Below are 142,027 nucleotides of genomic sequence, written 5' to 3'. Positions count from 1 at the left end.
TGCCTCAGCTGTTCCCAGCTGCATGTCCTTGGCAGGCCACCAACCCCTAGCCCCTCTGCTTATAAAATGGGGGACATTGGCAGCGCCCCTTTGGCTGGGTATTTGTTCTCCTCCCAGGCAGCAGGTATTCGGAGCATTCCTATGCGGCACACGGGCTGGACGCCCCAAACTCAGGTGCGTGAGGTCAGCAGGCCGACGGTCAACCAACACCCACAAAGAAACCCCCGGGGAACCGGGCGGCTGGTGCTGCAGCAGAGAGCAGTGGCTTGACAGGCTGGGCCAGGGGCCCAGGGTGGCAGTGCCTGCTGCTCAGTCGGCCGTGCTGGCAGCCCAAATGTCCCGCGGGAGCTGTAGCAGGGCCCGGGGCTGGGGTGAGCACACAGGCCACCGGCCACGGACGTGATACTGATAACGGCGGGACCCTCCAGCCCCTGGAGCCAGACACCTTTCGCACTGCCCGGTGGGGCAACCACAAGGGCCTCCGCTGGTAAGAGGGTGGCCCCGCCAGGGCGGAGGCCCCTCTTCCCAGCACCCAGGAGAGTGTCTGGCACCAAGTGCACCCAAGGCCAATGAAGTGAAGGAGAAAACGAATAACTGGCGGCCTGTGGGCGGGGCCGGGGGTCACGTGGTGGCCCTGACCCAGGCCGGAGCTAGCAGGGGCTCCCAGAGGTCGGGGCTGCTCCGCAGGTGCCGGCCCCCTCGCACAGGCCGCTGCTCCTCCTCCTCCCCTGGGGGCAGCAGCCAGGTGTTCCCTACCCGCAGACGCGGTCCCCGCAGAGCCCGGGCACTCCGGGCCCGGACCCCGCCTGTGTCCAGTCCCACCCGCTGGGCAGGCACTCACTCGCCTGGCATGCACTAGAGCCCCACCAATTTCCCCGCTGTCCCTTAAATAGCCTCTGGGATGGGGCCCCAGCCGGAAGGTCTGACCTACCCTTGGTTGTCCAGGGGCTGGAGGGCAGGGAGGTGAGAGGCAGTGAGGCTTAGGAAGATGGCCCCCTTCCTGGGTGCTCGCCGCTGCTTACTGGCCCCCAACCCAGGCCTTGGGCTCCTTTCAACCCGGCCCAGACAGAGGGGTCTCTGCGACTTCCCAACCTTCCCCGCTCCTGGGTGCCCACTTCAGGAGAGTCGCAGGCAGGGGTGAGTGGCCCCACAGGGTTGGCAGGTGGAGTGCAGGATGCCATGAATGGCTGTCCTGGCCTAAGTGTGCCCCAAACACCATGCGGGATGGACTTACACAGAAGACCACATGTTTTTTATCTGAAAGTCAAATTTAACTGGACTCTGTTTTGCTTTTGCTAAATCTGGCAGGGTGTCAACCCAGCGCCCACCACTGCTCTGCCCCCCACCATGCCCACTGGCTGAAGGCCCCATGGCCGAGTGGACTGTGAGCTGGAGCTAGTGGCCCAGGCAGCCTGCAGGCCTGGCCCAGAACACAGACCCTGGTTTCAGCACAGGCTATCCTGGCCTCAGGGGTCTGTACAGGGGACCAGCCCCTCTCAGTGCCTATCCACCAGCTCTGCCAGCCCTGCCCTGGGCACATAGCATCTGCTCTCCCAGCAGCAGTCATGCCCCTGGGCAGTGGCCATCCTCATAGGGACCTGTGTACCCCCACACTCCACTACCGGCCACAACTGTGCCCAGCTCCAAACACCCTCAGTGCTTCTCCAATACTGGGCCATGCCTAGACCCTGGACCTGCACTTACCACTCCCTAAAGGCAACCCTGCCACCGCCTCCCACCGCCGCCACCCTTCTGCTGCAGCCCAACACCATTTGCACGCCCTCTGCTTACTGCTCTCTTAGAAGCAAGGTCAGGGCTGAGTCCACAGCTAGGATCAGATTCATCTTGGGGAAAGGACAGAGGTCAGCATGTGACCAGGGTCAGGGCTCAGCATCCACCTTGGAGCTCTGCCTTTGATTGACCAGGTTCAGAGCACCCCATGAGCTGACCAGGCTGCATCATAACAGCTGAGAGGCCCTGGAGCATAGGCACCATGCAGGGCCTGGCTCACCAGGGCCCCGGAGGGATGGTACCCACCCTCAGGTTACCATCAGCACCCTCAGGCACAGCATTTTCTCACATACTCCACTCTGCCAGACGGCACTGGCCACCCTCCCTTGAAGATGGGGAATCTCAGCTGCCAGGGAGGATGTGGGCAACCTCCTTCCACTGGCGGGCCTGTGCTAGCCTCGTGGGCCTGCCGGCCGCCTGATAAATCTGGGGCTGGCACACCGACCTGCGCCCTCCTGGGCCAAGCTGGATGTGGGCAGTCCTGCCCTGGGAGGGAGGGGCTGGGGGCTGGGCAGGGGAGTGCCCAGCGCATACACGTTCTGCTGGTCCCTGCTGGTGACACTCTCTGAATAGCTTATTAGAAATTAATATTTAATATTCTTCTGTGGATTTAGCTTAATTATTCAATTTATTATTGCAACCACTGAGAAGCACCGGAAGCAAACTGCTTTGTGCACAGAGACAGCTGGGGGACCCCCACCAAAGCCACCCCAATTCTCGAATGCTTGTTTGGCAGACTTCTCTCCAGTGGCGCCTCCCGTTTCCACTGAGTCTCTTGTCCTGCAGCAGAAACCCCACGCTGTGTCAGGACTGGCTGAGGACGCTCCCTTGGGTGGGCCAGGATCCTGGCTTCTATGGGGGTTCCTGGAGGCAGGCCCCACCCCTCCTGCATCCTTCTGGAGCCCACGGCCTGGAGACCAGAGGAGGAAGGGGTGGGGAAGGACAGCTGCCAGGTGCTCACTCCCACCCACCGCCCAGGCTCTGGCCTCTGCCCTCTGCCCTGTCCTCACGGCCCTGTGCTGAGGGAGGGACTGTCCCACCCTCAGACCTGATCCCAAAGCCCCGTGAAGTTTGGTGACTGGTCCCTGTCACCCGGGTGGAAACGGCAGGGCAGGGACTGAAACCCAGGGCCATCCCACTGCACAGATGAGGTCTTTCCCCTGCACTTGGCCCTCAGATGGGGTGCCCAGTGCCCTGCTACTGGGGCACTTGAAAAGGTTCTGGGGTGGGTGAGCACCAGCCTTCTCTGCCTGGTGCATAAGGGGTGAAATGGACGCAGGACTGGTTGGCAGGGAGGGCACTCTGAGCCCTGCCCTACTAGCACGTAGCTGCGGAGGCTGGCCGGCTCTGCCCTTCTCCCCAACCTGGTGAAGCACCCCTGAGCCTCAGCCAGCAGCCAGCAGGAAGTGCTGCAAGCCCCCAGCTCCCGTCCTCCTGGTCACTAAGGCCCAGAGCCCTGGAACAGCCCACAGGCTGTGGCATGCTGCGTGTCTCCCACAACTGGTCCCTGAAGGGCCAGCACAGTCCACGGGGAGGGTACCAGCCCACAGCCAGGAGTCTTGCACTAAATCTGAGGCCACTGCTAGGGAATGGCTAGGGGGGAGATGGATGGCTAGGGCTGGGGCTGCCCCATGGACATGGGGCAGCCACAGCCTCTTCCCCGGGAGCTAGGATGGAGTGGGCCAGCAGCCCTCACATGTCCTCCCCATGTCAGGGACAAAGGCCTGGAGGCTCAGGTCTAGGAGATGATATCTGAGCCTGGGTTTCAGGAATGAGTAGGGGTACCCAAACGCCTGTGTGGTGGGGGCAGGTCAGTGGCCAGTCTGGGGACTATTCCCAGGAGATGTAAGAGGACAAGGACAAAGGCCAAGGCCAGGGCAGGGAGGAAGGACAAGCACGTTTACCGTGCACAGACTCTGTGCACGTGAGTATCCAGGTCCTCAGCAAGCCTCACAGCCCCCTGCAAGGTCTTAGTGCCTGGGAGCCACTGAGGAGGAAACGCCCCCCACGCACAGCCTGGCCAGTGCCACACAGGTAGGAAGTCGTCTGGCTCCGGAGCTGCTCCAGCCACTGCGCCCCAGACTGCAGCAGGCCCAGCTGTGCTTCCGCGGCCCCACGGTCCTGGAGCCCCATCAAGGGACCACGGGGCAGCTGCTTCGGCCCCAGAGCCCAGGCCCTGCTGCACCCCTCTGTCACGCCCCGCTGCCGAACACCCCCACCGCACCCCTCAGCCTCACTGGCGAGCTCCATCCTGTCCATCAGCCCCTCCAAGCATTTCACACGTGCTGCCTTGCTTGCCAGCCACTAGCACTTTTATGCTTTTATTTTTTTCCATCTTTTTCCCGGCAGACTGCCATTCCCACCGGCTGGCTCACCAGCCCTGCTCACAAGGCCATCTGCCCAGCCATGGGGTCATGCCATGGGGTGGAGCAGACACATGCAAAGGGAAGGGGTCCCATCCTGTATGGCAAAGAACGCCACTCCTGACAAGTGACCCAGGAAGCCTCTGGGCCCACTGCCAGCCCCCGTCTTGAACATGACCTGAACAATCCTTCAGGGCTAGCTCCTGACTCAGTGCCGCCCCAACAGTGCCTCCATGCTTTTGCCTGCACCGTGCCCTAGGCTGGCAGTGCCCTCCTCCTTGTCTGGCAGAGGAGCCCATACCCACCTCTCAACACTCAGTTCCAAGGGCCACCTCCTCCAGGAAGCCCTCCTGGCAGAGCTGCCCCTCTATGGCTGCCACAGGGCTCCTGGCAGTTCAAGGGCTGCAGGGCCCAGCCTCTCCCTGAAGCTGTGAGCTGATCAGGGCAGTGCTGAGCCTGATTTCCACCTGCGGCAACAAGGAGGGGCTGGGTGTCTACCAAATCAGAGGGACGCATCACCAGCCTCTGGGTGCTCTGAGTTGTGCCTGGGAGCCCCGCACTAGGTGACAGGAAAGACAAAGAAAGGCCCTGCTGGCCTGAGGGCCACGTGGGAACACCAGGGAGGAGCCGCCGGCTGTGTCTCCAGGAGCCAGAGCAGGGAAATGATAGCGGAAATACAAGGCTGAGCGCCAGGATGGCGATGGCGAGGGTGGGTCTCCTCCAGCCAGGTTGCCCGGCAGGTCTTCCTCACCAATGCTCACAGCAACTCCAAAAGGTGGCACTATGTCCCCGTTTTACAGATGAGGAAACTGAGGCTCAGACCAGGGCCATGCTGAAGTCCACAGGCCCCCCTCCACTGGTCAGCTCTGCCTCCAGCCTGGCCAACCTGTCTGCCTGGCTGCCAGGGAGCTCAGGAGGTGCCCAGGAGCTTAGAGCAGCGACTGCCATATATAAACCTGTAGGAGCCACAGGACCCTTCCTGGCAGGCATGGTTATGGGGACACAGGGCGGGTGGGCTGCACAAAGTCAGCAGATCCCAGATGACCAGACCCACAGGCCTTTGACAGGCTCAGCATAGAGAGACCGTCTAATGCATGTCCCCAACTTTTGAGATGAAAAGTGCCACCATTAAGGACCACACCATGATGACAGGTACCACGGGATCCCCGAGGGCCACTGGAATGCTCAGACCCTGGTTCCTCAGCCTCAGGCCTCAGGGTCACCAGGCCCATGTCACCCCGGGTGCTGGCACTGTTGGCTGTGTGACTCCGCTTCACCTCTGGGCAGCCGTCACCCCAGGAGCCCCAGCTCCAGGAAGACCACCCCAGCCCACTACCCGGTTCTGAGTGATGTGAGTGTCAGCCTTCCCACCTGAAGAGTGCGCATTCCGGCACCTCCATCACGGGGCTGTGGTGAGGAACGTGTGATAGCATCCCACATAAAGGCCCTACTGAGTGCTGGATGAGACACCCATGCAGACCGCAGCAGTCTCCTGCCCTCCAGGATGACACGCGCAGGGTGCTCCTTCACGTTACACACCCTGCAGGCTCTGGGAAGGGGGAGCGAGCAATTTAAAAAGGGTCTGTCCCTCCCAACTTTAGCACATGCACACGGGGAGACTCACGTGTGGGCACAGGCACACAGATGTGCACACATGCAGATGCACACACACACGCACAGTGGAGAAGTGTGGAGAAGACCCCACCACACTCTTCTCAAATGGAAATCAATGGAGTTGATCGGTATTTCATAGCTTTCAGAAAACATTAAAAACATGATTTGCTATAAGCCTCCATTTAGTCCCTGAAATTTTTTGTGCTCATGAAAAATACTTCATTGATTGTTGCCTGGATACTGTGATTTCCTATTTATTGGGGCCCAGCCTCGTGACTCCAGCAGCCTGCCCCGCCCCCACTCGCTTTCCAATGTCCTGCACCAGGTGTGGTGACCCCAGAGCTCACATCCCACAGGACCGCAGGCAAGTTCCCTGCTGCCAAAGAAGCCCTGAGGGTCTGGGCACTGCGGACGTGGGTGCCAGGAGCACAGCAGGGTGGGGGGCCTCCAGGTCCAAGGACTCACCTCCTTCTACAAGGTCCCACCAGCTCTTTCCCCAGATGAGCCGCAGCTGAGGCCTGGTCAATGGTGCTTTGTAGCTGTTCTGCGCGACTGCTCAGCCTGCAGCGGACTGTGGGCCAGCAGCACCCTGGGCACCGGGGACACGGGCTCCTCTGCAGCCTGCCCCTCCCCACGCTGTGTCCCTGAGTCACCACTGCTCAGCTCAGCAGGCGGGGCCCCGAGTCCTCTGGACACCTCACACCAGGGGCAGTGCCGGGACCCCAGAATCACCACAGCTCATCTTCCAGTCCCCAGCACTGCCCCTGGGCACACTCTGAGCCCTGACCCTGGCCCCAGGCTGACCCTGACCCTGGTCCCAGACCAGCCTTTATGCCAGCTGTAAACTGAGCCCAGGGGCTCTCCGGGCACAGCCCTCCCCCACTTTGGAGACTCTTCACATTTGTCCTTCTTAGGGGCCTATTGGTGGCAGCAGGTGCTGTCCAGGGGTGAGGCCACATGGACTCAGCCCCCAGTCCCCTGCGAGGACCGGGTGGGAGGCAGACTTGCCAGCCCTCTGCACCGGGAAGAGCAGGCCTGCACAGGCTCACAGTCGTGGAAGCAAGGTAGGGTGCTTAGTGGGGTGTCCCAGATGGGGTCATGGGGACTGCTCCCTAGATGGCACCACTGCAGCCAACATGCAGCAATGGGCGTGTGCAGCTGTTGGTGTCTGAGCTTCTCCCCTAGACACCACTTCTGTCTGCAGGAATAATGCCCCTGCATACGCACAGAGCGTCTTCCTTCCTCAGAGCGCTGTTTATATTTAGCCGTCACCCTCCTTTGTCCTCAGAGCAACTCCGCGTGGGCAACGGGGCAGGCGCCTCGGCCCATTTCGCTGTGGGAAGCTGAGCCCAGAAGGGGCAAGTTCTTGAGCCTGGGCTGCTGGGGGCAGATGGTGGCTGGAGGTGTTGGGCAGGGGCACCTACCTGCTCTCTTCCGGCCAGGCTCATGCTCAGAGGTGGTAGGTTCCCACGTGGGCTTGGGGCTCCGTCAGCCACACACCTCCACCCAGATGGCCTGCAGTCCGGCTGCAGGGCCAGGAACCTCTGGCTGGTCCTGCTGGGGTCTGAACTGCCCCCAGCTCCACTTGCCCCCCACCACTGGCCTGTGAGCTGCTAGAAGCTGGAGACCTTCTCTCTAATCCTCTGTGCCCAAGGGTCACATAAGTGGCCACTGGCTGACCGTGTGACCAGAGCGGACGGGGGCCATCATGGTGGCTGAGCAGCTAGGGGCCTGCTGGGAGGGGATCAGGGTCCCCACTGGGTCTGTAGGAGCTGCTGTGAGACCCCCGGCCCCAAGGGTCCATCCTAGGGTTGACATCTTGCACAGGAAAGGGTTCAGCGGTGCCCAGTCCTGGTGTGGGGTCTGATCTGGTATACAGTGGAGGAGCAAGGCCGAGCCCCCCGGAGTGGGGAAGCAGGAGGGAGCCAGGCAGCCTTGACTGGGAGCCGTGCCCACCCCACGTCAGAGGAGGAGCAAGGGGAGGGGCCCAGACACTGCAGCTCCTGCCCCCATCCAGACCTCTGGGAATCCTGCGTACCCCAGGGCAGGGAGGCTGCCTGGGGCAGGCCCTTCCTAGGGCTCAAGGGCCTCCTGCCCTGAGCTCCTGCCCAGTGTGTCCAGGGAAATCCCAGACCTTACGATCTGGGTCCTCCTGGCCCCAGGGCCCAGGTACACTGGGACCATCTCAGGGGCCCAAGAAGACAAGCCGCGGTGACAGGGGTCTTAGGCTTGGCTCCGCACCTTCGCAGGGTGGGCTAACAACACATGTGACTCTCCCTCCCCAGCCCCCACAGCTCCAGCGCTCAGTACAGACCAGAAGCTGGCTCCTAGCTCCCCTGGTGGCATCCCAGCCCAGCCTCGGGGGCAGTGGCATCCCATCAGGAGCAGCCCGCCAAGAACAGGCCAGGGCCCCCTGCCCCAGGGTCTGTCTCAGCCTCATATGTGCCTGCCAAGAGAGCTGGCACTTCTAGACGTCTGGAATCCAGGAGCCCAGGGGCTCTGGAATGAGGTGGCTGTGCGCAGAGATGCCTGAAGACCCTCCCTGCTGGCCCCCGTGCAGGATGCCATCACGCTGTGGGGGGTCACAGGTGACAATGCCTAGGGGTACCCATGGGTGGTCTCGGAGCTCAGCGGCCTGTCTGCTCTGTCAAGACCCTTGCTGAGCCCCCACCATGCCCCAGAGCTCCAGGATGCCCAGAGGAAATACACCGGGCAATGGAAGGTGAGCACGCTGAGGCGTCGGACCCGTGACTGTCCCTCCCCCCTAGTGCTACGGCTCTGACCTTGCCCCCATCTCTCACAGTCGGCCGCCCTGACCTCCCTTCTGCAGGCTGCTCCCTCTTCCCTCTGTGCCCTCTTCCTCCCTGGGAAGCCAGGGGAGTCCTTCCAAAGAGCACATGCCCAGCCTCCACAGCAGCCCAGGGCCTCCTCCCTGGAATCAGGCCCTGGGCGGGGGCCCCCAGCAGCAGTGGGGCCAGCCCTGCAGGAGCTGTAGAATATCGCAGAATGACCAGCATGGTGTCTGCCTGGCTATCTGGGACCCCTCTCTCGGGGTGCAGCAGGCCTCACACAGGAGGAGCTTAGGACCAGCCAGGACCTCAGGTGATGCGGCGCAGCCACCAGAGGCCCTGAACAGAGCCACCATTAAGCCACCTCCATGTTCCTGACCGACAGGAGCTGAGAGAGTAAATGTTTATTTGTGTTCGGCAGTAAGTTTTAGGCTGATCCGCTCCACAGCAGCAGAGAAGCTGTCACTGGAGGGGCTTCACATACAACCTCCTAATTTGCCGGCCCACTCCCGCCGAGAGCCCTGAGCCCTGGGAATGCCCCACAGTGCCTTGGCACCCACGCGTCCCTGTGCACAGGAGCCAGCGAAGCTCCCTGGCACATCTCCCCATGAGGGGCCTCGCTCCCCTGCTCTGGGCTGCCGGCACGTGCCCACTGCTCAACCCAGCATGCTCTGCTCACAACTGGCCCACGGACTGCCAGTCACGCCTTCCAGAAGTCAGTGCTTACATAAAGGGAGCTTCCAGCGGGCCAGCCCCCCGGCCTGTTAACTCCAGCCCATCTGCCATGTTCACTGCTAGGTGGCCAGGGCCCAGCCTGTGCCCGACACAGAGGAGGATGGATGGGTGGAAGGATGGATGAGGAATGTGTGGATGGATGGATGATGGGCAGAAGATGGATGTGTGGATGGGTGGAATGGTGGGTGATGGATGGATGAGGGGTGGGTGGATGGATGGGTGGAAGGCAGTTGGGGCACCTACCACAGGTCGCATCACCTTCAGATAGAGGTGGCAGGGATGAGAAGATGACCAGCATGGTGGTGACTCCAGCTGACAGGACGTAGCATTTGACCTTGCTTCTCAGGAGCTGGGAGAGAAGAGAGGTTGTTGTCATGTCCCCAGCCTCCCATCCTGGGGGCATTTGATACATGCCTGCTTTGGGCGGTGGCATGCAGGAGCTGGGCCTTCCCCGGGGCAGGGCCCAGGCACAGCCTGTCCCTTGCAAGGATCTCTGCCCTGAGCTGGCACCCACGTTCAGTCAAGAACAGCTCAGGCCTCACCCTGGAGCCAGGCCCAATAGGAAGGAGGCAGGAAAGCTGGCAGGACTGTCTTCGCTCCAGGGGCAGCCAGGCCTGCGTGCGAGTCCCAGTTCATTTCCTTCAAGCTGGGGGATCTTAGCCACGTCCCTTCTTGGCACCTTGGATTCTTCTGTAAGCGCAGGATGAGGCCATGGACCCCAGGGGGACATGAGAAATCCTTAGTTAAGGTGATGCATGGAAGGCACCTAGCTGCAGCCCAGCAAATGCCAGATGTGCGTTCGCAGGCTGCCTGCTTATTCTGCACGCCATTGTGCTCACAATTAACAAGTTCTGAGCTCCCCCACAAGGGCCTCCTGGAGGAGAAGACACACAGACCTGTGCCAGGGAGCTACAGGTGGGGAGGAGTGGTCAGGAGAGTTCACAAAGAGTGACGCCTAATCCAGGCCCTGGTACTGGGCACTCCCCAGGCAGACCGGCAGGAGGGGGGCATGGCAGCGCCAGGGCAAAGCCGAGGCTTAAATGACCCGTAAGTCACCGAGCGGCCAGAGCAGGGGTGGGGCCGGGAAGGGGAAGAGAGGCGAGTGGGGGGGGGGGGTCAGCAGCACCTGTGGGCACACAGAGGACAGTGAGGGGTTCTGAGCAGGGGGCCACGCGCCCAAGAGTGTGAGTGAGGAGGCCACACAGGAAGCCGGTGGGAGGACGGGTAGGAAAGGGGAGAGGAGATGCGGCCAGTCAGGAGGGAGGCGGATTCAAGGAAGGGCGGGGGGCCTAAGGCAGGAAGGGGGTGTCAGAAGGGACAGAGACAAGACACGGAGGGGATCCTCAGAACCTGGCTGTGGCCAGATATGCAAGGGAAGGGAGGCGAAGGCGTCAAGGAAGAGTCCAGCCGCCCACTGGGGCCACCAGGTGGATGTTGGGGCTGCTCGCTCGTTTATCCATCCACAATCCCACCCGCTCATCCTTCCATCCGCCTATCCACCCACCGCTCATCCCCACCACCCACCCACCCATTCATCCTTCCATCCACCTATCTGCCCACCCACCCATCCACCCCCATCTATCCATGCACCAGTCCATTCACCTGCCAATCCACCCATCCACCCCCATCCACCCATGTACCCATCCACCCACCCATCCATCCGTTGATTCAACCAGTCACCCATCCATCTTCCATTCTCTGTCCATCCACCTTCTCGAGGTGGCCATACAGTGGGTGCTGTGAGGGAGGCACGGTCCTCAGCTACAGGGGAGGGAAGAAGGTTGGCAGGAACAGGGGGAGTCAGGAGGGTTCTTGGATTAAGTGGGACTGGACTTGGGTTTTAGGAGGACGGTATCCACATGAGTTTTGGGGTGGAGATCCAGGTGTTGCTCCAGGGTGCTCTCTTGGTCTGCTATGTGTTGGGTGGGTGCCCAGCCCCCAACTGGTGCCCAGCCCCCAACTCAGCCCCCTCAAGTTATGTCAGTGTCATTCCACTTTGGGCGAAACCCACTCACCAGCCTGAAGATCAGCTACCATTGGCACAGCCCTGCTTCCCAGCCCTGGGAGCAGCGCCCTGTGTTCTAGGCCAGGACACTGGGCTTGGAGAGGTTAAGTGACCTGCCCAGGGCTCACAGACGTTGTGCCCAGATCTGAGGCTCACGGCTCCATTGTTGTGAGTCATGCTGTTGCCTAGCCTGTGTGGGAAGGGGACAGGGAGGGGAGCTGAGCAGGTCAGACATAACCCTCCAGGGGCTCACGGCTGGGGTCACGGGCAGTTGAAACCCACAGCCCTTCTGGCAGGGTCAGGACACCATAAAGAGCTTCAGGACCCAGAAGGGTGACCACGGTCCCTGTGCTAGGAGCTTGGGACCCCAGGGCGTCTGTCCTTGGTGCAAGCTCACGGCACCATCTTCATCAGTTCAGCCACCCTTTCCTGAGCTTTGCAAGCTGCCAAACACCAGCTGTGTGGGCTCCCTACCCCACACTCCCCCAGCACTGAAGGTCTGCACATGGCAGCTCAGAGAAGGCTAGTGACCTGCCCAAAGCCACCAGCTTGTGAGCAGTAGGGTCAGGATGCAAGCCCAGTGCCCAGCAGCAGAGCCCGCTCTTAACCACTCCACACCCGCACCCCCAGAAGGCTGACACAAGAGCTGGGTGTGCCCTGAGGGTGCTCAGCCCTCCTCACGTGCCCGGTTTGCTAAATGAAGCTTATGCACAGAACCAGTCACATGCTTCACCACAAGCCATCTGCCCATGTGGATCTGGGCACCTGTGAGGGAGGCAACGGGCTGTGAGGAACACAGCAGCTGGAGTCCGGAAGGCTTGGTTTCAAGCCCTGTGCTCTTGTCACAGCCTGACTGTGGCCTGCGGCATGTGGCTGGCCTCCCGGGGATCTAGGTACCAGAATTGCTGGCCCAGCTCTCCCATCTGAGCAGCCCAGGCAGAGCAGAGTGAATGGGGCCTTCTACCAGGCTTGCAGGCACCATCTGCCAGGGCCATGTCCGTGCCTGCCCAGTGTGGGCCCACATCAGCCTTACTGGGACCCTGAAGTTGGCCTCGAGCTGGACAGCAGCCAAGCACCTCCTGGGGTGATCCCCACTCAGGCCTGTCCCTTCCTGGTCCCTCCACATCCACGCCACATCCTTCCACCTCACAGGGGCAGGTAAGGGGGTGCCGAGAGCCACAGGAGCAGGGGAGGGGACCAGGCTCAAGTGGAGAATGATCCCAAGAGGAACAAGAGGCCACGTGGAGAGGAGGGGGGAGGTAAGGGACACTGGGGACACTGCAAGCCTGCAGCCAGCCTCCACCAAGCCCAGCCACACCGGCAAACTGCCGCTGGGCTTCCACCCAAGGGAAAGAGGCAGGTGGGGTGATGGCAGGCAGGGCCCAGGGGCTGCCAGATGCTTGGCTGCGACATGCAGTGGAGGCGGAGGCAGGCCTTTGACGAGGCCCTCTGCCACCCCAGACACCTCTCTCCAGCCCCAAGCACCTGCCACCTACCACCCTCACCCACGGGAGGGAACCAGCTCCTGCCAGGAGTGGCCTTCCAGGGGCTGACATTGGAGCTGCTGGATTCATCTGCTTTCTGTCCCCAGCAGGAGGGGCAGGGGGTGGCCCGGGGCAGGGAGGAGGCCGCCCTGCACACCTCCTTGAGCACCCAGTGAGATGGGTGCACCTCCCTGAGCTCCTGGGAGCTTCCGGCCGCCGCTGGACACAGCCTCTACTGATGGGCTGGCCTTCCTTCACTCCCCGGTGAAAAAGTATCGGCCACATCTGTGACCTTCGGGTAAAGCATGGGGGAGCCTTCCTTAAGGAGGTGTGATGAAGCTTCGTGTTAAATATCCTGCATCTGACAAGGGAGGGCCTGGAGAGGCCAGGGGTAAGAGCTGTCTTCATGGAGCTTAGGCCAGGTTTAAAGGCAGGAGGGTCCTGGGGCCCAGGCAGGGGCCGCAGGGTGGATGGGTGATTGGGGCCTCAGACAGCCCATTGGAAACCCCCACTCTGCTGAGGAGACACCTTCTTCCACATCAAGCTCTCATGACCCCGTATGATGGGCACTGCCCATCCCTGTGGTCAGAGGGAGAGCGCGCTGTGGTGGGCCTGGGAGGTCCAGTAATATGGGCTGAATTGCATCCCTAGGAAAGGTATGTTCAGGTCTCAACCCCCAGACCTCAGAGGTGACCTTATCTGGAAATGGGGCCTTTGCAGAGGTGATCTAGAGTAAGGTCCCTGGGTGGCTCTGATCCACTGTGACCAGCATCCTCACAGGAGGGGGAACTTGGGACACAGGTGCACAGGGAGAAAGCTGTGAGGCCGTGAGGCTGTGCGGCTCAGTTGCAAGGTCGTGAGGATGTGTGGCTGGCCTTTGGAGCCAACCCAGCTGTCCCCCTGGCCTCGGACTTCCGGCCTCTGGAACCAACTGCTATTTCAGCTGCCCAGTCTGTGGTGGCTGCTGTGGCCTCCCCTGACTAGGAGCCCTGGACCTGGCCATCTCCTCAGCAACCCTGGGAAGTGGTGTCAATCCGGGAGCCCGGGGCCACCTGACAAAGAGCTCGAGGGTTGAGCGGATTCTTGGCAGGCCTCGTCCAGCCCAGCCCTGGGGGCCACTGGCAAGAGACGAGCTGCCCTTTGGACATCCACCCAGCTCACCCTACAGGCCTTGCAGCCCTGGATGCTGTGGGCCCTGCCCCTGCTCTCCTGGGAGCCAGGCACAGGATCGCAAGGCCCCCAAAGGCTGGGGCAGAGGAGTGGGGGCCTGGGTGCATCACAGCCATGCACCCCACATGGGATAGGGGCTGTGCTTCACCAAGGCCTCCAGGACCAGGGCAGGGGCCGGCTGAGACCATCCTGCCTCCTGAGGTGGCGCACCCCTGAGTGGCGGCCCCTTGGGGCTACCAGTCACTCTCCAGGAGCACATTTGGGTGGGTGAGGTCCCCAGCCCTCCACCCCGGGGCCCATTCCCATATGGCCATCAGGAGGGGCTCCTGAGACACAGCGCGGCCCCCTCCTGATGGCTGCTTACCTGAGTCCTCCTGGGAACGGCACTGGGCGCCACTCGCTCACCCTCGGGACAGCCCGCACGGGGCCTGCACAGCCCTCCTTAGAGGTGCCTGTACTGAGGCTGGGGAGTGCAGCCCCTCAGGAGTGGTTGGGGACAAAGCTGCCCAGTGACAAGAGGGGAAGGAAGGAGCAGGAGACCCCACCGGCCCCACTCCCCACCCAGCCTGCATCGCTCGGAAGAGCTGCTGTCATTAATCACTCTCCACAGCAAACCGGCATAGAAGGAGGCTGATGGGGCTGGCGGTGGGGGGCCAATTAACCTGAATTACGCTCTTAACTGGGGTCCAATTAGTGTCAGCTGTGCTGGGTTGGAAGCTCAAGTGCAGCAACTGCAGAACTGATGCCCTGGTGGGGAAGAGCTGCACCATCCCAGCCCCGAGGCTTAGCTCCCCCACCCAGAGAGTCTGTGGCCCTCCCCCACCTCCGGCCCCTCCCTGCTGGCGGGGGTCTGAGTTAGGGTGTGAGAAGGGGCTTCCTTAGCACATCCCAGCCCTGCAGCGCCTTTGCACGGGCTCCTGCCTTGGCCTTCTGCCCTCCTTGCTTACAGACAGCTCAATCCTGTCCCTCTGCTGCCACCACCACCTCCAAGATGCCTTCCCAGATGCTCCCAACCCTGTGCCCTTATCCACGCTGCTGCAGCCAGCTCAGCCCCTTGCTTCCTTCCCACTAGAACTATGAAGGTGGGCATGATGTTTGCTGACTGCTTCCCAAACTCGGCAGAGCTTCATGGAAATGAGATGGCACCTGGGAAGGGTTCCCCAGACACTCCCAGGCCCCACAGTTCTCTCCACGGTGAGGAAGGTGGAGCTGCGCCCTCAGCCCAATGGGCATGCACACAGGTGCCAGCCTCTGCCTGCCTCCTTCCACTGACATGCAGGTGCTCCGCGTACACCTGGGCACAGTGAGGCAGCAGGGCTGGAGACTGGGCAGGATGGGCCGGGCTAAGGCGTGCTGAAGGGGTGAGCCCTGGGCTTGCAAACGGGCACTGACAAGGTGAGGTGCAAGGCCCACATGCCACGTGGCTCTGGACGCCTACCTCAGAGGCTGGGGGCTGAGACCCCCAGGCGGCCCCTCCCCAGGGGCCAGGGCTCCGGGCTCCGGTGGAGGAAGCCTAAGCTGGGGGTCGAAGCAGGGGTCAGGAGTCAGCATCAGGGCCAGGAGACCTGGGCCCCCTGCCCACCCTGCCCTGCTGCCAGGCCGTGAGCACACGAACCTGGAAGGGAGGCTGCGATAGAGCCCCCAGCCAGGACCCACAGGGCCCCAGGGAGACCCCACGCATCCCAGACCCCCATGGCAGCTTGCACTCGGCCACGTCCCCAGTGTGCACACATGCCTCCTGACCAGCATTCCTGTTAGGGCCCCAGCCTTAAATGTGAGCAGACCTAGAGGGGCCCTGGGGAGCACGTTCATCGCAGAAGACAGAGATGAAACCAACAGAGATTCAAAGCAGCAGGAAATGCAGCAGTCAGGGACCCTTCCGATAAGCAGCGGTCCTCAGAGAGCAAAGGAAAGGGGCGGGCAGAGCACCTATCCTCTGGGCAGTCTGGAGGGGAGGCAGCCACCCAAGGCTGGGTGCTTACGCCGTCCGCCTGGGGGTCCTGCGGGCGGTGCAAGCACGGGGTGGAAGTCCAGGGGTGAGCTTGCTGCTTTGCCCACAGCCCCAGGTGCCTGACCAGCAGGAGCAGGGCTGGGCACCAGAAAGGCCTGGAAGCCTGTGGGCAGGGCCTATAGCCGTCCTCCCGGGAGGGAAGACGGAGGGCACTTCCCTCCTGTGCCCTGACCTGCCCTGCCCAGCCCCAGTCTTCCGACTCCCTCTGGGGGGACAGAACTGCAGGTGGTGAGGTCTCTGGCTCTCCACTGCATCTGTCACTCTGAGCGGTCTTCATCACTTTCTGAGCCTCAGTTTCCTTGTGTGACAATCAGGGTGATGGTGCGTCCACCTGGCTTCCCAGAGGGCCTGTGCCCCCCTGGGCCCAGAATGGCTCGTTTCTCTGCACACCCATCTCCTTGGCCTTGAGCTCAAGGGCTGGCAGCCAGGTGTCCCAGCAGGCCCCGCATACAGTGGGTGCTCACTAAAGCCTGAGCCTCTCTGGGGCCCGGGGAAGCTGGAGGCAGGAGGGTGGAGGGTCCTGAGGTCACCTCTACCCTGTGGCCTCTAACTTCAGGTGGTCCTCGCCCTTCCGGGCTTTGCTGTCCCAGGTCACGGTCACAGTGGACCAGAGGGCTGGGCAGAGCCTGGAGTCCCCTGTCTTCAGCAGCCAGGGGTTCTGTGCAGGAGGCTCAGGGAGGAGGGAGCAGGGGGCCAAGGGCCTGGCAGGGGAAGGGCAAGGGGCATTTGGGCATCAAGTGCCAGCATGGGGCTCGGTAGGACAAAGGACACCCCACATGCAGGGACCCCAGTCAGCATTCAGGGCCTTGGGGGGTTGGTCCCACAGTCCCCGCAAGGACACAGCCCGGAGAAGGCAGTGACTCGCCCCAGGGTTCCCGGTGAAGGACCGGGTGAACACGCACGTGCTGGACCCCCGTGTTCAGCCCAGCGCCTGCCCCCAGCCACGGGGCCTCTGTGTTGTCCAGCTGGAATCCTCAGTCTTTCTGCCCTCGGCCCCCCACCCCCTTTTCCTCTGTTCCCCAGCATCCCTGCCCCTCTTCTGAAGCCCCCAGCCCCCACCCCATTCCTCAGAAGCTATTTCCCATGCAAATGTATTCAGAATACATGACATTTCAGAAACATCTATTTGTATATATTTAGACCCCATTTCAAAAGAATTATTCAAAATCTGAGCCATTTGGATAGATGGGTGTGGAACGGATTGTTTCTTAAGTGTTCGCATCAAAAATATCATGTTTTCTGAGTGGATCACAAATGCTGTAATTACTGAAATAGGTGCAGTCTGCTGGGGGAAAATTACAGAATTATGACTGGTCATTGTCAGTCCCTGTACCAGTTATGAGCTCTTGGAGACCCTGCAGCCTGGGCAGCCAGGCCCCTGTCCTGGGGAGCCCCTGCCCTGGGGATCCCTTGCCTGCGACAGAACCCAAAGATGTGAGCAGAGGGAGACATGCCTAGAGGAGCCGCTCGGGGTGGGCAGGCAGCCTGCAGCCCATAGCCTGCCCTCTGGGTGCCCTGGGACATCCTCTGTCCTGTGTAGGGATGGGTCTGCTGGCAAAGATACAGGTGCTGGGGCCAGACACCCCTGACTTGAACCCCAACTTTACCATTTACCAGCTCTGACCTTGGCAAGTTGAGGAACATTGTGCCTCAGTTTCCCTTCTAAAATAGGGTGAGTCCACCCACCTTACAGAACTGTTGAAGATTAGATGAGGTCATCATGGTGCATGTCGAGCTCAGAGCCTGGGAATGAACAACCACCCAGTAAATGAAGTGTCTGACTATCAGGAGACCCCAGTCTGTGCCCACCCCACAAATAAGGAGAGTAGCCAGAGACATAGACAGGTGGCACCTGTAGATGCCAACACTTGGGCCACCTCTCCTGGAGTATATCAGGAAAGGCAGTGGCTGACAGGAAGGCCCCACCCCCAGAGGATGCCACCCCCACACCAAGCCCGCTCTGGATAATTAGAATCACACTATTTAAGATTCTTTCCTTTGATTTCAGTTAAAAAGGACCTAGACCCCCTAGAATCTGAACCACTAGAATCTCTTGGGGAGGGATGACAGGGACACATCTAATGTTCCTAAACACAGTGTCAGCCCTCCCCAGTGGTGTCCATGCCAGCTTCCACAGCTGATTTCACCCACCTAATTCCTGGCCTGGGCTGCGGGTGCAGCGGAGTTACCACTCCAGTGCAGAGTGGATGGATCCTGTCACCCCAAGTTCAGTGTGGAAGCTTACGGCACTGTGGCTGGTCAGGGGCTGCTAGGAACACCCCCACAGCAGGACCCTGGAAAGGGCACTCTCTGGAACATGGCTAGTCCCATTCGAGGTGAGGGAGGTCTCCAAGGAAGCCCCTCTTTTCAGACAGCAGTACCCGAGCTCAGCAGAACCGAGGAGGCGGAGCTGACCCGGAGCTGCCAGCCAGCAGGAGAGGACGCGAAGCGGCCAACAGCTGCCCCGAGCATGAACTTCCGCCCGCTGCAGGGGACGGAGGCCAGACTCCCAAGGCCGGCTGATGTGGTGGTTACAGCATGGGGGTGGCCCTGGCGACTGGGAGAGTGAATTAAATGCTGCCTGGGTGAGAAGTGCCCAGCTCCCACTAAAGGGCAGCCAAGGGCTCCTCATCAAACATCAGCAAACAAGGAAGGAAGCAGACACATCAAGAAATAGATTGGACAACCAAAGACTGTGAAAAGGGGTGAATGTATGGATAAAATGTCTGGAGAATGGCAAGTATGGTCGTAAAGAAGCAGCAGGAGACCATTCGGAATGAACAGATAGATCTGAAGAAGAAATGAACTTCTAGAAATGAAAAAATAATGTTTAAAGTGAAAGACTCAGCTGACCGGTTCAGCAGAACATTTGGCCCAGCTGTAAACTACAAAACGTATCCAAATAAATGACCCAACAAGTAATCCAACAAGACACACAAGGGCTGAAAAACATGAAGGAGACGTTACGAGATGCAGGGGTGGGAGAGGAAGAGCTCATGGCGGCCGGTCAGCCTCAGAGACGGTGCAGGAGAGGAACCACGTGCAGGGGGGCAGCTGCAGTCTTCCAGACCTGTAAACACGGGATCCACTGATCCAAAAGACACACACAGCAGAAGTCAAATCCATGCCCAAACACACCTTGGGGGAACTGCAGAACTCTGAATACAAAGGCAAGATCTTCAATTGACCACAGGAAAAAAGATCCCTTTATAAAAAGAAGGAAGTTAGCTGGACAGTAGATGGACAGCAGACTCCTCAAAGGAACAATGGAACCCAGAAGGTGCTGGGCAAAAGTCACACTCAAACTAGAAATCCTTGTTGAGCGACACTTTGTGACAGCTGTGGGCACAATGGCATTAAAGATGAACAAAATCTCGAAAGTATCACCCAGAGATATGCGCTAAAGATACATTCCAGGGAAAAGGAAGATCCCAGAAGACTTGAGATAAAGGAGGGTGCTGAGATCAGTATTGGCTGCCCAAAATAACAGTATCTAACGTGTGGGGTCACTAAACAAGGACAGAAACTGGAAACAACAGGTGACAATAACAAGGGAGCTGGGAGGGAGGGCTCAGAGCTGACTGTCTAAAGGCTCCTGTACTTAGCAAACTGCAAAGGAAACAAATGGAAGACGGAAATAAAGTGTGTAAGTAAATTTTTAAAAAACAGAATAAGAAAAAATGAACTAATTTTTTAAAACTCAATGGCTTAGAGACATGACAACTACATGCAACGGGGACACTAAATTTGACCCTTGACTTCTGGAGACTATTTCGGTTGGGATGGGTGCTACTTGAATGGGGCCTGTGATGAGAGAGTAATATTTGATTACTGCCAATTTGCTCTCGCTGACGGTAGGTAGGGGTGTGTCCTAGCACATACTAATCGTATGCTGAAGTGTTCAGGACTAGTGGGACACAGCGCTGTAGCTGACCCTCAAGTGGGAAAGATGTGTTAACAACTGGGGGATATGGTTAATGGTATAGGGCAACTCTGTGTTCTATTCAAAAAGCAAGAAAGAAGAAATAAGTGCTAATGTATAATAATAGTTAAGATCACCAGTGAAAAGACAGGGACTGTCACCCTGGGTTCTTCAAATCCAGTTATATTTACAAGAGACATATCAAGGGCATAATGGTACAGAAACATTCAAATTGAAAGAATAGGAAAAGTACACTGAAAACATCAATCAAAAGAAAGCTGGTGTAGACCCACTGATAACAGGCAATATGGGTTTTAAGATAAAAACATCATGTAGGATGGAAAAAGTCACTTCATAACACTGAAAGTTTCAATTTATCAAGATGATACATCAATTCTAAACTTGTATGCAACCTAAAAAAAATATAGCCATAGAATACATAAAGTAAACACTGGTAGAGCTATAGGGAAAAATTTCCAAGTCCATCAGTGTAGTACAAGATTTCCCATATTTCTCTCAACCTGTGCTGGGTCAGGCAGAGCACAAAAGATACAGATAAAGAAGGTCTGAATCACCAAGTTTGATTTAATGGACACTAATAGAACTTTCTATGTATTCATATTTAAAGGATACACACTCCTCTCAATTGCACATGGAACGCTGACAAATGGAAAGCTCTAAGCCCTAACACGAGTCTTAACAAATTTCAGAGAACTAGTATCACATAAAAGACATTCTTTGGACAAAATGCAACTGTTAGAAGATTATGACAAAAGTAAATTTAAAATCCCCATGCATTTAGAAATTTTACAATTCACTTCTTAATACCTCGTGGGTCAAAGAAAAAATCATAATAGATATAATACGTTCAACTGAGCAGTAACAAAGATACAATGGATGACATGTCAGGCAGCAAACACAGGCCTTGAAAGAGGAGTTTGTAGACTCTAAATGCTGGTGGTAGAAAAGGAGAAAGGCTGCAATTTTATGGGCCGAGAAGACAGAGCAGCAGAGTCATTCAGAGAAAGAGAAAGGAAGAGGTGATAAAAAGCAGAAGCCAATCAAAATGGAAACCCGCATAAAATAGGACAACAGAGCCAAAGACAAAACTCCAGGAAGGCTGATCAAGGCCAGAAGTAACTGCACAGGTGATGTTAGAACGGAGAAGGTGCAGAGCTCTAAGAGAGCAGAGATGGTACAGGTAAGAAGAGAAAATGACGAGCACGCTCACACCCTGCATGTGAAAACCTGACAAAATGTGCAGATTCCTAGAAAAATAAAAATATAATTTACATGGACAGACTCAAGAATAAAAGAGAACTTGAATGGTCTTGTATATGCTATATACATATATAATATATGTAATATCTAACATATAACAGAGAAGGGGACTAACCCCTGACTCCCTCGGAGAGGCTGGCACAAACCTGACACCCAAATCAGACAAGAGCAGGAAAGTAGGGGAATGCAGCAGCCAGGATAGATGCAAAAATCCTAAATAAAATGTTAAAAGTTAGATCCTTCAGTGAAAGTGACTTATTACTATTACTGTTATTTACTCTGGCCAATTTGCATTTATCCTAGAGATGCAAGTGATTTAATGTTAGATAATACATGCATGTCATTCACCACATTAACAGATTAAAGGAGAAACACTAAAAATCATCTCAACAAATCAAACAATATTTGATGAAACTGAACACCCATCCAGGATTAAAAAAGAAAAAAGCCCAAGACTTGCAGCAAACCTTTTAAAATTCGAAGGATGTCCCCTGTCACTCTTCTAAGTCAGCCCTGCAAAGGGCTCCCTGCCCTACAATGACCAAGAAAGAGAAATTAAAGGCATAAGTATGGAGAGAGAAGAAATAGAACTGTTATTCTTGGTAAAAACAGGATTGTCTTCAAAGGAAACCTAAAAGAATTCTTAGACAAAGTATTAGAAATTATGAGACATTAACAGTTGGCTGACTATCCACTCAACTTAAAAAATCACACATGTTTCATAGAAGCAAACAATATAGGTTTAGGAATAAATCTAAGAAAGGTATATTTGAAGAAAGTCATTGTTCAAATGTATTAAAAACACTAAAGAAAACATAAATAAATTGGGAGATGTGCTATTTTCATAAACAGGAAGACCCAACCCAGTGCCATAAAGATACCAGTTCTTACATCAGACTGATCTGTGGCGTCAACACGATGCCAGTAAAACCTCTGACGGGGTTATTTATGGAAACTGACAAGGTGATTCCAAACTATACATGGAAGAGCAAATGGCCAAGGAGATTCAAGGCACCCCTCGAAATAAAGAGGTAGGTGGAGTCCCCACAGGGAGTGTCATTTGACCCAAAGCTGGGAAGTAATGGCTGGGGAGAGACACAGCCAGTGAAGACGAGGGGGCGTCCTCTCGCGTGGAGCAGGGCAACGGATTGGCAAACGTAAATGGTTGGAAAGCCCAGGAGACTGTCCTTCAGACTTGGGATATAGGGGTTCGCAACTGGAACCAGCAAGAGACCACATGGGGGGCAGCACCAGCCGGAAGGCGGTGTCTCCCACCCATGTGGTCCGACACAGTGTCAGCCTCCGACTGGAAAACATACCCGGATGTGTGTGCCCTCGCCAAGTCATTAACGAGGGAAAACACAAACAATCCAATTTTAAAATGGGCAAAAGGCAGGAACAGACTTTTCACAGCAAAGGCGACACAAATATAAACATATGAAAAATTCGCGTTAGTAATCAGGGAAATGCAAATGAAGGCCACAATTAGATATGATTTTACACCCGCCAGACTGGCAGAAATTCGGGAATCTGACAGTATCAAATACTGGGTAGGCAGAGCTCACAACTCCGGAGCGTGCACTCACAGGCGCTCCGGAAAACAGGTTTGGGTCTCCTGATAAAGCCGCGCCGTCCACGGCCCTGAGACCCAGAAATGCCACAGATGCACAGAAGCCCGTACTCACGTGAGGCAGACCCCGTCTCACAGCAGTGCAGTTTGTGTTACCAAAAGGCTGGAAAAGCTCTCTGTCCCCGTGAAGAAGAGAATGGACAAATAAATTGTGATATGTTCACACTATGTAATTTTCTGCATCAGCAAGAAATATGAACTACAGCCCTGCCCGGGCACATGGATGAATCTTGGAAAGGAAGTTGAATGAAAAAAAGCAAATCTTGGAAGGACATAAATAGCGTGGCTGGGTTTTTTATGGAGCTAAAAAATAACCAAAACTAACAATCAACACGCTTTACCAACGTTGTCTGCATAAAGGGACACAAAACTATTTTAAACCGTATAAACGCAAGGATGACACAGACATGACATGCAGGGAGGAGTCGTGTAGGGCAAGAGCTTGGGTGGGGAGGGCTGAGCTCACCCAAAGAGGTATGGTGCTAATTTCAGATGCCGGCTTAGGAGTGCTTATGGGAACGCATCACATCACTACACTTTATATCAAATATATGGTATGTACAGCCTTGTGTAAGTATCAAATAATATATTAGAAAAAGATCGTAAAAGTGACAATATTGAGACCAGCACTGTTTCATAGACACCTCTGAACATCAGAGTGACCCTCACTGCCTGTGAATGAACTCCAAGCCCCTCATTGTCCAGCGATGCTGCGTAACACAGGCAGAGGTGCTCACATCCCAGCGCTACTTCCCCACTGCCAGGCTCCAAAGACCCATCCCATAAAGGTCCCAGAAGGCTGTGTCTGCTTGCCAAGGCCATGGGGCCCATCCTCGTTGGCAGCACTGAGAGGACAGAGGCCCTCTTGCTCACCCACAGCTACACTTCCCTGTGAAGGTGGCCCCCCCACAAGATAGCAGGGTGGGCCACGGGGTACCGGGGGCGGAGAGGGTGCATGCATGTTTGTGCTACACTGATGTCCCGGGGTCCCCTTTCCAAGTACATCAGGTCCCACCTCTTGGGCCAAGCCAAACATGCTCCAGCTGCAGAGTGCCCCAGCCCCAGCCCCAGCCCCAGCCTGTCCCCAGAGCAGGAGGCAAGAGCCAGTTTCCAAACCCTCACCCTGGCAAGCCTGCTCCCACCCTCCCCTCCCCAGCATCCAGGGCAGTCCTGGCTTCTCCGCCCCCAGGAGGAAGGCAGCCTGACCGGGCCTCAGCCTAGGCTCAAGCGGACAGGGCTCCCGTCAAGCGTCACTTGGGGAAAGCCCCTTAGGCATGCTGAGCGTTGGCCCTGTCTCCCGCGTGGAGGCACACGTGGGCTACCCCGGGCTCACTGCGGATCCGGCAGGGGACATGACACCTGCACATGGTGGAGCTAGTTGATTCTGAATCCAAAAGCGCGCGGTCCCTCCACCTTCCGGGTAGCCCGACATACTTCCCTTTGTAAGCATTTCTGCCGACTTGTGGGAGCACCTGCTACGTGCTACACGCCCTGTATGTCTGGGCACAGGATGAACGGGATGTCACAAAGGCTGCCTCCTAAAGTGGCCATGACCTGCACACTTCAAGCTTTTGCATTTCATCCAGCAATCGCTGGGAGGGCCGGGAGCAGCTGCCACCCGCCGGCACCCTGTACAGGCAGCATTTAGGGAGGCTAGTCCTGGGCTCCCCAGAACACTGGATGGGGCAGGGGCAGGGGGCAGGGCTCCCCAGGGGCCTGAGGCTGATTCTGGCACTTGGCAGCCTTGAGGAGAGGGCTTCCAGGACTAGGATGGATCGGGATGCGGCTGCGCCAAGTGGTCCCCAGGGCAGCCCAGCTGTGCTTGGCAGACCCCAGGCAGGGAAGCCTCGGCCCCGTGGGAGGCCGTGGGCTGCAGAGCTGAGAGCAGGCCCAGCTGGCGGGAGGAAGGCAACCTGGAGGGCTGCTGAGTGCAGTGTCCGGAGAACAGGCTGCTCCTAGGAGCTCCCTCCTAGGACCAAGTCCAGGAGGGGAGGAGTGGGTGGTGATTTCCCAGACCCCCAGGGAGGGCAGCGCCTGGGCAAAGGCAACAGACGCTGAGGCGGAGGGCCCGCCGGGTGGGGGGTGGTGCTGAGGATGCAGCTAGCTGCACTGTTGTTCAAAACTGCTCACCGTCCTTCCTTCTCAGGGTACCCACCTGCTGCCCTGGGGGTGCCCGCCCCCCCCCCAGGCCCCAGGCCTGGCCTGCGGAATGCTCTGTCACTGTGCTGGAGCACAGATATCTCGTGCACATTCCAAGCAAAACCATCGTGAGCTCCCTCCTGTTTCCCGTGTCTCGCCAGGAGCCCGGTGATGCCTGCAGGGGCGGCCCTGTGGGCTGCATTCCAGAGCAGAAGCGCAGCAGCAAAGCTACCTCCGGCCCGCTGTGGGCATATGACACAAGCGAACACCAAAGCTGAGACTGGGCTCACTGGTTACTGCTGCCAAGCAGCCTGGGCGGACTGCTACAGCAGGGTGTGATGAGCACCCCATCACAGGGGGTGCCAAGCCGTGCTGCTGACCTGCTGTGGGCCCCCCAGCAGCCCTGGAGGCCTCTCGGGCCTCTCAGGGCCTTCTTCAAAGCAGACAGCAAGGCTCTGGTGGCCGCTGCTGCAGGGGACCACTGGTGCCGAGCCTGGCTCGGCAGGCTGTGCACTTGTCCTGAGTGAGGCAGCCCACAGCGGACAGAGCCCACCAGGCGCCACTCGCACTTACAGCCTCATGCTCCGCCCCTGTCACACCGTCAGCCTGACAGCGCCAAGAGCCCAGGTGGGGACAGTGCAGATTGGGCGGGCACAGGGAGCCTCCAACGGGGCTGTAATGAGGCCTCTCCCTGGACAACGGGGGAAGCCTGCATGGTGTGAGGTCTCCAGGTGGGTGCCGACACGTGACCCGTGTCCAAGCAGACAGCAACGGAGGCTGGACCCGGGGGAGCACAGGGGCCTCCAGGTCGGGGCTGTGACATTGGTGGCGGAAGCCCTGCTCCAGGACAGCTCAGTGACACCAATCCCATGCGTCCGCCTTTGTGCGACCTTCCAACTGTAGTGTGTCTTTGGCGACCTTCCAACTGTAGTGATGACAGCATCAGTGAGGCGCCCTTGTTGGGAGGTCCTGGAGCCTGCAGCTAAGTGCGAGGCGGGGGGGCACGGGCCAAGGTGGCCGGGAGCCCACAGATGGGTGGGGAGGCAGAGCCACGGCCGCCAGTGCTGGGGCACGCGGGGGTCAGCCTGACACGGCCTCCACACCCGTGATGTGCACATCAGGCTCTGTCCGGGGACGCAGGGAGGCTTACAGGGGAACGTGCAGAGCCTCTCACAGAAGGCAACCCTGGTGAGTCCTTCCCTCCTGGGACCCCGCAGTGGCGAGGGGGATCACTACTTCCCTAGGCCTGCAGTCTGCACCCCACAAAGGGGGGCACAGGGACCCTGAAGGATGACCCAGTGGCCACCAGGTCTGCCTCTGGACTGCCGCAGTCTTGGGGCTGTCCATGGTGCTGAGGCTCATGCCTGAAACTCCTTCCACGGACCACGTGGAGGAGAGAGGTGACGGGGTCGCGTCCACGTCGTCCGCATCAGAGCCCGCCCCGCCCTCAGTCACCCCTGACCTCCAGCTCCCGACCGACCTTGCTCCAGGGACACATCTAGGGGCGCCCGCTCAGGGCTTCTTGGAGACTGCGGGCCCCATCAGCTGGAGCTGAAAGGGAGGGGACAAGCTCCTAAGCCTCAGTCGAGAAAGCAGAGCGGGTCCCCCCTGACCCTGAGGGACAAGGAGGTTGGCAGGGGCAGCAACGCGTGTGTTCTCCTGCTCTCGCCCCCGCCATCCATGTCCCCACGCGTCCCGTAAACAACCCTAAATGCGGAGCGGCCGAAGCAGTGGCAGGCGTCTGCCTGTCCCTGGGAGGTGCTGCCTTCTGAAGGCACCGGTCAGGCCCGGGAGTGCTCCCACCCAAGCCCAGCCTGGGCTGTTAGAGGCGGAGGCGCAGTTACCACCCTCCAGTCACTCCCCTGCCAGTGGCCACGCTCCGTGCCCGCATTCTCCTCTCTGCAGAGCACACACTTTGAGAGCCTGTCTGATGTCGGGCAGTCTGTCTGCTTACGTGTGCTGGCTTCCCTTTCTGCTCTCAAGAGGGAATCAGACACACCTGGCCTCCCCAACGAGGGCAGGCGGGAGGAGGAAGGGCCGGCTGTGCTGCCACCCGGCTGTGCGACCCAGGCCACGTGCCCCACCTCTCTGAGCCTATTCTCGTGTCTGAGGTCTGAGGTGCTGCTAGCGGTGACCAGGCCCCCAGTGCCCAGCACAGGAAGGGCGCCAGCACGTGCTGGGCTCCTGATGGCTGTTACCCGCGTGGACACCCCCACAACCTGGCAAGGGGGCATTTCCAGAGAGGCAAAGCGGCTCAGATGGTACAGTTTCCTCAGTCACGCAGCAGCCAGGATGCAGCCGGGCACTTCCAAGCTTTGCTCGTTGAAGCCGGTCAGGACCAGGCAACACGGCGAGGGTCCTTACAGCCTCATGCTTTAATGCCGCCACTGCTGCCGGCTTTCCATGTGCACCGGTGTGGAAGCGGGCCTGGGTGACCTCAGCACTGAGTCTCGTTCTGCGGTAACTCCGCTGTGCCCCGGGCTGGTCCCTCAGCCTTGCCGTGTCTATGCCGTTTCATCTGTATGGTGGGCACGTTGCTTCCTGCCCTGCCTCCTCAGCTGAGTGACATGTGGACAGGCCTGGTCTCCCTCAGGTCCTGCCCAGGGGTGCGGACACACACAGCTGGGGCACAAGGCCCCTCCTCCCCGCTCGGTGCCACCCCACCCTGAGGATGGCATCTGATGGCTCACACAGACAGGGGGCCTCAGACCACATGAGTCTCTCCCAGGGCAGCGGCATTTTAGGGAGACTAGACTGCGAGGCGGTGCTGACTCGGGAAGGGCTTTGCAGCCAGCACCGGGCACCCGCCTGGCCGCTGCAGGTGTGACCTTGCTCCTGTATTGCGGCCGGGACGGGGGCACTGACAAGGACAACAGCACTGGTAAGAGGTCGGCGGGGAGCTGTGGGGGAGGTCTCTGGTCGCCCCACTGCACGGCCCACCCAGCTGCCCTCAGGCCCAAGGCCAGGCTGGGAGGCAGGGCCGCGGCAACAGCCTTTTCCAGAGGACAGTAATCAGTGCCGTGCAGATAGTCCTGGTTTTTTGCCTAGAGAGCGATACGATTCTCCCTTTCCCCTTTGCTAGGCCGTGGGCCATGGTCCTGGGAGCCTGGCCGTGCTGAGGTTCCTCAGGGCAACCCGTCTCTCTATGTCTGCAGAAGGCAGGGCTCGGTGCACTGGATTCTACCGCTCCCCAATCCTTAGGACTGCAACTGCCCCCCGCACCCTCTTGTGCTGTGCAGCCTGATGCGGAGGTCCACCCCCTAGCCCTGACCTTTCCCTCAGCCCCCATCAGCCCCCCGGGAAGCTGACCCAGCCAGCCAAGCCCGCTGCCCCTCTCCTGACCTCCTCCTCCGGCTCGAGACTTCAGCAGACCAAATATTCCCTGAGCACCCAGAAGCTCAGGACCCCATGCCCAGCGGGTCAGGGTGGGCTGCCTCACAGGCCCTCTCCTCCGCGTTCCTCTCTGGCTCCTGCCCATGGCCGGGCCTTCCGGCAGACTCCCACCTTTCCCCGATCTGGCTCTCCGAGTGTTAAGGTACACAGAGTCGCGGAGCCTGGCCGTCAGGGACTGGGACTCGAGGTCCAGCTGCACAGCCTTCCAGGAGCACGATTCGGGGCAAGTACAAGCCTTCCTTGAGTCTCAGTTACAACCCACAAAATGGGTGGGCAGAACGCGCCCTGGGGGTACTGTACTGGTGTGAGATGGGACCAGGGCCTTGCCACAGTCTGGGGCTATTCGTGCTGTCAGTGGTGCCCACCCACCATCACCAGACACTGCCACGGGAAGCTCTGAGAAGGCTGAGCCGGGCCCTCTGGCAGGTCTGTGCTCACCCCTGTGCCAACTGCCAGGATAGAGGGGAGAGGGCAGAGGGTGCCCACCCTGTGGAGCTGGCAGCCAGGAGGGAGGCAGTCCCTACAGCATAATGAAGACTGGGGTAGGGGCTCTGCTTACAGAGGGAGGCTCAGAACACAGCAGAGCTGCAGTTCAAGTGGACAGTATGGTGTGGCACTGGTGGTGGGCCATGTGCCCACAGACTGTGGCTCAACAGCCAGGACTACATTGTACCTACCCCTGTGCCCGACTGCCTGGCACTGCCTTCCTGACACAGCAGGGGCTCTGGAGGGGAAGGTCTGCAGACCAGAGTCATGGCCCCTGAAGGCGGGCACCTGTCAGCACCGAGAGGACAGGAGGTGGTGCAGAGGCATCAAGACCGTGGCTGTGATGGACAGGAATCCTCAGTGCTTGGGGGTAAGGACACAGCCTGGGACCTCTGGCCCCACCTGGGCAGCCCTCTGAATAAGACATGAGCATCCCACAGATGTGCATGTCTTTTCCTCATTCTCCCAGCACCTCGACCATCCGTGGCTGATATGGAGGGCTCACCACCACCACCACCACCATCGGAACAGGCCCCTGTGCTGACAGCTTCACGAGCCCTCTGGAGGAACACTGGCCTGTAACTCACAGAAAAGGAAAATGAGGCACAGAGAGATTAAGCAGTGTGCTCACAGTCACACACAGGTAGTCACTGGCAGAGTTGGGACTAGAACCCAGTCTGCCTGACTCCTGGCACCATCCTCATCTGTTAAATAAACAGCAGTAGCCACCCCTGCCCAGCACAGCTTCTGAAGGGCATTCCTGCTGTGAGTGGGACCAGATGCTGGGCTGACCCTGGGCCTCTGGAACACAGCTGCTCTGGGCCACAGGTACTAGAAGGGGAAAGCCTCATTTGCATATAATTTGCATAGAGCTGCTGAAAAGGAGCCCAGACTCCCCACCACTTCAAAGCTGCATTGTGTCTGCGCTGAAAGGGATCTTCCCACGCACACACCCACCCTAGTCACCCCGCTGTGTGGTGGTGTCCGCTCATCACCTCTCTGAAGGAACCAATTCCCCACTGGCAGCCCAGCCCCCATTGGGGGGCAATCTTAAACAAGGACCCTCTGCTCTCTCTCTGGAGTAGCCCGGGCTTCCACAGCCCTCCCAGCGGGAGCACGCACAGCTGGTGGGGGGCAGGTGGGAGGATGGATTTTCCTGCAGGGAGATGCCGAGGAGGGCCCCCTCACATGGCAGGAGTTCCTTATGAGCCCACAGCACCCTGGAGCTGGTAGCTAGCCTGGTGAATCTGCACACCTGGCCTGGGCAGGATGCCAGGTGCTGCCCCAAGAGCAGGCTGACTGCTGCCGCTGGTCCCAAGGGCCTCTGTGGTCTCCTCAGCCCTGCAGGCCACCATCTTCCAGCAGGACCACCCACTGCTTGGGCCACCCTCCAAAGCTGGTCCCCAAGGTTAGCATCCAGGGCACCCGTGACAGACCCTGGGCCTCTCTGAAGGTCCACCTTTGACAGGGGTCTGAGAAGTGACCTGGGTGACAGTGAGATGCAGCCAGACACCCCTTCCTCCTCTCATGGTGGGGTGGACAGCTCAGGGGTGGAGGCCTGACCCAGGTGGGCGGCTATTCCTCCACCCCACCCAGCTCCTACACCCCTTTCAGCCCTCATCAGCTTCCTGAAGACACAGCCACCGCCCAGAGAACCCTCTGCCCACCTGGCTGGCCCCACATCTACAAAGTGGAGCACACCCATCCCTGCATCCCAACACCACCCTGGAGGTGGGCAGCACTCAGGTCCACGTGTGCATGCACACATGTGCATGACACACATGTGCATGACACACACACATGCACACAAATGCACACACAGCTCACAGCTACCTCGCGTGCAGGCTCGGGCCTGTCTCCCCAGTCTGTGAGCTGGTGTCCACGGCATGTTTACTGTGCATCGGACAAGCCTCTCCAACAGCCTGGCTGCCAGCACTGGGTGAGCCTCCCAGCACCCAGGGTGAGTGGCCATTTGCTCCAACAGTGTGGCAGGAAGAACACAGGGCAGAACGGGCCCATGCCCACTCCCACGGGCCAGCCCCGCTCTCCCTCTCAGCAGGCTTCGTCAGGGATAAGGAAAGGGCAATGGGCCTCCGCCTGCGAGGGGCTGAGGGGCCCGCAGTTACCCACGCCTCTCCTCGCTCAGCCTCGGTGGCAGTCAGCAGCAGGAGCTCATGGCTTTGTCACTCTCTCCAGCCCAGAGCCCACCGCCTCAGCCCAGGGCAGCCCCAAGCACAGCCCAGACCTGCACACATGTCCCCACAAGCCTGCAGGCTCGCATGCCCCGCCTCGAGTCTGCTCCACTGCCAGCCTGCCTGCAGGGGTGTCACCCCACATCCCCCATGTCCAGGGCACAGCGGGGCAGGCTCAGAGAAACAGTGTGGGCGGGCCACCCCCCAGAGTCAGTGAAGCTGGGCCACAGCAGTGCTGGCCCCAAACCTAGACCCACCTGAGGGGAAGCTGCCCCAAGCAGCCAGGCACACAGAGGAGCAGGTGGGGGCCAAGCTGTAGGCAGGGGTCCGTGGTTGGGGCCCCCTGGCAGAACAGGGAGCAAGCCTCGACTGCTTTATGCTGGCAGGGGACAAGGGTCCCCTACCCCTCACTGGGAGTGCTGTGACCTGTGACCTCCATGTCACAGTGTCGCTAAGCCCCCCTCCCCCACCCCCAGTCAGGCAGCACCTGCCTCAGGGACAGGGAGAAGGCCAGCAGGTACCCCCAGGCTCCAAGAGCCTGGTCTTTAATAAACACTGAGCAAACTGATTTAAAGCTCGCCTAAGGTTATTTTTCCGCTTGGGGTTCACTCCGAGCAGGACTGGTGGAGAAAGGACAGGGCTCTGGGGCCTGGGGTCTGAGGCCCTAGTGCACATGGGGTCGCCCTCCCCTCCCTACCCCCGTGCCCCACCAGCTGCCCGACCTGCGCCTGGAACAACACTCATTTATACCTCTCAGCAGATGGGAGAGATAATCTATAAAAATCTGATCACGAAAATGAGATTCTCCTGTGTTCTCTGCGCCCAGGGATATCACCTGGCTTGGGCCTCAGCAAAATCCAATTGCTGCTTATTTAACCTGCTCAGCCTCCAAATTAAAAGGCAGCCTCCCCTCCCTGCCCCCAAAGCACACTCACCTCCCCCAGGGCCGGTGCCCATGCGGAGCCCAGCCTGGGCAGCAGAGGGCCCACCCAAACGGCCTGGGGAGCAGCCCCTCCAGGCTCTAGTGAACCGCCATTGCCATGGAGTTGGGCAAAGCCTTCTCCTGGGGCACCTGGTGGGGGAGCTTCCATTGGTGCCAGAGGAAACCTGTCCCTCAGGCATTTGGAACGTGGTCCGGGCCCCACACACCCCCAGGGGGCCACCCTGGCAGGCACCCTCAGGCTTCCCCACTCGCCTCTGCAGTCCCTCCGGGCTCCGGGCACAGGCCCTTTCTCAAGGCGTCCCTGGCACTTCTCCGGGGCTGGTGGATGACTCCGTTCCCAGGACTCAGCAGCCTGAACCCAGAGCCTGAGGCTGCGGGCTCCCAGCGCAGGGTCTGAGATTCTGACCACATCCGAACCCCTCCTTTTCCAGAGAAGGAAACAGGAAAGGTGGAGTCATCCCCAGACATCCAGCCCCAAGCGGGCACAGGCAGCTCAGGACAGTGTGAAGGAAGGAGACGGAGGGAGGGAGGGAATGAAGAGGCGGCCAAGCACGCTGGGGCTGGCTGGGCTGGGCCCGCCAGGCCGTCGCCCTCCCTGAAGGCGCGGGCACCGTGGCCAGGCCAGGGCGGCCAGCTGGGTCCTTAGTTGGTCCTGCCCTTTGCTGGACTTGGGTCAGGTCACAAGTCCAAGCTCCTCAGGCCACATACATGTGACCCCAGGCGGTGCCCCGGCCCCCGGTTCCAGGCAGAAGGTGTGGCATGCTCCATTGTCAGGGACTGTCACTGTGGCAGGCGGAGCCCCGCCTGTGGGCCTCATGGCTGCTCAGGAGACAGACTGCCCGAGAGGATGCGTCATTACAGGGAGCGGGCATCCAGAGGGGGTGCGGGCAGCTGCGGGAAGGGGCAGGCGGCCGGGCAGAGAGGAGCCTGCAGCTGCGCACCCGCGGCTCGGGCAGCCCTCACAGCTCTGGTGCTCTGGCCGGCCGCGTGGCACAGCCTATTCCCCCGATGGCAGAGTCCGGCCCAGGAGACTGGTCACAGGGAGCGAGGCCTACTCATGCAGTGTTTAGGATCACCTGGCCATGCTCACAATGCAGCCGGCCCCCAGCACTCCCCCAACAGCCACAGCTGACTCCACTCTGACCTGTGCATGCGGCCAGCAATCTGCCCTCTGGGGATGTTCCTGTGAGGCTGGGGCAGCACCTCCCCCGCCAGGCCCTCGGTGACGCAGAGCTCCCCACAGGGTCCCCTCACCAAGGCCCGTGCCTGGGAGTGCACCTTCCCAGGAAACCTGTCTGGCATCGGCATCTTCTGAGTTCCCAAATCAGTAGGCATAAAGCTGTTCGTAGGATTCTCTCATTACTTGGCGATTTCTGCTCTTTTCATCTTGGAGCAGCCTACTGGCGGCTTATCTGCCTTCATGGCCTCTCCAAAGACCCAGCTTTGGCTTCTCGGGGCCCCTGCTGAAACTTACATCCCGCTCGCATTCCTATGACTGGCTTTCTTCTAAGTTCTCTAGGGTCACTTTGAAGCCCTTCCGTTTTATTTAATGTCTTCTTAATATCCTAATACATTAATTTTCAGCCTTTCCTCTTTTGTTATATAAACATTTAAGGCTATTAATTTCTTTTGAAGGGCTTTGATATGCCGTATTTTTCAATTGTCTTTTTTACGTACCATTCATGATTTCTCCTTTGACCTCTGAGTTATTTACAACTGTCTAAATTTCCAAACATATAAGGAACTTCTAATTTTTTTGCTGCCAATATTTATGGATTGCATTTTTCTAATTGCATGTGTTTTATGCATTACTGACTCTTTGAAGTTTGATAATTGTTTTATGACCTAATCTGTGGTCAAAATTTGTAAACATCACAGGTAGTACTTGGAAGAGTGAGTGTCCTCTGCTTTGTACAGGGTTTTCTACATGTCCAGAAAGTCAAGTGCTAATCAATGTTGAAATGGTCTCTGTCTTTACTGGTCTATGTGCCCCATATTAAAACCTACTATCATGATGAATTCTGTCTGTAGGAGAGAAACTTTTATTTATTTATTTATTTTGAGCTATTAGTATATACAAGTTCAGGGCTTTGCATCTTTGATGAACTGAGCTTGTTATAAAGTAATTCTCTTTATCATACATTTAGTGTATTTATTTATATTATTAATATTTATGAAAGTGTCCTGGTGCCCACTCTGAAACTGATGTTGCCACGCTTTCTTGTGCTTAGCGTCTGCCTGGCACACTTCCTGTGTATCCTTCCTTCCGCCTTTGCCACATCCTGCTGTCTTAGTCTCATAAACAGCAAAGAGGTATTTTTTCCTCCAATATGATGAGCCTTGACACTGAGTGGTCTTTTAATGCACCCGCACTGTTTACTGGACGTGATTCCAAAAGCTTGCCTTGTTTTCTATCCTGTTTTTCCTTCTATATTGCTTTTATTTCTTCTTTTCCTTTGTCAGTCAGTAAGGATTTTTGTTTGCTTAATTGTGTTCTTATCCTATTTTTACTGGTTTGGAAGCTACACATGCTAACACTACTCTTAAAGTGGTTACCCTTGCTTTAATTTTTATTCTGTGTTTTTACTAGTTTCTTGCATGTATGCACATAGTTCTGTAAGAATTTATCACAGGCCTGGGTTTCTGTCAGCCCTGCTGTGAGCGGACACAGAACTGCTCCAACCTGCCAGGGCCTCCCACCCCCCACCCTGCCACCTGGACCCCTGCCTCCACCGGTCTGTTTTCTGTCTCCAAAATGTAACTCTGTCACTTTGAGAATGTTATACGCAGGGAATCGCACAGCAAGGGCCCTTGGGGACGTTCTTTTACATGCAGGCATGCTCTATGGGAGCTCCAAGGTGCTCATCCCCTCTGTTGCTGAGTAGCATTCCAGGTGTGGATACACCCCAGGTTAACCTTTTATCGTGGATGGACACCTGGTTTATTTCCAATTAGAACTGTTACAATAAAGATGCTAGGAACACCTGTGTGCAGGTTTTTGCATGAACATGACTTTTATTTTTCTAGGATAAATGCCCAGGAGTGCAATTGCTGGGCAGTATTGTAAGTGTATATTTAAATTTTTGAGAAACCACCAGTCTTCTGTCACCTCACATCCCCACCAGCAGTGCAGGAATGGCCCAGCTCCTCTGGGGCCCCCATCGCTTGTCTGAGCCTTCCTGAGTGGCACCTTGCTGTGGCTCAGTTTCCTAGTGGCTGGTGGTGGTGAGCATCTCGGATGCCTGCCCACTACCCCATGTCCCCTTTGGTGAGGTCTGCTCGGCCCTCGGGCCTGCTCTCCTGCTGAATCGTGTTTCCTTTCTGCAGAACCCAGAGTCCCCAATGCTCATGACACAAGCCTATCAGATGTGTGAGCTGCGAGTACTTTCTCCCAGGGAGTAGCTTGTCTTTTCACCCTCTTCACAGGGTGTTTTATGGAGTGCAAGTTTGTAATTTTAATGAAGGAACCCTTGAGTTTCCCCCATATACAGTTACTAACGAGCTAAAATCAACCAGCATTTAACCTCCCTGTAAGAAACACGAGCTCAGGCCCCTAACAAACGTAATCACTGTCCGGCTGCTGTTCTGTCCTTTCTAAACATTTAACCCCACAGAGCAGGCATCGTGTCAGAATGGTTACTTCATCACAGACTAGCTTTATTACTTGCCCAGTCAATGGTCAGGTCTGCCTACACGCTGCCCAGCGTCCTCACTCCCAGCCTCCCAGCCGGGTTTCCAAACTGCCGCACACCCTTCAGCAACTGCTTTAGCAAAAATCTCTTTGAGGGTGGGAAACCCTCACGGTTTTCACTTGTCTGGAAATGTCCGCATTTTGTCTTTGTCCTTGACAGGCAGTTCTGTGGGTGCACCACCCTAGGGCGACTGACTGATCTTCCCACTGCTTTGCAGACGTACCTCGTTGCTGCCCGGCTGCCCACCGTGAGCTGCCATGAGCAGATCGTCATCCCTCCTTCCCTTCCTGGCTGGGAGACGCGCACCCCTTCTGTCCCTTCTGTGCAGCATCCGCCGTCTCTTCACCGTGGCCTCATCCTTCTATTTCCACCACTGGGCATCAAGTGCTTCCTGCATTCGTGCAGCCCCAGGGCTGGCCGGTGCGGCCTCGCCGCCTCTCCTGCAGTAGCTCCATTCCTCCTCGGCCTCCAGTCCCATGGTGTGGGGTCTCTCACCCATCTCTGTCTCAGTCCCTCCACTGCAGCCCCCTTCTCCCTCTCGCCATGCACATTCCTCCAGACAGGCCTCCAGCTTGCCACTTCTCATTCATCTGGGACCAAATGCACTGCCTGACCTACGCACTGAGCTCTTAAAGGCTGTAACTGATCCTTTCCAGACACACTCGGTGACTTCTGATAATCTATTATTGCTCATGTTTGTGATCTCATCTTTTAAAAATATTTCTTAGAAACTGTCCGACATTGTGACCCAGCTAATTTCCACAGCTGAAGTCGTTTGAGCTGTGTGAGGTGGTCCGCGCAGACTGCATGACGTACCCAAATCCCCCAGGCTGAGGATACAATCAACAGATTTTATTGTCTCCCAGTCTGGAGGCTGGACGGCCACGACCCAGGTGTCGCAGGGCTGGGCCCTCCTGAGGCCCCTCTCCTTGGCAGGCAGATGCCACCTTCTCCCCGTGTCCTGACCTGGTTGTCCCTCTGTGCGGGTCTGCGTCCTGATCGCCTCATGTTATGAGGGCACCAGTCAGACTGGACCAGGGCCACCCACGTGACCTCATTCCCCTTAATCACCTCTGTAAAGACCCCATCTCCACACACAGCCACCTTGTGAGGTGCTGGGGGTTAGGACTCAACATATGAATTTGGGGGACACCACTCAGCCCATAACAGGGCCTTACGCTGTTGTTCTGTTTTCTGCTGTTCCCCCAGCGACCTGCCCCCTTACAGATGGAGCCATCTCGCTGGCTCACGCACTCCGAGCACCCGGGGTCTGCCGAGGCCCATTCCCCAGAAAGGGCTTCAGCCAGGTCTGGATCTCACTCAGGTCAGCTTTCCACTTGCTTCCCATATAGGCCCTTTCGATTGGGGTGGTGGGCCGGGGTTGGAGGGTGGGGGTAGGTGGAGACTGGCTATTGGCTATTTATTTGCTTTCTGTGAGCCGGCAAAGCATTTGACGTCGCAGGTTATTTCCTGCTCTGCAGCAGGAGATCAGCCTGGGCATGTAACCCACACAGGCCAGGAGGTCTGAGCTGCCCCCCTCCCCCACTGAAGTACCCCCGGCGAGGGGACCTGGTCTCGCTCATCCCGGGTTGGATGGACGAGGCTCACCTCCTGGGGAGGCAGCTCGGTGTGGGTGAAGGGCATGAACTTGGAGGTCTGAAACCGGCTGGAGGCCTGCCCCTGGCGCCCCCTGACCCTGAACATCATTCCCGCTCCAGGCTCACATTGACCACCTGCCCAGGGCTGGGGGGACCTGCAGCCTGCCGAGCTCTAACAGAACCACCCAAGCCGCTCTCCTGCCTGTTGCTTCTGGAACATGCCACAAAGGCCTTGCAGGCAAGTCACAGGATGCCGCACGACCGTGTCCAGGAGTGGCCACTGACACCTTCCCAGAGCTCCAAATCAGGACCCTTCCTTCCCTACCCCGGGGCCCTTTGGAGGCACAGGACGCTGCCTGACCCCAGCGCTGCGGCCTTTGCTGGCTCCCCTCTGGAGATGCTCTTTCTCTGTGCCCAAAGCAGGGGTGGGTGGCTTTTCCCCAACCTCATTGCTGATTGTCCGCCTGGACACTGCTGGCCCCCCTCCACACCATCCCCCTCACTCTCCTGGCCTCGCTGATGGCTGCCAAGTCATCTTTAAGGCCTCTGCCTGGATACCTTCCTCAGAGGCCTCCCTGCCCTCAGGATGGCAGGTCTCCCATCAGCCCCACAGTTGGGTGCTGGCTGCCTGCTCGGCAACCCTACTCCCTGCCCCCCACAGCAACAGAACCTCCATGTTAGGCAACACCACAGACATTCCTGGCTTCTCAGCAACACAGCCTGGGCACCTGGCCCACTTCCAGCCAAAGGGATGTGACGCAAGCAGAGGTGTCCTTGCGGGATGGTGCACCCTTCTTAGCCCTGCCAGTCCTGCTGCTCAGAGCAGGACAGCAGGCGTCCTGGACCACCAGCGCCACAGCGGAGTGGAGACTGCCCATCACTGGGGTCTTCGAGGCCCGTGGGGACACCTGCCAGCTCTGCCTCACTGACCTTCTCTTCTGTAAGAGCCATGCCTGCGGCATCCACACACATCATTCTGGGCCTCTGTCAGATGCAGCCGAACCCAGTTTCAGCTCAGAGTAACAGTCACCAAACAACCATTCACATGTTTAGTGTTGTGTCTACAGCAGATGGCGGCCCTGGGAGGAGGGCCCTCCCCGCCGGGGTGTTTCCGCTGTCTCACCACTTAGGGCTTGGCCAGGTAGGGATACGGGGCGGACCGCGGTCAGGTCAGGGTCAGTGCGACCAGGGCCCGGCTGGCAGACACTGGAACAGGGGCCAAGGAGCAGCGCCCGGTGCTGATGTGGGAGCAGACATCCACTACCGTGTGCATCTGTTTGTGGATGGGAGGGTCATCCCTTCCCCTGGAATGAGGATTTTCGAGGGCTTCTCGGAGGTGGCCCTGAGATGGAGAGGGGGCTTCGCAGGGAGGAAGGAAAGCTGCTCAGGAGGAGCCATGTGAGTGACAGGCTGCCATGGGGAATCAGTGGTGCCAGGTGGACCCACAGAAGGAGAGGTGGTAGCAGGCAAGCGGGCGGTGCGGCAGTCGGCAGCTGGGTGGGCGGCTGCAGAGTCCTGCGGCGGAGACTCTCTTACGGAAGGTCACAGGCATGCTGCTGGCCGGTGGTAGGAACAGAAAAGCAGGAAGATCCCTCCCACTGTGCCCGTGACCCCTGGGCTTGGCTATTCTTGGCCCTGGGGCTTCCCTGGGCATCCTGGAACCAGCACCCTGTCCAGCCCACGCTGGTACTTCCGCCTCCTGCTTCTGGATAAGGCTTTTTATCAGCCCTGCCAGTCCTGCTGCTCAGAGCAGGAAAGCAGGCATCCTAGACCACCAGCACCACAGCGGAGTCAGGACAGGGTCAGGAGGAGGCAAAGGGGAAGAGGAGGGCATGAGGCCAGGCCCACGAGGCTGGTGGACAGGGCCACATGCTCTCCCCTCAGCCTCACCGGCTCTCATGCTACGTGGCTGTGGCCTGAGCCCTGCCCGGCAGTGCTTGAAGTTGGCGCCATACCAAGGGGCTGCACAAGGGCCAGAGGAGGAACGGCCAGAGGAATTGCTGAGAGCCGGGAAAGGCCCCGGCCTCCGTGCAGGGCCTGAGCGCGGAGCACAGAGGGCGGCCCACCTGAGAGCAGGGGCGGCCGCCTGCTCATTCACCGTCAGCGGCCGGAGGCGCCGTGTCCTCCCTGGCCCTCAATCCAGCTGGTCAGAGCCGGGTGAGGACCAGAGGCCGGGCTCTCGGCCGGCGCCCCTCCGCCTCCTCCGGCTGCGGCTCGTGGAGTGGCCTCTGCCCTGGCCCCTGGGAGGCTGACTCTGGGAGGCCTTTCCCAGCGTGTCGCTGAGCCCCGCAGAACCAGCCATGGAAGGGGTGACCACAGGCAGACATCCACGCCCCCTCTGGCTCCGTCGAGGCCCCATCTTCACCCACCGCTCCCTCAGCCCCTCTTAAAAGGAGGACGACTAATGTCTCTGCTCTGTCCATGGTCCCCAGGGACCAGACCCTAGGCCTCCTCCTCCACCTTCAGGATCATCCCTGAGAAGACCTCCAGGCCCATGTGGGTGTCCTGGGGGCTGCATTTGACGGGTCCCTGGGCCACTCCGCCAGCAGGGGTGCTGTCTAGGACCAGGGGCGAGCCTCCTCCCATCGAGGGTCCGGTTGAGGGCCTCAACACCATCGGCCAGCCGCTGCTGGAGCAGGTTCTGCTGGGCCATCAACACGTTCTGCTGCCAGGACCAGGAGGCAAGCAGGGCACCCTGCTGTCGGTGGGAGTCCAGCAGCCGCAGCTCAAACTCAGAGGCCTCAGCGGGTCTCCCAGAGGGCAGGGGTGCTGTGGAGGAGGGTGGAGAGGGCTGGAAGGTCCCTGGGAATGTGGCCACTGGGGACACAGAAGCCGGGGAAGCAGGTGGAGAGGGCTCCTTCCAGGTCCAGGGGATCGGGTTCAGGCAGGCTTGGCCCATCCAGGGTCCGCAGAGGGAGCCACATGGAGCTGGGGGCCTCGTCCTCCTTATCCACTAGCAGAGGAAGACAGGAAGCATGAGTCTTCCCAGGCCAAGACCAGGGCAGCACTGGGAAGGGCAGGGAGGCACCAGGAATACTCGTCTGGGGCCCTGTGCACACGATGCCTGTCTGCAGCACCCTTACAAGCGGGCTGAGACTCAGGGCAAAAGACTTAACTCCAGTACAGCTGAGACTGCAACCTCCCCGGGAGGCCCCCAAGCCTAGGGCCCAGCGACCACGCTGCCCTCTGCCCCCATCCACACAGCTACCCATGCACCTACCGGCACCAGCCATCCATGTCTCCACTCTTCTGTCCACCCGCTGGCCATCATCTGTCCACCTACGTCAGTCCGTCTGCACACAGTCACGCACTCACTGGCTCACCTGCCTGCTCATCCACTCCTTCATCGGCCATCTGTCCTCCATCCACGTGCCCATGCCTCTGCCATCCATCCACCTGCCTGGGTATACAACTGTCCCTCCTTCCACCCATCTATCCATCCATCTGTGCAGCCAGGCACCTCTCCATCCATCTGTGCACCTGCCCCCACATCAAGCAGATGTCCCAGGAGAGGGCCAGAAGTTCCCTGGGAATGTGGCCGCTGGGGGCACAGAGGCTGGGGAGGCAGATGGAGAGGGCAAGGAGTGCATGAGAGACTCCGTACATGAGAGAAGAGACCCCAGGGGCAGCAGGAAAGCCCTGGGTGCGGGATCCTGCAGACTGAGCTCCCAGACTGGCTCTGCCTCTTGGAGGCTGTGTGACCTCGGGAAAACCCTTCTATTCTCTGGGCCTCGAATCCCCGATCTGCAAGTGCACATGCCCGGGTACAGGGACATGTGACCCTTCCACTCATCTGGGTGCGGAGAGTCAGTCAACAAACTTCCCGGGAACAACCTGGTGGGCCTGGACATGGGGCTGTGGCTGTGTCCGTCTGGCCAGACACTTCCCACCATGCCAAGTAGAGGTGGCAGTGACTCTGAGCCCCCAGCACCCAAGGGCACAGGGGTTCCTATTCTGAGGGAAATGGGGAGGTAACAGCATCACCCATGGGCCGGGCCCACAAGCGCCCCGGGCAGGGGGTCTGAGCCTGATGAGGTGTCCGTGGGCACAGGCGGCTGCCCGTGTCGCCTCCTCCGGCTTCTCCTCCTGGTGTATCTTCCCGCAGAGATGTAGGTTATCTGTCCGTCCTTCGGGCCCGGAGGACTCCTGCGGCTCATAGAGGTGCCACCCTGCGGCCTTGTCACTTCCCTCTTGAGGTGAGTCTTTCTGGGGACGAGGGTCCCTGGCAGGTGCTGCCACTCAAAAGGGTCCCATGAGAGTGGGCCTGAGCCCTGAGCTTCTGCTGGTTCCACCTCAAGGGTCACTTGCAGCCTGTACCTTCTTCCCGGGGGGCCTGGAAGGACCAAACCCGGTGCAGAGGTCCTGGTGGCAGCGGGAATGTGGTGGGGGGCCACGGGCTGTGGCAGAGAGCCCCAAGCTGGCATCGGCACACGTGGGGGGCCTCCAGGCCTGCCTCGGCCCCCACCTGCCCAGAATACCACGGCACAGTTGTTTCCTCTCCTGGCATGGTGTTCAACAGTGTCCTGTGCAACCCACCCGGGTCACCTGACTTCTGAGTCTAATGACCAAAGACAGAAGAAAGGGGAGGCCAGCAGTGGGCCTCCTGCAGAGCGCACACCTGGTCCTGTGGCCCCCGAACCCCAAGTGCGTCCTGCCCAGCTTGGCTCCCCGAGGCAGGGGAGGCACAGGACGGGGGCATGCCTGGCTTTCAGAGGGCCTCTCTCCTTCCCATGTCTACGCACTGCTCTCCTGGCCCACGCCTGCTGCAGTCCAGATCACTGCCCACTTCCATCTGCCCCTGAGGCTGCTAGAGTCCCCTCCAAGCACAGTGCTGACTTCCCAGAGCCCCAAAGAATGAGGCAGCATCAGCCCCCCTCTCCCAGCGCTCCTGCCCTGCTCCTGTGCTCAGGCCCTCACACGGCTGCCTGCCTCTGGCCTGGGAACCCTGAGCTCTCCTGGGCGGCTCCTTTGGCCTCTGTGCGCGCGATCCCCTCTGCCAGGACAGGACAGGCCTTCAAGACGAAGCACACGCCCCCCCAGGAAGCCCTCCCCGCCCCACAGCTCCAGGGCCTTCACCTCCAGGACTGTGCACCCCCCCTGCCGCCCCTGGGACGCCCGCTCCTCTGGGCTCCTGGGAGTCCACCTCTGCGTGTCAGGGCCACGTGAGGAGGGCGAGTGAGCAGCCGCAGGCGTGGACAATGGCCGCTGGGCCCTCCAGACTGGGGTAAGGCCGGAGCCTGTCTGCCCCACTCAGGTGCTCACATTGCGGCCCCACCAGTCCATCCCTACGTTTGCTCTGAGCCATGAGAAAACAAGCCTGATGTTTGTGTGTTTGTCACTCCCTCTGAGCCAGCAGCCTTGCCCCAGGCCGAGTCCTGCTTGCTCCCAGCAGGGAAGGCTCCCCAGCCTGAAGCCCGGGACCAGACATGGAGCCACCTAGGCCCCCATGGCAGGTGGAAAAGGGGGAGGGTCAGGTGAGCCCTCTCTGCAGCCAACGTCCTCCAGGAACCTTCTGAGACAAGGGGAGGAGCCACAGGGCTCCCTGGAGGGTGCCCAGCAGACATGCCACGCCCCTGGGAACCCCGGCCACGCCCTCCAGGCAGGCCAGCTCACACTCTCCATGTCCTGCTCTCCAGTTTCGGCTGAGTCACTGGGCAGCCCCCACCCCTCGGCAGAGTACAGTCAAGAGAGGAGGTGGTGGGGCCCACCCTGGGCACAGCCCCCGCAGCCCCCGCCTCTCCCTCCCCAGCACCAGCCCGTCTTGGCTCAGAGAGGGCCCGGTGGGTGCGCCCCTCCCAGGCATGGGGCAAGGATGGAGGGGCCTCGGGGCCAGCCGGGCTGCCCTTCACACTGACTTACTTGGTGCCGGCTGGCTCCAGCCAGGAGCTCGCTGGCTGCCTCTGTGCGAGGACGCAGCCCCAAGGCTGGCTTCAATACTGTCTGCAAATCAAGACAACAGAAGCAATTACGGAGTGGAGACCCCAAAGGGTGAGCCCCAGGGGCAGCTGGCGCCTGCCCCCAGCAGTCACTAAGGCCCATGCTGGCTTCCTCAGAGGCCAAGGTGAGGAGCCAGCCACCAGAGAAGCCGAGGCTACAGGGATGGGGTGCTGGGCTGCCCGCCTGGTGAGGGCACAGGCGGCCCAAGCCATCCGGAGAGCTGCTGCGGGGACTGCCATGGTCAGGAATCTGGTCGCCTCTCTGCAAGCTCAGGGCACTGGGCCTCAGCACGTGCTGCCCATGCCCTCTGGCACTGACCGGCTGGTTCTGACTATGGTGTGGGGCTGAGTGGAGACCAGGCACTTCGGGCAGGGGCCTGGTGGGCTGTGAACAAGCCCCCGAGAGGTCACACCAGCAGCTATTCAGTGATGCTGGTGGTAAAAAGGCACCATGTAAAATGTGTGTCAAATCCATCCTGGACACTACAAACACGGCCAGGTTCAGGTGCGCTGGGCAGTGGTGAGTTAAGACTGTCACACTGGGCCATAGTGGGAACCGGGTTTGAATCCAGGTGAGGGCCCTGGGTGGCTGTCTATGCTGCTTCCTCTCCTGCCAATGGGAAGGAAGTCCAGGGTGACGGGCACTGCCCTCCGCAGACACCAGCTGCGTTACCACTGCCTGACGCAAACATGCACTGACTAAGGTACTTCTTCAAGGAAGAGATGTGCCTCCAAATTTGTGCCTCTGACTTTGGTGAAAGCTTTGGAGGCAGAAAGAGCCAAATTCAAATCGCACACCTGCCCGGGAGCATGCTTACCCAGGCAGCACCCCTGCTGGGTGGGCCACTGGAGGCCCAAGGTCCACTGCAGAGGAGGTCCCAGGAAAGGAAGGTGCTGCGTGGCCAGTGTCCCTCGGCCCAGGGCATGTGCTCTGCCCCAGCCGGAGGCCGGCCCCAATGAGAGGAGCCCCATGGGCAAGGTGTGGGTGGGGGGCCTCAGCCCCTCACCTGCTGGGGCACCCTGGCTTCGACCCCTGTGCAGCACTGCCCCCGTAGGAGAGACTCATGTCAAACTGAGGGTCACTGCCCTCTCACCAGCCCAGGAGAGGGGCAGGAAAGAAAGACAGGACCAGAAATTTGATTTCCAGCCCAGAGCTGCCACTGAGGTAGGACCAACCCTGCCAGGCCAAGGGGCCCACCCAGGCCCCAGCCCTGCCATCCTCCTGCTCCCATGCCAAGAGGCCACCTTGTGTCCCCAGGCTCCTGTCGCAGCAGGGCCGCCTGGCTCCCTCCAGAGAGAGAGGTGGAAGCAGAGCCACCACCGGCCACCACTGAGCTCGGGGAGGAGCAGCGTCCTGACCGGCCTGACACCCACGCACAGCCAGCGCTGTGCTGGGACCTTGCCCTCGGACCCCGACGACCCTTGCCTTCACCAGGCCCAGGTGGGACTAGAGTCTGACTGACGGCACTGCCTGGAGATGCGGGATCGTGGCAGCAGAGGCCCTTCTCGGCCCAGTGCCTGTGCTGTGAGTGCACTCGGCCAGCACAGTACCCCGGATCAGAGAAGCAGGTGCCTGGGCTTGCAGCCAACCCCCTCCTCCACTTGGCCTGCAGCCCTCGGGGACCTCATCGGCCCTGGGCCATGGTCTTCACTGGGCCTTGAAGATCCTGGTTAGCCAGGAGCAGCTCTGCAGGGCACAGGCCCCCTGTCCCCGCCAGCCCCAGGGCAGGGGGAGCTCTGCAGGAGCTGCTCTAGGGGGCCTCTGCTCCAGGGGCCTACTGGACACCCAGACTCTGAGCCAGGCCTCCATGGCCAAAGAGCACCCCCATTAGCACTGCTCCCCCAAACATGGGCAGAGCGCTGCAGGGAAGGAGGCAGCACTGTCCGTTCAGCAGCCTCAGGGCACCAACTTCCTGGAGGCCTCCTGCGCTGCACTGTCAACTGGCTGCCCTCAGCCCCCTGGCATGACAGGCCCCTGCCAGCCTGCCCTGCCCCAGCTCTGGGCCTGGGCTGACCCAGATGGAGGAGCTGGAGGGACCTGGGCCTTCAGCAGGGGTCTCTGCCCCCACAAACCAGGCTCGGCAGCCGCTTTCCTGCCCCAAGCTCTTGCTCAACCCAAGTTCAGTGAGCAGGCCTCTCCAAGGAGGAGCTCGAGGCCCTAGGGGACCAGTTGGTGGCCCTCCTGCAGGCGAGCCTGAGGGCTGTGGGGCCAGCAGGAGGGGCTCCTGGCCACCAGGAATCCCTGGGCTGGGCTGGGCCTTACTAGGAGGGCATCTGCCGAGTCCAGCACAGGAGACCGCCAGGACACACAGACGAGCCCCAGGCTGGGGACTTGTCGGATGGATCCAGGCACCCAGGGCCACCCCAGCCCCTTCTCAGCCCCACAGTGAGCACACCCTGGCCTGCAGCACCCCACAACCAAGACGGGCTCTGCCTATAGAGTGGGGTAGCCTCCCCGGGCTAACAGGAGGCTCCACCCACCCCTCGCCCAGGCCTGTGACGAAGGCTGAACCACAGGCCCAGGGTCCACAGTCTCCCGGCCCAGCCAGGCCCACTCTGTGCAGACCCAGCCCCTAGAAGCTCTGCTACGATGGTGGCCCTTGGGGCTGTGCAGCCCCTGCTTCTCCCCACACAGCTGTCCTTCCGTCCACTCTGTGGCCCTCACAGGTAAGCTGGTCCTGCTCATGGCTTTGTCCCCAAAGTTCTTCCAGCAGCAAACCAGGAAAACTCCAGTGGGGCTCAGTGTGGTGGAGCTGCCACGTGCAGATGGACAACAGGCGAAGGGCGCTCCCACCGGGGCACTCAGAGGCGTCCTGAGGACAGGCAGGAGGAGGCGGCAGCAGGAGCTGAGCCAGCACCACCCTCGGGACCAGAGGCGGCGTGTGATGCAGGGAAAGCCCAGCCCAGCTCCATGTCTTCCTCATCAGGCACAGAAACTTCTGGCAAAGGTGGGCCCTAGCGCCAAGGGGTGTCAGTGGGCCCTGGGGGCAGAGGGCCACCGGACACTGCCCTGGCCTGGTCTGGGGGCTGGGTGACTGCATGGAGGAAGGGTCCCACAGTGAGGCACAGGAAGGCACTGGGAGGGGGTGTCAGAGGACAGGGGCGGGGAGAGGAGCTAAGCTGGCCCAGCCGCCCAGCCACCCAGCCACATGAGGCGCACAGGCACCCAGGCAGTCCCCTCGATCCTGGCTCCTATGGTGAACGAGGGTCCGTGAGGCCTCTGGGGGCCCCTTGGCCGCACCGCGTCACGGCGGGGCAGGTCCAGGTGCACCCTGAGCTTGGGGCCAGCAGGAACCTGACGTGGAGCCCCAGCAACTTCACTCCCAAGACAGCAAGCCCCGCCCGGGCCCCGAGCCTCAGTTTCTCCACCTACAAACAGCAGGGCCAAGGGGCAGTGGCCGTCTCCTCAGGCCTCCAGCTCTCTCTCTCAGGGTCTTGCTCTCAGTGGCACATGCTGGAGGCACCAGGCACGGGGGCAGGTCTGGGGGGCATGGACCGTGGGGAGGGGCGCAGGCCATGGGAAGGGTCCACTTACTCGGCAGGGGCTCGCAGGCCTGGCCCCCGCCGGGGGCACCCGGGCTGGGAAGGTCTCTGCCACCATGCGCTCAATGAGCGTGAGGACGAGGCTGAGTGCCACGGGGCGCCCCGCCAGCTTCTTGCACACCACCCCGCGCAGGTCCCTCCACTTGTGCTTGAAGTCACCCAGGTCCCGCCGGCAGTAGCCCAACGCGTTCACTGCCTGCAGGATCTTGTTCCACACGCGGTGCTTCTGGGCGGGTGTGCCCCACAGCACCCCGAACAGTAGCGGGTAGTGGCGCATCACCCTCTGCACCAGCACCTCCGTCTCCTGGGGGCTGAAGTTGGGCTTGCGCATCTTGGTGCTGGAGCAGGGGCCCAGTCCCAGGGGTGCGCAGCCCGGACGGGGCAGCAGGGCCACCACAGCCGGCTAGGGGCTGCAGCTCTCCCGGCACAGGGTCCTGCTGCTGCTGGACCCTGGAAAGGCACCGAAGCTGAGGGGAGGGCGGGGCCTGTCCCTGACACTGTCACCACGGGCCTCACCAGGGCCCAGGCAGCAGGGGCACTCACATGGCAGAGGCCTGCATCGCAGCTCCTCTGGCCTCACGTGCCCCCCACCTCCTGCCTGGGAGACAGTCCCTCTCCATCAGTCCACTGCCGGGACTGAGTGATCACCTGGGTGACATGTGAAGTGGACAAACCATTCTGCGCACCCCACCACGAGCCGGCCAACCAGAGCCGGAATGCCTGCAGCCTCTGTGCGGCGGCCAACGGGCTCGGTGGGAGGATACGGGAAGGGCAGGGTCCTGGGAGAGGGCGCCGTGGAGGCGCAGTGAGAACTGTCCAGGCCATGCAGGGCCCCGTGCAGAGCCCAGGCCCTGGGAAGGGCTGTGGGCAAGCATGCTGGCATGGCCCGGAAAACAGCCAAGCTCACCTGCCTGGGCCCTTCTTCTGGGGGTGGCACTGCACAGGAGGGTGGCCAGCGCCCTGGGCAGCAGGACATGCAGACCTCAGAAGCATTACGGCCCCCAGGCCTGAGAGGAAGGACGCTCATTCACAGCCGTGGGGCCCCAAGTGAGGCCACAGCTCGGCCCGGGAGTGGGAGGGAGATGGGGGGCGGTGGGGGGTTGTGGGGGGTGGGCCGCCCCCAGGTCCTGGCTGGCAGCTGACTCTGTTGGCCAAGTGGCTCTGGACACCAGAGCCAGACTCATTCTTCCAGGATAGAGGGTGCCAGTCCCTACCCTGCCTTCTCAGGGCAGGAGCAAGAGGAACCCCATGGCCACGCTGTGTGGATGGGCCAGGCTGGGCGGCACTGAGGTCCTCTCGTGGAAGGAACACGTGAACAGCAGGACATCGGCCCCTGCTGGCACAGCCTGGCCAACCCCACACCAGTTCTGGAAGCGGCCCAGGGCAGAGCCCAGACTCGAGGCGGCTCCAGATCCCCAGGGGTCTCCTCGGAGTGCCGACTGCAGCCTCAAACCCCAGGACAGGGTGTCCCTACGCTGTGGGGGCATGGAGGCCAGAACTCCTCAGTGAACAGAAGGGGTGGGTCGTGAGCCTCCCGCCCCAGCCTTCCTGAGGGGCTGGTGGCCGGGCAGGTCGGGGGGGGACACAGGAGGCTGAGACCTCCAGGACCTGCCCTGGGCCTCCCCTACCCTGGAGGCAACTCTGCCTGGACCTGGAGGGAGGGGCAGAGGGCGAGGAGCAGGGGGCTCAGAGGGTGCTGCAGGTACCCACCAATGGCATCTCCTGGTTCTGACGCCATGGAGGCCAAGTCCTGGATGATCTGGTTCACGTCCAGCAAGTCGCTCTGTGGGAACAAGATGGTGGTGGTCGGGTGCCTGGGGCTGCAGGAGCAGCGGTGCAGGGTCCAGCCTTAGCGGGTGCTTTGTGACAGCCAAGACCAGACGGGCCCAAGGCCACCCCAGGAGGCAGAGACACAGCCAGATGTGAGTACTGTCCCCTGACTCCAAAAACCAAACTCCAAGCTTGCCAAGGATCCCAGGGCTGCGACTGCCTCACTGGGGACAGAGGACCTGGGCGGGCCCCTGGGAAGCAGGCAGGACATGCACAAGCTTGCAGTCCAGTGCAGGCAGCATCCCCAACACCGGCCTGCAGGCCCGACCAGGGGCGGGAAGAGCGCGTCCAGAGCAGAGCGCTGTCTGCACCTCACACAGGCCCTCAGTGCTCAGACCCCCGCTCCTCGACGTCCCGGGGCTTCCTGGCAGACAGGGCCTACGTCCCCCTCTGCACACCCAGCACCCGGCGCAACCCAGCTGCTCAGCGGGTCCTGAAGGAGCGGGACGGGGGTGGGGGGGGGTAGAGGCAGTCCTCCGTCATCCAAAGACTGAGTAGCCTCATGAAGCTCATGAACAGGGTAAAAAGCAGAAACTTGGACCGGGAGGACTTTGGGGGACCTCACCCCAGCACATCACACTGGCCTCTTACCCAGCGTCTTCTTAATTCCACTTGTCCTGCAAAGTAGCAGTGACACTGAGACCCAGCAGCCACCCCTCTCACACAACACACACCCGGAGCTGGGCTGGTGGCATGTCCCACACCGCCACCTTCACACCAGGCAGCACCCGAGGGTCGGTCATGGCGCGCATCTGACAGCAGGTGCTGTGGGGCTCAAGAAGGTCCAGGGCCCCTGGGGCCTCTGACAAAGGGGAAGAGCTGGGACTGCCATCTCCTGACCGCAAGCTCACCCCTTTCCTGACTGCTACCCTGCCCACAGACAACTCCTCAGGGCCAGCCACGCAACCGGGGGCAAAGCCACCGACCTCAGAGCCTGGCTTCCACACCCAGCACCTGAGCAGAGCCGAACCTCCCGCCCTCAGTGCCTGGTGCGGCCGGGGTTGAGTCCAGGCCAGGGAAGCCTCCTTCACACTGTGACACAGGCTGGGTGGGGGTAGGAACCCTGCCCCAGTGCCCACCCACTGTGCAGCTCATTCCAGAGCCTGGAGTGATTTCCACAAGGGTCACTTCACCCACAGCAAAATATTACAGGGAAACTCATTTTCTTTTGAAGAGTGTTCTGGGAAATGAAGCAATTAGCATGATTTTAAACCAACATGTACCATCAATTCAATTACTGGGCTTACACACAGCGCAGGGCCATGGCCACTCTGCGGGAAAGCCATCCAGGGCCGGGACGGTGGTGGCAAATGCAGGGCCTAGGGTCTGGGCTCTGGAGATGCAGCCACTGATGGTGGGGGCAGGGCAGCCCCAGGCTTGGGCCTGTTCCTGGGATCCGCATCTCCACAACCTTCCCAAAGCCTCCTGGGAGGCCAAGCTTAGGTTGCACCCGGAGGTCAGACAGCTAGATCAGGGGACAAAGGCTACGGGTCAGCCAGGCCTCGGACAGACCGGCCCCACCTCCAGGCTTCCAGGCCCCGCCCATCCTGTCAGACGCTGGGCTCTGGCTGCACGCCACCCCTGAGCCTGGCCGCTGAGCACACCCAGGCCTGCCGCAGACAAGGGCCTCCCTCACGTGAGGCTGGCCTGGGGTGCACGTGGACTCAGGGGTTCATGGGAGACTTTCTAAGGCAGCTCAGGCCCCCCACACAGAGTGTGAGCTCACCTGCTGGTGCCCCCACTTCGCAGACAGGGCACACAGGGAAACGGAGTCACGGAGAGGTGAAGGAGGGCCTCTTCCAAGGACACCAGCATTCACACCCAGGTTTGGGAAGACCTGATGCAGGTCACCACCTACTCAGGCTTCACCACCCAGGTCACTTTTGGCAATGGGACACCCTGGCAGTCACAGCACCTGGAGGGACCATAAGCCTCACTCCCAGAGAGGCCATGCAGCACAGCCGCCCGCACACGAGGGACTTGTGTGCATGTACTGTACCCCTTCCCGGGGGCAGAGGCAGCTAGGGCCATGGCTGGTGCCGCACTGCCCTGGGCCCTCCCTGCCTACAGGAGCACAGCCTCAGTGAAGGAGAAGGCAAGGGGATGTAGCTGAGCAGGAGACATAAGCCTCAGGGTGCTCGGGCTGCCCGCTGGGGCAGGAGTGGCCACTGCACTGTGTGTCCCCCACCAGAAGCAGCACCGGCCCCAGTGACCCAATACAGCCTCAGATGCAGTGTTCCCAGCGCAGCTCGCACCATGGCCACCAACCAGCCTTATAAACTCCGCCATGTCCACCTGGGCCTGGCTCCTTCCAACAAGCAGCCCTCGGCATGCAGCCAGAGCTGTGGCTGTGGATGGCTGCCAGGAGCAGCCCTGGGCTGGCTGTCTCAGGCTGGGGGTGCCCAGTCTAGGTCCCTGCCGTCCCCTAGCCAACCTACCAGGACCACACACAGGGCTCTGCCCTGAGTGGGAGAGATGGAGCCAGGCGGGTAGTGGCCAGGTGCCTGTTTGGTCCCAGCTGGCCCTGCAAATAGGCAGCTAGGAGAGTGGAGCTAAGCCGCCGCAGCGTGGGCTGAAATCCTGGTGTTCACTTGTGCTCCGGACCCTGAGAGCGTGGTGGGCAAAGCCACAGCACAGAGGGGGACCTTATGCAGGTGACCCACCCTGGATGGTGCACCCAGGGCCTCAGCTTCAGGCCCCTCACCATCAGGGCTGTGCCCCAGGGAGGTCTTGCTCACTGGTCCCTGGAAGTCAGCAGGTCCCCAGATCCGTTTCACACAGACACCCCTTTTCCATTCCCACCTCGCTCCTTTCCAGATGCCTGCCGCCCAGATCGGACCTTCACCACTTCTCAGCAGATGTGCCCCTGATGTGCGGAAGCCAGGCCACCTCTACATCCTCAGCACACCATCTGATGCCCTGCCTCGCCCCCTCAGACCCAGGGCCCGTGACCCTCTGAGTTGTTCAGTGATGAATAAACATGATTCGTCTTGAACAGAAGCTCAGGTGGGGCTCCTGAAAACTGCAACACTATGAAACCCTTTTGCGTCTGCATTGCATCCTGCAGAGAAGTGATCCCCGTGTGGCCCAGACATGACCCCTCATCCACAATGGGTGCATCTACCATGAGCTGAACTGCTTGTCCCCTGACTTGTCAGCACAGGAGGCTTGGCACCCACATCCGAGTCCCGCCTCTGCCCTCCCCAGGCCTGTAGCCGGAGAAGAACCCTCAGATGTCCCTCCCCACTGCCCTGCCCCTCCCCACCCAGGCCCCTCCAGCTTTGGGCACCCCATCTTGCCCAGGAGAGCCCTGTCTTCTCACCTCTTGTGATGCTCTTACGTCCTAGGGGCATGACATCCTGTCAGACCCCTCCTCCCACCAAGGGTGGCTACGCAGGGCTGGCTCACTGGTGGTCACATGTGGGGCCCAACCTGACCTTTGGACACCTTGATGGGGTCATCAGGGTGCACCCTCCATGAAGAGCAGTGGGAACTGGTGGGGAGTCTGGGGTTGCAGGCCCCTCCTGGACACCAGGCAGCAGCCTCCCACGTGACCTCAGCACATGGCCCAGATAGGCTCCCAGGGGCTACTCAGAGTCCAGGAACCCCAGGATACCAGATCAGCCTATTGACTCAGTCTCCAGTGGCCAGAAGGATCTGGAGCCACAAGTTCCAGCCCTGATGACTTCCCAGTAGTATCAGGCAGACGTGGCCCTGGACCCTGGGGATTGCAGTCCCCAGCCCAGGCCCTGTGCCATGGAGCAGCTGGGACGCTGTATCCACAGACAGGTGTTCTCAGGTGTGCACCTCCCCCTACAAGATCACACAGGGGCTGGGACCTCAGGATGGGGAGGAGGTGTGTCTTATTCACCCCAGTACTCAACACCCTCTGCAGAATGGAGAGGCGATGAGATCTGGCCGACCTATAGCTGCCACAGGCCTGGGCGGGCACGGGGGCAGCCTGATGACAGGCCAGAGGAGGAGGCGTGCAGAGGGCAGCCTCAGCGGCAGGGAGAGCGCACAGGCTTAGAGGGCTGGGCATGGCATCAGGCACGGCGGGGTCCCTGTAGTCACGGTGTGAGGGCCCTGGGAAGGCGTGGCTCCTGGCCAATGATGCCAAGGGCACCCCTCCGGCAGGCAGCAGAGCTCTACAGGAACCTGAGTAGGAGTCAAGTTCCAGGCAGAAGCCCACTCCTCAGTCTGGGGTGCAGCTCAAAGCCAGGCTGGTCTTGAGCCTGATGGAAGGGGGTCCAGAAGCCCCCTCACTGACACAGGATGGAGCCCTCTGGGGCTGTGGCACAGCCTCAGCCGAGGTGCATGCGGCCAGGGGCCCAGGCAAGGGCCTGAAGGTGAGTGGCAGAGGGAGGCACTAAAAACACCTCAACTTAGTAAATGTTGAAGCTAGGCAATTATTTTCCTGATTACTTCTAAAACCAGTCATAGAATCTTCCTTCTCTCACTGGCACCATGGAATAGAAATCTTGCGTGGGACATAATAAAACCTTGGGGTGTGCGCACACGTGTGTGTTTTCTTCACTTGTACGAAAGAAAAGAAAATACCACTGCATTTTTCTCTAACACATAATGTCTCCTTATAATTAGGATCTTGGCAACCAGCCACCTACAAAGACTGTTCCAGGTAATAGCCTAGCTGAACTTTATTGATTTATTCATGTATTTATAGTTAGATATTGGCCAGATCAACCACCCCCTGCATTTCGGCTGCACACTGCCGACTGTGGGGAGGGGAGCTGCCCATCCTGGAGGTCCCTCCTGGCCCCCTCCCCATCCCAGCCTCCTCCTCCTAGGCCTGCCAGGCAGCCATGGCAACAGAGCAGCTGGTGAGCCCCAGGCCTGCGCCAGGGCTTGGTGGCACATGTACTCCGGCGGGAAGCAGGGAGTTCCAGCCCTCCAGGTAAGAGCAGGTGAGACGGGCTTGGCGGAGGGCAGACCCAGCAAGGTGTGGACAGGCGCCCTGGCTCAGCTCAGGCGGCCAGACCAGAGCCCACCCCCTGTCCTCGCCCCGCCCCCGCCGCAGGGCGGCAGCACTGCCCTGGCCCCAGACTGCAGGAGCCTTGACCAGGCTCGCGGCTGGCCTCGGGTGGGTGGGGCTGGCCTCCTGGGCCGGCTCCCCTGCAGGGCGCTGCCACCACCTCATGGGCTGCCTCGGTGGCCTCCTCGCTGACCAAGGGGCAAGTGCCAGCCAGGGCAGCTGGGCCAAGGGCTCCTGAGCCGGCAGCCGGCACTCCAGCCCCGCTCTGCCACCCAGGCCGCGTGGCCTGGGCGCCAATGTGTCTTCTCCAGCCTCCTCTTCACTTCAGTTCTGTTAAAATTGGAAACCAGGAGTGCTCGCTCCCAGGGGGCTTCGTGTGGGCCGATGAGGAGATGCATGTAAATAAAGGCAGCAGAGTCTTCTATTAAAACACAAACCATCTGTGAGTCCCAATTTGCACTACCTACTCACCATTCACCTGCCGTCCACTATCCCCACCCATCTACCTACTGGCACCCCAGCATCCACCCCTGCCCACCATCCATCCCCCACCCCCCTCCCACTGCCCATCCACCCACCCACCTCTCATCCATCCACCCCCACCCACTCATCCATACTTGCCAGGGAACAGTACCCGAGTGCCCAGATAGTGTCCTGGACCCTTTGGGCCCTGGGAATACAGCAGTGACCATCACAAAGATGCCCCCACGGGGCATGTGTTCTCAGAAGACAAGACCATTAAACAGCGTGGATAACATCTGGGACAAAACTCGAAGGCAAAAGGGAGTCAGCTGCCCAAGCTTGGAGGGACAAGGTCCCCGACAGTTAAGTGCGGAGGACAGAGGAGCAGGAGCCCAGCAGGGAGGCCATGGCTGCAGGGGGCAGCCAGGGACGGGGGGGAGGGGGTGGGCATTTGCATGGCAGTCCCGGGGCTGCAGTGGCTGGCTGCCCCCTTGCCACACCAATGGACACCCGTCTCCACACTCTTCCTAGTGACCCTGGCACGCATCCAATGAGGCTGCATGCCTTCTGGGGCAACGTTACCAGACAGCCTGGTTCTCCGAGCGCAGATTGGCTAGACCATAGCCCCTGGAGACACGAGAGCCTCCTTCCCCAGGAAAATGCCCCCACACCACCCTGGGGCCTCAGTTATAGCCCAGCGTCCCCTTGGGACGAACCCTCGGCCAGCGGAGTGAATGTGCGTGCCCTGTGGGCAGGCGGCCTCTGCAGCAGCCTCACCTTTCAGCTGACAAAGGTCTCGTGTCCACCTAATCCTCTCAACTGGTGTCACTGTGCCCATTTTACAGATAAGCAAACAAGGCTTCCAGGAGAGGCTCCTCAGGGTCCCATGGCCTCACAGGAGCACGGCTGAGCCTGGGACCCAGGACCAGACTCCCACATACCCTCTGCTCCCAGGAGGGGCCCAAAACCAGCCAGCCCCTCCCGGCAAGGGGACAGGAAGTCCCGGTGCAGGTCCTGGGTCGCCTCTCCCTCCAGGCCACCTGCCCTCTGTGTGCAGAGAGAGTGCTTTGCCCGTGGAACCAGGGTTCCGGTGGTGATTGGTCTCAGCTGATGGGTCCTGTTGGTGGGCCCTGGCCATGTGTCCGGAGGGAGCCCAAGAGAGCACCCCCACAGGGCTGCAGACAGAGTCAGGCTGGGGGCAGGAGACGGGGCACCTGGCCACCCACCCACAGGGTGACAAGGAGGCCCTGGCGGGAGGTGGAGCTGACTGCTCCAGGGGCTGAGAGGGCAGGCCGCAGAGGACCCGGGAGGGCCGCCAGCGGGAAGGTAGAGGCAGAGGCGGCAGGAACACGGAACAGGGACCCGTGGCTGGGCTGAGGGGCAGCCCTGCAGAGGTGAGGCAGGGGGCACCCTTCACGGTTGGGGGCCGAGGGCCATGTGGAGGGAGTTATAGGGACACTGGACAGGCAGGCCACTGTCCCGGGCAGCCTTCGGGGAGAGAGGGAGGCCCCAGCTCTGCGGGGAGCCTTGTTCCAGCAGAAGGAAGGGGCCCCCAACCTGCAGCCCTGACACCTTCCCTCTGTCCTCTGGGAGGACACCCCTAGGAGAGGGGACTCCACCGAGGGTCTGACTTTTCCAGAAGGCCTGTGTGGCCCTGAAGGTACCCCTCCTGCCCCTCCTGAGAGGCAGTTCTGTCACCTGGTCCTCAGGAGCCACCTCATTCCAGTTTTCAAAGTGTCCCGCAGGCCATTTATCTGAGGGCACCCTGTTTCCAACCACCCACAAGACTGGGAAACAGCTGACAGGGACTCGGGGCAAGAGGGGTGCGAGAGGCTGCCGGCTGGCTGAGCGGGCTCCACCCGGGCTGGCCACAGGGCCCCCAGCACCCTTCCTGGGGCCTGCATGCCAGCTGTAGAGGGCACAGGATGGAGGGCGCACGGCCAGTGGAAACAGGCCAGGCCCCAGGGAGGGGAGGGCTGAGGCCCCGGAGGAAGCGTGGCTTGGCGGCACCTGCACAGCAGTGGTAGACAAACCACTGAGAGGCAGCAAGCGGGCCTGCAGAGCTGCTGCTCTTTGGGACCCAGCAGCCCCAGTGGGGCGGGGAACAGCCCCTGGACACGGCCTGACTGGGCTCCCCCTGCCCAGCCCCAGCCTCGGCACTGCCAACCCCGTCACAGCTCACGCTTGCTATCACGGGGTGGAAATCACCCCCCCTCTTCCACTCCACAGAGAGCCGAGGGTAAGGAGGCCGCAGGCTACCAGTACGCAGCCTGGCAGCACCCGACATCCTGACCCGCGGACCCTGGTTTGGTGTTGCCCAAGGCCTGGCCCACCTGGGACCAGCGACAGGGAGAAGGAGCCCCAGAGAGGAGCCCAAGCACTCCGCAGGACGTGGGCGGAGCCCTCACCCCTCCTGTCGCAGAGACCTTCCTGTAGGCCTGGCTGGCCCCCCTGACGCTCCCGTGCCCAGAGATGCCGGGCAATTCCGGGTCAAACGCCAGTAGTGCCCAAGGCAGGGTTCAGACTGGGGAATGCAGCTGTGTGCCCGCCCTATCAGGAACTGGGTGACGATGTCCTGCCTCCCCATGAGCATCTGCTGGGACCCCTGTGCCCAGGCTGGCGTGGCAGCTCACAGTCTGCCCACTGCAGCACAGGCTACCCCCGGGCTCCTGCAGCTGGAAGGGGCTGGCCACTGAGGCCTCCTGCTCCAAGGGGTCCACAGGCCAAGCAAGGCCATTCCTGAGGCAGTGAGTAGACAGGGACCAGCCAGGGACACACTCCTGATGGCCGAAGCCCCCCTGCACCAGGCACTTTGCTGCTCGGCCCGTTTCACCCAGGACATGACAAGGGAGAAGCCCAGCATGGGCTCTGAGGACAGCAGGCAGCCACTCACTAGCCCACCACTCACCCACTTGTGGACTCGGTGGGGGAGGTACTTAGTGGGTGGGGGGTTCCCAGGCCACCCAGCCTCCCGGTGCCACCTCCCAGTGCCTCCACCCACCCTGGCTGCACACACCCTGCACAGCTCCACGGGCCCCACCCTGGCACTCCACACACTTTGGTGGCCCCAGTATGAGAAGGCCGCTACTTCCCAGAAGGGAAACTGAGGCCCAGGGAGGGCCCGGAACTGCCCTCTGCTAGGGCAGGGAGGCCACAGTGCTGGTACATGGCAGTGTGCGGTGGAGCCCAGAATGGGAAAGCATGTGTGGTCCAGGCCTGGGAGGCCAGGGCTCAGGTCAAAGGGCAGCCGAGACAAGGCCCTGGGGCAGGTGTGTTCAGTCGGGGGAGGGTGCCTTGAGCAGCCCTGGCCTCTGGGGCTGAGCAGGGCTGGGGCACCTCACCCAGGGCTAAATAGTTCTGCTGAGGAAGTGGAAGCAGGGGGTGAGGTGACAGTGCATGGGGCTTTCTGGGGCAAGGGTCTAGTCACAGGCAAAGGGACCTGGCCTGGGGGTGGGAGGGGCACCTAGGTGCCATGGCTCCATGTAGGCACCTCACACATGCTGAGGGGCAGAAGCAGGGTGCCCAGTCCATCTGCAGGCCTCCAGGCCCCCCTCACACCCCTGGACAGCAACACTGCTAAAAAGCGTGCCCGGGACTGGACAAGCAGGCAGTGAGCCACCCAGACAGTAAGCCACCACAACAGTGAGCCAAAGGACAATGGCACCCATCGAGGTGGACAATGATGTCCCCCGAGGTGGGGTGCTGGGCAGGCCTCCATCACTGGGAGGATAACCACTGGCCTGGGGGCACTGCCAGCTCTATGGGGTCATCCGCCAAGCAAGTGCCTGCAGGCCCTGGGGGTCACCCCAACACCAGAAGGGAAGACCCATTCCGGAGGACACCCAGCCCGGCCCGAGCTTCAGGGCGCTGGTGGGCAGGGCGAGCAGCAGCCAGCAGTGCCAGGCTCTGGGGAAAGGATTCTGGGCAGTGGGAAAGCTGGCATGAAGCCAGAGCAGCGCAGGTGAGGCCCATTCCGGGCATCAGGGGAGGCAGGGGGCGAGGGGCCCGAGGAGCAGCAGAGCCTGTCCCTGGGTGTCCAGGCTGGGGGAGGAGCACGGGGTGAGCTCACAGGTGGGGGCCTCAAAGGTCTTAAAGGACGCTGTGCTGGCAGAGCACAGCTGCCCTGGGAGGTAGGGTGGAGGCCTTTACAGAGCCCTGGGAGCAGGACACCCCCACTCACTCAGGACCTAACTGGGCCAGGGCCAGGTCAGCCCATTGGGCCAAGGAAGGGCCCAGGATCACGGATGGGGTACCCGCACCCCCAGGTCAGCACTGTCTCCGCTCATTCACTCTACGGTCCCTTGTAAGCCAAGGCACTCCACTGGCTCCCGACAGGCTGTCACCACCCTCCAGGGCCTGGGACAGCCCCCCAGAGGGCCTGCTACACTCTGCCACATGCAGGCTGTCTGAGACAGCACAGCCCTGGAGAGAGAGGCCACCCCTCCACCCGCCCACTTCATACATGGAACAATAGAGGCAAATGGCAGGTTCAAGGTCAGTGGGACTAAAGCCAGGACACGGCACCCCAGCAGGATTAACGTGAGGAGGGGGACACTGAGTGGAGACATCAGCTCTGACCCTCAGCACCAAGCCCTGTGACCACCCCATGGATGCCCCCCACATGCAGAACAGACAGACAGGCACACAGGAATCAAATGAAACACTAGCCTGCTACTGCAACCTTAATTCCATTACTGGGCCTCAGTTTCCCCATCTGTCAACACCCCCACCCCCTACCCAATAAGGTAAGTCCTTGAGGGCAGATCAGGGCCTCAAAGGGGGCTCTGCTGGACCCCAAGTCTACCTCTGTGACTTCATGAACACATCATCTCATAAATCCAAAATCCCCCAACATGTGGCCGGGGGAAGTGGGGACACAGGTGATGGAGTTCAGGAACAGTGGGAGGGGGTGAGGAGTCAGCTCGGTCCCACAGCAACAGTCTGAAGGCAGCCAGTGTGGGCTCCCCACATCCCCCTGAGGCTGCCCCCACAGCCCCTTCCCCGAAACCCCTGCCCCGAACCTCGGTCCATTACCCCAGCCACCGTCTGCTGTGGCTCTGGACAGAAACTACTGAGACCCCCGAGCAGTGGGCTCCAGACTGGCCCTGGAGGAGCTAGGGATGCCCACCTGCCCCTCAGACTGCCAGGCATCTGCCACCTCACTCCATGCACTCCTGGTGGGTGCTGCAGGCCTCCATCACTGGCCATGTTTGGGAGGCACTGTCACCAGGACAGACTGCATACCTGAAGAAGGGCCCTGCAAACACAATGACAGCCGCTTTCCAAGGACCCCCGGGTGTGGTGGTCAGTGCACAGAGCCTCCTGGCCAGCCACAAGGTCTCCTGACCTGTGCTCCTGATGAGGAAACAGGACACGAGGAGAGGCTGGCCACCACCCACGCGGTCCTCCGGCCAACTCCAGCTCGGCTCTAATGGCCACAGCAAGACTGAGGGCCCCTCCGTCCCAGCTGACCCGTTGCCAAGCCTCCCCGTGGGCCCCTCTGCACTCACCATGCAGAGCAGCACCCAGGCCAGCTGCCTAGGGCATGAGAAAACCCCGCTAGCACAGAAGCCAGGCTGGCAGCCGTCTGACCCATCCTGGGGGCTGCTGCCCTGGCACGCAGCTGCACGCTGGCCCCTAGCAAGGTGTCACACTGGAACCCCATGACCCATCTTGCCTGCAGACATAAGCCCCCTCCTGCTCAGGAACGCCAGCCTTCCCTGGGGGGCAGCCTGCCACAGCCCCTACTTCCTGGGTGCCAGGCCAAGGCCAAACCTATCAAGGGCAGAGCCCTGCCCCCAACCTGCAGCCCCTTCCCACCACCCACCACAGCCCAGACACCTCCCCGGGCCTGAGAGGCTGTCAGGGGCCCTTGCCCAGGGGTTTCAGCTCTTGAACTGAAGGAGCAGTGGGCGCCTCTGTCTCCCAGAGCCCCGAGTCTTTGGGGGCAACAGTTCCTAGATCCCTTTCTCCGCTTCTCCAGGAAAAGCCCATCTTGTCACGACATCGTGTGTTCGGTCAGTCTCTGGGCCATCACAGCCAGAGGAAGAGGCCTGTCTTCCCCAGGCTGCATCCTGCCGGGGCTGCTCGGAGGAGGCAGCAGGGCCAGGGGGGAGACCCAGATATAAGGGCCGAACCCCACCTCCCTGCAGGGCACCCACACCTTCCAGGAGAGCAGACACAGTGACAGGCCCTGAGCCAGTGTTTTGGTTTACCAACTCGCCCAGGTCCATTTTTCTAGAAGCTGCTTTTAGGGGACATTTGTTTCCCAAGCCCAGCCCCTGTGAACTTCAGGTCAGGGAGGCCCTCAGAGAGCACCTGCTCCAATGTCTGCTGACAAGGACATAGTGGCCCAGAGGGCGGAGTGCAAGCACATGGCCAGAAGCCAGACCCCACCACCCACGGCCACAAGTTGGGGCTGGACCCCACCGAGAGGCAGCATGATTCTGCCAGCCGTCCAACTGCTGCATTCTAAATGCACTTCCAGCATCAAGGGACAGGAGGCCACACACACCCTTGCACACCCACTTGTACACACATACACACACATGTGGGCCTGCACCTCAATCTGCAGGATGGCCTCCTCACGCAGCCGAATGGCCTCCAGGTCCTCTTCGGTGATCTCGGGAAGCAGCACCTGCTCCTGGCCCTGCCATATGCTGTCACCCTCGCTAAGGATCTTGTCATCGTCAGCCAGCTCAGCAAAAGTGGCCTGGGGACCCTGCTGAAGAGACAGACTGGTTTCCAGGGCATGTCCCAGCGCCAGGCCCAGGGTACTTGTGGCAGGCAGCTCCACCTTGAGCTGAGTCGGGGCTCAGAGGACCCAGAAGCCCCCAGGAGTCCACGTGCCCCCCACCCCCAAGCCCTGGGGAGGGGACAGGAGGCAGCCCCGGGCTCTGCAGCCCAAGGGGCCATGGGCCCCAGGCCCTCATCCTGATGCCTGGGGCCTGGGGACATCTGCGCAGGGCTGAGGCCCTGGAGCTGCTGCAAACGTGGAGGCAGGGGTCAGGGACATATGGACACCATGTGCCCACCTCCGGCCACCCCAGGCCCGGTGCCTGGAGCACTTGGCAGGACCCCCACGGCCTGCCCAAGCCAGGGCCACACAGAAGACCCTGCAGAGCAAGACGCTTTCCGCTTGCAGCCCTCAGGGGGCGTGTGCCTCTCGGCAGGCCTGGGACCCACACGCAGGCCACAAGCACGAACTCCAGCTGCTCACCCAGGGCTGAGCCCCCCGGAAGCCTGCTCCGAGCCAGTCAGGACCGGGTCAAGCTGCCGGGCTGCGGCTGTGGAAACCGAGGCATGGACACACAGCAGGGACAGACACCACAGGGAAGAGCACATGCTACATGGTCCCCAGGGGGAGGGAAGCCTGAGAAATGCTTTCAATAAAGTGGTGGCTTTTCCCTCCAATTAACTCTCGCCCTCAGGTATCAGGTCCTGAGTGGGGTTGTGGGGGAGCCTGCGGGCTGCCCTACCGCCTGCAGAGGGGAGGGGAGAGCTGCAATGGGAATGGGAGCTGTTGCTTCTCACAGATGACATTTTAAATTAAACTGAAAATGTGCGACTATGAAAGTCCCTGGCCAGGTCCCTGGGGCCCCTCTAGGAAGCAGAGGGCGGCACACCGGCTCCCACCCCAGCCCCAGGCATGGCTCTTCTCCACAGTGGGGGGGGTGTGCAAGTGTGAGCCTGTGAATGTGTGCAAATGTGAGTGTGTGTATGGGTGTGAATGCGTGTGTGCAAGTGTGAGCGTGTGAATGTGTGCAAATGTGAGCGTGTATATGGGTGTGAATGCATGAGATTATATGTGAGAAAGTCAATACATCTGTGTGTGTGTGTGTGTAATCCAAAGGACAGCAGGCAGAGGCCCAGATGACAGACACAAGCCCGGGGGTGGGTGGGGCTGAGGCTCCAGGGAGGCGTGCCAACGTCTCTGAGGCTCCCACCCACCCCGCGAGGCACAGTGCCAAGCCCTTATTGCAAAGGAGGACATAGAGGCCCAGGCCGCAGCTCCTGGGACGGGATGGCGCAGACCGGAGGTGGGGCTGCAGGCTCCAGTTCCAGCACAGAGGAGCTCCAGGCAAGAGCCACAAGACCAGGAGGAGCTTGGTGCTTCCTGAACACAGGGGTGCCCGAGGGCCACCAGGAGTCCTGACTGGAATGGCTTCCTCCCTGCCAATCCAGTCGCCAAGCAGCACAGGGGTCCCCACCCCTCCCCTGGCCCGAGTGGTGACACCCTCAGCCGAGTCTGGGTACAGAGTCTGCTCACTCCTCTGGCCACCACAGTGCTGTCCTGGTGGCAGGGACTCTGTGGGCTCTGAAAGTCAGTGTTGGGTGTGCGGTAGGTGGCAGGCACAGCTGCCACCTCTGACCCACCCAATTCAAGTTCAGAACTCTCCTTGAGCCCCTTCTGTGGGTGTCCGGGCAATGGGGACAGGATGGAGATGCAGGGCTGGACATGGCTCGCAGCCGCCCCTCTGCTGGCCCACATGTGCAGGACGCTCGTGCTGGTCACCTGGAAGGAGACTGCACAGGCTGCCACCCGCCTGTCTTCTCCTATCTCTTCGTTACAGGGGCCCTTGACATTTGCCTGAAACGCGCTCACCTTCCCACCCTCCTGTGCAGGGCCATGTGGCACAGCACTGGCCACACTGACGCCTGTGGGGGCAGCCTGTGGGACTCCAGGGGAACCTGGGCAGCATGCCCCTGCAGCCCCAGTGAGCCTATCTTATAGGTGGCAGTTACGGGACCTGCCTGTCCTCCCAGCAGAGCCACTCTCTGCAGGCATCACTGTGGCCCCACACAGCCCACCAGGGCAGCCTGCAGATGGCCTCATCTGTGGGGGCACACAGCCTGCAAACTCATCCTTTCCCACGATGGTCGCCCGTGCCAGGCCTGGGGATGGAGGTGCACAGACTACTCAGCTGGCCACAGAAACAACAAATGGCACAGATAACTCCAGCACATTGTGACAAACGCCAGCATGGGTGGGTGCACGACACTGAAAGTGTGACAGAGGACAGGGGACATCCAGGTGGCCAGGCAACCCGCCTGCCGGAGGCCCTGGTGATGAGGGACATGGCATGGGGCTGGCTGCTCCCCTCATCCTGCTGCCAGCCCTGTTAAGGCCAGGCAGTCACTGTCAGGGTCAGTTCTCCAGGCCCCCAAGGGGAATGGTGGACCCTATGCCAAACCAGCTCTCTGCGCAAAGCCAGCACTCTCCAGTGTACCATGCTCCCCAGAAGCCAGAGGCCTCTATGTATATACATGGACAGGTGACTATAAAGTAAAAGATCTGAGCAATCTGTGGACAACTGGCATTTGTCACCTCCCCTTCCCAGTGTGTTTGAGGGTGGTGCCAGGGCCTGTGGCTGGCATGCTGATGGCGCAGGCCTCCAAAGAGTGATGTCCCCCCACAAAGGGGCCTGCTCTAGAATAAGGCACTCAGCCCCACGCCCCACGGAGGCCTACTCCCCACTCTGATTCCATCAGCATGGGGCTCCCAGGAAAATGCGGCAATCCCCTGTGCACAGGTGCCTGCACCCCAGGGTGGGACCCAGGAACGCTCTCTGTTGCAGTGTCTGTGACAGCAAAGCCCTGCCAGCAGGAGGCCCTGGGAAAACGCTGGCATGTCCACGCAAGCCCCACAGGCCAGCCCACATGCTGGGCAGAGGAAACGCACAGGATGTTACAGGCGACCTTCCCCGGCATTGGGGGTTTCAGGGGAGGCCCCTTGAAAGCTGAGGACCAAGGGTGCCTACACACCCTCACCTCCACAGGTAACTGGGCCGTGCTCCCCAAGTAGCCCATGACCAGACACTGGGCAGGAAGAAATAGCTTAGATGCCTGATCTCCTGAAAGGATCAGAAAGCACTCCTTTATTCTCCTCACAAAGGCCCGATTCGGGTCTTTAGCTCTGAAGCTGGGATTAGGGACTTGCTGGCAAAGCGAGGGGCTGGCCGTGTGATGGTTTTCCAGATCGAGGGGAAGCCAACAAAGGCAGCTTTCTCCTCCCTCCAAGGCCAAGGCTTTGGGTCCCACTCTGGCATGTAGGGGAGAAGACCACAGTTCAGCGTGGTGGCTGGGCTCCGGGGCTGTGAGCGGTTCCCGTGAGAAGAGACTGAAGCCGAGTCAATGCTTGGGGAGGACACGCCGTGGCCCCAGGGCTCTCAGGGGCTCTGGGAAATGGACCACTTTCTCATGCACTCCGACCCAGGGCTCCGTGTGGGAACACGCGTGACGCTGGTGGGAGGGCAGGACCAGGCACTAGCCAGCCACCCATCTGAGAAACACATCTGCTGGTCAGTAGCCCAGGGCTGGCCACTGAGTTCTACTCTACTTCGTTAACCACTGGAAGTTTCTGGAGGCTTGTCAAAGCCCAGATGGCAGAACTGGCATGACTGTAGCACTCGTTCCCAACTCCCATTCAAACAGAGCCACTGCCAGGGAATGCCCAGCTAGCCTGTGAGGGTGAAGCGCATCTCAGACTGCTGTGCCCAGGGAAACATGGAACTCTGCTGGGACCCTGTGCTGAGCTGGCAAAGCACAGCACACACATGACCTGTGCCCAGACCCCAACAGTCGCAGCCTCGCCTAAGGGCAGGAGCTAGCCAAGATGCCCCTGGGTCTGATCTGGGTCTGCGACTGGCGCTGGACCCGGCGGAGGCTGCGGCCAACCCCCCAGATGGCTGACTCCACCAAGGCTGACCTGCGCACGGCCACAGCCAGCACTCGGCTGAGATGGGAGAAGGCGGGTGGCGGGCACTGTCTCCTGCGGGGACTCCCGGCCTGCAGACAGTGGCCAATCCCCATGGTGGACAGGGTAGCACGTCCCCTTGTCGCTTACAGCTTGCCAAACCCCCAGAAATATCTAATCTTCCTAATTTCTCGGAAGCACTGCTGAGCACTCTCTCCCTTTTTAAAAAAAATTCTACTGCAATATAAACATCTACAGTTAAAAGCACAAATCATAAATGGTCTGAATTCTACAAAGGAAAGACTTCCCACGCAAGATGCGGGACCCTGCCAGGACGCGGGACCCGCCCGCCGCCCTGTCACCGCACTGCCCCCAGCTAAGGAAGGTGCCACCTGGCTGCGGAGGGCCGTCTCTTCAGCCTGGTTTGCCCTCCTCTCTCCCTCTCTGGTGTCAGGCTCCTCTGGCTCAACATCCTGTCCGAGCCTGGTGGCCTTGATGGCAACAGTTCATTCTATCTGCAGGGGGCGGCTACGAGCACTCTCTCACGAGACTTCGGCAGACACGAATGTGCACTGAGCTGGGGATACACTCGGGTGGAATTGCAAGGTCATGGGTAAGAAACATTTAACATTTTGTTTTCAGGAGATATTTTCATGTGGTGTGCCAGACACCCAGTAGCCCCACCCCTCACTGACTCTCAGTATTTTCCTGTTTTTGTGGTTTTTGTAGTCATTTTGGTGGTGTGTATTGACAGAGCACCGCAGGATAGCTTTGCCTCCTGATGCCACACGCTGAGCACCTTTGTGCATTTCTTAGCCAGTTGGGTGACCCTTTTTGTGATGTGTCCACCTCAGCCCTCTGCCCATTTGCGTTTTTGCACTGTGAGCCTTTTTCTACTGATTGGTAAAAGTCCTTTATACATTCTGGATACATCCTCTTCAGATGCGTGCTCTGCAAACACCTTCTCTCGCTCTGCGGGCTGCCCTGTCGCTCTCTCAATGGCATGTTAATTTCACAAAGTCAGGTTTGTCACTTTTCCTTTATAGTTCGTCCTCTTTCGTCTGTGTAAGAAATGATCGCTTACCATAAAGATGTAAAGATCACCTCCTACATATCTTCTAGAAGCTTCATGGCCCTATCTCTCAAATTTAGGCCTATTTCCAGCTGAAGGGTTTTGTGTGGGGGGTGAGTTAAGGCAGAGGGTCTGTTGGGAATGGCGGTCTTCTGGCGCCCTCCCAGCCAAGGCAGGATGGGCTGTGAGCCTGGAGCGCCCCCTCACCAAGACAGAGCCCTGGCCTGGGCTGGGCTTATGGCCTCATGTGGGAATGTCTTTCCCTGCTGCAGACAGGGTCCTACTGCTACAGTACAAGGGTGCATGCAGGCCAGCGGCCCTGTGTCGGCTGCCAGGAACATGGCCATGGGGATGGTACCCACTGTGGAAGCTGACCTGGCTCTCTCCTCTCTGCGAGCAGAGCGTTCCTCTGTCAGTGACTGGCCGCACTGTTTCCTTGGCAACTCCAATACTGAAATGCAGTGGGGCAGCGGTGCTCAACGCGGACTTGCCATTTGCTCAGCAAGATCCTTTCCCCAGGTCAAGCACCCAGCCAACCCAATGTCAAGTCCCGGATACATCTTCCACTCCTCACCTCACGGCAGTGCACCTTGCACAAACCAGGCGATCGTGGGTGGGAGCTTCTGCTCCTAGATCCCTCCTCTCCCACTGTCTGCTTGTCTAGCCTTCAACAAACACCACAGTTTCCATTTCCACTGCTTTTTATCATATTCTGATACCTGGTAGAGTAAATTCCCCAATTCTGTTCTTCAAAATCATCTTAACTCTTCAGGGCCCTTTACACTTACATACACATTTTAGAACCAGCTTGACAATTTACACACACACTCAAAACCTGTTGGAGTTTTTATTTGGGTTGTACTGAGTTTACAGATCCTCTTGGTGGGAGCTGACATCTCATTATCAAGTTCCCCAATCTATAAACATGGTATACACCTCCACGGTGTAGGTCTGCAGTTTTCCAGATACAGGCCTTAAACAGCTTTTGACATCTTCCCAGCGTTCATGGCACTACAGATGGCATCGCTTTTTAAGTGGCAGTTCCAAGGTATCCTTTGCACATACCATTTCTTGTGGATTGACATATCAGTAATCCTGTCACGTTCACTCATTAGTTCTAAGCTATCTGCAGATGCATTCACATTTTCTCATGACACGATCTTGTCTCTGAAGTATTTTCTCTCCTCCCAGCTCTCATACCTTTTATTTACTCTTCATATCTTCATGCCCTGGGCATGCCCTCCAGCACAATGGGGATGAGAAGACTTAATACTAGACTCCGTATCTTGTCTTTGATCCCAGGAGAAAAGATTTTAATATCTCTGTAAGAGTGATGCTACATGTAGGATTTCTGAAGATACCCTTTATCGGATTAAAGGCATTCCTATCTATTCCTAGTTCCACTGACAGTTTTAAGTCCCCTGGGTTGGTGTTGAATTTTACCAAATATTTTTCTGTATCTACTGAGATGATCCTGTAGATTCTCTTACTCAATGAACATGGCAAATTACACTGATTATTTCTGAATGTAAACCAACTTTGCATCCCTAGAATAAACCCCACTTTATAATGCTGTGCCATCTTTTTATATGAGGCCAGACTTAGCTTATTAATACATCGGTCAGGAGTCACTCTCTTTCTTATGATATTCTCATTAAGAATCTGCTGGTTTGCTGGCCTCATAGAGCAAGGGGGAATATGTTCCCTTTTCATATTCTCTGTGAAAGTTTGGGTAGATTGGTGTTACTTATCCCTCCGATATTTGAGAGACCTCACCAGTAATGCCATCTAGGTCTGGAGTTTTCTTGGTGGGATGCTTTTTAACTAAAAGAAAAGAAATGGATTTCATTTCTTTAATAAATACTGGACTTTCCAGATTTTCTATATATCTTGGTTGTATACTTTATCTAAATTGCCAAATTTTGGCATAAAGTTGTTCATAAGAGCTTCATAGTACCTTATTATAATTTGTAGGATCTAAAACAAAGTAGTCATTTTTATTCCTGATACTAGTAACTTGAATTTTCTATATATATTTTCATTGATCTCCTAGGTTTTAATAATTTTATTCATCCTTCTAAAGAACCAGCTTTTGGTTTTTTAAGCTTTTACTATTGCACATCTAGTTTATATTTCACTGATTTCTGCTTTTTCTTATATATTGTCTTCAAACTTAATCTGTTGTTCTAACTTCTCAAAATGGGGAATTAAATCACTGATTTTCACACTTTCCTATTTTCTAGTATATGCATTTAAAGCTAGAAATTTCCTCTGTAACCACTGCTTTAGCTGCAGCCGGCAGGTTTTGATCCCTTGCATTTTCATTTTTGTTCTGTTCAAGATGGTTTCTAGTTTCCACTGTAATTTCCTCTTTGATCCATAGAGATCTAAATGGTACTCTTTAAATTCTCAACCCTTGGCACTTTCGTTTTTGTTCTGAAATTCTAGTTTCACTTCCCTCTGATTAGAGAACATACTCCATATTATGTCGACCCTTTGGGCTATGTTGAAACCTGCTCTGCAGGGCAGCGTATGCATTTTGTGTACTTGAAAGGAATACACATACTCCCGTGGCTGGTGATGGTGTCAATGAACATCAATGAGATCCACGTACATCAATTTGTAGAGTTGGCTGACTCTTCTACATCCTTACTGAATTGTTTTCAGATTATTTTATCAGTCATTTAGAGAGGTGTTTCAAAATCTCCAACTATAATTGTAGATTTGCTGTTTTTCCTTTTATTACTGTCAGTTCTACTTCATACATTTTAAGGCTATATCATTCGGTACATATAAATGTAGAGTTGCATCTTACATTTGAATTAACATTGTATCTTATGCCATGCTCCTCTATATCACCAGTAGACTTCTCCAAGTGACGCCTGCTGATTCTGGCATTAATAGAGCTGTGCCAGTTTCCTGTGGTTTGTGGCTGCACAATAGCTATCTATCTTTTCCAGACTTTCACTTTCAACATTTTTCTGGATTTATATTTAAGAGATGTCTCTCATAAGCACTATACAAGTTTGGTTTTGTTTTGCTTTTTTTTTAACCAAGTCTGTCAATCTGTGCCTTTTAATTGGAGGTGGTAGGCCATTTTACTTTAACATAATTATAAATAAATTTGGTATAAATCTATCATCTTACAATTATTTTTTCCTACTCCTCCCATTTGCTATTGGCTTTCTTTTAAGTTAATCATGTTGTGTTGTCCTCTCATGTGTTCCTCTCTATTAGCTTACTTTACAGCATATGTTCGGTATTGTCTTCTCAGTGTCACCTAGTAACAGGCGTGCATCCTCTACTTAGAACCACCCACCTTAAGTTAGCATCATTGTCATGTCTATGATGGTGCAAGGACATTACAACACTAACACCACCCACCTCCTCTGTGTCTTCTGTGCACTTGCCGTCCCAGTATCTTCACCTGCCGCGTGTCGCAAACCCCACCAATCATCACTATAGGCTCACAGTCACCCTCAACTGACATGTAGCTGCATCTAACTCTCCTCAGTGCTACATTCCTTTCTCCACTTCTGTGCTTCCATCTGGGTCATTTTCCTTTTTCCAATTTTAGAGAGTTCTGTTGATGATGAATCCTATCAGTTTTTGTTTCTCTAAAAATATTTTCATTCCACCTTCATGTCTGAAAAATTGTTCACCAGATGTGGAATCCCAGGTGAGCAGTTACTTCCCCTTCAGGGATTTAAAGGCTTTAAAGATGGCTTTCCATTGTCACTGGCTTCCATTGGTTTTTTTTAGGAAATCAGGTGTCAGTCTTGTTGCTCCTATAAGAATAATGTGACTTTTTTCTGCAGCTTTCATTTACTTTTAAGGTTTTCTTTTTAGTCTCTGGTTTTCCAACATTTTTTGATGCAACTACGGGTGATTTTAAGAAATAGGATACATTCAAGCTGCGGCTTGAAATATTTGAAGTGTTTGGAAAATTCTCAACCATTACCTCTCCAAATACTGTTTCTGTTGATTCTCTCCCTCCTGCTTATCCAGAGCTCCAATCACACTCTCTTCTGTATTTCCTTCCTACCACTTTCTACTCACAGCAGGGCTGGTCCAATGCAGGTTAGTTCTGCAGAACGAGAGAACTGTCAACGATCCTTACCCTGTATTAGGCCCCCACCCAGAGACCAAAGGTCAAATGCCAATTTTTTTTTTAAATTTTGTTCAAATGCCAATTTTTGAAAGACTATCAAGGCAGACCCCTCAGACGGGGGCCGTGCCCCAAGTCCTCCCTGCTCCTCCCTGTGCTGTCCCCTAAGCCCCACTAACTACAGTAAATATTCGGCACCCACCTGCTGCCTGCCACTCCGTTGCACTGTAGGAAGTAGTGCTCTCAACTTTTCAGCAATTTTCTGTTGGAAAAAGTACAAGACAAAGGGGACAGGAAGGACAGGAAAGGTGGGGAAGAGAAAAGATACAGTCAGATAAAACCCAAAGTACTGATAGTGACTGACAGCAAAGCACATTTTCAGCTCCTGAGACACAGAGCAGTCCTGGGTGCCAGGAAAACTGGAGGCCCAGCTGGGCTCTGCTGATGATCTGTTGGATGGCCTCCTTCCACACATTAAGCTCTGGGGCTCAGTCTCTTCACCTGTCTGAATGGGGTGACACCTGTTCCTCTCACCTCCCAGGATGCTATGGGGATGATGCCCCTCAGGCACCACAAGAAAATAAATGCCCCTCAGTGCACATCCCCTGAGGCCATGCCTGCCTGATCCTGACAACTGTCAAATGTCCCCAAGGCTGGTTTTCCCTCTGCTCTGAGAGATGGGACCATACCAGGCCAACCCAGGGACAAGACAGCCAGAGTGAGTGCTCAAGGGACCAAGCCCCCCGCAACCTGGCCAACAACCTCTACCCACAGGCTCTCACCTTTTGCACCACTCCATAGTGCTGAATGGCATCTGAGACATGAGTTTTTAGGCGGTTCAGCTGAAGACACTCCTGCTACAAAGACAGTGTATGTGTCACCACCAGCCCTCACATAACTCCACACAGCCCTGGCACAAAGCCATGTCAGTGCCCAACACCCTTGAACCAGAACAGTAACATGCTCTCCCCTCCTGTCCCCAGCACCTCCTAGGAGGGCCCTGGCCATTCCCCAGGCCCCATGTCTCAAGTCACAGATCAAGCCCACCCCAGCCTGGGGACTTCTGTGTAGTTTCAACCTGAACCCAGCCCCTGAGCTTGGAATCACCCCTCCTCTGCCACCATGCACTGCCATGCAAGCCCACGAATGAGAAGGAGCCACAGATGTGCCAGTATTTCAGTGAGTTGTGTTTCAGTGAGTTCTGGTTTCCAATGGACACCTTTCAAAGGCACTCGGTAGTATCTGGGCCTAACAGTCCTGTGTGGCTGCAGATCTGTGGAGCCTGTTTCAGTGTCCACATGAGGCTCTTGTAACTGGCACCATATGTGTGCCCAGAACAGAGCCAAGAGCCCAGGAAGCTCTTTAGATCTTTTGAGCAAAACACCTGCAGCTCTCCAGTCCCCATCACCCACCACCAGCTCTGTGGGATCGGCACAGCCTTTCTGCCCTGACAGCAGTGAGCAGGACTGTCAAGGCAGACCCCTCAGACACAGGCCCCACCCTCAGCCCTCCCTGCGCTGTCCCCTGAAGCCAGCCAAGCCACCACGCACAGGACTATGAGCCTCAGAGGGGGTCTAGGCTGTATCCTCCTCCCAATATCCAGCACAGAGTAGGTGTAAAATGAATGTCAGGTCCTTAGGTGGGTCTATGAGTGTACAGACAGGTGGGTAAGTGGGTGGGTGGAAAGAAGGAAGGACAGATTAGGCTGAAAGTGAACCCTTGGAACTCCCAAGGAGCTCAGGCTATGGTTTCCTGGCCCTCATGACACACACAGAGGACAGAACATGGGCTGTGGGCCCAGGAGGGCCAGAGTTCAAATCTGCCCAGGGCTCATCCCTGGCTCAGACACCTTGGGCAGGACTGAGTCCCAGTATCCTTCTCCACAAAAAGCGGGTGGGAACACCAGCCAGCAGGTGGTCCGCAGGACTGAGGGAGAAGCACAGGGTCACACCTAAGAGGTTCCCAAGACGTGTCCAGGAATGAATAAGTACCCAAGGGATGAGGCAGGCAGGCAGGGTCAAGAACAAAGCCACACATGAAAAGGCCAACTGTGAGTGCCACTGCCACAAAACTACTTCAGACCTGGCCCGGTGTTGCGTGATCTCCTCATAAGAAGAGCCATGGTGATTTCCACCAGAGTCCAGAACCAGGTGCTCGTCTCCCATCCTGAACAACTGACAGCTGTGGTTAAGTTGTGCAGAGCGGTTCTGAGCTTCCCGTGGGACCTGTAAGGCTTCGGGCGCTGGCTGTCCACCCCATCCATGGACAACTGACTCCCAGCCTGTGAAATTTCTTTTAGCATATTTGGTTTATCAAAGTCTAACTCAACTTCTGGAGCTGGATCTACTTTTATTAAAGTATAACTTAAATTGTATGAAATAAAATTTATCCATTTTCAGTATACAGTTTGGCAACTTTTAATCTAACTCCATTGCCCCAGAAAGTCCCGTCGTGTCCTGTGGGTAATCACAGCTCCCAGCCCCAGCGCAGGCCACCACTCATCTCCTGTCTGACCCCCAGGTTTGCACGTGCTCGACTTTCACATAAACAGGACAAGCGCTCTGCCTCTGGCCTCCTGCTCAGCGTCTGGGCTTGGCAGACCCCCAGGCTGGAGCAGTATCAGTGTTCCACACCTTTGACTGCTGGGTGGCATCCTCCAGAAGGCGGTGGCATGCCGTGTGCCTCTTCCCCACCAGAGCCCAACCTCTCTCTGTAAGAGGCCAGGCGTATTTTAGGACTTGCAGGCCAGTTTCTATCACAACCACTGAACTTGGCTGTAGTAGCTCACACGGAGCCGTGGGCCATGTGCAAATGAGCAGGTGTCAAGCACAGCTTCGCTCGTGAAAGCAGGCTCCGGCTCTCTTGAAGGTTTAACAGGATTGGATGTTTTGGATACATGCCCTCCAACCTTTGGGGACCTGGATGGGGTGCAGGTAACAAAGACGGGTGTGTTGCCCTGGCAAGGGTGGGTAGAGGGATATGAGGCCAATGGTGGAAGTGATGGGGGTCGGGGAGGGCTGCAGTGACAGGTGACTGTCAGAGCTGTGGAGGGACAAGGGCACCGGTACAGTGGTGGCTGTGACCACAGTGGTAACATTTGTGGTCTGATGACAGACTACACGGAGGAGGACACGGCAATGGTGAGGACAGGGAAGGTGCGTGCCGAGGACAGGGACCAGGGAGGCAGGAGAGGGGAGGGGTGTCGCCAACCTCCCTTTGGAGGCACCCAGCCTAGAGGACTCAGGGCCCTCAACCAGGCAGGGAGCCAAGGCACCCACCAGGCCCTGGCGTTCGGTGGGAGCCCCACAAACCACTCCCCTGAACGGGTGAGCCCAGCAGGTTCTGGCCCGAGCTGCCGCGCAGCCGAGTCCCAGGCAGCCTGAGTGCCACCAGCATGCCGCGGTCCCCCACATGCCCCGCCACGGCCACCCACTGCGCCCGCTGCCCTTGTACTCCCCAACGTACCCGGGGACAGCCCTGCAGGGGTTCTTCCATCCGCTTCAGGGCACCAGCGCTGGCGGCCACTATTCTGCTGGTCTCCTGCTGCACCATGCACCTGAGAAGGCGGGGCGGAGGCAGGCGAGGCCGGAAGGGAGAGGGCAGGGCAGGAGAAAGGGCCGGACGGGAGGAGGCAGGACGAGGAGAGGCAGGGCGCAGGCCAAGGGCCCACACACAGGGACAGAGGAGCCGGGGTTGGGGAAGGAGGGAGAGTACACAGTGAGTGAGGGTCAGGCAGCTGCTGCCCACTACAGCCACCCCAGACCTGCAGACAAGCCACATCCGGATCGTGGTCCGAGCCCCTGGCCCAGCGGGTTCAGCGCCTGCCCCTATGGAGGCCCTGCATGAGCCTTCCCTATGGAAGGGCCCCTGGGGGTCAGCTAGACAGGAACCTGGAGGGAACAGGTGGCCACACACATGTCCGTGGACCACAGGTGCGGAAATCCCGGTCCACTCAGCTGGACCCTGAGGGGCTTTGGTGAGATCCCACTAGCAGGCCCAAGTCCCTCCAGCCTGCAGGCACGCTTCAAGCATGACCACCAAGGGGCTGAAAAATCCAGCCCCTCGCCGGCATGGGGTGACCACAGCCCCTCTGGACATAGGGGGCCTGGGGATGAGCTTACCCTCAGGCCCTCTGTGGGCACACACCCAGGTGAGTGAAGGCAGATACCATAGACCCTCCTGACCCTACACGCTGCAACCCAATGCCTTCGTACAGCAGCGGCGGGAGTGGGGGCACAGCACAGGCCATGGGGCTGCACATGTGGGAACATCCCAAAAGGCACCCACACAGCCAGGCACCACCTGACAGGGGGATGCCCTGCAGACACGGGTGGGCCCCAGGCCCTGACACAGCATGCAGCACACCGAGGGAGGGGCAGTGGCCTGTGCGGGAAGGGACACGGGGTGGGGTAAAGCGGAGGACAAGAACCAGCCTGAGAGGGCGTGGGCTGAGGGCCCTCCCCACTGGGGCTGCCAAGGCACTGCATCAACTTCCCCCAAGGTCACTCTCAGGGTCACACCCCACTGAACCCTCTGTACTCTCACCACACCTCTCACCACAGCCCGCATGCCTCTCCCCAAGCTGTGGCCCGCACACCACCCCCCATGGCCCACATGCCTCCCCGTCATGGCCCACACGTCTCCCTGTGGCCAGCACGCCACCCCACACCTCATGGCCCACAGCCCACACTCTCTCCAGTGACGTATCCGGCCTCATGATCTGTGTGCCGCCATCCCTGCTCACATCCCCACCTGGGCCTCAACTCCAGACTGGCCTGTCCCACGTCCCCCTGGACTCTCCACCTGAATATCCAGCAGACATCTTAAACCCCACGGACCGACACGGGCTTTCCTGCACCAGCCCGCCTGTCCCGCGGGGCCCGGGCGGCTCACGGCACGCCCGCCCCTCCCGTCCCCGGAACCGAAAGCCTTGGTGTGGCCCCTCCCCCTCTCAGCCCTCCGTCCGGCCCACCAGCACATCCCATCAGCAGGTCCACGGGGCACCATTCAGAATCCATCCCACACCCCACTGCTCCCGCGTGCCTCCCTGGGGCGACTGCCAGGCCCCGGCAACCAGTGCAGGCACCACCCTGTGCCCACCGCACACGGCAGCTGTAGAAGCCTATGAAAGGGGAGTGTGGTTGTGTCCCCAGCCCGGAGCCCTCCGTGAGTCCCTGGCACACCATGCTCACCACCGCTGTGCCCCACACTCTTTGCCTCAGTGCCCCCTGCCTGCCCCACAGCTACTGCTGCTGCCATCCTCGGCTGTGCCAGAGCTTCCAGCGGCCAGAAACAGCCACCTGGATGGTGGGGATTCGGGGTGTGGAGGGAGCGAATCCAAGGCCACCCGGGAAGAGCCGGCGCACGGCTGCCCCGCTTGGCCGTTCTTGCTGCCTCTCCCCCCTCCCCGACCCCACCTCAGCACAGGCAGAGCCTCATGTGCGCCGTCTGCCCGCGGCTTCACAGGCCCAGAGCCAGAACACAGCAGCGCCAGAGACGCAGTCTGCCCAGGCCTGCGCCATGCTGTATGTGCCTCTGTCCCCCTCAGGAGCAGGTGGGATCCGCTGCGCAGGGTCCCAGCAAAAGAGGCCTCCCCACCCACCTGCAACTCCAAAGTGCCACGCCACTCTGCTGAGGCCTTTGCCAACCAGAGGATGCGACCAGCACAGCCAAGCAGCAGTGAAGGCCCGTGGTGGGGGAAGTGCACCGGGCGAGGCGGGGCGGCAAGCTGCAGGGGCCAGGATGACCCACCTCCAAGCTGACGGCTGTGAGGCGTAATGGTGCAGACCACCCTTCCCCAAAAAGAGGAGAAACTAGATGGTAATGAAAACACAAGAAGTGAGCTATGGAGGCAGCTAGAGTTTAAAGGGACCTTAGATTCTTCCCTCAGGAAAGAGAAAAGGGTAAGTCAAGTCTGCACCGTCTACCTAAGCAGCTAGCAAGCTGAACACAATGGAAGAGGAAAGAGATGGCGAAGTTCAATAATTAACAAAGCAGAACACACACCGATGACAGGAACAATCAACAGAATCAGAAGGTACTCTTAGGGAGCATCAGAGAGCCGCACAGCTGTGTCCAGACGGGTCAAGGAAAAGCCCAGGTGACCAATGAGGAGCGAGTGGCCGGGCCTCCACGCCCACAGGAAAGGGCAGGTCAGGAGGGACTGCGGCTCACATTCCATCAATAAATTTCATACCCTGATGAGGTAGAAAAGTTTCCTCATCAAAAACAACTCGAGAAGAAAGGAGAAAACCTAAATAGCTCTACAGCTGCTGAAGGAATACAACTTGTCCTTAAAAGCATCCCACAGATGCCACATACAGGGGCTTCCCTGCCAAACACTTACGGAGGTAATGCCAATACCACACAAATGTCTGCAGAATACACACGGCATCTACCTCTCATGAGGCCGGCAGCACCCACGACCCAAACTCAATCTAAAAGAAAAGGACACTCCAAGTCAGTCACAAACACGGTAGTAAAAATACTGAACAAGATACTGGAAAACTGAATCCAAGGACATGGGAGAGGAATAATACATCAGAACCTAGAGGGGTCCACCCAGGGAAAGCAACATTCAAAAACCAATTAATGTGATTCTCAGATTAACACAATAACTTTTAAAAGAAAATCATCTCAATAAATCATGCAGAAAAAGCATTTGTCAAAATTCAATGCCTATTCATTATAAAAACGCTAAGAAAACTAGAAAAAAATAAGGGAATTTGTTCAAGCTGATAAGAACCTGTAAAACAAACCAGCACACATGTGCTTGTGGAGGGACACAGAGCGGCCCCTAAGATGGGGACGGCGGGGAGGGGGGCAGGCGCGCTTTCCCTGATGTCCCTCGGCATTTTACAAGCTTCGACACTCTGAAATCACACACTCACAACATTTAAGCAGAAAAGGGGAAGGCACATAAGATCAAAAACAAAGTCAAACTGCTTCCGTTCAAACAGAACATGCTCTTCCATCAAGAAGACCCTAAGGAGTCAACCAAACTGCCCCAAGAACTGATGAGGGGATCGAACAAGGTCACATACACAAGGCAACAGACAAAATTAGTTGCACTTCCGTGTACTTATGTGGAAAATGAAATTTAAATAGTAGTGACATGACAGTATAAAAAATGTGAAATTGTTATGATAAATATAACAAAACACATGCAAAACCTGTCCACTAAGACCTGGACGGGACTGCTGAGAGAAATGGAAGACCACATAAATAAAAGGCTTGGCCACGTTCACGGGTCAAGATTGTTAAGATGTCAATTCTCCTGAAATGGATCTATAGATTCAATGTAATCTCAATTAAAATTACAGCAAACGTTTTAAAACACAGGAATAGACAAGCTGACTCTAAAATTTGTATTGAAATACAAACGACTGGAAGCATCCATAATTTCCAAAAAGGAGAACAAGGCTGTGGGATGGATGCACAGCTCATCTGAGGCTCTGAGGCTTCAGGGATCGAGACGGGGCAGTGCTGTGACAAGGACAGCTCAGATGGGCAACACAGGACAGTCCCCAAATGCACCCATATATGCATGATCAAGTGATTTTTGGAAAAGGTAGTCCTCTCAACAGACGGAGCTGGGACAACTGGGTAAGAGTGTTTTTAATTAGCTTGCACTCGTACCTCATGCAGCACTCTGTGCCCAAGGCAGGGGCCTAGGGGCCCCAGGACACACAGCAGGAAGCCTGGGGTGGCCAGGCAAGTCTAGGTAGGCGTGGTCTGGTGGAGGTGGGGACGGGTGAGTGGGTGGGTTGAGGGGGCAGCACTGTACATAAAAGGTGGCCAGGGAGGGCAACAAGCAGAGCAGCCGGCCGGGGAGGGAGGCTTGGGGTCCCAGGCCCGGGAACTGACCCCGCAACCTGGCAGGGCCCAGCAGGCTGGACAGTCCTGGGAGAGATGAGGCTGTGGGGCGGTGGGAGCTGGGGAGGAGGAGACACATTTTAACAGCACAGGCCAGGGCGGGCAGGGGTGCCCATGGCCACCTCCCAAGTCCCCAGGCCACTGCAGGAGCCCCAGCACAGGAAGGATACCAATGCAGGAGAGGCTAGAAGAAGGCAGAGGAGCCAGCGGAGGAGACTGACCCATGACCCAAATGAGGGAAGGCAGAGCCCAGGAGAGCCAGGCACAGCTTGGGAGAAGCCTCTAGACAGAGGGAGCATCTCAGCAATAAAAGCACAGATCACCCAATTCAAAAACAGGCATAGGCTCTGAATAGGCTGGCCTTCAAAGGAGACACACAAATGGTCAGCACCACATGAAGACCCCGGCGTCACAGTGAATACAGACCAATCCACAGGGCGAGGCCCCTCGTCCCCAGCAGGCGGTTGGCTCAGAGGCGGAGCACCCAGCACTCGGGGAGGGCAATCGGAACACCTCGTGCTGCTGGCGGGACGTAAACAGTTCCGCCACTCGGGAAAACGGGCTGGCAGTTCCTCGAGGCAGTAGACCTGGCGGTTCCAGCCAAAGCACGCTCCCAGGGGAGCTGGAGACATGCCCACACAGGCCTGCACACTGCCCTTCCCGGCAGCGTGACTCACAGCAGCCAGAGAACCCCCCGAGCTATCCACAGATGAAGGGCATCCTGGTGCACGCAGGGGCTGTCAGAGCCCCAGACTGGGGCTGGAAGCCCAAGATGCAGGTGGCAGCAGGTGGGGTGTCTGGTAAGGGCCACATCCCTGACTCACGGCAGGCTCCTCCCCGCCATGTCCTTGTGTGGAGGCATGGTGGGGAGCCTTCTGGGCCCCTGGTAGGAGGGCACGAACCCCATGCATGAGGCCCACCTCATGACCTATCACCTCCCGAAGGTCCCACCTCCTAACACCATCATTTTTGGGCTCAGAGTTTCCACACGATGGAACATCAGCCACGGGAACAAGGGCTGGGCCACGCTCCAGCGTGGGGCACTGCGCACACCTGTCTTCTCAAGGTCACCAGCAGCCTCCTGTTGCCAAATCTGGCAGGCAGCTCTCCGCTGCCATCCTTCCTGGGAACACCCAGAAATCCCTCCCTCACCCCCCACCCCCAGCCTCCCCCACAGGAGAAATCCAAATGGCTCAGCAGGCCTGAGCGGAGGCCTGGGTGGGGGTGGCTCTGCCATCCCAGAGCCTGCCCTAGAGAAGGTTCCGGGAAACAAGGAAACAGCTCACACCTCACGGGCCAAGGCTGTGCCTGGCATGAGCTCAGTGACCTCCGGTGAGCCCCTGGGGCAGATGCCCTGCCCGCCCCAGCAGCCCAGGGGCTGAGGCCCATCCACCCGCAGCAGTGCAGCCCTTCACAGCCACTGCTCAGGCCCCTCAGTCAGGGTGCTGGGAGGGTCCCAGCAGCCTGGGGGTGGTCTGTGCCTCTGAAGTCACTGGCCAGACAGCACAACCCCTGACTTACAAGGCCAAGGTGAGGCTCCTCCCTGGTCTCCGCCACCCACAGTGACTGCCTGCCCTGTCCAGAGGAGGGGTCCCTGTGCAGGGGGCCCTGACCCATAGCAGGGCTGGCCTCACCCCCTCCAAGCTCCCGGTTAGACAGCAGGCAGGGCAGATGAGGCCGGGCCAGGTCAGCCCTCATACCCAGAGGACCACCTGCCCCCCACCTGGGCCCCAGGGAGCCCTCATACCAGCCAAGCAAGCCCAAGTCCATTCTCTCACATGGGCCCCTTTACATTGGGCTGTCAGTGACCCAGGCAGAGGAAAGGGGTGGAGGGATGGAGTGAGATATGGCCAATGCCCCGGCCTGCCTGCCACCCCCAGGCACACATGGGCCACGTCCTGGCTGCCTCAAGGGACTGGCCACTGCACTGAAGAGGGCTGAGTCCACAGACAGGGCTTCTGCATGAGTCAGGACTTGCCTTCAGTGCCAACCATCATGCCACTCTCTTCTATTGGCTTCCCACTGCTCTGGAAACAAAGCCCAAACAATCTACCAGGCCTGACCGGTGCCTGCCTCGCTGACGCCAGGCTTGGCCACAGCCTCTCCTCTGGCTCCCCACACAGACCATCTCTGCTGCTACTCGGGCCTTGTGGCAGTTTGAAAAGAGCAGCCACCAAGTTCTTTGCCGCTCCTCCCACTGGGGGGTGGAGTCCCCCTCTGAAGGACAGGCTGGGGGCTGCTCTGACCACGCAGAATGGCAGAAGTGATGCCACATGACTTCCACGCTAGTCCTCGGGGGTGACGTCGCTTCTGCGGTCTGTGCTGGAGCCTCGGCCCACACCTAAGTTTGGGGACAGTGAGGATGCCGAGCCACAGGGGAGCCCCAGTCACACAGAGTCCACATGCAGATGCTTTAGGGACGTCGCAGGTGACCTCAGCATCAGTCCCTGCTGGTCGTGTGGGTGAGGAAGCTTCCAGATGCTTCAGCCCCCGCTGCGGAGTACCCAGGCTCCAGGTGGTCCTGCCGAGGCCCAAGGAGCCGACACGACCCTCCGTGCTGCACCTGCCAGATGCTGAGTCACCAGCTCCATGGCCTCCCACCCCCGGCCTGGAGGCTGGGGTCTGGCCCTGGGCTGCTGGAAGGCTCCCCCTTTGAGACAGAAGGTCTGACCCACATCCAGTTCTCAACGGTGTCTTCCAGGCCCAAGACAACAGGCAGCCACCACCCCACGTCCGGACAGCGTCTTCTCCTCGGTTCTCGCCCTGCAGCCCCGGGAAAGCCCCTCCCTCTCCTGGCCTCCTGCCCCACACATTACAGGAGGGGCCTGGGTTCCACGGGCTGGCAGGACCCCCCAGGCTGTGCCCTGGTCAGTGAGCCTGGGCCCCGCAGAACGCTGGAAAGTCAGTGTGGGATGCAGGTCAGCCCAGGGGAGCAGGGCGAGTTCCACCCCGGACGACCGGCAGATGGCACAGGAGGCGGCGGAAAGCCCCTCTCCCTGCTCCTGGTTCTTAAGCAAACGCCCAGAAGGTCTTCATGTGCAGGCACGTGGTCATGGTTGGGGTGCAGTGAGAAGCCTCCAGGGCTCTGGGTCCTCCAGGCTGAGCTCTGGGAGGAGGGAGACAGAGCCTGCGGCGGCCTTCACAGCGGCGGGGCTGTCAGCACTGAGCCTCTTGCAGAGCGGCAGGGCCCCGGCAGCCCTGGCTTGAGCTGGGCCAAGCCTTCTTAGCCCCTGTGCGATCTGACAAGCAGATCTCCACTGGGAGGGGAAACCTGTTCCCGTGAGCCAGGAGCCCTCCCTGGACCCCCGCACTGCCCCTTGGGGTGGTTAAGCACACCCCCAGTGGACCTCCTAGCACACCCGCACTCAGGCCACCCTGACATGTACAGGTGAGCAGACACACACACAGGACTTCCTGCAGATACAAGGGAACCTACCAGTAAGTCTGGGGACACAGTCCTCCCTGCCCCACACCAGCAGGGGACACTGGGCACTCACATACATACTCACGTCCCCACCCTAGAAGTTCAGGGTGGAAGTTCAGTCTCTCTCTAGGCACGTACCCCCATAAGGTCCCCAAGGCTGTCTATGAACAGGGGAGTGGGGTCCAAGCACAGGGGCTGTTGCTGGTGGGGAGAGCTGAGATGCGGCCTCTGAGGGAGGTAGCATTAGGAAGGACCCTGGAGGAAGAGGTGCCCCACAGGAAGGAGGGAAAGAGAGAGGGGGGAGGCTGGCATGCACCCCACACACCCCAGGCAGGCCCCCCTCTGCTTCCACTTTCTGCCCCTCTAGGGTGCTAGTCTTAATCCAGGGGACCCAGCCCACTGCCCAGGCTCCCGCCACACCAGGCCTTGGGCAAGGCCCTCCCTGAGCCTGAGCGAGGCTGGTGCCCACAGTCCTGTAGCATGAGAATCAGAGGGGGAACCTGTCGGGGGTCTGACCATATGGGGGGCCCAAGGGCACTGTGAGCAGACAGTGCCGTACAGGACCTTGGCCTTGCTCGTGAGCCCCGCACTCACTAGGAGGGGCCGGGCCACCCAGAGCTCCGGGCCAGAGAGCCCCCCGGGCCTCGGAAGAGCCTCCCTACCTGCCATGGGCACAGCCTCACCAGAACCAGCTGTGGGCTCAGGTGCAGGGCGGCCCTGCCCCAGGCCTGGACCCGTTGTCGCTGCCATGCTCTATGCCCTGGACCTACAAACTAGGAGCCAGGCACAATTACAAGGCTGAGGGCAGAGGGCCCGGGCCCACAGGCAGACTTCCTGGATGGGGCTCCTGGAATGGCCGTCCAATCATGCAGATACCATTCCCCAGGGGCTCCAACAGGGACAAGCACAGCCCCACCACCACTGAGCCTCACCCCACAGGGGGCAGAGACCACCAGCCAGCCACCTCGGCCATCAGGGAGCCCATGCTGGGGGGACCAGGGCAGAGCCCCTGGGGCGGCTGGCAGAAACAAGGCCCACACCCGTGCCACGCCAGGTGAGGAAGGCAGGTCAGGCCCTGCCAGGGCCGGAGGAAGCCAAATCTTTCCGTCCGAAGGGCTGTCCTCTCTCCCGAGAGCAGCTGCCCTACTTCCAGAACACTGAACCGCCCTTTCCCCTGTAAAACCTTGGCAGTAATGGATGGTGGGTACTTGAGCTTTTTATGTCCTTACCCGGCAAATAAAAAAGCTGGCGGCTGTCAGTATGGAGAAAATACTGAGCAAGCAACCATATGTTGGCCTCAAGTCATTTCCAAATGCTAACAGTCTACAATGTACATATACTCGGCCTGGAATAGCGTCATGGGAGGCCCCAGAAGGCCATGGCTAGCAAGCAAGGCCGGCAGCCTGGTTAGGAGCCACCCTGCAGGAGGGGAGCAAGAGGGTCGGGGGCTCTGCAGGGGGTGGGCTTGGAGGCAGGAGGTGCTAAAGTGGTGGGCTTCTACATCAGAAAGTGGAGGCTGACGGGGCAGTGGCCCAGGGACATGTGATCACTGTGGGCCCGTCACTGCAGGCCAGGCCCGGTGTCCAATAGGGAAGGCCCAGGAGCCAGCGCTCCTCTCCAGACCCACACTGGACAGGTCACCCTCCAGCCAGCTGGGCAAGGCTGCCCAGGAAACACACTCAAGACCCAGGGCCCTGAAAACACCAAGCGTGACCCAAGGAACACCACTCCACCTAACCTGAGAACAGGATGCAAGACCAGAATGACCCACACCACCACCCCTGGGAACATGGTGCGTGACAGTGAGAGATGGGAGGGGCCCAAAGATGTGGCCCAGGGTCTCACGCGATAATCATGCGGATCCAACAGCGTCCGCACACTTCTGAAGGTCTGTTGTCGGCGTGTATGAGGGCACATGTGCCATCCCAAGTGAAAAGCAGGATCCCAGAACACTATTCACTTCAACCCAGTTCGCAAAACACTGTGGACTGAGAAGAGGCAGGCAGGAAACAGAAATGGGAGCAGTACCCCTCAGACGCTCCAACGTCCATTTTCCCTGTAACTCACATGTGTCACTTTCACAGTCAAGAAACAGCATAGCTCATCTTGAAAAAGAAATAGGAAGGATAATCAAATACATAATTGTACATAAAATCTGCAAAGGGCCCTCTGCTGCCTCGAGTTCTGGAACCCCGACTTGGAAGGGTGGTGCAGTTAACAGAGACAGATGGACAGAAGGAAAGGTGGGGGTGGGGGGAGTAGGTGGGCAGGTGATGGATAGGTGGCAGGTGGGTTTGGGCCTGCCAGTCAGAGGGGTGTGGTCCTGGCCACACCCAACCCCTCTCAGAGCCTCAGTGTCTTCATCTGTAGAACAGGAACATGACATGCCTGACGGCTCCCCAGGTCACAGGAAGGATGCAAGGAGCCGAGGGCAGGGCTGAGTCCCACCCAAGGAAGCCCTGTCCTGCTGCGGGGCCCGGTGCTTCCTCGATGGCTAACTCCAAACACATCAGGAATCATCAGGACAGAAAACTCCAAACCCACAGACGACGGGCCTAGATTTCAGAAGTATAAGCAGTATGGGTGCCCAAACCATGAGGCCCCTGCTGGGGAGGCTGGCCAGGGTCCTGTGTGGACAGAAGACAGGGAGGGAAGGCTGCTGGCAGCGGACACTTACTGAGACTGAGTAGGCACAAGGTGCTGGCCTGGAGTCAGGAAGCGCTGGCCCTGGGGGGGGTCCTTGCCCAGGGGACTGGCCGTCATATGCTTGCTACCCACAGAACAGTGTAACAGTTCTCTTCCAGGGGCCACCAGACTGCCCAGTTTGCCCAGAGCAAAGGTGGGAAGGGGAAGGAGAAGGCCAGGAGTGGGTCTGACATAGCCGTCAGCAGGGGGCAAGGCTGAGCGACAAGGGGACATGTGAAGAGACAGGGAAGTTCCTCAGGTCCGTGCATGGGACAACAGGTTCAGCTGGACCCAAGCACTCCAGGGCTCCTCAGGAAGCCAGCAACCCCTGGAGGCTCCCAGGGACGGCAGCTTCAGGATGCGGGCCACTTGGGACAAGGGCTGTGACCTCACCAGGGGATATCCACACAGGAGGGCGCTCAGTATCAGCCCTAGCCCAGCCCCAGAGCCCAGCCTGTCCACCAGCCCACCCTGTTCCCTTTCCTAGACAGGCTGGCTCAGGCTCAGAGAGGTGCTTTGACAGGCTCAGGGTCCCCTGGCAAGGAGGTGGCAAAGGGAACTGGGACTCAGACAGGCCTTAGGTTCCCCTTGGGGCTCCCCAAGCTGCACCGTGCTGGGATAGAAAGCTGAAGAGCTGGGGACCCATCAGGGCTCCCCGAGAAGGACTTGTGGAGTACAGCCTGGCCCCAGATGGTAGGGACTACTAAGCACCAGCTACCCACCCCCACACCTGCCAGGTCCCCTGCAGAAATGTCTGTCCCCTCCTCAGAAACCCAGCACTTAAGGAGTCTTTCTGTCAGGAGCCAAACCTCATCCCAGACCAGCTGCCTCACCCAGCCCGTCCCAGAGCCGACATCTAGGGAGCCCCACAAGGAAATACAGTGGGACCCCCACAGGGGCAGAGTCAATCACCCAGAGCCCCACTCCAACCAGCCTGTGTGTCCACTGCTGGCAAACCAGCTATGCAAATGGCACAACTGTGCCACATCATGTCCACATGTACTTTCACAGGTGTGCAGACCCTGCCCATGAGTTCTGGTGCGAGGCAGACACATCTGGGGAAAAAGCGTGTGAAAAGACGTGTGTCCCGCCACCCGAATGCACTTCTGCTTGCGTGTGTGCCCACTCAGGCATCCACATGGGGCACTGGTGCAGCGGTGTGCCCCACGGAGGCGGCACCTGCACACAGCTGCACACTCACAGGCTGTCCCTCAGCTCCTGCGTGTCACTCGGCGTCCCCAGGGACCAGAGGCTCTGCTCCAAGGAGGTCACTGCGGAGAGAAGGAACAGAGACGTCAGGAGCAGAAGGACCTGCACTGCGCAAGCCCCAAAGCTCTGGGTATGCCCCCGCCCCCAGCATAAGCAGGAGAGGGAGCCTCAGGACAAGCACGCCAAGGCCAGGGGGCCACCCAAGGGACCAAGAGCCTGCCAGGGTCAGGACATCAGGGCCCGGCAGTGCTGGGGGCCTCCAGGCTGGCACAGCCCCCAACCCCACACTTGGTCGGTTACACCCCTGGGCAGGGGCCTTCTTCCCGCCTGTCCTGGGACAGACCCCTAGGTCCACGTGGGGCTCAACGGTTCTTAGGAGTTGCCTCCAGGGGCCTCACCCTGGGTCTGGGGAGGGGGTGCCTCTCTCCTCCCCCACATCTTGCTCCTGTTCAGCACTTTCTTACTGGCCTGAGAGCTCTAGGTTCGGGCAGACACCACCCTTCCCCCAGGAGGGTGCAGCGAGCCCTGCCTGTCCCATGTCCCCAGGTCTGTGGGAGCTGAGGACAGGCCCCGGCCTGGTTGTTATGGCTCCCGCCCCACCCCCCCCCGCCGCAGTGCCCTGTGAGTGGGCCTGGCCTGCCAGGCTGAGCGAGGCTCTCACAAGCTCCCTCCCTACAGGGACTCGCCTGCATCACACGCTGACAGGAGGAGGGAGGCACTGAGGGGACAGGTGCAGGAGCGCTGTGTGGGCGGGGGGTGCAGGGCACAGCAATGGCCTCGGGGTCTGACTGCAGGGTGCCGAGTGGGGTGAGGCTGTGGCCACCCACCACCCCGTGTGACTTGATCTCCAGAGGCACGAGGTGGGCCTGGGTACAGACTCACCATTGGAGCTGATTCGGGAGATGCTGGCCGACGTGTCCTGGACTAGCTCGTGGAGGTCACCGGGCTCCGCCTGGGCAGCTGCAGGATGACAGGAGGGGGGAGCACACATTCACTGGGCTGCCTGCAGAAGTCGGCACCAGAGCACCACACCCCCTCCCTGGCTCAGGGTCGGGCGGGGCACCAGGGGTGCAGCCCCCAACCAGCAGGCGTGGCACTCACAAGCCAATGGAAACGGGAAAGCAAAGAGGGAGGCTCCTCGGGAGGTCCAGCCCAGGGCACCAGCTGCCCTGCGCCCCCAGGAACTCCACTGCTGGGCACACTCCAGGGGACGAGCACCGGGCCCACACGAAGGCCAGCAGCGCGTTCACCACGGCTGAACTTGTGAGTCACACAGGGCAGCAACCCAGAAGGTCCGCCGACTGGTGAAGAGGCGTGGTCCACCCTGGCAGTGGGACACTGCCCAGCCACGAAAATGAGTGTGACATGCTTCATGTGGCAGGGGAGCCTGAAGTCATACTGCGAGGGGAGACGGTGTCGCCTGTTCCCCTCACGTGAACTGCCCACCCCCAGCCCACAGGCACCGAGCGGGTTTGTGCTTGTGGGACTGGGCCGGGGGTGGGGACACTGCTCAGGGTGGGGGCTGCTGTCTGGGGCCAAAATGCTCTGGAGTCAGATAGTGATGGCACAACACCAAATGCACTAAAGCCACTTCAGTGTTTGCACCAGGATGGCCAAAACGGGAAAGTTTCTGTTGTGTGAATTTTACCAATCCAAAAACTCCATATAGAAAGTTCTGCAGACACTGCCAAGTCCTAGCGAGGATGAGAATGGCCAGACCCTGCTGAAAAGAGCTCGAAACAGCATGTGCCACGAGAAGGTCCCTGCATCCCTTAGAAAACCGGACATGGGCCACCCTGCGGCCCAGCCACGTGCAGTCACTGTGCACAGGAACACATGATGCCCACAGAAGTTGGGCTGAGACGGCCACAGGTCATGTTCCCAACACCAGGAAAGGGTGCCACACTGTACATGAGCAGAACACAAAGGCACAGTCCCTTCATGCAACCAAGCCACAGAGGAAGGACAGGCCACACAGTAATCCCACAGCTCTGCCTCCAGGGGTTGACCAGGCCCCAGAGCACACTCATCACAAGCCAGTTTATAGCATGTTCCAGCAGACAAGTCACCTGGTACCCCGGGCTGGGGGTGAGGCTAGGGGACTTCCAGGTAAGGGTTACCAGGCACATGCATTTGTCAAAGCCCCTGGATGACCTAGGATCTGTGCATCTCACTATACAAGAGAGAAATGAAAGACACGTGGATATTTAGGAGGTGTGCCCTGAGGCCCACAGCTCTCTCCAAAACACATGCAAAAGTAAGGGGATCAGTGATGGGCAGGCGGCCCACTCCCACTGACACCACGCAGCACAATGGGTGGGCACGTGGTGGCCACTGTGTGATTCTTCCAACTTTTCTGTGTGTTTAAAATGCCCCAGGTAAATGCAATCAAAAAGGAGCTTGGTGTGAGGTCTGGAAGGGGCTGGAGGTGCGGGGACCCTTCCCAAGCCAGCCTGTGGTGGCCCGGCATAGGGGAAACACCACCATCCTGGGCCCACACACCAGGATGCAGGCCCCAACCAGCTCTGCTTAGCGTCCCAGGGCAGAAGCACAGACTTCCCATGTGGGGCTCCCAGGAGGACACAGGTCACCTGCAGGCCTATCCTGCCAACCGCCAACGCCTCCCACTTCGGCTCCCAACGCTTCAGCCATCTCTGTCCTGCTGCCACCAGGAAGCATGGCCCCTGAGCACAGGGTGACCAACTCGGAGGGCCCACATGCAGGCTGGGGGCGAGGTGGTACCTGGAGTGGTCTCCAGGGGGCAGGTCCATGACGGAGGGGCTTCTTCCCACCACCACCTCTCAGCCACCTGGCTCCAGGCTGGACACTGCCAGGCACCACCTCACTGATGAATAAACACACAAAACAGGAGGGGGTGCATGAGTCACGGCCTGGCCAGCCTGAGCCCAGCCCCTGGGAAGTCCCCTAGACCCCTCGTCTCCCTGACACACAGTCCAGACTGTCAGGACCATGCTATGTGTCTCCACTGCCACACCCCGTCCCCAGTCCCCAGTAGAGATGGTGCCTCCAGCCTGGACAGGAGGGGCTCCCTCTCCGAACCTGGCAGGTCCCCTGAGAATGGTAACAATGTCGCACTCTGACCAAGAGGCTTGAACGGAAAGAGGAGAGCGTGGAGACGAGCGGGGAACCGCACACAGGGGCACAAACACGGAGCGGAGCCCGCAGCAGTGATACCCGGAGGGTGAGCCTGGAGCTCCCCTGTAACATGGCGACACGCCCCTGGGAGCCCATGAGCTTCTTCTACAGGACACACATGAGGAGCGGGGCTCAGGCAGCGCCCGCTCCCAGGCCTCTGTCCTCATCTGCAACATGAGGCAGAGGGACTACTCAGCTCTAAGAATCCTTCATGCCCTCCCCATGCATGCGGATGACTCCAGAAGCCCCTCACACTGGGGCAGACGGGTGGGGGCACGTCTCCCACACTTGTCCCTTCTTGAGGCTGGGCTCTGGATACCTCTTCAAGCCCTGTCTTCTGACCACCACGTCCTGCCCTTGTGGCAGTGGCCTGATTGGCCATTTGGAACCAAGTCCTTGTCATAAAACTACTGACCCATGAAGTGGCCTTCATCTTTCCAGATAACTGTGGTTCTGAGACATTCTGTCTCGGATCTGGGCTGAGGCATCTGAGCTCCAGGAGGCTGAGTGGGTGGCTCAGTGCACCAGCTAGTAAGTGCCAGGAGAGACAGCAGGCGGCTTTCACAAAGGTGACACGCTACCCCATGGGCAGCCATTGGTCTCAGGGAGAGCCCCATGGAGACGCAGCAGCAGTGAGGAGGCCTCAGGCAAGGAGCAGAGCCTGGAGTGCCCCGGAGCCACATAGGCTCTCAGCTCACCAGCCCCTGCTCCAGCAGTGAGTCAGGGCAGAGCCCCCTGGGGCCAAGCAGGTCCTCCCAGAGAGGCTCCCCCACTGGCCTGGGGTGCAGGAGGCGGGAGCCGGGCAGAAGCTGCAGGGCTGGGCAAAGCTTCCCTGAGGGGCACGGTCCAGGGCAGGTCTGGTCCCCAGCCAGCGGGCAGATGCCAAGCCTCCATCACAGAGGTCCCTGTGAGCAGCCCATAGAGACCCCTGCCTCAGGATGACACAGTGGGCGTGCCAGTCTTGCAACAGATGCAGGTCAGGCGGATATTTCTGATGCCACTGTGGGGTTTGTAGACACCTAGAGTCACCATGGGCGGGCATGAAATGAGGGCTGTGGGCGTGGGTGGGGGCTGCCAGCCACTGCCTTGGAGCGGCTGCGGACCCAGGGCGGGGGTGGTGTGTGCATTCCTGGGTGAAGATGTAAGGCAGTTCCAGCCAGGACAAGGACTGCTGCCGGGCCCCCACCAGGCCTACCCCTCCCCCACTGGAACCTGGGCGAGGGCGTGGGGGCCTGTTACCTCAGCTGGAGAGATGCCAGGGTAGATGCCAGCTGCACTGTCAGGCAACTCAAGTTGCCTCCTAGACCCAGCCTTTCCGATGGGCTCGGCCCCTGGCCACATGGCACGGGACATCTCCCAACCCCCTTGCAGCCACAGGGACTGCAGGACTAATCCCCCCTCTGGAATGTGGGAAGTGGAGTGTGGTTTTCTCTCATGTCCCCAAAAGGAACTGCACGCCCTCTGCCTCTCCCTTCCTCCCTGGCGGGCAGGCAATGGGGTGCCACATCCAACAGACCAGGGCAGCTCGGGGGGCAGAGCCACAAGCCGGAAGGGGCCTGGGCCCTGGGCCCTGGGGCAGAGCTGCCGGAGGCCTGGCCGCTGGGCTGCACAGGGAGACGCGGCCGTGCCCTTTCGGGGCTCTGCCCCAGCAGCTGGGCCTCCTCACCACCAACCACACACACAGCCCCATTCAGCAACAGGCGACACAGTACAATAGGGACAGAGGGACAGTCACTCTGGCTGAGGGGCAGGTGAGGTGTCTACTGCCAGCCACAGACCACAGGGGTGCCTCAGGTCAGCGGTGTGCACTGCACAGAAATCTAGCCCCAGTTCTCACAGAATAACAGTGCAGAGCTCCTCAGAGCACCCTGCCTCTGCCATAAGGGGGCAGCGCCAGGGCGGCCCTCCCCCAGTAAGCAGCTGAAACCCGGCAGCCAGGGGAATCCGGCTGCTCGTGGATGGCTTCAGTGTAGTGCCGCAGCCCTGAGAACAGCCTCCAGGCACCCAGCTGCTTCCTCCCGGCAAGACCAGCTGCGGAGCCGGTGTCCTGGGGCAGAAGCAGCCCCAGCAACTGCACCCAGCCTCCTGGGTCTCTGAGCAAATACACGTCCATGTGCACACAGGGCAGAACAAAGGAGAGCTTTCAGGGAAACGCCAACGTCCGAGCAGCCGTATGCCAGCCCTCCCACAGAGACAGATGACCAAACCCAGAGCAGAAGGACATACCCAGGAGCAGAACGTGACCCGAGCATAAGAACCCTCCACAGACACAGGCACGGAGATGCGAAGACACAGAGATGCGAGATGCAGAGACGCAGGGATGCAGAGACAGTAGAGACACAGAGACACACAGACACACAGACACAGAAACAACAGGGACAGCCCAATGGTGAGGACGTGTAAACTGCGTGAGAACCCTCAAGGCTGCAGGGAGCCCACCAGCCAGGAGAGCTGGCGGGCAGAGCGGCCAGGGACTTCTGACAACACAAGGAAGGCATCTGAGTGAACCCCCACTTGGGGTCAGCAGCTGGGGGCGGGGCAATGCCTCTGCGAATGGACCAGGAACACAGAAGATGACAACAGAGGCCCAGCCACGCGCCCCCAGGGTGGCATCTGGCGCACAGGGAGCGGGGAGCAAATGGAATGGATTTCAAGAAAAAGGACCAAAAGTACCCAAATTTTATGCAACTATGCACCCCTCGGCATAACTCCCAAGCAGGGTATAAACATTAAAAATAAAAAACCCAAGCCTCATCATAGTCAAAATTACAGAAAGCTGGGATAAGGAAGGAACTCTGAGAGGGGCCAGAGAGGAATGCATGTTACCCTCCCAAGGACAGACAGAAAAGGACTGTCCTTTCACCAGAAACCAGACCCAAAAGACAAGGAAAGACCCCTTTAAAGGACAGCAAGAAAGGAAAAAGCCTTTCAACCAGAATCCTATCCCCAGGGGAAATATATTTCAAAAACAGAGGCAAAGTAAAGACTTACTTTAGACAAAAAAAGCTGAGAGAATCAGTTCCAGCCAGACTGCCCTACAGGAAATGTGGAGAGAAGTTCATCAGGTCTAAAGGAAACGCGGCTCTACATCCGGAACTGAGGGGAGCCAGGTGGTAGGTACGCAGGTAGGTGAAAAAGACATTGTATCTCATTTCTAATTTTTACTTAGGAGACAAGTAATTATTAAAGCAAAATCAATAACAGCGTGTTGCCAGCAATGGTGTGCTGTTGACGACGTGCAGCGGTGAACTTGTGACCAGCGTCGGGGGGCAAGGAGAACTGGAATCCCCTGCCCGTAGGGCCGCAGCCGCAGGCAGAGTGACAGGGTATTACCCGAAGGCAGGCCGTGAACAGCCAAGACATACATATAAACTCTAAAGCAACAGCAGGTCTACTTAATAAGCCAGCAGAGGAAGTGAAATGGAATCCTAAATGCTCAATCACTCCAAAAAAATGAAGAAAGGGAGAGAGAAAAGAAACAGAGAACAGAAGGGAAAATACAGAAAGCAAATATCAAGATGGGAGATGTAAACATACACATATTGGTATTTCCTCCAAAGATAAATGACCTCAACCTAGTCACCCAACACAGTCCACATGTGGCCATGGCCACCACGCTGGAGAGGGCAGACCGCTTTACGGCTCCACCATCCAGTGCGCAGTGCTGTGGCCACTCCAATCCAAAGTGGAGATGGTCAGACCAGATCAAAACCAAAGTCTACGATGGCCACAAGAAGCCCACTCTAAGCCAGGCGTGGTTATTTTAAATCAAGGACTGGGAGATATGTACACAGCATTCGTGAGAAGCTGGAGCAGCTACACGAATACCAGACAGCGGAAGTCAGAGCAGCCCATGTGAGCAGGGATAAGAACATCTCCACAATGATAAAGGGTCCCCGGCTGAGGAAGGCACAGCAAGGCTGGGCATGCAGGCCCTGACGCTACCCCTGGAAGATACACAGAGCAGAAGCTGACAGAACTGAAAGGGGGGGCGGACAAGGTCACAGCACACCAGAGACGTCAGCCCTCCCCGTGTTAACAGAATGAGCAGACAGGAATCGGTGCGGATACCAAGGCTGCAACGACACCAACCTGACCTGGATGGCATTCACAGGACACACCACCCAGCACAACACAGACGCACTCTGGCCAAAGGCAGGTGGGCACGCACCTGGAGACACTGCATTTCAGACCATGAAGCAAGTCTCCATGTACTTATAAGAGTTGAAATCAGACAAAAATATTCTCTGACCACGACAAAATTAAGCTCAAAGTCAGTAACAGAAAGATAGCTGGAAACATCAAAAATTACTTGAAAATTAAACAACACACTTCTAAATAACCATTAGTAAAAGAAGAAATCACAAAGGAAATTTTAAAATATTTTTAACTGAATGAAATGAAAACAGAATATATGCAAATTTATGGAAGTTAGTGATACAGAAGAAATTTTATAGCAATAAACACGTGTATTCAGAAGGTCTCAAGTCTCAACGTCAATGGCCCTAGGAAAGTACACTAACCCCAAAGTAAGGTAAAGGAAGAAAGTCATAAAGATAAGCAGAAATCAATTAAACTGATTTTGGATATAGAAAATTAATGAAATCAAAATCTGGTTCTTTGAAGCAATCAATTAAGATAGACTTACAGTCAGACTGGTCAAGAACAAACCAGAGCTGACACCAATTAGCACTAACACAAGAGTGCTCGCCAATCACACAGGCACTCGAACGACATCAAAGGATTGTCATGAACGACTTCATGCCGATCAATTTGATAACTTAGAGGAAATGAAGAAGTTCCTTGAAAAACCTAAATGATTAAACTTCACTCAAGAACCAGAGAAGAACAGTGTTGCAACATTAAAGAGGCCGTGATTTCGAATCTCCATGATGGCGACACTGGCTCAGATGGCTTCCTTGGTGAATTCTGCCAAATACTTGAGGGAAAAATAATACCAATTCTACACAGTCTCTCAGAAAGCAGAGGAGGAGGAAATTCCCCCCTCAGTAAGACTTACTTTACGGTCATCACTATCAAGCCGGTGTGGTATTGCACCCGGCGGAAAAGGTCAGCACCCCCCGGGGACAGCCACGTGGCCTCAGACGGAGCACCCAGGTAACTCCCTGGGGACAGGACTGTCTTTCCACCCAACGGCACTGACTGATGAGCTGTTCGCTGACCCTCGGTGTGAATGTAACCCAACTCCACGATTAACTCAGCACGGATCAGATCGTAGACTGAAACGTAAAAACTAAAACTATAAAGCTTTAAAAAACAAAAACAGTATTAGGGCCTTGAAGTAGGGAGACTTTTTCAGAAGGACACAAAGAGCAAAATCCATAAAAGAAACCTGCATAGCATCAAAATGTGAAACTTCTGACCTTCAAAAAAGACACAGTTGAGAAAACAAGACAAGCCAGAGCCGGAGGGGAGTGGCTCGTAGTACAGAGACCTGACAGGGGCCCACGTCCAGAGCCCAGAAGGAGCAGAAAGGCCACAGCCCCTAGGGAACGGACGGCGGGTGTGGACACACCAGCAAAGACAAGCAAATGCCAGTGGGCACACGGCAAACTCTCAAGGTCAGGCAAACGCAATGCAGTCCCACTGCACCCCCTCCCCAGAATGGCTAATCTCCAAGTGATGCCAGCACCAAGTGTTGGCAACGCTGCAGAGCAGGTGATTCTGTATACCACACAGGGACTGAAAATGGTTGCAACTTTGGAAAACAGTTTGGCAGCTTCTTAAAAAGACAGGCTTACACTCCGCACATGACCAGCATTTGACTCTTAGGTATTTATCCAATCCCGCTGTTAGGCAGAAAGACAGAAATGAGAGGGATGAAAAGGAGAGAAGGCCCCCAAAAATGACTTAGGGAGTGGATCAGATAGAGCCAGAGAGCCAAAAATGACTTACAGAGTTAATCAGATGAAGCCACAGGGGCCAAGGGTGACTCAGGAAATGTCCAGGGTCCCCCCAGATAAGAAACATCAGAGGCACAGGTACAGCACAGCCCCCGTCCCCATTTCACCACTCAGAACAAGCCTAGGGAGCTGACTGCTGTCAATCAGGGACCTCTCTGCCCTGCCAAAACCACATAAAAGAAGCCTCAGAATGAGCACCAGGGCCTGTCTCACCTTGGGCAGCCCCAATCTGTTACTGTGTGGAGTGCATTAAACTTACTTTGCTTTCTTGTCTCATTATATCTGACTTCCCTGCCATACCGAGCCGAGTTCCTTCCTTCCTAACACACCCAAAAAGTGACAATGTTCGTCCATACAAAGATATTACACAAATGTTTGCATCGCCCTTACTCAGCCAAAAGCTGGCAGCCATGAAACCACCTGCCACGGGCAGAGGCACGAGCTGCTGTGCACCCGCTCCTGAGCAGCAAAACGGGGCACGCCTCAGACACCAGCAAACACAGCCAGTCCTCAGGTGCATGGGGATGGTGAAGGAAGTCTCCCCAGGAAGAGAGCTGATGCAGGCACCCACGTTTGGGAGAGTCCAGAAAGAGAGACCCAACCCAGAGTGGCACAAGGCACATTAGCGGTGGTCCTGGGCAGGTGAAGGGGCACAGGGAGCAGCTGTGGATGCCCTACACCACACTTGATGGCAGGGCGGTTCTGCGACGTGGCGCGCGTCCCAGGTGCATCTCACTGACCGGCACCCTTCCGTGGGCACAGTGTACTGCACACAGATTCACTGCACTAAAGCCGCACCCCCTCCTGGCAGGCCTTCTGGGCAGGGCCGCCCACCCTCCCTCTCTGTACCAGGCTATTCCAGAAACAGCCCTGAAGGAGTGCAGGGAGGGGAGCCCCATTCTCCACCTCCCACTCTCCTAAGGGGAGCAAAGGCCCCCTCAGAGGTTCTTCACACCACCTGAACCACTTCACAGGCACTCGGTAAAATAAAGTCAAACATCAAACACCCGGCAGAGCCTCTGGGGCTTCTCCCTGGCGACCCACCCCCACCCTCTGCTTCTATTGTGAGCAGAGATAATGGGAAGACCCAAAAAGTGACTGCTCCACATCTCGGCCTTACAGCAGCCTGCCTTATCTGCCCGCCGCAGGGAGAGAAATTAAGCCTCCTAATGCGGATCGGCTCCTGGCACGTGGCAAGGCTGTGCTCCACGCCTGCCTCAGGGAGCACCCTGCATGGCACCGTCCAGGCCCCGAGGGCTCTGGGAACCGGTCGCCACCCCCCACCTGCCACCTGGGGCTGGGCTAAGGGCTGGGTCCCACGCAGGTGGAGGCCACGTGACAACACATTACCCAGATGCCAGACAAGCCAGGGAAGGGGGTCTGCTCAGTCCTCCAAGTCGAAGGACCTGGGGCTGCCACCTGGCTGCTACTCTCAGGCTGTGGGGGTCCACCTGGCCAGCTCCCACACCCTCGGGGCCCAGAGCTCCCGGGTGCAGACTGACACAGCAGTGTGCAAGCCCCACATAGTGATTCCCGCGAGAGGCAGGTCTGAGTGCACTCTAAAGTCCAGCTGTGAAGGGCAGGACAGAGCCCTGGGGGACCCTGTGACCTCACTTCACAGGCCAGCCCCACAGCAAAACCCTGGACTTCCCACCTTGGGCCCAGGGAGTGGCTGCTGGAATACATGGAATCCACTGGGGCCTGGCCCTTCCCCCCAGGTGGACCCCTAGTCAGTCTGGCTGAGTACAGACAGAGGTATGGAGCTAACCCCCCAGGAGACACCCCCGTTCTAAACGTCATACACTCCAAGTTCTGAGAGCCACAACTGGTGGGCCTCAAAGGAGAAACCCGGGCATGTGGCTGTGAAAGGCTCACCACACCCAAGCCTACACTGACCAGAGCGAACATCCAGGACTCATTCATTCATTCAGAAGCAGAGTGGCACTATGGCACCGGGGACTGGCATCCTTCTCGAGCAGCAGGAAGCTCAGGGCACCCAGCAGACAGGACAAGAGGAGATGCTGGAGGCGGAGCAGAGCTTGGCCCAAAGCAGGGCCAAGACCTTGGCCCACACTGTGTGCAGGGGAGGAGGGAAGGACCAGGACAGGGCTGGGAGCAAGGAGAGACTGTCCGGCCGCATCTCAGGGGGAGGGCGCACTGCACAGGGACAGGCGCAGGCTGGCCAGGGGAAGGAGGGCACGGCCAGCAGCCTGCAGCCGGGAAAACTGGGAGGGGGACGGGCCCCTGGCCGGGAAAGTGCCCATAGCAGGGTGGCCACCAAGGCTGCTTCGTGATTTAGGAGCTGATCGCGCTGCAACTGGCAACGTCTACCACAGACGAGGTGCAGGCGCCCAAGCCGAACTCCCTACTTCTCCTGAGCAAGCATTTCTCCCAGCCTGAACAGCAGGTCTGCAAAGTGCTCTGGGGAGAATAGCTCTGTGACCAGATCCAAGGCCAGCCGGGACGCAGGGTGTCCCCAGTGAGCAGCAGCAGACAAGAAGGCCGCCAGAGGCCACACCTGGGCCACACTACCAACCCCCCACATGCTCCAGAAGCCACAGAAATGGGAGTCCATGACAGGTCACCATGCAAGGGAGGGCTAACCTTTGCAGGCCCCGTGGAAGAGGGTGGGCCCTCTAAAGCTGTGAAGGCTGACCCCACCCAGCCTGGGAGGAGCGGCTGGCGGGCAGGGCCCAGGGAACCAGGCCCCCTGGGGGGGACTGCTGCAAAGTTCCCAGCCAGAGGGCAGGGCAGGAGGCTGGCAGGGCAGGCACGCATGACAGGCCGGGGTCAGCTGCCAGGCCAGGGTGCAGCACAGCCTGGGAGGCAGACAGCTGTGTGTGGCGGGGTGGGAGGCCCCAGGCCAGGCTGCAGGGGCAGTGCTCCTGACTCAAGGAGGGAGGCCAGCAGACCTTCCTGTCCATTTGGGAAGATCACAGGAGCCAATACGGGAAGCAGAGGCCTGCAGGGCACTGAAGACATGGCACTGCAGAGTCCCATGACCACAGAGGCCCTGTGGCCCCCACACCCCACTTCAGAGCAGAAGGCCCTCAGCCTTAGAGACCCCAGAACTCCATAACCCCGGCCCAGGCAGGGCATGCACCTTCCGGACACCAGATGCCACTAAGACATGAGCAGTGGTGCCCAGACCACGGCCTGTCATCGACATCACCACAGTGTAGGGCTGGCAGCAAAGAAAAGACACAGAGCCTGTTCTGGCTGCTGGTCAAACATGGTATGGCTTCTGTTTTTTCACGTTCTTTATTCTGTGGCCCTATTTCAAAAACTAGGGAAGGAATTAGAAGTGCCCAGGTGCCCCAGGCTAATGCCCCCTGGGAGGGTCACACGCCGCCCTGCTCCCTTTCCTGTCTAACTCTGAGCACTCAGATTCGGCAGTAACCCACGCCTGCCCTGCGGTTGGCATCCCCAGCACTCTGCTGCTCCCAGGCACAGGGCCCTGCACGGAGGAGGGCTCAACTGACACAGAACACTGAGGGCAGTGACCCCCTGTACCCCACGCCTGTCCGGGGTGTCTACGCGAACAGTCGAGACACCGGTCCCCTGACAAGGCAGGAGCAGAGGCGTTCCCATTGGTGAACAGAACAGGCCAGTCATGGAGGGCATGGGTGGGACTCAGGAAGAGCCGGCAGTGGATAAGCTGCGGGCTGGGCAGAGCAGCGGGGCACCAGCTCCTTGGCCTGGGGGCCTGAGCCTACTGGTGTGTCCCTGGGCCCTAGTTCAGGACAGAGGCCCAGGGGCCCAGGGGCCTGGGACATGAGGCTGGACAGAAGGCAGAGAGAAGTGCGCCAGCCCCCTGGGCAAACGGCGCCCCCTGGTGGTGCCACATCTGCTGGCACCCAGCCCTCCCATAGGCCCGACACGGCCACCCACACACTCAGCCCCCAGCCTGTGAGGAGGCTCAAGGGCTGCTCCACAAGGAAGCAGAGGTCCAGGGGCCCGGGGCCCAGGCAGCAGCCCTCAGCATCACTCCCACCTCCTCACCACACTGCCTGCCCCACTGGGTACCTGTCCTCATCTCACATACAAAAAGGGGGGGCCCTGGGCTCAATGTGGGCTTCTACCTCCTGCACAAGGGCTGTGGGAGAGGAGCCCAGTCCCAACATCCCAGAAGAGAGGCTGTCCCAGCAGGGACACAAGGGGAACAGCCAGCCCTGAACAACCTCCTGCCCAAGGGTGGCCTGTCTGGTCTGGGGCTGCACTCCTGCCCCTTCTCTAGGACACTGGGAAGGGAGGCCACATCATGCACCCCAGACACCCTGCCAGGCCTGCCCTCCGTCAGGAACACATGCCCAGCACTGCCAGCACTTTGCACACACCGCTCAGCACAAGACCAATGCTGGCCGGTATCTTGAGGGAAGGAGTGGGCACCTGCCACAGCCCCTGCGCAGGCCAGTCCCATGAGGTGTGGCCTTCTGGCAGCTTCCATGATGGAACAGAGGCCTGACACACATGCAGCGGGGATCCAGCATGGGGACGGCACCCCACTCCTGCAGCTGCTGCTGTAATGGCCCCACATGGGCAGCCCATGGTCCTGCTACCATGGGGGCACACGTGTCTGCACCACACACCTGTCTGGGGTCCACTGCACTCCAAGCCCCCAGATGTCCTGCTCGCCCTGACCTCCGTTGATCTCTCTGAGCTGCTGTCTGACTGGGGCCTTCTTGGGGAACTCAAGCCCCTCAGAACGACACTCCCCAGAAAACAGCCCAGCCAGGGAGGTGCCATACCACGGGCTGCCCCCCAAGGCTTCCATCCACCAATGCTGCCACTCAGAGAAGCCCAGCCAGTGTTGAGACTCCAGCAATACAGCCGGGCATCCCCTGCCATGGCTATGCCACTGGATCATAGAACCAGCTCAGAAAGTCAGCAGGAGCCCTTCCTGTGATGGACAGGACAGGGGAGTCAGCTCACACAGACAATGCAGGGGAAGAGCTGTTTCGGTTGTGTGCGTGCCCCGGGGAGCCCCGGAAAATGTGTTTCTTACTATAGCTCATGGTCCAAAAGTGGAAGCAAATGCCCCTGAAGGAAAGCTGCCTGTCCCCTCTGCGGTATGCCAGGTCCCCACCCCAAGGGGCTGAGGCGATGCAGGAGGCCCAGGGCACAGCACAGGGCGAGTGTTTATGCTGGCACAGCAGATTAGCCATCACAGTGCCAGGCCCTGGGGAGGGAGCAGCGGCCTCCTACAGGGGGCACCCCACAGGCCCAGGAGTCCCTGCCCTCTTGCCACCAGGGCGACCTGGCCGAGGCCCTTGGAGGACAAGGCCTGGCAGGAGAAGGTCTTGGCCACCACCTGCTCTGAGGGGCTCCTGGCCGAGGCCCTTGGAGGACAAGGCCTGGCAGGAGAAGGTCTTGGCCACCACCTGCTCCATGGGTATGAGGGCCAGGGCCTGGGGCTTGCCAGAGCCCGGACCATGGGCCAGCCTGTGGAGGTCGCCCAGCTTGCACCGCACAACGGCACGCAGGTCCCGCCACTTGTGCTTCAGGTCCACAAGGTCACAATGGCAGTAGCCCAGAGAGTTCACGGCCTGCAGGATGCAGCTCCACACACGGTACCTGCGGGTGGGCTCTGCCTTCAGCAGCCCCGGGCCAAACAGAAGCTGGTGGTGCTTGCTGACCTTGCTCACCAGCAGCTCCGTCTCCTGTGGGCAGAAGTTGGGCTTCCTCTTCTTGGCCTGGGTGGCACTGCGCCCCACCACCCGGCCACAGACCCCAGCAGCCAAATCCCTTCTTGGGCTGGTTGCGGTTGGCAAGGTGGGCTCCGGAGTCCCACCTCTTTCAGGGGCAGCCTCTAGCCCTGGAAAGGCACCAGAAGGCAGGTGTTAAAGGCCCAGGGCCAGTGGAGGCGGCAGCTGCAGCGGCTGCTCCTGGGATGCCTCTTCTTTGGCTTCCACTTCGGGGTGCTGCTCCGGGTCACCGCCCCCTCCCTGCCAGGCGTCCAGAGACCGGGTCGGAGTCCTGGCTCCACTGTGCTACCTGGGGGGGCGCCATCCGGCAAGGCACCGCACCTCCAGGCCACACCGCCATCTCCAAAAAGAGTCACTTCTGGCCCCACCTCCTGCCCGCAGCCCTTGTTAGGGGCAAAGGAGTGAGACAGGTGGCCATCTCCCGTCCTCAGGAGGAAGGCACTCGAGCTGGGGCCGGCCACTCCTAGGACATCCCCTGCCTGGGGACAGCCTTCACCACTGACGGGCCCTGCTGCCCTGGCTCACACCAGCCCTCCTGCCCAGCTGAGAGCCCCAGCCTTGGTGACCCCTCAGAAGCGAGCTGGGGGCGGGCCGGGAGGCAGGAGGGTGGTGGACGGTGGCCCTCTGGGCCCCACAGCCTTCCACTCAGCAAATAGGGTCCCTGGGCAGGGCCAGCCAGTAGTGCCAAGGTCTCCAGGCCCATGTTGATCTGGGAGCTTCGTCACCAGCCAGCCTGTGTCTCCTGGGGACAGGGGACTATCCATAAGGGCAGAGACGGTGGCTCCCCATCTGCTTCAGGTTCCCAGGCAGGGACAGAGCCCCAACACTGAGTTCCTGAGGGCAGAGGGACCTCTGAGCCTCGCAGGGCCACTCAGAGAGCAGCAGCATTGCTACATCCCTGCAGGTCCCTACATCCCAGAGGCCCACCTCTGCAGAGGCCCCAGGGGCGTACACCACAGTCTGCCCCCGCCCAGCCCTCCCTGCAAGGAGAAGCCAGGCTGTGAGCTGGTCCTGCCCCGGGACACACTGCCTTCACCCAGGCCCTCGGGCAGGCTTTGTCCCTGGAGCCCACGGGCCCCCACAGCCCCGGGCACCACCTGCCCTGGCGCAGCTCCCCACCCCACCCCATCATCCATCCCAGGAGGAGGGAAAGGTCAAAGCGGGGAGGCTGCAGACCAGCTGAGCCCCTGCTCCAGCCCCTCAGTGCCACACTGCCCAGGCGCTCCCCGCCCCTGCCTTCCGGCCTCTGCACTCTGCTCCTGCCTGCTGACCCCCCTCCTCAGTGCTCCACACCTGGGTGCGGCCTTCCCCGGGACCCCCCAGACCCAGCACCCAAGCGGAAGTACCTCGCCTCCTGGCCCTCAGGCCTCTGGGCATGCTCGCTGGGCCCAGGTCACCTTCCCCGTCCTGGCCCACACTGGGGTCCTGAGGGCTGCTCTCTGGCAACGGGCAGGGGAAGTGGTGGATTCCATACTCAGTCCAACATTTAGCACACTCTACAGACAGCAAGCGACAGTCACAGTTACACCCAGCCTGCCCGCAGAGCAGCCCCCATGCAGGAAAGCACATACCCTGGGCCCTCCAAACATCCACGCTGAGATGCTCCACTCAAGCCCACCTCCTCCAGGAAGTCCTCCCTGACTGCCTGAGTTCTCCCACCTGGTCACCCCCTGGGGGAGGTAGAGGTCTCAAAAGGCCATCTTGTCCATCCTCCTGCCTCCAAGCATACCACCCAAAGCACACTCTTTCTTCCACTCCAGGCTGGGGGAGGGATGGAGAAGGGTGGACAGAGCGGCAGGCTGGCTTACTTGGGGATGGAGGTTTCTTTCCAAGCCACAGAGAACTGCTTGTAAAGTGGTTTTCCAAGTCAGAATAAGAGAACTCTCCGTGGGGTCTGGGGGGGCAGATGCAACCCCAGGCAGTCACAGCACATGAGAGAGGGGCCTGGGATGGGACTGGCATCCGCGGGTCTGAGGGTCTGGCTGTGAGCTCTGGGACAGGACCCATCTCCCAAGAGGGCAGGCAGATCAGTCGTTTTCCCTCTTCCTGAAGGCCTTGGTGGGGAGCCTGCAGGAAGGGTCTCCTCCCCAGACGCTGTGCCAGGCACCCCTGTGGGCAGAAGCTCCCTGGGCCCATAAACCCCAGTCCCAGCTTCTGTTGCCCAGACAACAGTGTGCAAAGAGGAGACACAGCTGTCCACATACCCAGGGGCAGTGGTTACCACCTGCTCAGGCTCCCAGAGCCGCCCCTGCAGGCCTGGCCGGCAGCCTGTGTTGCTGCCCGATGGCCTCGCTGCGCTGGCGTCTGGGCACGAGCAGTCCAGGCCCTGCCCACCTCCCCTGGTTACCCCACACGGTCCTCAGACACCTGTGGGGAGGCCAGGCTGGTCAGCCTCCTGAATCACGTGACCCTGAACTTTGGGTGGGGGGTGGGGACAACGATTGCTTGTTTCTGATTATTACAATAATATACACAGTTACAGGAAAAATTCAAATGCAGACAATTACAAGAAAACAATAAAGATCACGTGCAGCTGCGGCATGCAGAGGTAAATGCTGTTAGCAGGTACAGTGAGGGTCTGCACACCAGAGACTGTGGGCAGGCGCTGATATTTCATTCACCACATCCGCCATCACATATCCCCGTGGACGGAGGCATCCCACATTCAGGCGGGACCCTGACGACTGCATCTCATCCATCACGGACAGAACTCCCTCCGCTGGGTCCCAGGCTTGGGAGCGACGGCCATTCTGCATTTTCACCTAAACCACACTGCAGCCGACAGTTCTGCCCACCTCTGCCCTTTTCCTGACAGTCCAGAAGAACATGGCTGGCCACATGGGGGTGTGGGTTTGGGGGGCAGGAGGGTGTAGCCTGGCAGCAGTGGGCAGTTACTTCACATGCATCTCTGGACGGCAGTGAGACCGAACGCATCCCACAGGCTGTGAGCCATCCACGTGTCTTCTCACCACAGAGCAGGCCCATCTGTACGCAGACCTGGGGATTTCTTCCTAACACGTGAGCTCTGTACATGTTAATAATCTGCCAGCTGGGTTTTGCTGCCTTTGTGACAGGATTTTACCAAGAGGGGAGCACCCTACACTCCTCATAACCTATGGGGGGGCTTGGTACCTCACGCAGCCATTCCTGCAGTCGGGTCCGCCTGCCCGGCGCCCTGCCCAAGAGGCCCTGCCCCTGCCTCCAGGGAGCCTCCCCAGATCACCCCCAAGAGGAGGCTGAGAAGCCAGGACCACACAGCACCCCAGAGGCGGCCCTGTGTCAACGAGTGTCAGCAAATCAGGATGACGCACACTGCCTTCTGATGGCACAATTACATGGAAACCATTTTTAAAGGCAACTAGATGTTTGGAAATGAGGAGCTATAATTCCAAATAAATCCTGGGTCATAATGAAAATAAGAAACTGTTTAAACTAAACATCAATAAAAAATACTATATATTTTTAAACATATGATATTCATATTCAGCCAAAGCAGTAATTATTTGGACATTTATAATCTTAGATGCTTTTATTAGAAAAGAAAAAAACTGGACATGAATGCGGTAAATATCCAACTGAGGAGTCAAAAACGAAACAAAGAAAAGAAGAAAATAAAATTAGGAGCAGAAGTCAATCAAATGAAAACAAGCATATAATGGGATCAAGAAAGTCAAAAGTTAGTTCTTTGGGAGTCTTAGAAAACTGCTAAGTCTGTCAATATTAATTATAAGAAGGAAACAGGGAAGGTACAATAAACACTATTAGGAAGAAACGTGATTCAGACACCATGAGCTCATGAAACCCTGGAGGTGAGCACAGTTCACTCATTCCCTCTTCACCATGACCAGCGGGAAGCTCTACCCTCCATGGGGTCCCAGGCGCCAGCACAGCTCCCCGCAGCCGCAGCCAAGTAGGTGGGGAAGGAGCCAGCGGGGTGCTCCAGGGGCCGCCCTTACCCGCACACTGTGGCTGCCCCAGTGTTACGCTGACAAGGGGCTCCTACTCTGTGTGATTTCATTTCAATAAATTGGAACATTTAGATGAAGCAGATACATATCCAGGAAAATACAATTTAACAAAACTAACCCAAGAAGAAATAGAGAGCATGGATAGTTTTTGCAACTGGAGAAATTAACCAGTAGTCACAAAACACTCTCTCCAGGAAAACCCCAGGCCCAGAGAACTCGTCAGCAAAATCCTGAACACATTTAAGAACACAAGCCCTAGGCCTCCAAAAACTCACACACAACACAGGCACCGTTTCCGCCCAAACTGTGCAGAGGCTCTGGTCGGCTCAGGAGAGCAGGGAAGGGAAGGGGAGGGTGAGAGCATTGGAAAAGAGGAAAAAACCACTAATTCCAAATGATACCAACGGTACCGTCTAAACAGAAGGCTAACTTCAGGTTCTGCAGACAAGCAATTACAAGTAGTAAGAGTTTAACAAAATGGGCGGACATAAAGGCAGTGAACCAAGCCAGTGACACCGGACAGGAAAAGCAATTCTTCAGGAAATGAACTTGAAGGGACAAAATGGAAAAGGTAGAGGAGACCCTGGAGGTGAGAAAAGATGAGAGGGCATCAGTGGGCTGCCATGCGAGGCACCGGGACACACGGGCCGCTGATGGGCAGGGTGCCATGGCCACCCTGTGTGTTCCAGGGGAACTCTTGTCATGCAGAAAGTATGATGAGCATCACACATGTACTCGCTTTTTTAAGACACACGCTGGAATATTAACAGACAACATGTGCACCTGCCTGGGATTTAGTGCAGAATGACCCGGGGCTATGGGGGTCCCAATGGCACTACGAGGCTCCACCAGCCTCCACTGCCAGGGGAAGCTGAGCACAAGCAGGCGTGCAGTGCACTCATCACCAGAATGGATCTACTTGTCTGTGTCTGACATTTTTCATATTCAGGAAGAGGAGACATTGAAAAATTAAAATCTCTAGACTTTGCTTCTTAAGAAAGCCAACTGCGTGTACAAACGGCCGCAGCAAAGGCTGGGAACATGTAACATTCAGAACAGTACCATTTAGGATGGCAGCAAAAAATGTTTTTATTTTGCTAAAGCAAATTCAATAAAAGATACGGAAGATCTTTATGGAGCAAATTATAAAAGTTTATTGAAAGCTATTTTAAAAGACGAGTAAATAGGACACACATATGAGTGGACTAGGTGGCTGAGAATGAGGAAGATGCCAGCTCTCACCACGTTAATACAGTGGCTACCAAGCACTGCCCACCAAAACTCCAAGTATGACCAGGGGTTCTAAAACTTGTGACCCACAACAAAGGGCCAAAAATACCTAGGACATTTCTGAAGAAAAACAAGTAGAGCAACTTGCCCTCAAAAACATCAAAAATTACAGTAACTGCTACGGAAATTAAGATGGGATTTTGCCCAGAAATAGAAAAATTGACTCAGGGGACCTATATGGAAACCTCTCCCAGGGAGCCCAAGCTGCCGGTCATAGGAGAGGAATCCGCAGACAACCTGTTACTCAAACAGAGAGGAAGGCAGCACAGTGCCCCCTCCCCACCCCACCCCGCACCGTAAACAAGACTCAGCTCCAGCGAGGGAAAGGCTTAGCCATAAAAACAAATCCTACAAGCTTTGGAGGAAAGTAAAGACAGCATCGTTACCATCTTGGGACAGAATTTACCACACTAAACAGAAAAGTGCAAACCATGAGTCATAATGACAAGCGTATCACGGAGGAGCTTCTGTTCGTCAGCAGGCGCCCGAAGGGCAAGGAGACCTCACAGCACATCCGACCAGATTCAGTCCCAAAGCACACGAGGAAACAGTGAGAACAGGACAACCCTGGGAGAAAAGTGAACAGAGTTGACCCCGGGAGAGGCCAAGCACAGGGTGAACACAAGTCGATGGGGCCCATCGGTGAGCAGGGCGACCGCATTAGAACCAGAGGACACCACCCCACACGCTTGGAGGCGGCCCCTGTGGGGTGTGGAGCTGGCCAGGCCGGGCACAGAGGGCGTGCGCCTGCAGAAGCATGGTTGGCACGCCACCAGCAATCAACGCCCAGCACCCAACACAGGCGAGGCACAAAACTGAACGCCACCGCCAGGACCAAGGAAAGGGACAGCTTTGCGCCACATCAGGGCCTCAGGAGCAAGGCTGACAAAGCAAGCAGACAGTGGAATGCAACTGTCGGCTCTACTGCACACAGCCCAGCCCGGCGTACGCAGTAAGGTGCTTCTCTGTGTAGGCCAGGAGCACACCAAGAAGAGGAGCAGAGGCTCAGGGACCCCAAATCCCATCCCCTTCCCCCTCCCAGACAGCTGCTCATGGAGGCTGTCCTGATCCAGGTGCTGGGACCAGAGGTGGGGAGCAGAGACAGGCAAGGCCAGCAGACAGCACACTCAGAGGCCACGGAGGGCCCTCATGGTTGGGCGTGGGGCCAGCCTGAGGGCTTATGCAGCTCAGTGGACAGGGCAGGGGGGCTCTGCACTCAGAAAAATCTGGAGGGGGTGTCGCTCTGCCCTGTAGCAGCTGCGTGGCCCTGGGGAGTCAGGCATCGCCCTGGACCTGTTTTGGCCTCTGTACACTACAAGAAGTAACACCTGCTCAACACTCATTAGGAAGGCCAGACCAGACTACGTGCCTGCTGGGCCGTTCACCCAGCACCTGACCACCCCCAGCCCCACTCGGGGCACCTGCAGCACACCAGCTCAGTGTGGGGTGGCAGCAGACGTGCAGGTCCGCTCCCGGCAGGCACCCTCTCCTGGTGCCGACTCAGCCCAACACCCACAGCCCTGGTCACAGGCAGTGTTGGTCAAAGGCACAGAGCCTGCCACCAACACGACACAGCAGAGACCTGCCCCCTGCCACCCCCCACCTCCCCAGCCCACACTGCCACACACTCATTACCTACGGCTGACAGCCTTGTCTGGAGGGTCCCCCAAAAGGGCCATGGCTCCCCAAGCCACTGCTGCCAGCAACGGATCCATAGGACATCTTCTTGGAAGGTCACCTTCCCACGGAGCTGGAGGAAACACAAAACCAGGGCAGAAGAGGGAGAGAAGGGCTGGCACGCAGACTCGGGGGCGCACGGGACCCTGTGCACCCAGCCCACCAGCCAGCCTGGCTCCGCTGGGTCCTCACTCCGGGCAAACTCAAGCCTGGATCCCAGACCAGCCGGCTCCTCCCAGCCCTGGGCGGCAGCCCCACTGAGCCCCTTCCGAGCATCCTCTTCCCCAGAGTCCGAGTGTGGGGACATTAGGAACAACTGTGCCCCACAGCAACCCTCTCAAGACCATGGCAGTGCCAACCGGAGCCCCAGCTCCCCTTGCTCTCCCCCTGAGCAAGCCCACCCCCCTCCTGGCTTCTGAGACGGTTGGACCCCCGTGGGGGTCAGCACCCACCCACCAAAGGAGCCGAGCAACGTGCCCGGCAGAGAACCCCTGGGGCTTATGCCATGTGTGCAGTCTCAGCCCCCAGCTCGGTCCCCACAAGCCACACAGGACGGAGGAGGGCTGGAGGCAGGCTGCCTGACACTGAGCCTGCCTTGACCACTGCTACCTGGGCGGCAGGGCTGGGCCACCAGCTTCTCTGGGCCTCAGTCACCTCATCTATAAAATGAGGGCAAGGAAGAGAAGTCCCTCCTAGCCTGTTGCCAAAAGGAAGCAGATACACTCAGAGCAGGGGGGGCAAACAGCAGGCACTCAGAACAGATGGCCTGTGGCATCCGCACATCCCCGGGGGGGGGGGCGGGGGGGCGCGCATCGTGACCACCCAGTCTGCCCCTCCTGTGAACTGTGGCTCCAGGATATAGTGGGGTGTCTCCAACCTGAACACTGCCCGTGACCTACAGTGTCTCCGGCATCTGGGTGTGTCTGCTGGCACGCCTCTGCGGGGACACCTGGGCCTGTGTGCACAGAGGCTTGTCAGGGCCTCTGTCTGGTCTGACACATCCTCACAGCGTCCGCACGGCACATGGGGCACACAGGCCAGCCCAGGCTGAGTTCTCCACACCTCACGCCTCCCCTCAACTCCCCGGCACAAAATCCTTAGCAAGAGGGCCATGGGAGCGCCACGGAGGCAGAGAGGCAGGCCCAAGTCGCTAAGCCGGTGTGGGCTTCCTGGGACCCTGTGTGCCTGCAAGAGCAAGACCGTGGGGCCCACGCCGTGGGCCCCAACATCCCTGTCTCAGGACCCTTCCATGGCTAGGGAGTATCCAAGACCGTAAGGAGCTCTGGTTTAGGGGGACTTTATCACTATTTACCACACCACAAAGTAAAATGAAGTTTTAAAAATAGATTTAACTCACGTTTAAATAACCAAAGCAGACAATTACCTATTAATGTGAACAGCATATCTTCATGAAAAATAACATCTTCCCCAACAGCAGCAGAGTGTTACACTCAGGAACGCTGGGCTCCCATGCCTGCCGCCGGCACAAGCGGTCTCAGCAGTTCACCTGAAGCGTATGAAGGAATCCAGCCCCATACAGCAAGAGCTGGCCAACAGAGGACCTCGGGTACCCCTGAGAGGGACTTGGGGGTGCCAGGGCTTCTCGGTGCATACTCTCGACAATCCCTGATGAAGTCAAAACGGTTTGCCTTTCCGTGGGTCCCTCAGGCCTCAATCCCACGTCTGCCCAAGTCGCCACTGGACCTCCCTTCACTTTCCTGATGCTTCCTGAGAGGAGACGCCCAGTCGGCAGGGAGAGGGGAGGCCGGCAGGGTGCACGCTGCACTGGAGGGGTGCAGGTCTCGGCTGGGAGCAGCGTGCTCACCCACTCCCCAGCACCTGACAGGCTCAGGCCACAGCTGAAGATGGCTGAGGTGGCAGGTGGAGCCCGAGGCACACGGGGGCACAGCGTGGAGGAAACAGCACCACCAGAGATGAAAACGTGGTCATAAGGAGAGCAGCTAATGCTCACAGACTGCAGGTGGTGAAGACAGTCTCACCCTGCAGACGAGGACCCTGGGCACAGGTCGGGGGGAATGTGCCCCTGGCCATGCAGCCAACGGCAGCAGGACAAGGGTCCAGACGAGCAGGTGCACTCACGTCTGAGCTGCACTGCACCGGGCCTCCAAGGAGGCTCCATACAACACGCCCTCGTTGCCATCCCCAGGATGGGACGTGTTGTTCTGAAACCAGAACAGAGTGCTACAAAAAGGGACTTCCAGAGAACACAGGAGAGAGCCGAGAAATGAAGCCACAGGAACAGAAATGGAGAACTCGTAGAAAAGCACGAGGAAAGAGTAGAATGTAGAGCCAAAGACAGAGGAAACGGGACCAGCCCAGAGCCCCAAGTCCAAGTAAAGGAATCCAGACGAGAGGAATCCAAGGGAAAGAAACCAGCTAAAACACAAGATAAATCCCCAAATGAACACATCTGAACCATGCGCAGGACACACATGGCCTGACCCGTAGTTCACAAGTCCCAGCTCTCTGGAGCACATGCGGCTGCACTGAAAAGGTGCCTTGTCTACCTGCAAGCATGACACAACAAACAACTGTGCCCAGAGTGGAGGGCACATGCCAATGTGTGCATCTGTGATGTGCAAGGTGTCCTTTGCATGCATACACATGTAGAGGCATGCATGTGTATGCGCATGTGTGATGTGCAAGGCGTTAGTGTATGCACATGCACGCATGGGAGGCATGCGCATGCATGTGTGTGAGCATATGCAATGTGTATACACACATGTAAGCTGTGTATACACATGTACAGGTATGTGTATGTGTGTGCACGAGCAACATGCGAGGCATGCATGTGGGCGTGTATACCTGTGTGTATAGGTGCATACTCATCTACAATTATGTGCCTGACAGTGGGTGTGTGTGTTTGCACGTGTTTGCACGTGTGAGAGCAAGCCCACACGTGGAAAGACATCACTCGTCATCTCAGGAGTCAAATAGTAACGTGCAAATGTTGAGGGAAACGAAGGAGCAGTGACTCAGGCATGCCTCTTAGAGGTAAGGACCCAAGGACCAGAAGCCGCTGACATTGTGGAGAGGAAGAAAGGGGGCCTGGGGATAACTGCTTTTTCTTAACTAACCACATAAAACTCATTTATTCTCTAAACCTTGTGCATGTATAATCTTAAATTTTTAAAGCTTAATTTGTAAAATTCTAGTGGAATCATCACCTGGAAAGATCAGTCCAGGAAGGGTGGAGGCTGTGAGTGTGGTGTCTGCCTTGAGGAGATGGTCCAGGTAGGACCCAACGCTCTCTTCAAGTCCCCAGAGGCAGCCCCAGAAAATTACCAGCATTGTCCTAGGTGGCCATGCAGAACCCAGGCAGGCGCGGGAACCCAGGAGGGCTCAGCCCAACCCCAGATACACCACACACATCCACTGTGTGCCAGGCACTTTGTCCAACGTGGACGAGGCAGGCCTGGCCCTGGCTTTGGGGACATGAACATTCATTGGGAATCAGCCGGAATATCCTGTGACAAGGGCCCCAACCAGGAGCTTGCAAAGCCCTTACAGGATCAGCCAGCACCACAGGCTGGGGGTCTGGCTGCTCCCCAGAGGAGGGAGCTCGAGCGGATCTGAGCAGCAGCAGGAAGGAGGTGCCAGCTGTGGTCTAAGAGAGAGGGGCGGGCAGCTCTGAGAGCGGAGGGGCAGCAGCACCAAGGACAGACCCGAGGCCAACTGGAGGAAGTGACAGGCTGGGAGAGGGAGGGAGGGGAAGGCCACCCCACTGCCAGAGCCACAAAGAGGGGCCCCAGCCCAGGACACAGGTTCACGCTGGTGCACATACTCTGCCCACTAGGTGCTCAAGGACCCAAGCCCCTGGGGACCCGGAACCCAGCAGGTCCCTCCCCCACCTCTGGGAGACAAGGGCCTCGGGCACTCAGCTGTGCCCACCCCAAACCCCCAGGCTGTGTCCCCGCTGCCCCTGTCCCCCAGCCACAAACATTTCTCAACTGGCAAGGGCAGGGAGCGGGTAACAGAAGGCCACAGTGGGGCCAGATGAGGACGAGGGAGGGAGTGGCCAAGCTAAGGCTGTGGGGACCACTGGCAGGCCAGGGGATGGGTGGAGGCGCAGGGCCAGGCAGGAGGGTGTGTGGATCCTCTGGTGCCTAGGAATGGCCCCGGCTGCCTCGAAGCTGCGGGACACAGGTCGCCAGAACAATGCCCACTCCCAAGAAGGCCTCCGGCTGAGCAGCTTCCGTGGGCCACAAGGGCTGCCAGCTTCCAGGATGGCGCCAGGCTCTCTCCTGGCCAACCCCCACCCAGCAGCCTGCAGAGAGCCTTGAACTGCCCAGATCCTGTTTACAGGGCACCAGAGGAAGTAGGGGTGCCAGGGAACGCCCCAGCAATGCAGCCCCGACCCCAGGACAAAGCCCGTAGGCCCAGGAAGGGGAGAGCCGGCCACAAGGACGCCACTGGACCCCAGGAGGGAGGGCCTGGACACAGCTCCAGGCGGTGGTCCAATGACCAGGACTCAGGGCCAATGCAGGGCAAGGACAGGGCTGCTCCTGCCCCAGACGGGCTCCCAAACAAGACATGGCCTCTGCCTGTAGCCTTCTTCTATCCACCTGGGGCTGTCAGAGGCAGGGGCTCCCCAAGGCCAGGCCAACCTCCCCACCAGCAGACAAGGTGCAGTACTCTGTAGAGCAGGGTGCCTCTGCCCAGCCCTGCCCCCTGGGTAAGCCAAGAGGCCCCAGGGCGGAGAGAGGTTCTCCATAAGCAGGGTGGTCCTACCATCCCTCTCTTCCTCTGCCTGCCCACCCATGAGACCTGTGGACTAGTGAGCTCAAACTCCCACTCAGGGCGCCCTTTCCCTGGGCCTCTGGCCCTCAGTGTGGCAGACACATGGCCACGTCAGCACTGGACACCCCACTGCCCTTAGGGGCTTCATGCTCCACCTGCGGACCAGCTAGGAAGGGCGACGCCTGTCAAATAGAAGAGGGGGGGCGGCCACTGCTGGGTGAGAGGCCCCAGGTGCCCACAGCAGGCACCAAGGCAGGGCTGCCGGGAGGCCAGCAGGGGCCTGGCCTACATCACTCCACTCTGCCGGGTACACAGTGGGGCTGTGGGAGGCCGGACAAGAGGAAACAGGACTCATCCCCTTCCTCCCACCCTCGGCCTCCCCCAGACCTGAGCAGGTCCAGGGACCTGTGAAATGCCCCCAAACCCAGAGTGCCAGGGGCACAGAGAAGAAGGGGAGGAAGGGGCCCACATACCCACATTGTGCCCAGCCCTGCACAGATGCAACCTCACCTTCCGTGGCTTTCCACCGCATGGCCCCTGCACGAAGCCCAGGGGCAGCTCTGACCCCCACCCACCACCCTTCAGGGAACAGGGTAGTGACAGGCTGAGTTTAACTTCCCCGAGGGCCAGGCCGGAGACGCCATATTCGCTAGCACCCTAAGCCAGCCGGGGAGCCCGGACAAGTCCAGGCCAGGGTCTCCTGATGCCAGCCTCAGTCCACAGTACCTGCACCTTCATCTACAGCAGCCTGACCCCATCCCACCAGGAGAGCAACAGACTGACCTCAAGCAAGTGGCATGACTCGCTCTCTCCAAAGCCTGCCCACTGGGGGAAATCCTTTTTCTGGGGCAAAATGAAACGCCAAATGGATAGGGAGAACATGAACAAGGTGCTAAGCTCCTGGGCACCTGCAGCAAGGAGGGGCCTTCCGAGCACATCGGGCCAAGGCCCACCCTGCCTGCTACCCGCCTGTCACCCCACGTGGGACCTCACAGCCACTCTGCACAAAGAGCTACACTGCCCACAGGGGGCGCACCCACCCAGCGTCCCCACAGGCAGCAGGCCAGCTCCTCAGCCTCCCTGATCCACACGGCAACAGCAGGCATCCCCCCTGCCCTGCAAACCTCGTCTCTGCAGAGCACACAGTCCAGTTCCAGCTCTGCCCCAGCTGGCCAGTGGCCCCACCAGCCCTGAGCCCAGAACTTTGATCACCTCACTTATGTATAGGAGGTACCAGGCAGGGTGGCCGCAGGGCAGGGCACCCCCAGGGCAGGGCATCCCTAGGGCAGGACAGAAGCCCATGAAGGACTGCTGGCTGGGAGCAGGCTCTGGTCACACCTCAGAACCTCTGTCCCCAGCCTTGCAGGTGCCTCTGTGTCCCATCCCGGCAACCACCCTAAAGCCTACAAGTCTGAAAGGGCTCCTGGTCACCAGCAAGTCTCCGGCCACCCCGGGCCTTCCTGCCCTTCCCCCACGCCGATGACATCCGGGACGGCTAGGGGAAGAGGGGGGAAGAGCAGTCAGCCAGAGGAAACAGGGGGCGGCTGGGCCCACAGCCCACAGGGGGTGCTATGCCCAGCCCTCCTCCCACCCCTGGTGTCCTCCAGGAGGGCCACAGCACAGGGAACAGAGAACTGATGGGGGCACCCGGCCATGCAGCCACTTCTACAGCCCAACATGCCCAGATGCACGCACAGCCCACCGGCCCTGTCCTGGCAGGGGGACCAGTGCCTCATCACGGGGCCCCCAGGTCCTGAGCTGCCGGCTCCCAGACCTGGTCCTCCGCCCAGGCCTCGTCCCTGCTGACGGCCCTCAGGACCTAGGCTCCAGTCCCAGCCCCAGCACTGGCCTGGGCACCAGCCTTCATCCCCTCAGGCCTCTCTCCCAACATGCCCCACATGAACCCCACAGCTCTCCCTGCCACCTCCCTTGCCTGTCAACCCACCCAAACACAGCCACAACCGTAGTTAACCTGGCCCTCAAGGTGAGGCTGCGGGCTGCCCGCCTGCCGTCCCGGGGTCCAGGAGTGTCGGAGCAGCACGCCCACGAGCAGGGTGCCTGGTCAAGGCACAGCGAGCCTTCTTCTGGCCACAGTGCCAGGATGAGAAATACAGCCAGACTGTGGGCCAAGCTTCCATCAGCCAGGACTCCAGGGCATGCTGTTCTCTGCTCCACCCCACCAGCCAAACAAGCAGGGGCCCTAACAGGCCTTGTGCGCTGGCGTTCCTCAATGCCTTGTCTGTGTGAGGAGTGTCAGAGGAAGGGAGGGAAGAGGGGAGACAATCCAGGAGGCTTCCTGAAGGAGGCAGGACTAGAAGAGGATGGTGCTAGTAGATGCAGAAAGAAAGCTGGCCAGGCCTCCCCTGCTGCCCCAGTCCCCCTCTGCAGCCCTCTCTCTGCTCACCTGGTCACATGCCCAGCACAGCCCACACTGCCCTGTGCTGCTTCACACTGCCCTGTGCTGCCAGTCCCAGTGGCACCTTCAGGGAGGCAGGCACCCCTGGGCTGTGTTGCTTGGACACCACAGCACTGCCCCAGGGGTGGTGAGGCTGGAGGTAACCAAGGAGCCTGGTCCTACCCCCACTGTTCCAGGCAGAGGCTGATCAGCCAGTGACTCCTTGAGTCGCATGAGCTGGCCGAGCGAGAGCTCTCAAGCTGGACGGATGCCATCTGGCCCTGAACCCCCTCCACAGCCTGCTGCCCTTGGGTAGCAGCACACAGATGTGTCGTGGGCATGGTTTAGAAGCCAAGCCAGCTTGGAGACCCCAGAGGAAGGCCAGGATATAACATTAGACCAGGCTGCCCAAAAGACCACCCCAAGTCTGGTCACACCTGGTGCCAAGACAGGAGTACCACACAGAGAAGACATCTGGGATGTTTGGGGCCCCTGGGGGCCTTGGAGGATAATGGACATCTACCATGGGCTCAGGGGAGAGGGCAGAGGCACCTTGCCACGTGTCCCCTGAGCTTGCTCAATCCCTAATTTTTAAGATGAAAAAACTGAACTGAGGAAGGAAAGTAGCTTACACAAAATCACAGAGACAGGCAAGACTTGGGACAATTCACCCCCAGGCTCTGCACCAGGCACTACGAACTTGAACCCACTCACACCAGTCCTGCCTGGCGACCCCGAGCTATGGAGGAAAAGCACCACCTCACCTTCACACGGCCCTCACCTCCACATCGCCTGTGCCTTGCACCCCACCAGGCCACACCACTCAACTGGAGCTTGGAGGCATCAGCGTGAATTCAAGTCTTCAACATGCACGGATGGGTGCAGATGTGAGTGGGTGAATGGAACCATGTACAGATGCAGCTGTGTGTGTGTGTGATACTCATGACTTCCCAGCTGTATCCAGTAAGATGCTGGCATCCCATAGCAGTGAGCACACCCAGCACACAGATCTTGGTTGCAAATACCATTCTTCCCTAAAAGGAATTAAGACTCCCTGAAGAAATGGCTGGTTCCACAGCTGGGGCAGAGAAAGTAAAAAATAAACCTAGAATGTTCTGTTACATGAGAGTAAAAGGGAGTGCTGGAAGGTAGCAGGGATATCCCAAAAGGAGCCAGGAACCAGCTTGAAAAGGCTTCTGCCAGCCAAACCTGGAACAGTCTGAGCACGAAAAAGACATGGTAATAAGGGATTATAACCCAGAGGAAAAAAATCCATGGGTTCACTGAGGGAAGGAGGAGGGAGGGAGGGAAGTCCCTTCCTTAAAGTAGAACGCCAGCTGATAATCTAAGAAGGAATGATGGATTGGCGACCATAATGACAGATTCAGGCAGGAATGTTCAGCGGATGTTAGAGCGAGTGAGTCAAAGTGTAACGAGACAGTTACATAGTCTCAATGTATCTTCTCCAATATACTTACTAATTAAAAGTGGAAAAACAATAACTTCACAGGGGAAAAACTTGGCAGACATCACCGTAACCACATGATCGAAGTGGCCATCACGGCAGTGGAACAAACCAGCACACGCTGAGGAGGACACGACGCCACCTCTGCAGCACTCCTGGCAAAGACGCATGAGTGTGAGAAACACCAGAAATGCCTGGACGGCCCACCAAATGACTGACCCACAGTTGTCACAAGAGTCGCTTTGGGAAACAAAGACGGGGGAACCATTTCGGGTTAAAGAAGGCTGAAGAGGGTTGTACCCAGGAGCGACACTCATCCTGGGTTTCATTTTACTAGAGAGGTTTCCTCAGGGCAGTTCCCAAAGCCCATCCTGCACATGAACGAGATCCTCAGGCAGGCCCCGGGTGCTGTTCCCACATTAAACTCCTTAATTTTGATCACTGTATCGTTACGAAGAAGGTCACACATCTGAGGACTAAAGAGCATCGTGTCTGCAACTAGCTGTCCGGCAGTTCAGAAGAAAATGTGCACGTGGACATACACACAAAGAAGCAGAGGGAGAAAGCGGATGCGGGGAAAGTGGGTGACAGTGGACAGATGTCTTTCTGTTCATCTGGTAGCTTTTAAGTCTAGGATTATGTCCAAGAGTTTCAAGTTAAAAATAAAATTAAAATTCATTGGAGATTTTTTTAAATCCTAGAAATAAATTTTCAAGAGGTGCAAGATCTGTACACTGAAAACAAACATCATTACTAAAAGAAGCTAAAGAAAGTATAGATGAGAAACAGGACACATCATGCCTGTGGACCAAGCACTCCAGACCGGAAAGCCACAGGGACTAGGACTGGTGGCCCTGGCATTAACACAGACATAGATTCAAGATGCCTTCCAAAAACCAGGAAGTCTCTCCCACTTGAAAAACAATCTCCTAAGCAACCCTTGGAGAAAAAAGAACTAAATTTAAGGAATTTATCCTCAAAAAAAGTGAAAACACTATATATGAAAAGCAATAAGACACATTGACAACAGTGGTCAGGGGAAAATTCATAACACTAAACTTTTTATTTAAAAAGTGAAGACAAACGAACTAAACTCTTGGCTCAAAAAGTTAGAAAAAGAGCAGTAAAATAATTCAGAAGTAACCACACGAAAGGGAATATAAATAAAAGAAAAACAACAAACCTAATCTATACATCAAATCCTGTTTTCTAAAATATACCAGTAAAAAGACAATGAACAGCTAACTTAGTCTAACAAAGAGGGAGGTTCACACCAGTTAGGATTGTGAACATCCAAAAGATAAGGAACAACAAATGCTGGTGAAGCTGCAGACTAAGGGGAACCCTCCTACACTGCTGGTGGGAATGTAAATTGGTTCAACCATTATGGAAAGCAGTACGGAGGTTCCTCAAAAAACTGAAAATAGAAATACCATTTGACCCAGTCATTCCATTCTGAGGAATTTACCCGAAGAAAACAAGATCCCTGATTCAAGAAGACACATGCACCCCTATGTTTATCGCAGCACTATTTACAATAGCCAAGAAATGGAAGCAACCTAAGTGTCCATCAACAGATGAATGGATAAAGAAGATATGGTACATATACACAGTGGAATATTATTCAGTCATACAAATAAAAATTCTGCCATTTGTAACATGGATGGAGCTGGAGGGTATTATGCTCAGTGAAATAAGCCAGGCGGAGAAAGACAAGTGCCAAATGATTTCCCTCATCTGTGGGGTATAACAACAAAGCAAAACTGAAGGAACAAAACAGCAGCAGAATCACAGAACCCAGGAAGGGACTGGTGGTTACCAAAGGGGAGGGGTGGGGGAGGGCAGGTGGGGGGAGGGAGAAGGGGACTGAGGGGCATTCTGATTAGCACACACAATATAGGAGGGTCGTGAGGAAGGCAGTCCAGCACAGAGAAGACAAGTAGTGACTCTACAGCATCTTACTGTGCTGATGACAGTGACTGCAGTGGCGGGGTGAGGACTTGATAATATGGATGAACGTTGAAACCACAATGCTGTTCATGTGAGACCTTCATAAGATTACATATCAAATGATACTTTAAAAAAAAAGAAAGCAAAGAGGGAGGAAGGACAAATACACCACAGAAGAAATGATGAGGGAGGAATAATTACACAAACAGAAAAAAGCTAAGGACTCATAGGCTCTATTTTCAAATCTCTATGCAAAGAAGTAAAACGTAGATGGAATGGGCAACGTCTCTAAAAAATGAAGTCTGCCGAAAGTGGCCCGCTGGGGGCAGAAAGCTTACAGGGACAAACTTGGATAGAAGAAACAGAAGCAGTTATCACCAAAACTGCTCCCACAAAACCCACCGGGACCAGGTGGTTCTGTAGGGGAATTCTGCTATATTTACAAAGCCAAATATTTCCAATGCTCCATAAATGATTCCAGGGCTGACAATGAAGGGAGACTTCCTGACTCCTTTCATGAAGATGCATAACACTGGTACCAAAACCTGATATAGTCCAAAAAAATACATGGCGAGTCAGTGTTAGTTATGAATAGTGATGCAAAAATATTAAATAAAATACTAATAACAAAATTCAAAACCACGTGTGTTTACTTTTACAGGAGTGCAAGGTGTGTTCCACACGAGGAGATTCACTGATGTGACGGACACACCATATTAACGGACCTGAGGGAAAGCATCCAGGTCTCCACAGATGCTAAAAACAGCATTAACAAAATCCTGATGAAAACACTCAAGAACTTTTCTTAAGATGGTGAAGTAAGTACCCTTCAGTCCTAAAAAGGAGCACTGTACTAACAGGAAGACTCTGGAAGCATTCCCAAAGATCCAGGATGGGGCACAGGCGTCCTGTGTCCAGCACCATCTGACCGGGCTTCTGCAGCATCAGCCACGCAGCCCTAGAGGTCAACCAGAGGCATGAGAAATACAAGTGCAAAGGGTATGACTGTGTTCTTGGAAAACCCCAGAGACAATGTTAGAATTCAAGGAATTAAAGGCTTTGGGTCAAGTGGCAGGGCATAAAATTCACAAATGGAGAGCAACAGCCCTCACACATGCAAAAAGCCAGTTAAAGGATACAGTGGTAAAGAAACCCTCACCTACGATACAAACAAAGAAGATAATGCATCTACGAGTGAATTTACACAAAATGGGAAACATCTCTAAGAGGAAGCACTCCAGGAAGGCAGAAAGGTGGAAATGATGAAGCAGAAAGACACCCCTGCCTCAGAAGGATGCTCCCACCCTAGCATTTGTGTAGAGTTGGACAAGCGGACAGGAGTTCCTCTGGGAACACAAGCGCGCAGCTCCTAAACAAACAAAAAGACAGCTACCACCAGACCCTGAGAAGCCCCAGGGAACCAAGCACTGCCACAGCCACTCCACAGGCGGATCCTGACAGCGTCGTGCTAACTGAAAGGGCCAGACACAGTTAGCAACTGTGTGCTTCCGCCTACAGGAAGGTCCAGAGCAGGTGACTCCAGGACACAGAACAGACAGGTGGCCAGACGTGGGGCGGGGGGACGGGTGTGGGGGTCTTTGGGCTGACGAAAACGTCCTAGATGACAGTGCTGGACGTACAATCACTGAGCTGTACCTTCCAAAGGGTGAACTTCAGGATGCACGAACTGTACTCAATAAAGCTACTTTAACAAACGCTGGAAAACCTCTGTGATTAAAACTCTGCTCATGAAAACAAACCAATGGACTAAGAAAGAAAGTATAAAAATAGACCCACGTACATATGGACAGTATATAATAAACATTCCATCTCAAATCAAAGGACTTTTAATACATGGTGTTGGGACATCTGCTTCGCCAAGTGAGAAGAAATGGGTAAGTGCCTAATAATAGAAAGAACACTGCAAACAGACCACGCCTGTCCACGTAAAAGCACCTGGAAAGCAGAGACAGGCCTCTTCAAGCCATGTGTGTGGAAGCCTCCCAGGCGAGATGGCCACCCCGAGGCCCCTGGCCGCCCTCCCTTGCAGCCCACCCAGAGCGGCTGCCCAGAGCTCGGGCTGCATGTGCAGAGGCCTCGGAGGCCCCCTAACGGGCAGCCTCTCTCTCCAGCTGCCTCCAGCAGGCTCCTCAGGCCTCTCCAAGCCCTGCCCTGCTCTGAATCCCTCCTCAGTCTCTTCCCCTTCCTGGCTCCCTCAGGCCAACCGGCCACCCAGACTCCCAGCACTCTCCTAGCACGGCCCTCTCTCACCCATCTCTGTGGCACTGAGCTCTCTCGCGTGGCATCTGTGTATTTTGGTGCCACGGGAAGGAAAGGGGGTTCGGGCCCAGGACTAGGCAGGAGGCCCTCGGCTGGTCCAGCTGAACAGGACTCCCTGGGGAAGACCACCAGCTGGCCTTTGAAGGAACCACATGGTGCAGATGGGACCACGGGGGCAGCTCAGCCCAGCTGTAGCCACCTTCAGAGGACAGCCAGGGGGGTCTCAAAGGCCCTGCAAGCCCAGCACCAGGCCTGGCATCACACCGACTGGAGCCTGGGCAAACATCCCACCCAGGAGGAAGGCAGGGGGTGGCCGTGACAATCTGGCCTCCCCCAACACTCCACCCACCCCCAACTCAGTTAATGGCCATCTGTCTTGCCAATGGGTTTCAGCCCGGGGCAAGTTCACTATGGATTCAATGTGACCAAAGAAATTGACAGCAAAACATTATTGGGGTGAAAGGGTTATACCCAACTTTATTTCCAGGTGGCTGGTTAGTCACTAAAATCATGTTCACTTGGAGCGAGTCTGCATGCAGCAAGCCGATCTCTGCCTCTGGGCCTCTCTGCCTGCACAGCCATCCTAGGGGCCTCTCTACCTGCACAGCCATCCTAGGGGCCTCTGTCCTTGGTGCTGCCACTCCTCCAGCCTCTGCTCTGCTCTCCTGCAGCCCTGCCACCATGTCGTGCCCAGAGCACTGGGCGGAGCTCATTTTTATAGAGTCAACAGCCATGTACTGCCCACAGGTGTGCAGTGAGCTAGTCACCAGGGCCAGGTGAGAATCCTGGCCACAGGAACTCTCATCTTATCCACACTCCACCCCTCCAGGACTCTCCTCAATCTCTGTGCCCTTAGTCCTCTGCAATGGTCCCTGTGCAAAGAAGCTCGAACATTGTTCTCCAGCCTGTCCAGCAAAAAGTCTTGCAGACACACAGGCCGGACTCATGGCTCTGTCTCTGACCTCTGCCTCTTTGGACTTAATGGCTGGAACTGCTGCTCTGGTTTCAGCTGTTGCCACAGCTCCAGTAAGATCCTATTTGGCTTCCGGTCTAATTTCCTTTCCTTCTATCTACTCCTGCCCAAATCAAATCAACCCACATCTGAGTCCTGGTAACCCTCACAGGGCACCTCAAATTCCTCCTGTGAGTAACACATCTTATTTCTTTCCGGGTTCTCGTTGCCTCAGCTACTGTACGTGTTACCTCGCATTTTGTAATCGCTGCCTCAAGGCGGGCTGCACTGTCAGGGAAGACAGCGTTCCCATCTCTGATCCCGACAGAACAATTCCATCCAGCCCTAAGTCCCACAGCCACCGGCTCAGCCTGAGTGTAGGGGCGGAGCATAGGGTGCTCCACGAGGCGGGGAGGGGGCTGCTCCTCTCCTGGAGGAACTTCCAGCTGCTGGGTCTTTCTTTTCTTTACAACCACTGGGCGTGCTTTCAATACAGGAGGAGCCAGTGCCTCCGGCACCACCCCTGCATCCTTCCCCAGCTCCTCCATTTCTGGGGCTGATGGCACCTTTCTCTCCACTCCCCTGAGTGCCTCCTCTGCTGCAGTGCCTCGCAGCACTGCCAGCTCAGTCTTCAGAAGCTCTCTTACCTTCAGCTCAATGCTCCACAGCTGACGTTCTCGTGCCACCTCCGCCTGTGCTTCCCTCAGGAGTGCGTCTTTTTCCTTGGCCTCTTCCTCCTTCAGAACACCTGGCAGCACTGCGGTCTCGTCTCCGATGGCACCTTGCTGCCAGCGCTCTCCTGCTGCCTCCTCCCACATCAATGCCATCTCCTTCCTCAGGGAATCCACAGAAGTTTGTAGCTCGTGTTCTCGTGTCACCATTTCTTGGGTCTCTTCTGTAGACTTTTTTAACACTGAGAAGCAGCCAACCCACAGTCCCCGCTGCCTCACGGGCACTCTGCTTCTCAAAGGATCTGCTGACTATACCAAGGGCCACCCCTACGGCCTCAGGTGTCACCTCCACCTGCCTCCAGTCCTGGGGTGGGGCCCAGTCCTCTAGGAGGCAAGCCACCTCAGACCACACACCCATTGGGGGACGATCCACTGTCTCCCCATTGACAGGGGCTGCCCGCTGAAGCACCCCTCCCATAAGGGCAGCCTGTCTTTTTCCTTGGTCAACAATGAATCCTGCCAACTATGCCAATTGTTTTGCCAATGGGTTTCAGCCCCAGGCAAGTTCGCTATGGATTCAATGTGACCAAAGAAATTGACAGCAAAACATTCTTGGGGGTGAAAACCTGCCAGGTGGCAGGTCAGTCACTAGAATCCCATTCACTCAGAGCAAGTCGGCATGCAGCAAGCCAGTCTCTGCCTCTGTGCCCCTCTGCCTGCACAGCCATCCTCTGGGCCTCTCTGCACAGTCATCCTGCACAGCCATCCTCTGGGCCTCGGTCCTTGGTACTGCCACCACTCCAGCCTCTGCTCTGCTCTCCTGCATCCTTGCAGCCGTGCCACCATGTCACACCCAGAGCACTGGGCATAGCTCTTTATACAGAGTCAACAGCCATGTATTGCCCACAGGTGTACAGTGAGCTAGTCAACCAGGGCCAGGTGAGAATCCTGGCCACAGGAACTCTCATTTTATAAACACCATCCTTTAGAAAAGAGGCCAGGGCTAGCCTTGAAGCTCCGGACGTGCTGTCACTCAGCCACAGCTCCCAGGACCTGCCCCAGGCTGCTACAGGAGCCTGCATTGGTGAGAGCTGGTACCCTGAGAGCAGGGGACCCCGAGACTGAGACATGGAAGATGAGCACTGGCCCCAGCTCACTGCAAAAGAACTCCACCACCAGGCCCTCCTGACCACACTGGGCTCTGCCCTGTGCACTGGCTCCTGGCTGCAGCCTAGGTAAGGGGAACTTAGGCAGGGCCAAGGCAGGCCTGGTAGGGGACCTAGCCCAGCACCCTGTCCACCACCAGCTGCGCCAGTGCTCCAGTGAGGGAGAGCCCAGGCCAATCCCAGGCTGCCTGGGCCCAGCAGGGACTCTGCCCTTGATTGGAGCAAAGGTGGTCTTCACAAGAGCTACTGATAAAATCCAGTGGACACTGACTGGCCGAGGTTCATCCACTGAGGACTGGGCTTCCAAGCACATCACTTCAGAAGTGGGAAATCCATGCAACAGAGGCCTGCGGGGGTGGGAGGGGATTCTCGCAGGTGAAAGTGTTTGACATGGGCAAGAGGTGCTGAGGCTGCTGGGGCCAAGGGGGACCTGGCCCAGGATCCCCTGGGAAGGTCCCTGTGGCTCACCGCCTGGACAGCTGCAGCTGTACAATCCATGGTGGAACCAGGTGAGCCCCTGGTCCACTTCCCCCAGGGAGGTGACAGGCTGAGTAGAAAGAAGATGCCTGAATCCAGGCCAGGGGTAAGGCCCCTGCAAACCTTCACAGGGTGGTCTGTAGAGCAGGGCAGCGTGCAGCGCACACCAGCCACCATATGGCGGGCCCCATTCTGAGGAATGTAGAACACCTGGAGGGGCTCAAGGACACCCATGTGGACATCTGCTCCCAGGAGCCCCCTGAGGACTGAGGGACCCGACCCTCGCCAGGCAGGGGTAGCAGCTGGTCTGTGCCTGGGGGCCGGGGGCAGCTGAGGCCCACCACAGGGCAGGCACTGCAGCGATCAGGGCCTGCCCCCTCTTGCTTCTAGTCCCTAGCTGACATGTTCCCACCGGGCAAAAGGAAGGCAGGCTGGCAGAGAAGCGGGTGCCCTAGTGGATGGGCCCTGGGGCAGGTGCCAGCTTCCTCTGCTCTCGGGGATTTTCCAGGCAAGTCTGGCAGCAGCTGGTCCTCAGTCAGCCCCTGGGCGATCCTTGGTCCATCTCCTGGTCAAGTCCACTGTCCCTCTATAACAACACGCTCTGCATGGTCTCTCAAACCCTGACCCTTAAATTAGCAAATCAAGTCAGTCACGATGAAAACAGCTATCATACCCGCCAGCTGTGTCACGGCCATGGCAGCATGGTCCTGAATGCAAGTGCCTGCTTCCACCCCGCACCCCCACACAGAGGGGTCCCAACCCAGGAGAAGCAGCTCATTCCCCACCACGCACAGCCCAGGAAGTGACTAAGAAAATTCTGTGGATGCAGAGGATGGGGGTCATAGGAGGGAGGGTGGGCCTGGCTGGAGACACCAAAGCCTTTTTCTGCCTTTCCTAGAGGGGACTGGGCATGGGAGGTTTATGACCTGCTTCCTCTTTACAGACATTGCCAGGGGAGTTGGGAGCATGCAGGCACTGCCAGGTCTGCGCCCTCACCCTGCCTCTGACGGCCCTGTGGCCCTCCAAGTATCTTCTCCTCTCCCAGTCTGTGCACACTCTCTGTCCCATTCAGGGTCACTGGGGCAGCAAGTGGAGAGAGAGGAGGGCACGCTAACCCAGGTGGGCCACAGGGAACCCTGAGGACCACAGGGCAGCCCTGAGCCCCCTCGGGCACTGGACCCTGGAGAAGGTGCAGGACACAGGGACAAGACCAAGGGCAGAGGACCTGCCACATACAGGACTCCCAGGGCCATGGGCATGGGAGCAATAAGCCCCCAGTGCAAGTGAAGAATGGGCCAGGCCCAGCACTGGACACCCTCGACAAGAAAGCCCACCTCCCGGTGCAGGAGCAGCTGCAGGCAGCCCCCAGCAGGCCTGGGGTGAGTGGGCAGAGCAGACACCAAGGGTGAAGTGGACATGCATTGCTGGACAGAGCCTAGCCCAGCTCACCCTTGCCACCCACACACTCTCACCCCAGCCCTGGGCTTGGGGGGCAGCCCCAGGCACCTGCAGCCCAACTCACCCAGTCTCTCTGTGGGACCAAGACAGGGTTTCCGCCTCAGCACGCCAGCCTGCAGTGGGGAGTGGCCAGCATCCTCCCAGAGCCCACTGCCTCCCCCATCACCATCCATCCCCTACCCAATGTCCGGACAAACCTACACACGGCCTGAGAACAATGCAAGCCAGTTCCGCATCCTGAAATTTAAATGGAAATAAATCCAGATGGATTAAAGGGTTTAACAGTCTAAAAATAAATTTAAAATAAAACATAAAACAACCAAAAGAAAATACCTCCCAAATACAAAAGCACTGTTAAACACACACAGAGAATAGGTTTGGCAGCATATTAAAAACAGGTTTTAAAGACTCAGATGCACTGTAGGTGAAGTTAAGACGCAACCCATACGATGGGGACGTATTTGCCACAAGAGGACAGAGGGCTGCTCCTGTCTCATGTCAAGCGCTCTCACAAAATGGTCGCTAAACACGCCCACCAGTAACATAGATAAAGCAAGGTGTGCAAGATAACCAAGGGATGCACACAACCCACTGACCCGAGCGACACACCCCCAACAAGCCACAGGCAGGCAAGCCCCACAGCTGGGGTCACCTCCCGGCCACCTCACGTCCCCAGCACCAGGCCCACGCAGCAATGTCCCCAGATGCATGGGGACTCCCACAGCTGGGCACTGCATGCTCATTCCCTCCAGTGGGCACTGGGCCAACTACCCAGGCCAGGCGAGACCCTACGTCATCTCCTCTGGGCTGGATGGGGCCCTCCCAGGCACCAAGGTGGAGGTCAGGGCCTCTGGAGGGCTCTGGGCTGGGGACAGTCTGCTCAGCCCCATCAGGTGCACCTTTCAGGCTGGGAGGGAGGGAGGGAGAGGCAGGGACACCAGGCTGAGCCCAGAGGGCAGGCACGTCACTTCATTTCCCAAGGTAATACAGAGAAAAGTCACTGCAGTGCAACAGGCCAGACAAGACCATCTCAGACCTCACGGCCAGGCTCATTCCCCGGGACGGGCACAGTCTGCTCCCAGGTCCTAGAAATGACCCCAGTGGAGGCCCAGGGGTGAGAACTGCCAGGGGTCGTGAAGCCAGTGAGAAGAGACGGGTCCCCGGGCCGGCTGCCAAAGCCAGGGAGCTGCTCTGCGGAGCGGACACGGCAGCACCCTCTTCTCACAGCTGCTGCCTCGGGCCAGCCAGCGGGACGAGGAGCCTCGGGGGACAGGTGTGGTCACCAGTCCAACCACTGAGTTTTCTTGTTTCCTTCAGGGTTAGCTACAAGCACGGGTCAAGTCCCCTCTCACAGTGACCTGGACACATGCCCTCACCTCCCTGAGGAGCACCTGGGCATGGAGACCCTGAGTCACAAAGCCCCAGCTCATGCCTGTGCCCACTCCCAGACCACCCCCCGACCCTCCGTGTCACCTAGGCCAGATGCTGGGCCCACGTGCATGTGTTCTATGTGTGCCACAGAGCCAGAGGCAGAGGAGGGCCCCTGGGGGAGGTGCAATGACACACATCGGAGTGTTGTTATAGCAACTTGGACTCCATCAAGTGGAATGCCAGCCAGGCACCCCAGACGCCTCCCAGCACAACGCTGAGAACAGCCACGGCCCAGAGCACCGCCAAGGGCATGGGGGCTGCCAGGATGTGCTGCAGGCTCCTGCGCTGCCCGCCCCTCCCTGGAAGGCCCGGCCAAGGCTTGGGACTGGCTCTGCCCACAGCCCAGCTGTGCCCGGATGCTGCGGGCACCCCCGGGAATGAGCGAGTTTGTACCTGAGTCACAAGGGCCAGGGCAGCCACAGGCGGTCCAGAAGCCCCACTCCCCTCAGACCTGGAGACTCTAGACAGCTCAGGGAGGGGGGCAGAGGATCATGCCCAGAGAGGGGGGAAGCCACCTGCTTGGCCAGACAGCCCAGCTCTCCGGGGGCAGGGGCAGGGCCCAGCAGCCCCGGGACCACCGCTCAAGGCCACTACCTCATTGAACCAGCAAGCCTGCAGAAATATCCTTCACAGATGGAAAACTGAGGCTCAGGGAGGTAGGAACTTGCCCAGGACACCCAGCTGGTAGAGGCCGAGGGGGACCCAGACCCAGGTCCCTCTCTCACCACAGCCTCTGCCCCTGCCCCACCGGGCCCAGGTGTCAGAGCAGCCACAGCCATCAGACAGGCTCGTGGGGCTGGAACAGCTGCACCTGGGTGTCCCAGCCACGCTCTCCCAACAGAAGCCAGCGAGGGAAGATGTCCGAGGGCCCTGGATGGACAGCAGAAACCCCAGGCCTCTCCCCACACCTCTGTGGGGGCCACGGCGCAGAGCAGCTGGTGGAGGCGTCCTGAGGGCAGGCTAGCTGAGGTCACAGGAAAGGGGGGACACTCCTACCATCTCACTCCTGATGGAGCACCCTTTATGACCCCCACACCAGGCACACCGCCCCCCTGTGGGGAGGGAGGCTCTGCTCACAAGACCTTTGCTGCCCAGGGCAGAGACAGACATACTCAGTAAGGCCCAGGGCCATACAGAGGGCCCATGAGGAGAGCTGGGGGGGGCCCTGTGAGGAAGCCCAAGCAGAAGATGCGCAGAAGACGGGCTGGGCAGCCGGGAGCAGGGTGCCCTCTCCAAGCAGGCACTGTCACCACCATCAACACTGCAGGTGGCCACAGAGGGACACTTTGCCCCCAAACTCGCTGTCACCAGCGAGCACCAATGGCAGATGGCCCTGCGGGTGCTACACACCATCCTGACCACCAGGAAACCCCCCTTGCACTGCCACCCTGCCGTCACCCTGGTGGCAGCATGGCCAGGTGCACCCTTGGAGGCAGCCCCATCCTCCCAAGAGCCGCTGGCCCACTGCCACCACACAGGCCATCACCGCCTCCTCCGTGCAGTCTGCAGGGGGAAGTGATGCTGAGGGTGGGAGGCCGGAGGCCATGCTGTTTGTTTGCTGCTGTAATGGGCGTGATTTCAGCAAGTGACCTGGCTGAGTAAGGGAACACCAAGCCTACGGGAGAGAGGGCAACAGAGCCAGCAAGGTCTCACAGAAGAGGGGAAGGGTGGAAGGAGGACTTTTTATCGATGGCAGAGTTAAATCACAGAGGGGTGCCATCATCTGCCCAGGGTGACAGGCAGCAGGTGTGGGTCATGCCCCCCAAACCCACACTCTTCACCAGGGTGCTAAAAATGCAGACAACCCAGAGCCTGGGGAAATTAGAGCTTCCTCTTACCCCTGACCCACAGCAAATCCCCAAAACTCCTCCCCTGACGGTCCACCCCACCCACTGATACTGAGTGCCAGATGGGCCAGTGGCTCAGACACCAAAGCAGCCGTGCACCACTGGCCGGAGGGCCCAGCTCTGCCGGCTTGGAGCCGTCCATGGTGCTGAAATCAACAGGCCTTTATCTCACACCATATACAAAACCAAAACAGAGATCAAAGACCTAACTGTAAGACCTAGAATTATAAAAATCTTAGAAGAGAGAACAGGGAAACAGCTTCATCACATTAGATATGGAAATGATTTCTCAGGCATGACCAAAAGCCACAGGCAAGAAAAAATAGAGAAACTGAACTGCATCAAAATTAAAAACTTTTGTGCATCAAAGCACGCTATCAACAGAGTGAAAAGGCAACCTACAGACTGGGAAAAAATATTTGCAGTGTATATCTAATAAGGGATTAACATCCAGAACATAAAGAGAACTCCTAAAACTTAACAACAACAACAAAAAAAACAATTAAAAAATAGGCCAAGGACTTGAACAGACATTCCTTCAAAGACATTCCAACGGCCAGTAAACATGTGAACACATGCTCAACATCACATATCATCAGGGAAATGGAGATCAAGGCCACCTCACACCCATTAGGTGTCTTTAAAAAACAGAAAATAAAGAGTTGGCACGGATGTGGAGAAACTGGAGCCCTTGAGCATTGCTGGAAGGAATGTAAAACTATATAGCTGCTATGGAAAACAGTATGATGTTTCCACTAAAAAAGTAAAAATAGAATTACCGTGTCATCCAGCAATTCCGCTTCTGGGTGTACACACAGACGAACTGGAGGCAGGATCTAGACACACTCACACACCCATGTTCACAGCAGCATTATTTACAACAGCCAAAGGGCGGAGGCAGCCCAAGTGTCTAGGGGCAGATGAGTGGATAGGGAAAGGTGGCCTATATACATGACGGAATATTATTCATCCTTAAAAAAAGAAAGTCTGACACTTTACGATATGGGTGAACCATGAAGACATTACGCTGAGTGAAATAAGCCAGTCACAAAAGTACAAATAGCGTATGGTTCCCCTAACAGGAGGCCCTTGGAGTCGTGATATTCACAGATAAAAGTAGCTAGTGGCTGTCGGGGCAGGCGGGCAGGCGGGAATAAGGAGTTGATGTTTAGTAGGGACAGTTTCAGTTTGGAAAGATTAGAGAGTTCTGGAGGCAGTTGGTAGGGATGGTGTGCCACAACCTAAACGTACTTAATGCCCCAGAATCGTACATTTTAAATGGTCATAATGACAAGTTTCATGTTATGCATCTTTTACTATAATAAAAACAAAAACAAGATTTTCAAAGCCTCTTAAAAGAACAATGGAAGAACTGGCCCAGAGATGGCACAGGAAAAGAGCAGTAACATCCACCAGAGATGAACAGCCCTGTCCCCACCTTGCAGCAGGTGAAAGATAGCCTGGCCCAGACTTCACAAGTAATCAAGCAATTGTTCCAGCAAAAGAAGTCTGCAAAGCAGAACTGCAAGAACTCAAAAAGCAGATGGAAATGTGACCGGTGAAGATAAGCCTGAGCTGGCAGAACTCATAAAACAAAGAAAAAACATCACAGATATGAAGGTAAAACTGGAAAGAGTATAAAGGAGAAAAGATCTTTAGGGAGTAGGGGGAGTATCATAAAGAATAGAAACAAGAAAGATGAACACACTGAGGTGAAAAGAAAGAAACTGAATCACTTACGAAGGGAAGAAAAACCAGGCAGGCCTTAGATTTCTCCATAGCAACAGTCAAAGTCAAACGACAGTGGAATGTCATCTACCAGATACTCAAAGAATGCAGGCCTAAGCGGAGGATTCCTTCAAGCCCAGAGGCACAGGTGTTAACGCACAAGCCCTAGGGACCACCACTTCCATTAGCCATTTTGAGAAAGCACCTGCAGGGCAGACCTCAGCCTGTCAAAAGCTGACAGAGGAAACTCAATCAAAGGGGTTGTGGGCATTAAACATCTACCTGCAGATACAAGACTAAAGCAAATGTGGGACTGTAGGGACACAATGCAAATAATGAAATGATCGGACTATGGAGAAATGACCCAACTAATAAAAATTGAGATAGAAATGAGAAAAGGAGAAGTAGAATATGAGCTCATCACCTCATCAGGAAGAACCAGGAGGCAATGGAAATAATTTACAGTTGACATTTCAGTAACAGTGCACTGAGAAAGGTACTATTATGACTACAACTGAATAGCAGAAAGAAAAAAAAACAAAGTATATTAACTTTATAATTACTCACAGAAGGGGTACTCATTTCTTCTTGCTGCCATATCAAATCACCACACATCTGGCAGGAAAAAACACACAAATCTGCTGTCTCACAGTTTGTGTAGCTTAGAAGTTCACCTGAGCTGTGTTCCTTACTGGAGGCTGGGGGACTGGGGGATAACTTGGCAGAACCCACATCTTGGCAGCCATAGATAGGGCTGAGGTCATGAGTTCCTTGCTGGTGGTCAACTGGTCAATGGTCAACCCTGAGCTCCCAGAAGCCCTTCCCATCCTTGCACATGGTTCCTACATCTCAAATCCTTCTCACTCTCGGAGTCTCTCTGATGCCCCTTTCTGTCACATCTCTCTCACTTCTCTCTGGAGAAAGCTCTGCTTTTAAGAACTCACACAATTACATTGAGCCTACCCAGATAATCCAAAATAATCTCGTTAAGATCCACAACCTTAATTTAATTTAATCTGCAAAGTCCCACTGTGAATTTACATAGTCACAGTTTTCATGGATTAGAGTGTAGTTCTCTGTGGGTCACATGAGTAGAGGAAGGGATGGGAAGAAGGTGGGGAAAGCAGAAACTATTCTGCCTGACACAGAAGATACTTAATAAGTGCCCCCTATGGACAACAGAATTTAAGAGCATTACATGAGATAATGTTACAAAGGTAACCATTAAGACAAAGGGACAGACTCTTCTAAATATCAAAACTATATAAACTTTTTTAAAAAAGCAAACATCTCACAGCAAAAGACTTTTAAAAGACATACACACAAAACATGATAGAACTAAAATCAAATATATTTGATCAATTAATGTAAACTAGTTTAACTTCTACAGTGAAAAAAAATTCTCATTGGATCACAAGGCAAAATCCAACTTTATGTGGTATACAGGAGACACATTTGAAGTGATTCAAAAGAGTTAAGAATAAAAGAATGGGCAGAGGTCTGCCAAGGAAATGCAAACTGAAGAAACATGATTAGTCAAAATCCTAAAGCCAGACAATGCAGAAATGAGACAAATGGGGTACTTTATGACACCAATGGGTGCAATTTGGATTAGAAATACAATAGTTATAAACAGCTAAGCACCAAGTGACACAGCAGCCAGCACTCGCAGGAGAACGAGAAAGACAGAAATGTGCCACCTGTAGAGACTGTAATTCCCTTCTCTTGGTCCCACAAAAGAGCAGGCAGACAAAAACTAAGGGTATATGTGACCCAAATGAGGTGACCAAAGTGGTACACTGATTGATACCCACATCAGCCTCTACACAGTCAACACAGAAGAGCTCTTCTTTTCAAGCACCTGAGAAACAGTGATGAAAACTGACACCATATTAGGACCAAGTAAGACCTCATAAAACCCAAAAAGTCCAAAACGGAATAGTCAGTATTCTCTGACCAAAATGCAATTAAAAAGAGCATAAGAACAAAACCAGTTAAGTCAAAAGACAGTTTGGAAATTTTTTAACTTGTTCCTAAACAACACTTAGACCAAAAAATAAAAATAAAAACCAAAGTTACAGAACTTCTGGACAGCAATAAGGAAAACATATTAATCAGAATTTAAGGAACAGTTTTTAAATAGTAAACACTTCCTGGAAAAGAACATAAATAAATGAACCGAGCATACAAATCAAACTCTTAGGAAAGGTAAGATAAGAAAGCCAAGAAAATGCAAATGGAATTAACTATACTCAAAAGTGATTAGTTAGAAAGCAGAAAAACATGACAATGAATCTAACGAAAATGTACGAAGGCTGAATCTCTGAAGAAAAATGAAAACAATACAGTGGAACCTACTAGGCAACCCAACCAAGCAAAAAAGGGAGCAAATAAGAAGGAAATAACCCAAGACACCAAGGAAATTAAAAGAATCAGAAGAGATCATTTTACTCAAGTCTACATGTATAAATCTGACAACCTAGATGAGGTTAACAATTTTCTAGAAAATGTAATTTATAAACCTGACCTACAAATAGAAATAAAACTTAAAAAGGACTCTCTTCCTCAAAACAAAAATAAAACAAAGAAAAAAGCACCAGGTCCCAACAGTTTCACTGAGGAACTCTATCAACCCTTTAAAGACCCGGTAACTCAACGCTATTAATCTATTCTAGAGAGTGCATAGGAAAGAAAACTTATACATTATTTTTATGAATCAAGTCCAAACTAATATCAAAACCTGGGAAAAAAAGCAAAAACCAAGAAGAAAATTACAGACTAACCTTACTTATGAAGAGCAACACAGAGACACTAAACTAAACATGAGCAAAATGTAAGCACCAGCACCTTAAAAGATTAGGTATCAGACCAAGGGAAGCTCAAGGAATTCAAGAATCTCCTGTTTCACTATCAGCAACTCCATTACTATAATTCATCACATTTACCTACCTAAGAAGAAAAACCATTTGATCCTCCCCACAGATAATTAACAAAGGGAACTGATAAAATTCAACAATGATGAGTGATTTTAAAAAATAAACACTCAATAAAATAGGAAGGACCTGTTCTTCCTTGCCTGTGAAACACCCATCTCAGTCCATCTGCTCAATGGGGAAACGCCAGGGCCATTCCCAGTAGGTGCCCACTCCCACCACAATGTTTGCCATTATGCTAACGGAGCAGCCTGCACAGTTGGAGATAGCAAGAACCCATAGTATAAAAACTAGATAGGGGAAGGTTAAATATCACCATTTGCTATGACTGGCTGCCTGGAGAACCCAAGATAATTAAAAAACAACAGAATTCAATAGGGTAACAAGGGACAAAATTTTATATAGAAACCAGTAGTATTCATGTATGTATACACAGAGGATAACACAGAATAAAAGACTCCTTACAATAACAAGAAGGCCACAAATTTCTGCAGATAAAACTTGAAAACATTATAGAAGAATGTAAAAGGAGACCTAAAAAAACTGAAAAGATATACCACCTTCCTGAGAAGGAAGAGACAATATCAAAGATGTCACTCTCCCTAGTTAATTTACAAATTTAACACAATTCCAACCCAAAATCAACCAGGTTTAGAGGTTAAGTGTGTTATGTGTGTGTTTGGGTTGGGGGGGTACCCGGTAAAGAACAGACAAGCTAATTCAAAGTCCATATGTAAAGATAAACTTCTACTATAGACAAAATAATTATGATAGGAAAGCAATGAGTTCTCTGAGATATTAAAACAGTATAAGGTGTTAATAATTAAAACAGTGCTTACAACTGCATACACAGACAATGAAGAGCTTGTAAAAAACAAATGTAGTCAATCTTGAGAAAGAACAAGAAAGTTGGAGGCATCACATATCCTGATTTCAAAATATATTAGAGAATTATAGTAATTAAAACAGTACACTCCTGGCATAAAGACAGACATACAGATATACTGAACAGAATAGAGAGCCCAGAAATAAATTCACACACTTATGGTCAGTGCATCTTCAACAAGGAAGCCAGGAACACACAATGTGGAAAGAACAGTCTTCAAAAAATGGTGCTGGGAAAACTGGCTATCCTCATGCGAAAGAGTGAGACTGGACCCCCGCCTTACACCACACACAAAAATCAACTCAGAAAGGATTAAAGCCTTAAATGTTTGTAAGATCCAAAACTGTAAAACTCCTAGAAGAAAACATAGGGGAAAGCTTCATGACATCAGTCTTGGCAATGATTTTATGGATATGACACCAAAAACACAAGGCAATAAAAACAAAACAGACAAGGGGGACTACATCAAACTAAAAAGCTTCTGCACAGCAAGGGACCCCATCAGCTGAGTGAAACAGCACCTAAGGAATGGGACAGAGCATCTGCAAACCACAGATGGGACAAGGGGTGCATCTCCAGAATCTCTAGAGAACTCACACAACTCAACAGAAAAAAAAACAAAAAAAAACTAATAACCCAATTATAAAATGGGCTGAGGACTTGCATAGACATTTCTCCAAAGAAGAAATACAGATGGCCAACAAGTATATGCAAAATGCTCAACATTATTAATCTTCAGGGAAATGCAAATTAAAGCCACAATGAGCTATCACCCCACATCCATCAAGATGGTGATTATCAAAAAAACAGAGACAACAAGTGCTGGTGACAATGTGGAGAAATTGGAACCCTTGCAGACTGTTAATGCAAAATGGCACAGCTGCTGTGGAAACAGTATGGAGGCTACTCAGAAAACTGAAAATAGAAATACCGTATGATTTGCAATCCCAGTCTGAGTATTTATCCAAAATAATTGAAATCAGGACCTCAAAGAGATATCAGCACCCTGTGTTCAGTGCAGCAGGATTCACAATAGCCAGGATATGGAAACAAGCTAAATGTCCTCCACAGACAAATAGAGAAAAGTAGCATAAACAGCACAGCCATGCAATGGAATGTGGTTCTGCCTTGAAACGAAGGGCTGGCTTCAGTACCCGACAGCACAGCTGATCTCCGAGGATGTGATGCTACGTGAAGTAAGCCAGTCACAGAGAGAAAAATCCTGTGGGGTTCCACGTATATGAGGGACCCAAACAGTCAAATCCATAGACTCAAAGAGTGGAGTGGTGGCTGCCACGGACTAAGGGGAGGGGAAATAGGGAGCTACTAATCAACCCGCACAAAGTTTCGGTCAGGCACCATGAGGCAGCTCTCAAGCTCTGCTGCATAACAGGTCCCTCTAGTCAGCAACACTGGGTCGGACACTTCAATTTGTTAAAAAGGTACATCTCATGCTAAGTGTTCTTTTCACAATAAAATAGATGTTTTCGATCTAAATACAAATGGGACATAAAAACAATGTGGAAAACATGGATTCTTTAATAATCTGGACAGGACTCCTGGTAAAATATCCAGAAAAAATTCAAGTCAGACCTAAAACCTCATGCCATATGCCAGGATGAAAGACAAACTAATAAAAACATTAAGAGTAAGACAGTGAAAACTGCAAGAAAACACTGGATTTCTTTTTAAACCTGAAGAAGTCTTGTTAATTATAATTCAAAATCCAAAAGCCACAATATCAAAGTTGACAAAGCCAACCACACAGAAGCTGCTCCGCGGCAAAGCAGTGATGGCAGCGGATGAAGGAGGCGGGACCGGAGCGCATCTGTCATTCCATCATCCATGGGAAGATCGACAACACAGTTTTTAAAAATGGACAAAGGAACAAAATTTTCACAAAGAAAATACAAATGACTCTTTGATATACAAAAAGGTACCAAACTCATTCACAATGAAGGGAATCTTGCCATGTGTCCTATCTGAGCTTGACTTTGCCGCGTGGGAAGGGCAGGGGACAGGCACCCTCACGATGCCTCGTGGGTGCGTGATGCGGTGTGTCGCCCTTGTGTGTCACATAGGGCAAGTATGTACCTTTTGACACCGCATTTGCACTTCAGAGCATTTATCCTTCACATATATTATATTTAAACATGTACCAAATGCCATATGAACAAGGGAATTCATTCTCTAATAGGTAAATATTGAAAATGACCTAAATTTCCATTAACAGAGACTATTACATTGACTCTGCATACCCATACTCAAAAATATTCTGTAGTTGTCAAAAAGAAAGAGAAGCTCTCTGTACTGACACAGAAAGATTTGTAAGAGTTTATTTAGTAGGGGGAGAAAAATCAAGGTACAGAAATTTGGTGTAACTTGCAAAAGAGAAAGGAAAGACATAAAGGAGTCTGTGCATGGCAGGTCTCTAACAGTCGGCTTGTGTCTGACTGGTACCTGGAAGGACATTCGAGAACCCAAGGGCAGGGTCACCAGTGGACGTCAGGGCCAGGCTCCCAGGATGTGAGGCTCACTTCCCAAGGCACACTTGCTTTTATGTTTATACTTCTGAATGATAGTAACTATTCAAAATGCGAAAGTGCAAGGACACTGGAAGGGTGACACTGTGGCCACCCGAACCTCAGAGTAGGACTCAGTGACAGCACGAAGCCAACACGCAGTGCGTGCAGCACCCCTGACCATCTCTGGGAATGTGCACCCGAGAAAAAGTCAGTCCCTGAGGGGACTTGCTATGTCCATTACATAATTCCTGAAGCGACACTATAGGAAAGGTGGACAGTCCAGGGGTTCCCAGGAGCTCAGCAGAGAGGGGCGGCGGGGAGGTGTGGCTGTAAAAGGGCACCACGTGGGGATGCTCTCGGGACGCCAAGAGCCTGTGTTCTGACCACATCCATGTCTGGCCCCTGGGTGCATCATGTGACCGCTCTGCAAGGCACTGCCACCAGGGAAACTGGGAAAGGGACACAGTCTGGCTCAGAATTGTGTCTTACAACTGCACGTGATTGTACTACTCACAGAAAATAAAAAAATTAATAATAAAAAAAGACATGAGGCTGTCCATCTCCATGCCCGAGGTCACCAGGTGGACAGAGCAGAGGCCATATTCGACCTGACCCAGTTTCCTGAGTGCCTGCCTCCAGGAAAGGACCAGAGGAAGGGGAGCCACTGCTGTGCGCACAGAAGAACCCCAGTGAGAAAAAGGGGGAAGCCCAGGGAGGAAGGGTAGCCTTCCAAAGGCACAAAACTGCCTGGCCAGCAGGTATGAACATGAGAAGAACTGGCACCATCTCCAGTCCCCAACCTCGGGAGCACGAGGCACTGTACTCCCCGGCCCTGTGAGGTGGAGCCCTAAGATCCTCCCAGGTAACATATTACAAGCAAAAGTGACCCAGCTGCCTCCTGAGTCAAGTGTTCAGTTCCCAGGACAAGACGCCAGAGCTCTCTTCTGCTCTGGCAGGAGACCACACATCCCTGACAGTGGCTGTGTCATCAGCCTGGGTCTCTGACTACACTGAGTCTGGCAACATGTACCTTCAGGCTACCCACATGTGCGGGGTGCTGGTGACCTCAGCCAGACCTACTCTACACCACTAGGACCTCCTACCCACCCAACCACAGCCGTGCCTGCACCCAGCTGCCTGGCTTCCCTCCTGCCCCATAGGACAGAACCTGCATGCTGCCTATGGCCCTTCTCCACGGCCACCAAACCCCTCCTCCCAGTGGGCAGAGGCACAGAAAGGTGGCCAGTTCTCCACCCTGTCCCAAAGGATGCAGGGCAAGGCCGCACCCCTGCAGCCCTGACCGCTGCTTTCCCAGGGGTAACGTGAAGGCTGGGCCAGTTTTGGAACTATTCCCAGCTACAGAACCCTTTCTCCAAACACAGTCCTCAGAAAGCACAGGTGAATGCGTGAGGTGAGAGCTGCTCTGGGTAAAGGTAAGGGGTGCACACAAGGGGTGACTAGGGCTCCTCCAGTCCTGAGGTGCACTCTCAAGCTCACTTGACTGGCAGCTCTCCGCAAGCCAGGGTCCATACCGCTGCAGGGGCGGTGGGGACACACGGACCCTGTTCTCCCAGCTCTGCTCGGGGGCTGCTCTGTGGCCTTGCCGTGTAAGAGGAAACAACTCCCCCCACACCTGCTCTGATCAGTAGCACTAAGACCACCACGCCCCTCAGCTGGGAGCCGTGGAGATGCTCCTGGGGCCCCTGCAGCTCTCCCCACACGCCACCGCCTGCCAAATGCAGGTCTGCCCACAGCTCAGGGCTACCCGGCCCCCTGGGAAGCAGCAGGGCGCTGGGGAACCCCTCCACCGGCAGGTGTGAGTCTCAGGCGGGTCACCACCCTCTGCAAGCTGTTGTCTGCCTTGCGCTCTGAGACCAGCAGCCCCAGTGAAGCACCTGCTCAGAGGGCTGGCCCAGCAACGCCATTAGCGCCCCTCAGGGCTTCCTGCGGCCTGGAGATGTGGGGGTGGCCCCGGGTGCACCAGAGGCCCAGCAGACAAGGATGCTGGCTGGGAAACAGCTCTTTCCATCACTGGCTTGTGTGTCCATGAGTCCATGAGTGTTTATTGAGTGCCCACTGCGTGTTCTACCTGTCCGGGGGCCACAGAGACAGAAGACACAGGTAACGCAGGGGAGGTCACAGGAAGCTGACGCCCCAACACAGGACTGCAAGGCGAGGAGGCGGTGCCACACGGGACGTGGGCTGCCCTCCCTGCGTCCACCCTCCAGAAGGACAGGCAGGTCAGGTGCAGGCCTGTACACAGGGCTCCTAAAAGGCGGTGCTCGGCCTCGCCTTGAACGGCCAGAGGAGGTGGGCAGGTGGGGCTGGCACCCGGCTGCTTCAGGCACAGAGGCAGCCAGCTGACACGGTGGGAGAAGTCGGCCCAGCAGGTGGACCAGAGCCTGGGAGGGCGGCCCGGTCCACTGCAAGGGGCCGCACCGCCAGGGAAGGGGGAGCCTGACGCAGCGAGGGCGGCGCCGGAAGGATTTTCAGGGGGCGGGGCCGCCAGAGCTCCGCCTCGGCAGGAGTGCCAGGTGGTCAGGGTGAACCAGGGGGCTGGCGCGGGCGTGTTCAGAAACCCCGCAATTGAAGAGTCCAGTTCCTGCCTCGGCGCCCAGCCCGCCCTCCCACGCTCGTCAGCACCTCCACCGGGGGTGCTGCAGCCGGGAAGGAGGTCAGCCCTCGGTAATGAATCCGGCTCATTAGAGCTGCCACTGGCAGCCTGTGCTGAGCGCAGCCAGGCCCAGGAAGGAGGCTGTGTGTTGTGTTGTTTGAACGTGGGGGAGATTGATTCCGGGCTGCTGGTTTAAAAACACGGCCCCTTCCAAATACTTGGCTAGCATGCACTGTGGGTCCCGGTGGAGGGCGGCCAAAGGTGGCAGGGAGGGAGGCAGTGGGGCTGCATCCCGCCTCCTCCTCACCAGCTCTGTCCAGAACCAATTCCCTGAGCACAGCCTTGATGCCTGATGACCCCACCACCGCTCACGGTGCCTGCCCCCCGCTTCCCAGACATCCCACCCAGATCCTTCCCAGTACCTGCACCCGTAGCTTCCTAGCCACTACAGGCTGCCTGCACCCCTCAGCCCAGTCCAGGGTCTGGCTTGGGTGATGGAAGGACAAAGACAGACATGCGCAGATGGGTGTCCAAGTACAGCACTTGGCCCCAAACCCCCAAAAATGCTTGATGAATGGACATCTTTCCCCAGGGCTGGACAAGCCAGCCACCACCCAGCCGCGGGCCTGCTCCTCTCCACCTTCCACCTGGCCCTACTGGGAAGGAATGCAGGCTCCATGCCAGGCTCTCCTCTCCTTCATACAGACTCCTCACAGCCCTCAGTTCCTCGCCGAGCTCTCCTTCCAGTGCTAGCCCAGCCTGGGCAAGAAGTCCACGATCAGGTCTCTGTTGGCATCACCGTCACCATTACTAATGATGTCCCCTGGCTCACAGGGCATCTTTCTGTGTGCAAGTGTCTTCTGGCCCGGACCTCCCCTAGAAGCTGCAGGGCAGAATGCCACCCCGGCAGGGCAGCTGAGCTGGACTGGGCCCTGGAGCCGGAATACTGGGACCAAAGCCTGACAGGTCACTTCCAAGCCTGCTACTCTGAATAAGTAAGTCAGCCCTGGGGCCTTCCCTGGCAAGAGGAGTATGAGGAACCCAGCCTGGCAGACACCAGAAGTCAGTAAACCATGGTGACTTGCCGGTGATGAGGTCAGCTCTCCTGCTTCTCAGTGATCCACCTCAGCAGCAGGCCCTGCCTCGCCGTCCAGGCCAAGCACGGTCTCTGGAGCAGGGGGCAGTGGAGAGGCCGCCTGCAGATCACCAGGAGAGGGGTGGCTCCAGCAGCCGCCCCGGCCCTCCCCTACCTTGGGAAACGCCTCTGTGCCCTCCTTAAGCAAAGTCTCCAAAAGGCGCTGCACTTGTGAGGCCCTGTCTGCAGGAGTGCTGGAGCCACCGCCTAGGTGGCTGCAGGTCAGAAAGGGCAGGGCCTGGGGGCAGGCTCGAGGCCGCGTCCTTTGGCTATGGTGCTGCACAGCTGTGTCCATGGCCTGGAATCCCTGTCTCCAGGCCAGGAGGCTAACTCGGTCACGGCTGGGTCCTGATCCTTGCCTGGGTGAAGTCAGAGGCAGAAAGTAAGGCAATCCTCCATCAATCCAGTCAAAGGAAACAGAGGTTTACCAGGCCTCCCTGATGAGGCCATTTATTTGTAACATAAAACCTAGAAAAACAATGTAGGCTTGTGAACATCAGATAAACTGTCAGGTGTGACATCTGTCCCTTATGTATCTTGACTAATTAGTGGGTAACTTTAAATTACCCACAAAAGCAGCCCCCATCCTGCCCCCAGCATACCTGAGCCACTGAGCAAGGCCTCACGAAAATCCTCACACAGCGCTCCACTTCTCGGAGGGCAGCCCTGACCACAGGCACCATGTCAGGGATCCCACCGAGGACCCTATCCAGACAGCCACCCTCCCCGCCAGACCACCCCACTTACCTGCAATGGCACCTAAGCCCACCAAGCCAGCTCAAGTCCTAACAGGACCCACCCAAGCCAGGGCAGGCCTTACGGGGGGAAGGGCTTCATCTGGGGCGGTGCGCATCTAAAGCCAAGCGTGGGATCACTTCACCTCACCTCACTTCATACCTGTCCTGGCCCTCAGCAAGCCCAGGCAGATGGGAACAATCCCACAGCTGGCACAAAGCCGTGGAAACCTGCCACAGCTGTTGATAGGTTTCTAAGAACAGCTGTGGGCTGTGGACAGGGCACTCTGGACCAGGGGCCCTGGGAGGCATCACTGTCCCCGTCAGCTCTGCCAGCTCAGGCACCTGCAAGTCACCTGGCTTGGCTTGTGGGTGGGTCCTGCCTTCCCACGGACACAGACTGGGATAACTCCCTTCCTACAGAAGGTTCCTCGGCTTCCTGGGCAGCACTAACAGGAGCGTGATGGAGGGGGAACATGGGTCTGGGCTGGCCCTGTCGTGAGCCCCTTACTTCTTCAACAGCTCCTGGGAGCCCACCGATTCCAGGCCCCAGTGGGGTGTCCAGAGACAGGGCTCCCAAGTGGGTGGGGAGAGCCGCCAGGGCGGTGTAAGCCAGCTGCTGTGTCTGCCACAGAGCCCTAGTTTGGGGTGCAGGCACCTTCTCTGAGCCCCAAGTCTGCCGCCTAAAAGATGGGAACAGCCCACCTCCACACCTGCCTCACCGCACCGCATGGGATGAGGAAGCTCAGAGCAGAGCACAGAAGGGCACGGAGAATTGACAGGAGGTAAAGGGGAGGCAGGACAGGCCCACTCACACGTGTGTTCTGCCCGTGCTTCCTCTCTTTCGCTTGCCACCCACTCCCCCGTTCACAGATCCAGCAAACATTGCTGGGCACTATGGCAGAAAGCAGACGAGTCTGGGAGGCCCGCCCGCAGAGGGCTGGCAAGTCCATCACCACTGGCTTTGCAGAGAGCGGCCTTTGCAGACTGTAATGAATTACAGCCGGGCTGAGCCTCACAGGCTGTTCTACTGCGGCAAACACACAGGCGAAGCAAACCGGGTAGCCATGGATACACCTGGGCATGTAAGAAAGTCTAAGTCTCAGTGAGCTGTCCCTCCATCCTAAACACCAGAGAGAGCAATGAAACACCCTGCACCTCAGAAGCAATTGTATGTCTGGAGCTGAATGACCGCTTGGACCTTCACGGTTGAGGGACCTGGGCAAAATCACTGAACGTAAATCGCTGAGAACAGAGTCCGGCATCCGGATTGCTGGGTGAGTGGGGCAGGTACAATGTGTGCTAACACCCCCAGAATGTGCCCACCCAGCCTTTCTGGCCAAGCAGATCTCACCCTGCTGCCTGCCCAGGTCAAATTCCATGTCCCAGGAAGGCCCCCTTCTTCGGGCCCCCCAGTCCTTGTGGTTGATGGCCCGGTACACCACTGGTCACAGCTTGCCAAGTCTCCCCATCTCCCTGCTTCTAGGCTCTACGCAGCCACAACCGCATTTCTCGCCACATCCTCTCCACCAGCTTATACGGCCAGTCTACTACCTCATCACAATCTGCTTGGTGCCCATGCTGCTCTAGACCTGGGCCAGGTGTTCAAACACGAGGGCGACCAAGAGGGAGGGGTTCTCAGGCATGTGTGAGAGAAACAAGGTGAGCACGGGGTGCTGTGGGCCCTGGGCATAAATGTGGGTGAACCCATGGGAGGCAGAGGACAGAAAGGATTCCAAAGGAGACATCAGGGGCACAAGGGCATTCCAAGATCGGGCACCCACGCTCTGGGGCCGGGAGAGGTGTGGGATGTGCAGCAAGGACTTCT

The 142,027-nt window shown here is 57.3% G+C and overlaps 2 protein-coding genes across 2 annotated transcripts; both read right to left on the bottom strand.

Annotated features, from left to right (window-relative positions):
* Nucleotides 1-34,944: 34,944 nt before the first annotated feature.
* LOC108390238 (t-SNARE domain-containing protein 1) lies at nt 34,945-121,378 on the bottom strand. The gene is given in 15 exon segments (XM_073230239.1): nt 34,945-40,191; nt 43,098-43,140; nt 43,142-43,178; nt 48,428-48,500; nt 60,565-60,723; nt 70,081-70,140; nt 70,661-70,735; nt 73,332-73,434; nt 85,064-85,133; nt 85,954-86,031; nt 99,463-99,966; nt 101,203-101,352; nt 101,385-101,389; nt 106,754-106,864; nt 121,242-121,378. Coding segments are annotated over 14 exon segments (1,992 nt in total). The 5' UTR covers nt 106,837-106,864; nt 121,242-121,378; the 3' UTR covers nt 34,945-39,639.
* LOC140848054 (t-SNARE domain-containing protein 1-like) lies at nt 44,787-48,192 on the bottom strand. The gene is made up of 2 exons (XM_073230240.1): nt 46,710-48,192; nt 44,787-46,543 (listed from the first exon to the last, which is right to left on the bottom strand). The coding sequence occupies exons 1-2, from the start codon at nt 47,046-47,048 to the stop codon at nt 46,367-46,369; spliced, it is 516 nt and encodes a 171-aa protein (XP_073086341.1). The 5' UTR covers nt 47,049-48,192; the 3' UTR covers nt 44,787-46,366.
* Nucleotides 121,379-142,027: the final 20,649 nt, after the last annotated feature.

Source organism: Manis javanica, chromosome 2 (genome assembly GCF_040802235.1).
Source record: "Manis javanica isolate MJ-LG chromosome 2, MJ_LKY, whole genome shotgun sequence".
Lineage (NCBI taxonomy): Eukaryota > Metazoa > Chordata > Mammalia > Pholidota > Manidae > Manis > Manis javanica.
The sequence above is the reverse complement of the archived record's forward strand: the minus strand, read 5'-3'. Positions and strand labels throughout refer to the sequence as shown.

What these genes read in the sequence shown, in the direction of transcription:
- LOC140848054 (XM_073230240.1), bottom strand. Translation starts at nt 47,048, where the DNA reads ATGCGCAAGCCCAACTTCAGCCCCCAGGAGACGGAGGTGCTGGTGCAG. An exon ending in GGCCTGCGAGCCCCTGCCGA is followed by an intron (nt 46,544 to 46,709) that starts GTAAGTGGACCC and finishes TGCTGTTTGTAG; the next exon opens with GTGGAGAAACTGAGGCTCGG.